The sequence below is a fragment of the Salmo trutta genome, chromosome 26 (assembly GCF_901001165.1).
Source record: "Salmo trutta chromosome 26, fSalTru1.1, whole genome shotgun sequence".
Lineage (NCBI taxonomy): Eukaryota > Metazoa > Chordata > Actinopteri > Salmoniformes > Salmonidae > Salmo > Salmo trutta.
The window spans coordinates 29,290,997-29,435,175 of record NC_042982.1 but is presented as its reverse complement, the minus strand read 5'-3'; the positions used below and the strand labels follow the sequence as shown (position 1 = coordinate 29,435,175).

General features: G+C 44.9%; 2 protein-coding genes across 3 annotated transcripts; both read left to right on the top strand.

Moving 5' to 3' along the window:
* Positions 1–25,559: 25,559 nt before the first annotated feature.
* Positions 25,560–32,279, top strand: LOC115163980 (cis-aconitate decarboxylase-like). Its single transcript, XM_029716149.1, has 6 exons — positions 25,560–25,728; positions 27,338–27,395; positions 28,022–28,209; positions 29,126–29,218; positions 30,215–30,420; positions 31,291–32,279. The coding sequence occupies exons 1-6, from the start codon at positions 25,711–25,713 to the stop codon at positions 32,234–32,236; spliced, it is 1,509 nt and encodes a 502-aa protein (XP_029572009.1). The 5' UTR covers positions 25,560–25,710; the 3' UTR covers positions 32,237–32,279.
* Positions 32,280–47,830: 15,551 nt separating this feature from the next.
* LOC115163613 (solute carrier family 12 member 9) lies at positions 47,831–109,270 on the top strand. Of its 2 annotated transcripts, XM_029715640.1 has the most exons (14): positions 47,831–48,513; positions 59,394–59,528; positions 59,904–60,041; positions 60,646–60,963; positions 64,754–64,861; positions 64,956–65,067; positions 73,443–73,600; positions 76,828–76,897; positions 77,626–77,638; positions 78,785–78,909; positions 90,120–90,312; positions 102,103–102,277; positions 107,887–108,033; positions 108,171–109,270. In XM_029715640.1, exons 1-14 carry the CDS (start codon positions 48,288–48,290, stop codon positions 109,097–109,099), a joined length of 2,847 nt encoding a protein of 948 aa, XP_029571500.1. In that variant the 5' UTR covers positions 47,831–48,287; the 3' UTR covers positions 109,100–109,270. The 2 variants fall into 2 exon arrangements, with proteins under 2 accessions (XP_029571500.1, XP_029571499.1); XM_029715639.1 differs by lacking the exon at positions 77,626–77,638 and having other exon boundaries at positions 47,833–48,513; positions 76,828–76,910.
* Positions 109,271–144,179: the final 34,909 nt, after the last annotated feature.

Sequence of the window (144,179 nt, the reverse complement as noted above, 5' to 3'; positions counted from 1 at the left end):
ATGAGTGGGAAAGGGACCACATTTTTAGGGTGAGGCACATGGGCTACTAACAACTTATAACACGACACACAATTAGTATTACTTTCTTAGCTACAGTATACATATCTCCCTGGCATATTACATCATTTATGCAGCAGCATACAATACATTTTTGGATTCACCTTGTTGTGCTGTGCTCACTTGAACAGAAAGGTGGAATGGCGGTCCTTCTTGTGGGTTCTAGAAAGAGCCCGAAATCCCGACTTGGAATTCCGAGTTGGATGACCGTTCAAAATTAATTTCCATATTTTCCCAGTCGGAGGTGGTTTTATCCGAGTTCCCAGTTGTCTTGAACTCACTGAAGTCTGACATTTCCCAGTTCCGAGTTTACAGTTCTTTTGACTGCGGCAGAAGTCATGCTGGATTGACCGCATGGCCAATGTACTCAAACTTTTCTGGCCCATGACGTTATCCCCTTTTTCGTGATATCCAGTTGGTAGTTACGATCTTGTCTCATCGCTGCAACTCCTCTACGGACTCGGGGAAGGTTGAGAGCCAAACCCGCACTGCATCTTGACACTGCTCTCTTAACCCTGAAGCCAGCTGCACCAAGGAGGAAACACTGTCGACCAAAGTCAGCTTGCAGTTGCCTGGCCCGCCACAAGGAGTCGCTACAGGACGATGAGACAAGGACCTCCCGGCCTGCCAAACCCTCCGCTAATCCGGAAGACGCTGGGCCAATTGTACTCTGCCTCATGGGTCTCCCGCTCACAGCAGGCTGTGACAGTCTAGGATCGAACTCAGGGCTGCAGTGGTGCCTTAGCACTCATTGATGAATTGCGATTGCCGACTTGTTGTTTAATGTTTATGTCCAATGGTCGATGAGCACCGATACATTTTATCTATAATCAACCCTTACGCTCCATATTTTCCGCTGGCTGCCCCATCACCACAGAAAGTACTGAGCTAGGCTGATATACCTGCATTGCAGAGCTGCCTTAGTCAAGAAAGCAAAAAAGAGGCCATGTTTGTATGCAGCTTTATTAACAATTTTATTTTACATTGTTTGCAAACTGATATGTGAGACGTATTAATGCCAAAATATATCATGCAAAACACACAATAAAAAAATGGGTTAACGGTTGAAAAAGGGGTGAGAGATGTTCTGAGGGGTGAAAGAGGTTCTTGGCAATGATATCATCATGAAGAACCTGTGCAAGAACCTGTGCAAGCTATATGAGAACGGGCTCATTGTAATGGCTGGAATGCAATAAATGGAATGGAGTCAAACGGGGTTTTCATATGTTTGATGTGTTTGAAAATGATCCATTTATTCTATTCCAGCCATTACAATGAGCCCATCCTCTTATAGCTCCTCCCACCAGCCTCCTCTGGTGTTGAGAGAGGGGTGGGAGATGTTCTGAGGGGTCAGAAAGGGGTGGGAGATGTTCTGAGGGGTCAGAAAGGGGTGAGAGATGTTCTGAGGGGTCAGAAAGGGGTGAGAGATGTTCTGAGGGGTCAGAAAGGGGTGAGAGATGTTCTGAGGGGTCAGAAAGGGGTGAGAGATGTTCTGAGGGGTCAGAAAGGGTTGAGAGATGTTCTGAGGGGTCAGAAAGGGGTGAGAGATGTTCTGAGGGGTGAAAGAGGTTCTTGGTAATGGTATCATCATGAAGAACCTGTGCAATAGTTGTGTAGACTTTCACTAGGCAATGTACACAGCATACACATGTAGCAGGCTCAACTTGCCGACTGCAATAAATGCCATAAATTGTCTCTCTTTCACTTAAACAATGGGGAAGAACCAGATATATCAGTTTTAGGCAACTGGAATACTTTGCAACAAAAACCCACCTGACCAAAGGGGTGACCTCCATACTACATTAGTAATATCATATCTAGGGGCTCCCACAGGGTCGAGTTACTCTGCTTAGTTCAACACACCTCTCCATTCAGAGGGTGAACAGTAGGCTTTGTTGGAGAGTTGAACAGTGTGTGTGTCCGCGTTCATGCTCCAATGTCCCACCCTGACCCTGACTGTGGCGTCACACTGCTATAAAAAACCCTGTAAATCAAAACCCTGCAACCCAATACGCTTCTTATGAAAACAGAGAGGGAAAGAGAGACTGTTAGTATATATAGAATTCCCAGTTTTCCCCAGAACCCTCAAGTATTCTAGGAGTAAGTATCCTGTTTTGTTTTGTGTTGACTGGGTGACTCATGTAGACAGGACAGTACAGCCACACCTCAGAATCCCACCTCAGAGCTTTTGGCATGTCAGAGTTCTTTTGAAGTGCTTCTGTAGCAGGAGGGTATGTGTGAAACTCACTCCTCAGCCTGAAGTAACTCTACTTGAGCTGCCGAATAGCTAGCTTTTGGGTGGCGTGAATTGGTAGGAAGCTTAAGGAGAGTGGTTAGGTCCTGGCTAGAGGCTACTAGAACCCCAACTCAGAGATCCATTGGAATGTCCCAACTTCGTTGGAGACCATTCTGAGTGGTGATGGATGTAAATTAATTATTATTTATTGATTATTATGGAATACAATTATCGTGACGTTCTACAGCCTACATATACCTCGAAATTAATGCATGGATTGATATGGGAGCTATACACATTCCAAACAAATTACACGATTTACATTATTTTCCCTTACAATTTATTTGAATTTATACATGTATATACTGATGTTTTTGTAAACCAATTTCAAAATTCACCTCAGATCTCTACTGGAATGACCCATTTCTATTGGAGACCATTTTGAATGTGAAGGTTTCAATTATCTTAGCTGTGCTTCCTCTTGTCCAGAAGTAATTGCAAAAGAGAATTGGTTTCCAGTTGCCCAACTAGGCAGGTTGTATGAAGCAGCATGTACAGCATCCTTTAAAACTAGACCCTACTCCATTGTTCTGACATCGTTTATACATGGAGATCCTTTAATAATGTTCTATTTATTAATGTGGTTTTTATCTCTTCAGATGCTGGGTCTTGTGGTGGATACAACTTATTTTAGGCTGATTATTGAGACTTGTTCATTCGTTATTAAGACATGCTAAATATTGGTTACGGTATTGAAAACAGATCAAAACTGGAGATTTAAGTATAGTTGAGTTTTAATGTGAAATTGATTTAAACAGTACCTTCGGAAAGTATTCAGACCCCTTGACTTTTTCCACATTTTGTTAAGTTACAGCCTTATTCTAAGATGTATTAAATATGTATTTTTTTCAGCAATCTACACACAATGCCCCATAATGACAAAGCAAAAACAGGTTTTTAGAAATTTTTCAAAATGTATTACCCTTGTGTAGTCTTAACATTCTGTATACTGCCCTTGTCCTAAGGGTTAAAAATGACGCGCCTTCACTAAACTCCTAAAATAAAGCAGCTTAATTGAATTTTAAACCCCAAATCCATTTTGCATGAAGAAACAACCTGTCATTCATCACAAACTTTGTGAATATCTGGGTTCTCTCTCTTGACAATGCATATAGACTGCATTTAATCAGTGGACACTACTCATTTTATTACAACACACCTGTCATAATTGTTTTCTTTACTAAAGTATAGGTTTATTATTATTATTAGTATTGCTAAAGTTACTGCGTAGGTGTAAACATACATTCTTTAGCAAGAGATAGCACTTGTATAGCCTAACAAAGTAGCAGAAATGTGCAGAAAGTAGTTTTGAATGCATTGTATTGAAGGGAAACAATGTCTTGAACTTTTTTGGCAACATAGTGATACATTCTTATATACTGTACAATGAGGAATTCAACTACAAAATACTAGTCTTCTCCCATTTTTTTAACCATTGCCCCCTCCCACAAGGTGTATAAACAACAACAATAAATAAGAATAAAATAAGATAATAGATACAACACAACAATGTGAAGAACATTAATCAATCAACTCTAATTAGCACATGTAGGACAGTATGCAAGTGTGTGTGCATGGACTTTGCAGATGTATTTCTCACATGTGCAGCACATAGTATTTGTTTTACAGTCCTTCTTTGGGGGGCAGAATTGGCATCTCCTCTTGCCTGCCCCAGCTGCAGCCTCAGGTGGATCAGGACAAGATTCAGCACCCTGAACAGCTTTCACAAGCGCGGCAGAGGCTGCTGTGTGGGGGAGGTGCTCCCTTCTTTGAATGTGTGGGGTTTCAAGTGCCTTTCCCAGCTGCTCCAGGAACACCCTCCTCTTGTTCCGCTTATCAGGCATCCAGGTAGGATTGATCTTGTTCCATATCACGAAGGCGTTGTATGAGGACACAAATTATGTTATGTAAGATGACAAGGGACCAGCGGGCAGTCATCCTCCTGCAGCTGTGAGTTCCAATCACCTTGTCTGTCAGGAACTCAAAGCAGCAGGAGCGGTGAAGTCAGGCGCAGGAGACCAAGGTCCGTGAACACACGTTTAATAGGCAATAGTCCAAAACTGCCAACAACATGTAAGGCAGGGCGAAAATACAATAACAGTAAGAGCCCGAAAACAGAGTAGGGGCGCAGCCCAGAAAAACTCGTATGCCTTAACACACAAAAATGCAGAGGGAATGCCTAAACCCCAACCTAACCAAACAACAACAATCCCGCACAATCTCCAAACCTAAACAGAGAGACTAAATATCCCCCCACTAACGATCTAACCCAATACAGGTGCACACATAAACTAGACCCCACCAAAAGAAAATGAAAAGAGGATCGGTGGCAGCTAGTAGGCCGGCGACGCCGAGCAACGCCCGAACGAGGAGAGGCGCCACCTTCAGTCGACGTTGTGACATTGTCCAGGTTGTCCACGCCTCCTTTGTTGTGGTTGTTGTCCAGGATGATGGCTGGCTTCCTGTCTTCACAATCACTGATCTCAGCCGTTTTGTGCAGTGTGCTCAGGCTTGTTCTTTCTAACTGTGCCAACCATGGTGATCTTCCTCTTCAGGTGCTGCTGGTTGAGTTCATGAGAGGTGAAGAAATTGTCACACGTGACATTGTGCCCCCTCAGTCCAACTGTCACATCAAGCACAACCCGCATCCCCTGGTTCTTCTCTGGGCCTCCACTGGTCAGCTTCCCTGTGTAGACTTGCATCTTCCAAGCGTAGCTGGATTGTGCGTCACAGGCCACCCATATCTTGATGCCATGCTTTGCTGGCTTGCGGGGAATATACTGCTGGAACGGACAGTGACTTTTTGGCAAAAGAGATATCTGTCAGTAATTAGTATCAGTGTCACAGAAAACAATCACATAAATCAATGATATTACAGCAATACATAATAAAATTACCAGTGAAAATCACTTACATTACAGATATTAAAATAAAAATGTACCTCTGAATGGAACCAGTTGCTCCTCCACTGTTACTTCAGGCCCAGGGTTGTAGAGGTATGGCAGACGCTCCACCCACTTCTCCCAGACCTCTCTTATGGCCACCAGTTTCTCTCACACGTCTTGCAGGTCTTGACTCACGGTTATCAAATCGTATCATTCTTGAGAAAGTGTGAAAGACTTTCAATGGCATCGTGGCACGGAAAATCGCCCTTCCACTCTCTGCATCCCAGAGACTACATGCAGCCTTGTGTCTCGGGACCTATACACACCAGTTAATATTAGCAGCCCCATGTAGGCACGCAGGTCAATCTCATCCACCCTTTTCCAGTTGTCTCCATATTTACGGAAACCCTCCAAATTTGTCATTTCCAGGATGATTTTTCCGATGGCTGGCGTGATGAACATGTAGAATGGTGAGGCGATGTCATGGGCATCTGCATGCCTTGTGGGCCCTGGGGTCATCCTTATGACATTTTGTGCTGCCATCCTGCCCTGGTTGTCATATGGTGACAAGGACCATGTTATTTTGCTGTTCTTTGACAAAAATGTCTCTCTTTCAGCTTGGGGGATTTCTTCTTCATCTGGAGATGATGCATCATGCTCTGGGTTGTATTATTCCCCATCTTCTTCTTCAGATACCACCACCTCTTCTAAATCATTGTTATCTTGTTCCTCCTGGACATCTGTAGAAATAAGATCTATGACCTGTTGGGCACTGAAACGTGAACTCATGGCTTCAGCAAAGAGAGAACTGGGGAGACTGTCATCTGCAGCACCTTTATAGCTTCTGACTGCATTCCCCATTAGTAAACAATGCTTTCAAGAAATGTGAATTTTGTCTGAAATTGTTTTTATTTTGTCTGTGAACTTGAGTCATGTGTGGGGTCGTGGAGAGGAGATGCTGCACATGCACAAGAACGTGTATATACATTTTCCTGTATTATGTTCCCCTAACCCTACTACCCCTCCCCTAATTGGAGTAAATGTAACACTTAGGCTTATACATACTATATACATTTTACGGACACAGTATATTTTACATTAGTTATCTTTTGTTTGTTTTTAGTCCCATCCTTCAGCTACCCTCAACCCCTCCCATCCATCTCTAAAGACCATCCAGTTTTGATTTCTATTTGCCATATATTTTTCAACTTGCTGTGAGGTTTCACAAAAGTTCTGAACCTTTCTATTCTCATAGTTTCTACAGATTTGAAATTAAAGAAACTTTTTTGCTAAAAGTATTATTATACTATTGATCGATTGACTATGACTTTACAAATCATCCAGCAGTGCTATTTGCATAGTTAGCTGCAGGTAAATGTTGAAATTATTTAGCCATTCCTGAACCTGCAACCAAAAACAAGCTACATATGGACAGTATCAAAACAAATTATTTAATGATTCTGTCTCTTAGCAGCTAAATATGCAGAGCTGGGATGGTTGTATCCCCTATATATATATATATATATATATATATATATATACTGCTCAAAAAAATAAAGGGAACACTTAAACAACACATCCTAGATCTGAATGAAAGAAATAATCTTATTAAATACTTTTTTCTTTACATAGTTGAATGTGCTGACAACAAAATCACACAAAAATAATCAATGGAAATCCAATTTATCAACCCATGGAGGTCTGGATTTGGAGTCACACTCAAAATTAAAGTGGAAAACCACACTACAGGCTGATCCAACTTTGATGTTATGTCCTTAAAACAAGTCAAAATGAGTCTCAGTAGTGTGTGTGGTCTCCACGTGCCTGTATGACCTTCCTACAATGCCTGGGCATGCTCCTGATAAGGTGGCGGATGGTCTCCTGACTGATCTCCTCCCAGACCTGGACTAAAGCATCCGCCAACTCCTGGACAGTCTGTGGTGCAACGTGGCGTTGGTGGATGGAGCGAGACATGATGTCCCAGATGTGCTCAATTGGATTCAGGTCTGGGGAACGGGCGGGCCAGTCCATAGCATCAATGCCTTCCTCTTGCAGGAACTGCTGACACACTCCAGCCACATGAGGTCTAGCATTGTCTTGCATTAGGAGGAACCCAGGGCCAACCGCACCAGCATATGGTCTCACAAGGGGTCTGAGTATCTCATCTCGGTACCTAATGGCAGTCAGGCGACCTCTGGCGAGCACATGGAGGTTTGTGCGGCCCCCCCAAAGAAATGCCACCCCACACCATGACTGACCCACCGCCAAACCGGTCATGCTGGAGGATGTTGCAGGCAGCAGAACGTTCTCCACGGCGTCTCCAGACTCTGTCACGGCTGTCACATGTGCTCAGTGTGAACCTGCTTTCATCTGTGAAGAGCACAGGGTGCCAGTGGTGAATTTGCCAATCTTGGTGTTCTCTGGCAAATGCCAAAAGTCCTGCACGGTGTTGGGCTGTAAGCACAACCCCCACCTGTGGACGTCGGGCCCTCATACCACCCTCATGGAGTCTGTTTCTGACCGTTTGAGCAGACACATGCACATTTGTGGCCTGCTGGAGGTCATTTTGCAGGGCTCTGGCAGTGCTCCTCCTGCTCCTCCTTGCACAAAGGCGGAGGTAGCGGTCCTGCTGCTGGGTTGTTGCCCTCCTACGGCCTCCTCCACGTCTCCTGATGTACTGGCCTGTCTCCTGGTAGCGCCTCCATGCTCTGGACACTACGCTGACAGACACAGCAAACCTTCTTGCCACAGCTCGCATTGATGTGCCATCCTGGATGAGCTGCACCTTTATTTTTTTGAGCAGTGTACATATAGCATTCTATTGGTTGCAAGAATTTTATATAATAATTTAAATTGGAAAATTCTTGAATCCGGCTTCATTTTGTGTATCAGCTCATAAACCATGTGCCATGGAACTGATCCATCGAAAATCTCTTCCCAACTATTTTGCAAACTAGATGGCACAGCTGTGATTTTTTTTTGTTGTCCTTAATTGAAACTGCTATACTTTTTTATTCATCACAATTTTCTTTAACCAATTTTGGTCTTTAATGCAGGGTCGACAGACAAGTTTCTTACTTTTTCCCTTTTCCACTTGCCTTTTCCATTTTTGCGATAATGCTGCAATTAGTTGGTGGTAATTTTGGTAGAGCAGATATTTCCATATTAATGTTAGCTGCATGTGTGACACAACTCCTCCACCAGTCCTATTTATGATATAATTTACAAAGATTATACTTATTTTTTTATTTTTTATCAATTAGTATTTTTTTATTTAACTATAATATTTGTTGGATTATTTCTTGTCTTTCTTGGTGGATTAAACTGAAATTGCAACCAACATTCTAAGGCTTGTTTTAAAAAATGGTGATATTTTGTACATTATTTAACCAAAGTGAGAGGTGGTAATCTGAATAAAGGGAAAAAGGCCATTCTTGAACAAGGGGTGAGACATTCTTAATAATCTGTTAGAGAACCAGTTTGGATTTAAGTATAACTTTTGTATGACTGAAATCTTTCGTGAGAGGTCTAATGCTTAACATTTAATAATTTCTGCCCTCTGAATTCAAATCAAATCAAATTGTATTAGTCACATGCGCCGAATACAACAGGTGTAGACCTTACAGTGAAATGCTTACTTACGAGCCCCTAACCAACAATGCAGTTTAAAAAAATATGGATAAGAATAAGAAATAAAAGTAACAAGCAATTAAAGAGCAGAAATGATTTATTATATGAATAGGCCAGTTTAATTTTGTCTGGCTTGCCGTTCCAAAAAAAAATCAATATTTTTTTGCTCATTTAATTTAAAAAACAAATACTTTGGCGTAGGCAAGGCCATAAGCAAATAGGTAAACTGGGATATGACTAAAGAGTTAATCAGGGTGATTTTTCCACAAATATATGGGTATTTTCCTCTCCATGGTAGCAAGATTGTATCTATTTTTGCTAACTTTCTATTAAAATGTATTGTAGTGAGAGAATTTCTTTCTTTCGGGGTATGAATACCAAATATGTCCACATTACCGTCAGACTGTTTGATTGGTAAACTACACATCAATGTAAAAGTTATATTTTTTTGTGATCCAATACGTAATATAGTACATTTACCATAATTTGGTTGTAATCCAGAGACGTTAGAAAAAGTATCTAGATCCTCTATGAGGCTATGGAGGGGTCCAAATTGTGGATTTGAAAGAAAACATGAATCATCAGCGTACAATGACACCTTGTTTTTAAGCGCTGGGTTTCTGGGACCTGTTGGATAGGAGGGTGAGCCCCTGTCTCTGCCTTGTCGGTTCCCCTCTTCCCACTGGGATTCTCTGCCTCTAACCCTTTTACAGGGGCTGAGTCACTGACTTACTGGTGTTCTTCCATGCCGTCCATGGGAGGGGTGCGTCACTTGAGTAGGTTGAGCCACTGACGTGGTCTTCCTGTCTGGGTTGGCGCCCCCCCCTTGGGTTGTGCCGTGGCGGAGATCTTTGTGGGCTATACTCGGCCTTGTCTTCGGACGGTAAGTTGGTGGTTGTAGATATCCCTCTAGTGGTGTGGGGGCTGTGCTTTGGCAAAGTGGGTGGGGTTATATCCTGCCTGTTTGGCCCTGTCCGGGGGTATCATCGGATGGGGCCACAGTGTCTTCTGATCCCTCCTGTCTCAGCCTCCAGTATTTATGCTGCAGTAGTTTATGTGTCAGGGGGCTAGGGTCAGTCTGTTACATCTGGAGTATTCTCTTGTCTTATCCGGTGTCCTGTGTGAATGTAAATATGCTCTCTCTAATTCTCTCTTTCTCTCTTTCTTTCTTTCTCTCGGAGGACCTGAGCCCTAGGACCATGCCTCAGGACTACCTGGCATGATGACTCCTTGCTGTCCCCAGTCCACCTGGCCATGCTGCTGCTCCAGTTTCAACTGTTCTGCCTGCGGCTACGGAACCCTGACCTGTTCACCGGACGTGCTTGTTGCACCCTCGACAATTACTATGATTATTATTATTTGACCATGCTGGTCATTTACGAACATTTTAACATCTTGACCATGTTCTGTTATAATATCCACCCGGCACAGCCAGAAGAGGACTGGCCACCCCTCATAGCCTGGTTCCTCTCTAGGTTTCTTCCTAGGTTTTTGGCCTTTCTCAGGAGTTTTTCCTAGGGAGTTTTTCCCAGCCACCGTGCTTCTTTCACATGCATTGCTTGCTGTTTGGGGTTTTAGGCTGGGTTTCTGTACAGCACTTTGAGATTTCAGCTGATGTACGAAGGGCTATATAAATAAATTTGATTTGATTTGATTTGATTTGGCTAGTGCCATTCCCCCCATAAATGTCAGAGAACTTGCAGGTGCCTTGGTAGAAGAGTGGGGTAACATCTCACAGCAAGAACTGGCAAATCTGGTACAGTCCATGAGGAGGAGATGCACAGCAGTACTTAATGCAGCTGGTGGCCACACCAGATACTGACTGTTACTTTAGATTTTGACCCTCCCTTTGTTCAGGGACACATTATTCAATATCTGTTAGTCACATGTCTGTGGAACTTGTTCAGTTTATGTCTGTTGTTGGATCTTGTTATGTTCATACAAATATTTACACATGATAAGTTTGATGAAAATAAACGCAGTTGACAGTAAGATGACGTTTCTTTTTTTGCTGAGTTTATTTACCACTTGGGTCCTGTTTCAGTAGTAATGAAATCAGACCTTCTTGTTGAGTATCTGATAATCTACCATTTTTATAGGATTGGTTAAAATATGCTAATAACGGTTCTCTGAGTACATCAAAAACTGGTATGCCATTCATCCCAGCCTTAAAGGCTTTAATTGCATTAAGAAGTTCCTCCTCTGTAATTTTGCTTCCACATGAGTCATTCTGTACAGCTGTTAATTCTACATTATTAAAATACAAAAAATCCATAGAATTAACTTTGGTTAGTGGAGATGGAGGAGACTGAAACAAAAGCATATGCTTAAAGTACTTTGCGTCCTCTTTCAAAATATTGTTTGGTGAATCATGGGTGACTCTGTCATTTGTAAAAAGTTTCAGTAAAACCTTTTTGGTAGCATTTCTATCCTGAAGATGAAACAATTTGGTGCATTTTTTTCCCCATAGTCCATCCAGTTCACTTTATTGTTAAAATATATTAACCTTTGTCTTCCTTGAATAAGATCCTTCGTTTATTTTTGTTTTACCTCTAACTTATTCTGTGCCTCTATGGTACTGTTTTTATTGCTATCTATTTGCACTGTTTGTCCTAGTTCTTTTGTTAATATTAACTATTTTGACCTAAATTGCTTTTGTTTTAAAGATGAATATTTGTATTTATTAGGGACCACCAAGGCAGCAGCTACTCTTCCTGGGGTCAAACACATTAAGGCACTTACATTACATACACAAAATATAAAACAGTACGTCATATAACATTTTTACACCACTACAAGTCTGCAATACAAAATGTATAATACCACCATACAACAATATTACCATCATTCTTCAGTCATTCTTCAGAGAACACTTATTCGGGGAAGATGAAGACATGCTTTCTACAGCAGGATGGCTTAAGATAACTACAGCTAACGGGTTGGACATCCCTTACCTAGGTTACCTTGAGTTAGATGTAGAGACCATGGGGACAACTTTATCCAGGTGGTGCTTCCTGGTAGTCAAAGATCCTAATCAATCACAGACTACAGTACCAGGTCTCCTTGGAATGAACATCATCAGCAGATGCAGACAACTAGTCCATGCTGAGTTTGAGACAACTCTAGGCTGTGAGTTGGATTCTAATTGGCGAGAAGCCTTTCAGCGAGTACAGAAATGTGATGTAATTGAAAAGTCTTCAGCTGCCGTGTGGCTGGTAGGGATACTATACATGTACCTGTGTCTTCCATAGCCACAGTCTATGCAAGGAGACATCAAATTCTCTTGGGAGACAGCACTAGGATGCTGTTGGAGCCAGCTAACACACCGTTGTCAGGTGGTCTCCTGGTCTTTCCCACACTTGTGGAGTCAAAGAGTCATTGGTTTCCAGTTCAAGTTGTACATTTCTTTCAGGAGGATGTGTGGAGGAACCCTAGGACCCAACTTGGCATTCTGACTCAAGTTGGGTGTGTTGACAGTGATCAATGTGAGGTGCGGTTCGAGCGTGTCTCTGCCCACAGAAGAAGTGACTGTTGACAGAAAAGGTCAAACATCTGACAGTGACGTTCAGTTGATATTGGACAGCGTACATATCGGTGGGAAACAGGAAGAACAAGCCGCGCTAGCTGGTCTTTTGGCAAGTTACTCAGACGTGTTTGCATTCCAGGATGAGGACCTGGGTTATACTGATAAAGTCAAGCACGAGATTCATTTGTTCGATGACACACCAGTAACACAGCCCTAATGCCGCATTCCTCCTACACAGTACAAAGAGGTTAGGGAGAACATCATCAAGCTTCTGGAGAAGGGTGTCATCCAGGCTAGCTCTAGCTCATACACTTCCCCTGTGGTCCTAGTCCACAAGAGTGATGGGAGTCTTCGTCTATGTGTTGAATATAGGCGACTGAACGCAAAAAAACAGATGTGATGCTTTTCCTTTGCCTCGCATCGACAAAAGTTTTGATGCCCTTCGCGGTGCAAAGTTATTTTCAACTATTAATCTTGCCAGTGGTTACCATCAGGTTGCAATACAAGAAACTGACAGACACAAGACTGCCTTTACAACTCCTTTTGGCCTATGGGAGTATCTTAGAATGCCGTTTGGGGTTTGTAATAGCCCTACGACGTTTCAATGACTCATGCAAGGTTATGAGGGACCTTATCTTTGAGATACTGTTTGTATACTTGGATGACATACTTGTGTTCTCTCAGACATTCCAGGACCACAAGGAGAGATTTGAGAGAGTGTTGAAAGTGAAGCTTGAGAAGTGCCATTTCCTTTAGCAAGAAGTATGTTTCCTTGGGGATCAGATTTCAGCAGAGGGTATTGGGATAGACCCAGAGAAGATCACCTCCGTAAAACAGTGGCAAGTCCCTAGTACAGTCAAAGATCTGAGGTCGTTTCTTGGCTTCTCTAGCTACTACAGGAGGTTCATTGAGGGTTTTTCCAAACTGGCTGGCCCTCTCCATGACATAGTAAATGCGTGCCTCAGAGTAGATAGCCCTGCAAAAGCTAAACGGTTGTTTGAAGGTTCATGGACATCCGAGTGCCAGGCTGCTTTTGAGCTGTTGAAAGAGAAACTTACCCCTGCTCATGTGTTAGGTTATGCAGATTTTACTCGTACTTTCATTGTAGAGACAGATGCAAGTGGCCTAGGATTAGGTGCTGTTCTCTACCAGCAGCAAGGAGATAGGAAGAGAGTAATAGCGCACGCCAGCAGGATGCTCCGTAATGCTGAAAAGAATGACAGGAACTACAGCAGTATGAAACTTGAGCTCCTCGCCCTCAAGTGGGCTGTTTCAGATGTAGTGTCCCCATGAGTGACAGAACACTGAGCCAATCACGGAGCAACTCAAGAACATTACCACCCCCTACGCTCCGTATTCTCCGCTGGCTGTCCCACCACCAAGAAAGCACTGAGCTTGGCTGAAATATCTGCATTTTGAAGCTGCCCATCTCAAGAAAGCAAAAAAGAGACCATGTTTGTATGCGGCTTAATTAACTCAATTAACTCAGGGCAGGTGGGGCTTTGTATATGTTTGTAAACTTACCATTAGAAAGTACCATAATGATTGAGTGTCCATATACTGTAGCTGTACCATGATGTTTGCACTGCTACTGAGTAAACCTCACACTGTTCTCCACTATTCCACCTCCCCCCATCCCAAGTTGTGTTGTCATCCCAGTGACTGGCAGACCACCCCTGACCACCTGGATCCTCACACAAGGGACCATTGGGTGGGACTAGGGTTGCAAAGTCCTGGTAACTTTAACTAAATTCCTGGTTGGACGATTCCGGAAATTTCTACTTAAACCCTTCTGAAATCCAGGAATTTGGGGAAAGGTATTGGAATGTTGCAACCCCAGGTGAGACAACCCACAGCCTAAGAGGTTAGTTATGACTTATTATAGTGGACTTCTGTACTGCACTGTGACATCATACTTTCATCTATCTTGAGGCAGTTGACCACTGTAGAGGCTACGACCTCGTTGGAATCCACGTCCACAAAACACCCTGGATCTTATGGCCCAGACGACTGAAACACACACAGGTAGAGGAGACAGCGTCACTATCAGTATTAGGAAGACAGTATCAGAGTAAATTCAGATTCTGGTTCAGAACTGCATAAAGAGTAAATAACATTTACATTATGGCCTAGTAACTAGTAGAGAACTAACACAGATACATTACTATAACTGTATGTTTACACAGCAGGCTGACTGATCTGAAACCAGTCTGACAGGAAAGATTAAACTGCTCTATAACCAGCCTCCTGGATGCAGAAATACTTCAATACTGACGTTCCTCTCAGCATCACATCAAATAGTGCTCTGCAGGTTAAATAGTCATCATTTGATGAAACCCATATGAAGGTAGCATAGCTGTCAAAATGTTGGTATCTAATAATTACATTGGTGCTGCAGTGTGCACCATTTATTTAATTGTATAAATGTGATCATTTACCACTATAAGGTTTAATGACTAAGCACCAACAGGCTTAAGTACAGGTGAGTATTTTGATACTGTTACCTGATGGCCATGTTGTGGTGCAGATGTGATGACGAGCGGACCGGTGACATCACACAGGTGTCCGGCGACTCGGTCAGGGACTCGGAATGGAACAGAACCCGAATGCAACGGAATAGAATCGGAAAAGGAGTGTATTGTTCTCACAAGTGGCGGGGCAGCAGTCTCAGAAGGAACAGTTGACCAGCGATACCAGGGCTCCATACACACAGATGATAGAGAAGACAGCTAGCATGGCAACTGCAGGAAGGATGCCAGAGCAATGTTAGAACAGTAACATTTAACTGACGTCTAGGTATCAAAACATTGTGTATATGATGCAATGTTTTGAACAGAAAGCGTACATGGTCACTGTGGCAGAGAAACTGTGAGGTCTGAGACAAGTGCTGTAAGAGCATTGTAAATGGAATGAGGTGAGAAACTGGTTCCTTACTCTCAAACGGGTAGGGGAGCTGTTGGAGGGTGGACAGGAGGAAACAGACCAAGACCACCTCCATGACTGTGGTCAGAGAGAAGAGGACCAGGTTCCCATTCACAGCTGGGGGGTGGAGAGATGGAGAGGTGGAGCGGATTCATGCAGAAAGTTAGGAATGCAGGATGAATATACTGCATGTGTCCCTAATGGCCACCTATGCCCTATATCAGGCTTCACCAATGGCGGCCCACAGGCGATTTAATTTGGCCCCTAAAATGTTCTGATCCAAATAATTTGTTGGACATAAAAGACTGGAAAAACACTAGCAAATCAGCTCCAAGTGATTTCAATTTTGGAAATCGGTTCCAAAGTATTCCCTCACATAATAGAGAGATATATGTGATCGTATAGAAATGACTATGTTTTCATCAAATGTTATATCTGTTTGGGCTTCCTGCAGTCAATTTGCAGTCTACAAATTATTTGTAATCAACCCTCGGCTGAATATAGTTGATGGTCCCTGCACTATATGGTGAAGCATTAGTTTTTACCAAGGCCTATAAGGGTATAAGCAGTAGGGTGCCAAACACAACCTCAGTTTTCACTCTTTTTATCTGTTGAAGCAGGTGAAGAGGTAGATTTTGGTCATTTCATGAGCATGAGGAAAGCGTTCATGACCAGAAAAGCGATGACTCCAGCTGTGAACCCTAAGGACCCTGCTGGAGAGATCTGTAGCATGAGGCCTGAAAACAGACAAGAGAGTACTGGTTACTAAACAGGTCACAGAGCATGGAGACGACAACAACAACAGCAACACTGACTCATTTTGCTGCAAATCTCCTTTTGACATTTATTGCATGATTTAGGCTAAACTTAAAAGGCACATTCATCCTGTTAGGATCTGTCAATGTGTGTGCATGTCAGTGCCAAAGATAAATGTTAGTTTTGTGTAAACCTAATGTAAAATAAAGTATTCTAATCTTTCAGGGTACATCCCAAATGGTACCCTATTCCCTATATAGTTCACTACATTTGACGAGAGCCCTATATAGGGAATTGGGTGTCATTTAGGAGGCAGCACAAGTCAACCGTGTACCTGCGAAGTGATACCATGTCCATGTAGCCCAGACAAGAAGGGCTGAAGGATGGGATGACGGACCCAAACCTCTGTCCTCCCCTGACCTGCAGTCTGCTGACCAACCCCTGTACCACTGTTCCCAACACCAGCACCCACGGACACTCAGCCGCAGTATCACCAACCACTGACTGGACAAGGCCGATTGGTGCGCCGAGAGAGCTACCGACCCATTGGTCAGGTAGAATAGAGTGTCAGTGATCTGAATGGTCGGTGGTGATGACAGCGCCCCCTGGAGTTTCCCCGGGGAACATCAGCATCACAGGACAGAGCGGAGGCGGTAAGAGGAGACAAGCTGAGGACCCACGGAGATCAGAATCTTCTCAGAAATGGAGTTGATGAGGCGGCAGAACTTCCCGTAAAGCGAGGAGCGGGCAAACAGGGAGGGGGATCTGGGGGACAGTGGAGACAGACAGCAGCAGAAACAAAGCATTGTGGGCAACTTCCAGGGTGTCGTTATTCAGACTCACCACTAGGAGGAGCAGCACCGCAGTCACGAAGAACCATTCACCAACCATCGACTGTCTCCCAGCAGCTACCTCTCCCTCCGGCACCGGCACTATTACGGGCATCAACACAAACTCCTCACATGCCTTGGTCAGCCAGTAGGTGGCGTGCAGTCCAGCCTAGGTGGCCAGGTAGCCGTCATGGCGCAGGTGAGCTTAGTAGCTGGAGAGGAGCTGAGGAGCAGAGAGGATGGACACCCACACGGCCCCCAGGGAGAAGGATGTGACATAGCCGAAGACAGTCCCGTGTGGCTCAGTTGGTAGAGCATGGTGTTTGCAACGCCAGGGTTGTGGGTTCGATTCCCACGGGGGACCAGTACGAAGAAAAAAAAAATTTATGCACTCACTACTGTAAGTTGCTCTGGATAAGAGCGTCTGCTAAATGACTGAAATGTAAATGTAAAATGTAATGTAGAACAGCAGGATGAAAGGAGACACGGTGTAGCAAGAAAAAACAAGTGCCTGGGGTTCAGTGTACTTCGTGTTCTTCTTCTTCTCCTGTCAAAGGCTCTGAGCACTGGCCAAAGGGATTTGATTGGTCCCCAGTAAGAGCACGTTAAATAGGGGGGTGCTGAACTCTTTCAGGATGTGGCACTGTGCCAGGCCTTTCACCAGCATGGCGGGGCTGCCATACACGGCGAAAAGGAGGATGAGGATTTCTAGAATACCGGAGACAATTTAGTGGCCAGGCGGAGGACACTCCCAATACCACAGCCTTGAACAGCAGAGTCAGCGTGATGATGATTACCATGGCTGAGCAGAAGGCCAACAGGAAGGAGAGGAGGATGTAGGGGAGTTCCGCTGACAGGGATAGATTGGTTATGAAAGAAGTGGGCGTTGTCATGCTGCTCATTAGGTCATGTGACAGGATCAAGTTGGTTGTGATTGGTTGGGAGACACCCTGGAAGATGCATGTGGTGCCGTAGCTCCCCCAGAGTGGTGCCGTAGCTCCCCCAGAGTGGTGTCGTAGCTCCCCCAGAGTGGTGCGTAGCTCCCCCAGAGTGGTGCCGTAGCTCCCCCAGAGTGGTGCCGTAGCTCCCCCAGAGTGGTGCCGTAGCTCCCCCAGAGTGGTGCGTAGTTGATGAAGGCAGTGCTGCTTAGGAGGCCGGAAATCAGCTGACACATTCCACCTATCAGGATCAGGTGAACACCTGCAAACACACAACACTGTTAGTGATGTTGAACAACCACCTGCAAACACACAACACTGTTAGTGATGTTGAACAACCACCTAAAACACACAACACTGTTAGTGATGTTGAACAACCACCTAAAACACACAACACTGTTAGTGATGTTGAACAACCACCTAAAACACACAACACTGTTAGTGATGTTGAACAACCACCTAAAACACACAACACTGTTAGTGATAATGAACAATCGCCTAAAACACACAACAGCAAGAACAAAGAGTAGAGTTAGTCATTGTGACAGTGATCATGATGGATGGATGGATTAGCGTTCCTGCCAGAATGTTTTCCACCCCGTGCGCCTGTACTCCGGTTCTAGTGGTGTTGAAGTTCTGCAGTAGAACCAGGAACGCACTGATCCCATTGGATAACATGCCCAACACCCCCAGCTCACCATAGAAACTGGCATGAAAAGCATCAGAGGTTGCCATGGCGTCTGTCATTTTAGCTACAGCTGTAAAACAACAGAGACAGTAATAATATCATGTGAACATGACAGAGAGGACAGCGAAGAAAAAATAAGAGAGACGGATGAATGATGAACATACAAGCTATTCAGTACCCTATTATTCCAGCATCAGTCTGGGTTGAAGTGTTTAACTATAAGGCTCTAGGCTGGGGTCCCAAATGGCACCCTGTTCCCTATGGGCCCTGGTCAAAAGTAGTTCACTATATAGGGAATAGGGTGCCATTTGGGATGCAGCCCTAGACTGGTGTGGTTGGCTGGTCTGTCTGTCAACACTCTCCTCCAACCCAGGGCTAAGTCTACCTCTTGCTCTAAATTTAAACCCAATATTGTCTCATTCCTGTCCTGACAGTTTCTTTATTCTGCAGAATGGAAATAAAGTATAAATGTGTTTCTAGTATAAATGTGTTTCTAGTATAAATGTGTTTTGGACAATAAACAACCAGAGGATATATTTGCAGAGTTGATGATGTCACTGGCCCAGTCATGGAGGATAAATGTTATGTTGACTGGGTCAGATGAGTTGACACAGGTCCTTCCCAGACTGAGAAAAACAGGCATCATTGGATCTTACTGTGTAGAAAGGGCTCAGGTTAAGATTCAGCTCGACACTTCATGTTATTTATCACTGAACATAATGATCACGTTGCCGTCTATATGAAAAACAGTAACCTACATTTTTCTTTTAATCAAAACACATTTGTGAATTAGCACATCCCTCCCTGCCGTTCTCTCTCTTACTCACTTTTCCCCTCCCTCCTCCCCTTACATATTCAGCACAGTAATCCCTCTCAGAGGGCCCAGCAGTACCTCTCCACTCCCTGTCCTACCTAGTGTCAGATAGGTGCTGAGTCTCATATCCACACACTCCCAATAACAAACACAGGAGCCACAGTACAGTAAGAGTTACTGGAGGGAGCCAGCGTACAGCATATGTCTGTGCCTAGAGAGATGGGAGGCTGCTGCCTAGAGAGATGGGAGGCTGCTGCCTAGAGAGATGGGAGGCTGCTGCCTAGAGAGATGGGAGGCTGCTGCCTAGAGAGATGGGAGGCTGCTGCCTAGAGAGATGGGAGGCTGCTGCCTAGAGAGATGGGAGGCAGCTGCCTAGAGAGATGGGAGGCTGCTGCCTAGAGAGATGGGAGGCTGCTGCCTAGAGAGATGGGAGGCTGCTGCCTAGAGAGATGGGAGGCTGCTGCCTAGAGAGATGGGAGGCTGCTGCCTAGAGAGATGGGAGGCTGCTGCCTAGGGAGACGGGAGGCTGCTGCCTAGAGAGATGGGAGGCTGCTGCCTAGAGAGATGGGAGGTAGCTGCCTAGAGAGAATGGAGCCTGCTGCCTAGAGAGAAGGGAAGCTGCTGCCTAGAGAAATAGGAAGCTGCTGCCTAGAGAAATGGGAGGCTGCTGCCTAGAGAGATGGGAGGCTGCTGCCTAGAGAGATGGGAGGCTGCTGCCTAGAGAGATGGGAGGCTGCTGCCTAGAGAGCTGGGAGGCTGCTGCCTAGAGAGATGGGAGGCTGCTGCCTAGAGAGATGGGAGGCTGCTGCCTAGAGAGATGGGAGGCTGCTGCCTAGAGAGATGGGAGGCTGCTGCCTAGAGATCTGGGAGGCTGCTGCCTAGAGAGCTGGGAGGCTGCTGCCGAGAGAGCTGGGAGGCTGCTGCCTAGAGAGAAGGGAGGCTGCTGCCTAGAGTGAAAGGAGGCTGCTGCCTAGAGTGAAGGGAGGCTGCTGCCTAGAGTGAAGGGAGGCTGCTGCCTAGAGAGAATGGAGGCTGCTGCCTAGAGAGAATGGAGGCTGCTGCCTAGAGAGAAGGGAGGCTGCTGCCTAGAGAGAAGGGAGGCTGCTGCCTAGAGAGAAGGGAGAATGCTGCCTAGAGAGAAGGGAGGCTGCTGCCTAGAGAGAAGGGAGGCTGCTGCCTAGAGAGATGGGAGGCTGCTGCCTAGAGAGAATGGAGCCTGCTGCCTAGAGAGAAGGGAGGCTGCTGCCTAGAGAGAAGGGAGGCTGCTGCCTAGAGAGAAGGGAGGCTGCTGCCTAGAGAGAAGGGAGGCTGCTGCCTAGAGAGAAGGGAGGCTGCTGCCTAGAGAGAAGGGAGGCTGCTGCCTAGAGAGAAGGGAGGCTGCTGCCTAGGGAGATGGGAGGCTGCTGCCTAGGGAGACGGGAGGCTGCTGCCTAGAGAGACGGGAGGCTGCTGCCTAGAGAGACGGGAGGCTGCTGCCTAGAGAGACGGGAGGCTGCTGCCTAGAGAGATGGGAGGCTGCTGCCTAGAGAGATGGGAGGCTGCTGCCTAGAGAGATGGGAGGCAGCTGCCTAGAGAGAATGGAGTCTGCTGCCTAGAGAGAATGGAGGCTGCTGCCTAGAGAGAATGGAGGCTGCTGCCTAGAGAGAAGGGAGGCTGCTGCCTAGAGAGAAGGGAGGCTGCTGCCTAGAGAGAAGGGAGGCTGCTGCCTAGAGAGAATGGAGGCTGCTGCCTAGAGAGATGGGAGGCTGCTGCCTAGAGAGATGGGAGGCAGCTGCCTAGAGAGATGGGAGGCAGCTGCCTAGAGAGAATGGAGGCAGCTGCCTAGAGAGATGGGAGGCAGCTGCCTAGAGAGATGGGAGGCTGCTGCCTAGAGAGAATGGAGCCTGCTGCCTAGAGAGAAGGGAGGCTGCTGCCTAGAGAGAAGGGAGGCTGCTGCCTAGAGAGATGGGAGGCTGCTGCCTAGAGAGATGGGAGGCAGCTGCCTAGAGAGATGGGAGGCTGCTGCCTAGAGAGATGGGAGGCTGCTGCCTAGAGAGATGGGAGGCTGCTGCCTAGAGAGATGGGAGGCAGCTGCCTAGAGAGAATGGAGCCTGCTGCCTAGAGTGAAGGGAGACTGCTGCCTAGAGAGAAGGGAGGCTGCTGCCTAGAGAGAAGGGAGGCTGCTGCCTAGAGAGATGGGAGGCTGCTGCCTAGAGAGATGGGAGGCAGCTGCCTAGAGAGAAGGGAGGCTGCTGCCTAGAGAGAAGGGAGGCTGCTGCCTAGAGAGATGGGAGGCTGCTGCCTAGGGAGATGGGAGGCTGCTGCCTAGGGAGACGGGAGGCTGTTGCCTAGAGAGATGGGAGGCTGCTGACTTGAGAGAAGGGAGGCTGCTGACTTGAGAGATGGGAGGCTGCTGTCTTGAGAGATGGGAGGCTGCTGACTAGAGAGATGGGAGGCTGCTGCCTAGAGAAATAGGAGGCTGCTGCCCAGAGAGATACGAGGCCGCTGCCCAGAGAGATACGAGGCCGTTGACTAGAGAGACGGGAGGCCGTTGACTAGAGAGACGGGAGGCCGTTGCCTAGAGAGACGGGAGGCCGTTGCCTAGAGAGACGGGAGGCCGTTGCCTAGAGAGACGGGAGGCCGTTGCCTAGAGAGACGGGAGGCCGTTGCCTAGAGAGACGGGAGGCCGTTGCCTAGAGAGACGGGAGGCCGTTGCCTAGAGAGACGGGAGGCCGTTGCCTAGAGAGACGGGAGGCCGTTGCCTAGAGAGACGGGAGGCCGCTGCCTAGAGAGACGGGAGGCTTCTGCCCAGAGAGACGGGAGGCTGCTGCCTAGACAGATGGGAGGCTGCTGCCTAGACAGATAGGAGGCTGCTGCCTAGTGAAATAGTTGGCTGCTGCCTAGAGAGATAGGAGGCTGCTGCATAGAGAGATGGGAGGCTGCTGCATAGAGAGATGGGAGGCTGCTGCATAGAGAGATGGGAGGCTGCTGCCTAGAGAGATAGGAGGCTGCTGCATAGAGAGATGGGAGGCTGCTGCCTAGAGAAATAGTTGGCTGCTGCCTAGAGAGATAGGAGGCTGCTGCCACTACTAGCTGATGGTGATGATGATGCTCAGATGAGTTTGATCAGACAGAGAGAGGACGTTGCTTGCCAGATGTTCTGGAGGAAAGTTTGTCAACATAAATATCCCATCCTGAGATTGGGAAGAGCTCGAGGATTTCTTCCGGCCTCACCCCTCGAGAGGTGACATCACACCTTACCTGGGTTGTTCCATGAAATTAGTGCCTTTTTTTCCCCCTTTGATATTTTAAAGGTCCAATGCAGACGTTTTTATATGATTGTTTTCAATTAAAATTGTGAAAAATTAACAAAATTCGCTTCTTAGCAAAGAGCAATTTCTTTTGCAAAATGTTGCTAGGACTGTATGGAAGTGGGGAGGGGAAAACTGAAAATGTGTTATTGGCAGGGATGTTTGCAACTCTATTTCCTATTGGTCTATTAACTAATTTACCATCTGGTGATGTCAACAGGCAGGCCAAAATCTCCATCCCACCAAAACAGGTTTCAAACATTTCTTACCCAAAAAGGGCATTATCATAATTTTCACAACTTCACAGTATTATTCCGACCTCAGTGTATATTTTCACACTGAGTGTACAAAACATTAGGTACACCTTAATATCGAGTTATTTTTTATTTTATTTAACCTTTATTTAACTAGGCAAGTCAGTTAAGAACAAATTCTTATTTACAAACAGTTGCACCCCCTTTTTCGCCCTCAAAACACCCTCAATTAGTCGGGTATGACCTCTAAACAGTGTCCAATGCTTCCCACAGTCATGTCAAATTGGTTGGTTGTCCTTTGGGTGGTGGACCATTCTTGATAGACACGGGAAGCTGTTGAGTGTAAAATACACAGCAGTGCTGCAGTTCTTGACACACTCAAACTGGTTATTCTACGTCATGGAAAGAGCTTTGTACTCTCAGTGTATATAAAACACAGGAAAATCCCGTTTTTGACTGCACTGATCTTTTAAGTAGAAAATGTGCACCAATATAGCATTTTCAAAGCCATTTATATTTAATGACGTGCACTTTAATATAGACCACATGGAGAATTCAATCAATCAGACTTGTTTATATGAATAGATTTGCTAAAGTGCCCAAATTCCAAATTTGACATGTCCCTCTCTTCACACTCTGTTACTTTTTAACCCACTTGACACCAACATTTCTCCAAGTTTTTACTATCATTGTCAAAATCAAATTGTATTGGTCACATACACATGTTTAGCAGATGTTATTGCGGGTGTAGTGCAATTCTTGTAAAAAAAAGAAGTTGCTTAGGGGCTTGAAGCCCTATCTTTCGGCACCATCTTTCATCTGTAAAGCCCTAGTTATTTTGTTGCTTTGACAATGTATGTTCTGAAGATTAGTGAAATAAAGGTAAAAAAAATGCTAATAAACCTAGCCCTCATTTTAAGATCAACCTGGTCATCTGAACTGAACTCTTGGTTTAATATGGTGAAACTATTCCTTTTAAACCATTTTTTCAAAAGAGACATTGAACATCTTTTTATTTATTTTTAAAAAATTTATTTCACCTTTATTTAACCAGGTAGGCTAGTTGAGAACAAGTTCTCATTTGCAACTGTGACCTGGCCAAGATAAAGCATAGCAATTTGACACATACAACAAGAGTTACACATGGAATAAACAAACATACAGTCAATAATACAGTAGAACAAAAGAAAACAAAAAGTCTATATACAGTGAGTACAAATGAGGTAAGTTAAGACAATAAATAGGCCATGGTGACAAAGTAATTACAATATAGCAATTAAACACTGGAATGGTAGATGTGCAGAAGATGAATGTGCAAGTAGAGATACTGGGGTGCAAAGGAGCAAGATAAATAAATAATTAAATACAGTATGGGGATGAGGTAGATAGATGGGCTGTTTACAGATGGACTATGTACAGGTGCAGTGATCTGTGAACTGCTCTGACAGCTGGTGCTTAAAGCTAGTGAGGAAGATACGAGTCTCCAGCTTCAGTGATTTTTGTAGTTCGTTCCAGTCATTGGCAGCAGAGAACTGGAAGGAAAGACGACCAAAGGAGGAATTGGCTTTGGGGGTGACCAGTGAGATATACCTGCTGGAGCGCGTGCTATGAGTGGGTGATGCTATGGTGACCAGTGAGCTGAGATAACGTGGGGCTTTACCTAGCAGAGACTTGTAGATAACCTGTAGCCAGTGGGTTTGGCGACGAGTATGAAGTTAGAATAAATACTACCATAGAGTATTTAGAAGTTGAGGTTTAGGAAAATATTTTTAAAAGATATGCGAAGAAAAGATGTAAAAAGATATATACAAGGGACACGACAGGACAAAGACATCTGACTGCTACGCCATCTTGGATAACAGTCAAATCACAGTGTAAAAGCAGGTGGACTGGTTCTACTCTTTTTGACCATTTTGTGGTGAAAAACTGGCTGGGTGGAGCATAACACGTCAACCCTGTTATCCATAGATAAACAGGCTAGACATGTTAAAACAATTCACTTTTTTTTTACTTGCATTCAATTGCCCCTCCCTGTTGTACACAACTTTCCATCCCACTGTCACAAGGGAATTTATGGCTGATTTAAGGGGAAATCGTCAACCCTGTTACTTTTTTTGACACTTAATAGGCTCTTACTATAGTATTTTTTTATTTCACCTCTTGAAATGGGAAAACTTGTTTTTATTAGGTTCAACATGTGCTCTTTATGACATAATTATTTTGCCCCACCAAGTTACACATCTCATAAGGCACTGAAATGGTGGAATGACCCCCCTGCCCCTCTCTGTCCTGTGTCAGGGATCTTTGTCTCTCTGGAGTATAACATCACACCTTACCTAAGAAGGAAATGCCTTCCTCCTGATGCTGATGATGATGGTGAGGGAAAATCCCAGCATGTTATTGTAGTAGAGGTTCTTGTTTGTGGAATTTCCTGCCTCTCTCTGTTCCCCTGTATGCCCCTCCCACCCTTATCTGTCCCCCCCTGCCCCCCTCCCTGCCCTTCCCTGACCTTCTCTGTCGCCCCCCCCGCCCCTCCGTCCCACTCTCTCCCTCTCCCTGCCCAGTATCGGGGATCTTTGTCCCTCTGGAGTATAAAAGACTGACAGACTTCACCTGAGAGACAACCTGCCTCCTCTCCTCCATATACTCTTCCTCCATCCATTCATCTACCCCTCAATCTCACCAACAGATCTACGAGGAACAGAAAGAAGAATTGAGAGAAGGAGGACAAACAGAGAGAAGAGCCTAAAACGACAAAACAGAGGACAGACAGTCAAACAACGAGAGAAGAATTTAACCACAGAGAGAGTGACGACAGACAGACATGCTCTTCAAAGTACAGGTAAGCACCAGTCACTGTGGTCACTCACCATGCATTTAACCTATAAGAGAATTATATGAAATGATTGATATTTATAGTATGGGTCTCTCTCTCTCTATCCCATTCCCTGTCAGTGTGTCTGGTTAGAGACCTAGAAGGGATGTTGTTGACTGTTGGTGATGTAATATGAGCTGTAATATGAGCTATATGGACACCATGCATTAACTCATTCATCATACATTGATATATGTGGGATTCTCTCTATTCCACTGACCGTCAGTGTGTGGGGTTAGAAGCCGAGAGAGAATAAAGTTGTATGTCTGTCTGTGATTTGTATGGTGAATACTTCAAGACTCAAGCTTTATCATCTTATGCGATCAGGTGTTTTTTAAAATAATTTGATGTAGTCATGGGGTATTCTGTTTTAATGACTCACGCCACACCTGGCTACACACAGCTCACCAATCGAACGCTGTTTGGGTCAGTACTCGTCTCTTTATCTGAAGTGTCAAATAACACACAGGTCATTTTTTTAAAACTTCTTTGGGATAGATGGGACATTAGCGTCCCACCTGGACAACAGCCGGTGAAATTGCAGTGAAATACAGCTTAACTTGTTGTTAATCCAGCCAAGGTGTCAGATTTCAAAAAGGCTTTACGGAGAAAGCAAACCATGCAATTATCTGAGGACAGCGTCCAGCACACAAATGCATAACAATCATTTTCAAACAGGGAGTTGAGACACGAAAGTCAGAAATAGCGATGTAATATATGCCTTATCTTTGAAGATCTTCTTCTGTTGGCACTCCAAAATGTCCCAGTTACATTACAAATGGTCCTTTTGTTTGATAAAGTCCTTTTTTATATCCATAAAAACTCAATTTAGCTGGCGAGCTTCAGTCAATAATCCACTCGGTTTCCCTCTTTCAAAATGCGTACAAAATTAATCCCAAACGTTACCAATAAACTTAACCAAGCAAGTCAATCAACGTTTATAATCAATCCTTAGGTACCCTAATATGCAAATAAGCAATAAAATTTAAGATGGAGAATCGTTATTGTCTTTACCGGAGACAAACAAAAAGAACGCGCTGTCTCGGCCATGCGCTTGGAAACTACAGCCAGAATGGGAGCCACTTAGAAAAACTTCAACTTCTCCCTCATTTTTCTAAAAACCAGCCTGAAACTCTTTCTGAAGACTGTTGGCATCCAGTGGAAGCCCTAGGAACTGCAATCGGGGACGATTTCGCCCTATTATAAAAGTGCCAGCCATTGAAATTAGTGGTAGGATGAAATTCATTTATTTTGGGATGGTTTGTCCTCAGGGTTTTGCCTGCCATTTCAGTTCTGCTAAGTTCACAGACATTATTTTAACAGTTTTAGAAACTTTAGAGTGTTTTCTATCGAAATCTACCAATTATATGCATATCCGAGCTTCTTGGCCTGAGTAGCAGGCAGTTTACTTTGGGCACGCTTTTCATCCGCCCCCTATCCCAAAGAAGTGTTAAACTGAAAACAACAAACTGAAAGTTTTGTGTTTTTGCTGTTTTATGTTCATTCTTTCTCTCTATCCGTCTGTCAGGACTGTATTACTGACATACTGCTGTCTGTCTGTTTGTGTGTTTGTCAGAGATCCTTCAGACCCATGTCTGCTACACTGAGAGGACTCCACCAATCTGCCCTGGACAGTAAGCTCTGCTCAGCACTCACAATATCAAAACACACACACACACACACACACACACACACACACACACACACACACACACACACACACACACACACACACACACACACACACACACACACACACACACACAGAAACGCGTTAGCTAAGGGTTTCTTTCTGGCTTGGATATGAGAAAGCTTATGTTTGACAGTAGTAAATATTGGTCTGTTCTGTTCTATTCATACAGGATGTGTTGGTCAGGTCTATACTGTACATAGACCTAGGCTACATAGACCTACATTGACATAGGCTGTCTGTGTTGGTTCTCTAACTCTCCTCTGTTTCTCCGTCTCAGTTCAGACGTGAATAAACTGAGCTTAGAACATACTGGGGAGGTTTTAATCATTCCTGTCTCCTCCTGTCCTCGTCTCCCTTTTTCTCCCCTCTCCTCGTCCTCTTCAACACCTCTCCCCCTTTCCCTCCCTCCTCCTCCTCTCCCCCTTTCTTCCTGCCCCTTTCCACCTCTCCTCCCTCACCCCTCACCCCCCTCCGCCTCCTCCTCTCCTCCACCCTCCTTCTCTCCTCATCATCCTCCTCATCACTCTTCATTTCCTCCCATCCCCCTGCTCTCCTCCTTCCTTCCAGTAATACAGGGTCCAGACTCAGAGGACAGTGTGACGGACAGTTTTGGACAGTTCATCCAGGGTGTCCAGCCCCACCACCTGACCCACACCCTGCTCCACCGTAGCAAGAGGATGGTTCTGGACTCCATCGGAGTGGGACTACTGGGCAGCACAACACACGTCTTCCAGCTGGCCCTACAACACTGTCAGGTGAGATAATAGAATGGATACTTTACATTTTAATTTTTTTTTTACATTTTAGTCATTTTAGCAGACGCTCTTATCCAGAGCGACTTACAGTAGTGAATGCATACATTTCATACATTCTTTTATTTTTTTTATTTTTTTTGCACTTTATTGTCCATTGGTTACACCAGAAACTTGTCTTCTGCCTTTCCCAACACCCCTAGATATAGACACGTTGAGAGGCACAGGGTCAGCCGCACAGAGCGCCCCTGGATGCAGAGCAATTGTGGGGGGCTAAGTGCTTTGCTCAAGGGCCCAACGGCAGGCGATGGTGTATGGGCTCAGAGACGAGCAGCTTCTCAGCTGCTAGTTCAGTTCCATTCCCATTTTTGTGTCGCCCGGGACTTGAACAAGCATCTTTCAGCTTCCTTTTCTCCTCGTCTCCTTCCCTTCACCCTTCACCCTACCCCTAACTGATGTGAAAGCAGATAGCTTGTAGTAATGTCAATCTACCAAGTTGGCACATCAGTGCAGATGAAGGAGAGGACACCACGTGATGAGGCAAGGGCTTTTCCCTTACTGACAGCTCTATGAGTCCAGCCCAGTGTTGTAACAGTGCGTAAGAGGCAGCCTGCAGCCAACACACAGTCACTGGAGCTAGGGTTAAGGTTAGATAGAGACAGTTGACAGACTACATAACTGTTAGAGGCAGACACTCTGTCATCACTTAGTCAGGACAGGAATGAAGGAATGTACTCTGTAAAGATTGGTCACTCACAGTCCCCATGGTGATTAAGTTCATGTGTAGCTGTGTGGAAACACAGCGTGATATGGACACAGTGTTGTTAGGAAGAGGAGAAAAACAGGTTGTTTTAACAGTTATGTTGTCCACCTGTTCTTTCTCTCTACCTCTCCCTACTGTCTATCCTGTGTCCTGCAGCACATGTATGCTCCCAATGAGGTCAGTTCTGTTTACGGACGCGGAGGAACCAGACTCTCCCCAACCCTTGCTGCCTTCGTCAACGGAGTGGCCGTGAGTAGATACATCTACAGTAGTTCTGCATAGACATGAGTGTAGATATATGTAAGGTACAAGAGCATAGACACTGTAGCGGAGAGACAGTAGATACGGTGGTAGGAACCAAAAATCTCACATTTTGACTCATCAGACCAAAGTACAGATTTCCACCAGTCTAATGTCCATTGCTCATGTACCACAGACACCTTCATGTCTTAAAGTAGTGATGGAATGTTGTTCCTGTTGCTTATTTGAGCTGTTCTTGCCATAATATGGACTTGGTCTTATACCACATCACCACCACCACCACAGTCATTCAGCCACACAACCTGGAAAAAGGAAACCCTCAACCTTCACCTTCTGTTTGTGGGCTAGAGTTAAACAGACAGATAGACAGGTCTCAATATGAATGTGAAGCGATGATGGGCAGATCCAGGTATGTGCACAGATAGAGGCCTAGGCATGCTGGACAATGTCTGCTACAGTTTTTACACTAGATCATTGCAGGCTAGGGTTAGTACATTATTGTTAACAGAGAGGGAGAGTCAGAACAGGGAGATATATGTGGACACTATAGGGCTCCTACTACGACAGACAGACAGACAGACAGACAGACAGACAGACAGACAGACAGACAGACAGACAGACAGACAGACAGACAGACAGACAGACAGACAGACAGACAGACAGACAGACAGACAGACAGACAAGTCATAAAGTCAGAGTATCCAGCATGACATAAAAACATCCAGCAACTCACATATAATTGTCAGTATTTGTCACTATTTATTGTCTCATGTGGTAAACCAACTGTGTACACCCACCTTCCTTGGTTTTGTAATTAAAATAAAATTTGAATCATTAAAGCAATGAGTCTGATAATAACTGTGGTCTTTCCATTGTCTGTCTCCATTGTCTGTCTGTTGTCCAAGATAACTGTATCTGTTGTCTGTTGTGTCTGGGCTAACTGTGTCTATTGTGTGCCTGTTGCGTGTCGGTTGTCCTGTACAGACCCACTCCATGGACTTTGACGACACCTGGCACCCTGCTACTCACCCGTCGGGGGCGGTCCTTCCTGCCTTACTGGCGATCAGCGATATGCTGCCCAACAACAGAAAGCCTAGTGGGCGGGACTTCCTGTTGGCCTTCAACGTTGGGATAGAGGTCCAGGGACGCCTGATGAGGTTCTCCAACGAGGCTCAGAACATCCCCAAGAGGTGAGGACTGGACCATTACTCTGGTGCTCTCTATGGGGCTGTAAAATAAAGTATTCTCAATGTCTACAGGTCTGTGTGTGTGGTATTCTACCAGCCTGTCTCTGGGATAGGAGAGGCTCAGTGGCTAGTCTAATTCGTTTAGTTTAACAGGTGGATTCCGTTAGACATAGGTGTTTAAACACCATTACAGCCGTTCTACTGTGTTTACACTGTGAGAATGTGGTGAAATGACTTATCATTTGTTAAATCCCTCAATACCGCTAAAACAGACTCTCAGCCTCTCCTCCCTACGCAGACCTAAACTGTATAGACCAGATGGCTGTCCTGTCCAGTAGTATTCCATTCTGCACTAGACAGACACCTGTCCTCACTTTAGACAAATGCAGGTTAGCGTTTTTGATCAGGAATCTTGTTCTGGAGGCAGCTCTGCAGAGTGGTCACTACTTGGCACAGGCACAAAGTCATACAATCAGATTTGAAACCTAACTGTAACCTTAACCACACTGCTATCCCTATTGCCTAACTCTAACCTTAAATTAAGACCAAAAAGCTAATATTTGTTTTCATGAATATAGCCGATTTTGATTTTGCAGCTGGCCTATCTAAGGGGAAAGCGCTCAGTTATGCCTCCAGGACAAGATCCACGACAATAAACGTCAACCTGCTAGACAGACACTTGTACTCACTGGCCCAGCAATCATTTAATAATGACTGAGACAAACACTTTACTCAAGATTACTCAATTAGGCTGCTACTAAAATAGACATGTGCCTCCAAAACATCTGATCTCTCTCTGTCTCCCCCTCCCTCCCTCCCTCCACCCCCCTTCCCTCCCTCCACACCCCCTCCTCACCCCTCCCCTCCCTCCAGATTCCACCCCCCCACCGTCGTGGGTACTCTGGGTAGTGCTGCAGCCTGCGCCCGCCTCCTCTCTCTGGAACGCTCTCAGTGTAGCCACGCCCTGGCCATCGCTGCCAGCCTATCAGGAGCCCCCATGGCGAACGCGGCCACCCAGTCTAAACCCCTCCACATCGGAAACGCTTCGCGGCTGGGGCTGGAGGCGGCTCTGCTGTCCTCAATAGGACTGGAGGCCTCGCACAGGGTCCTGGATGACACCGCCGGGGTCGCGGGGTTCAGCGCCTTCTACGAGGACTACGCCCCACAACCTTTGACCTCACCAGAGCAGGCGGGGTTGCGGTTCCTACTGGAGGACCAGGACATGGGGTTCAAGAGGTTCCCGGCCCACCTGGGGATGCACTGGGTGGCCGACGCTGCTGCCTCAGTGCACAAGCTACTGCTGGGGGAGCTGGGGTCACAGGGGATGGGGCAAGGGTCACAGGTTGTAGGTCAGGTCCAGGACATCTTGCTGAGGGTTCCCCACTCCAAGTACATTAACCGTCCATTCCCGGAGTCGGAGCACCAGGCCAGACACTCCTTCCAGTTCAATGCCTGCTCTGCCCTGCTGGACGGGGAGGTCACCGTGTTCTCATTCTCCCAGGAGGCACTACAGCGACCCGACCTGCTGGCCTTGCTGGGGCGTGTCCGCGTTGAGCATCCCCATGACAACCCGGCTAACTTCGACCGCATGTATGGTGAGGTGCAGGTGACGCTGGTGGGTGGGGATGTGCTGAAGGGACGCTGTGATACTTTTTATGGTCACTGGCGCAACCCGCTGACCAATGAAAGTCTAAGGAAGAAGTTCCGTAGCAACGCGGGTGCGGTCCTACCCAGGGAAAAGGTGGAGGGGCTGATTGAAGCTGTAGAGGGACTGGACAGACTGGAGGACTGCTCTCCTCTACTGGCACTGCTGCAGTGAAACACACACACACACATCACAGACGTGCACACATACCTACACACTCTCTCTCTCATGCACACACACACACACACACACACACACACACACAAATATATATACCTCATCACAGCACTCTTTTCTGACTAGCTGATCTTTCTGCATTTAACATCAGGTGTCTATAGACATATACAGACCAAGAGCTTGCATCTTCAGGTGTGCATAACTTACGTTGGTCTTGGATGTTCTGTTTGCCAGTGGTGTAAATTACTTGTGGTGAATGTAGTGAAATAAAAATACTTTAAAGTACTACTTAAGTAGTTTTTGGGGGTATCTGTACTTTACTATTTATATTTTTGACAACTTTTCATTTTATTTCACTACATTCACCACAAGTACTCATTACATTCTGAATGCTTAACAGGACAGGAACATGGTCCAATTCACACACTTATCAAGGGAGCATCCCTGCTTATCCCTACTGCCTCTGATCTGGAGGACTCACGAAACACAAATGCTTCATTTGTAAATGATGTCTGAGTGTTGGAGTGTGCCCCTGACTATCCATAAATAAAAAAAATACTACTTTTAGAAGTAAAGTAATATTACTTTTTATACTTAAGGTATATATTTTAATTACATTTACTTTTGATACTTAAGTATATTTCAAATCAAATACTTTTAGACTTTTACTCAAGTATCTATTTTACTGGGTGACTTTCACTTTCACTTGAGTCATTTTCTGTTAAGGTATCTTTACTTTTACTCAAGTATGGCAATTGGGTACTTTTTCCACCACTGCTGTTTACTATGGTGTCATGAAGGGACTTTGCTTGTAGCATTTTAACACTTTCTACTGTGAGACAAGTTATGATGAAGAATCTACTTCCAATGTGAGGGAAGTGACATTTAAGTGCATTGAATGATTTAAAGAATTAAAGCTAAATTAAGTTTAAATTAAGAATCTACCTTCAATGTGAGGGAGGTGGGAGAGATTATAGGTGATTAACTTTAACTGTACATTAAATTATCTAAACAATCAAAGCTAAATTATTATAAAGTACTGTACCTTTTACTGCATCCATTTATGTATTTACTGTGTTTACTTGACAATGTATCTCTACCGTTCTGTGTGGATTGGGAGAATGGAAACAATTAATTTGAAGGATGGCTGTGCTATAGATGTCTATGTACATTAAATGAATATACTTCATTTTCTTATTCTGTATTTTGAGAGGAGTTAAACTGTCTTATATTATATCAATTGTGTATTATTCTTATTCTATACTTTCATCTTTAAATAAAAAGTTTGAAAACTCTGCATCTCACCTGTTTTCTCCTCTTTGTTAAACTCACTGTATCAAAACATGAACCATCAACTCAGTGTCACATATTTTCCTGGTTGTAGTTTCTAAGGAAAAACATACATGTTATTTGCTCATCCTTGATTTCAGATCCTAATGGTCAGTATATTATTGTGGTTGGGACACTATTCTAGTGAGAGCATAAACTGGCGCTCACTTCACTCACTTTAATGGGTGTGCATATCGGAATGTTTCCACATAGATATCGATTCATTCTATTATGGTTTTCTTGGTAGCCTATTGGTTTTCATGGTTGTAAATGGAACTGTACGTATTGGGAACATGTTCAGGCTGGCATAGCTTAATTGATTACGTGGGTCGAATTTGATCAGAAGTGTATTGTGCCATATGACAACTTGTTGCTGTACTCATGAGCGGCATGGGTACACTCCAACCTGTCACTTCAAAAGCACTCAATTAATGGTCTCGGAGACTCAGCACTTGAACTTTACGTTTGTGGTACAGCTTGATATAAGCAGAATTCAATATAATTCCAATGCAAGAACCCCACAAAATTGTGCCCCCTCACTGATTTTAACTGCCCCCTTAGTCACTTATCCTCGAGCCGGGGCTGCAAGCCTATACAATTTGATAGACAACAACCCTAACACGAGCTGGGACAATAAACCAAAAATTACCTACATGGAATTGCCTCCTCTTACTGAAGCAATTTTGCTTACATTGGTAATTTCACATTTCACATTTTAGTCATTTAGCAGACGCTCTTATCCAGAGCAACTTACAGTAGTGAATGCATACATTTCATACAATTTCATACATTTTTTTTTTTTTCTTGTGCTGGCCCCCCGTGGGAATTGAACCCACAACCCTGGTGTTGCAAACACCATGCTCTACCAACTGAGCTACAATTTCAGTACTGTGATGGACATTTTTGTTTTTGTGCTTTTCTAATAACCAATTTCTGTGTTCAATTCATGTGCTTTTCTAATAACCGTTTTCTGTGTTCATGCAAGTGACTGATTGAACGAACCCTCACTATCAGTATCTCCAATTTGGCAGTACGCCCAGACCCATGTTTTGAGAACGAAAGAAATCTCAGTTTCAAGGTGTCAGCTTAGAGCAGGGGTGGGCAATTCCAGTCCTCGAGGGCCTGATTGGTTTCACAGTTTTGCCCCAGCCCCAGCTACCACACCTGACTCCAATAATCACCTAATCATAATCTTCAGTTTAGAATGCAATTTGATTAATCAGCTGTGTTTGCTAGGGAAGGATAAAAAGTGTGACACCAATCATTACCCCGAGGACTGGAGTTGCCCACCCCTGGCTTAGAGAAAAGAATCCTCCTGAGGTATTGGGCAGTCACATGAATGAAGTAAATGTTAATCAAATCAAATCAAATTTATTTATATAGCCCTTCGTACATCAGCTGATATCTCAAAGTGCTGTACAGAAACCCAGCCTAAAACCCCAAACAGCAAGCAATGCATGTGAAAGAAGCACGGTGGCTAGGAAAAACTCCCTAGGAAAACCTCCCTAGAAAGGCCAAAAACCTAGGAAGAAACCTAGAGAGGAACCAGGCTATGAGGGGTGGCCAGTCCTCTTCTGGCTGTGCCGGGTGGATATTATAACAGAACATGGTCAAGATGTTAAAATGTTCATAAATGACCAGCATGGTCAAATAATAATAATCATAGTAGTTGTCAAGGGTGCAACAAGCACGTCCGGTGAACAGGTCAGGGTTCCATAGCCACAGGCAGAACAGTTGAAACTGGAGCAGCAGCACGGCCAGGTGGACTGGGGACAGCAAGGAGTCATCATGCCAGGTAGTCCTGAGGCATGGTCCTAGGGCTCAGGTCCTCCGAGAGAAAGAAAGAAAGAGAGAAAGAGAGAATTAGAGAGAGCATATTTAAATTCACACAGGACACCGGATAAGACAAGAGAAATACTCCAGATGTAACAGACTGACCCTAGCCCCCCGACACATAAACTACTGCAGCATAAATACTGGAGGCTGAGACAGGAGGGATCAGAAGACACTGTGGCCCCATCCGATGATACCCCCGGACAGGGCCAAACAGGCAGGATATAACCCCACCCACTTTGCCAAAGCAGAGCCCCCACACCACTAGAGGGATGTCTCCAACCACCAACTTACCATCCTAAAACAAGGCCGAGTATAGCCCACAAAGATCTCCGCCACGGCACAACCCAAGGGGGGGGGGGGGGACAGGAAGGAAGACCACGACCACGAACCCAGACAGGAAGACCACGTCAGTGACTCAACCCACTCAAGTGACGCACCCCTCCCATGGACGGCATGGAAGAACACCAGTAAGCCAGTGACTCAGCCCCTGTAATAGGGTTAGAGGCAGAGAATCCCAGTGGAGAATGATGAATTAATTTTGAATGAATAAGCTAAATCAGGCAAATATAACTTGTCTGTGTATAAGGAAAGTAATGGGACTGCCACAGGAGAGCTCCTGACAGACATTCAGTATGGTGCATCAAGTTTGTTGGAATCTCTCCAGTGAACTAATAAAAAACAATGATTCATTTAAGATTGACTTTGAGTGTCCCTGTGTAAGAATTTCCACAACACTGCACAATGTTCCTGTAGATGTTTTGGTTCTAAAACCATTATTTGGTCAACAGTAATGTGCATTACCCTGCTTCCTGTAATGAAAGTATCTGTCCTGTCTAGCTTCGATGCAATCAAGAGATTTAAGAGTCCAGCACAATGTAAAAACTGTAAAAACTCTTGGTTGCATCCCTGTTTTGCTGCTAGCTCTCACTCCCCCTTTAGCACACACAGTGAAGGGATAGAGGCATTCTGATGAGCGCAAGTATACTGACAGTTGAGCATCATTTCAAAATGTAATTGCGGGAAAGACAGTTTTTAAAACTACTGCTAAAAAAAAGGAGTCTTAGGTTTAAGTATAACAATTATTTATAGAGGAAATAACACCACTTTACAAACGGAGTATGTAATTGAGATTATGCACCAGTGGAACAGAGCGGAGCGTGCCATTTGCGGTGAAGACATCAAGTAGCCTATACAACTACCAATGGGACATTTTTGTAGGACATTACATTTACTGTTAGATCAATTGCATGGCTATCTCGCAACAATTTAATATTTAGAGTTAGCAATCTAGCTAATGTGTTTTGTGTTCCCACTTCCTCAAGTGGTAAATAATGTAGCATATAGTCTAGGTCAATATGCACAAAAAACATGCAGGCTAACTAATCTCTAAAGAGCATAAAAAATACCTGATTGTTCTGGATCCTATTTTGACATGTTAGAAATCTAATATGTTAGATGAAATAGCTAAGATCTGTCTTACTTGGCTCTGGAAAAAGTCAGTCTAGAGCCCTCCTGCTTAACTACCTTTCTTTGAAGTATAGCCATTTGATACTTCACTGAATAAGGGCATTCTTTAGACTTTTTGGTTTTAGGCTAATGTTCTAATGTTATAGCATAATACCTCCAAAGGAGCTACTGATTGTGTAGAGTTGTTGCAGCCCTACTCTAACACACCAGATTCTACAAATCAACAGAACCTTGTGGATGCTGACTCCTGTGTTTGAGCAGTGCTGGATCAAAAGCCTGCACACCCAGTGTCCTAGCTGTCCAGATAGAGTTGACCACATGTGTTTTACACATTAACATTGCTGTTTATTTTACCTTATTTCCAAGATGGCGTAGCAGTGCAGACGTGGTTTGTCGTCCTCTTGTTTACTTTTTCTATTTTTCGTCTTTTTTGTATATATTTCAATTTATTTTCAATCTCTTTTCCATTTTTTCTTCCGGTAACACTCCTCATCCAATGTGACACGGATCCGCAATTTTTTAGACCTTATAGCCAGAACCTCCATCAAAAGCTAGCCATCAGAAGCTAACCAGCTAATTAGCTATTAGCTATTTAGTCATTGTTAGCCGCTGCTAGCGGCCTTTACCTTCAGCACAGACACCAGCTGTTTTTTTTGGCCTGGATAATACTTGCCAGCCTGCCTGTATCGGACTGTTTTCTCCACTACAACGGCAGATTCCTGCTGTAAACCCTGGACCATTACTCCTGATCATCACAGCTAGCTAGCTCCCACCGAGTGACCCAGCCCCGAAGCTAGCCCTGAGCCAGGCCCACCTCCCGGCCTACTCTGTGATCACTCGGCTACTCAGCCGATGCCTCCCGGACTCTAACCCTGCCATGGCTAGAATCCACTACTCCACCAGATCCTTGCCGTAAGCTCTGGACCTTTGCATCGGATAATCGCTGCTAGCTAGCTGCTACCGAGTGGCTATAGTGGCTAAACCCCTGCCCCGAAGCTAGCACTAGTTAGCTGCGAGTCAGGCGCATGTCCCAGGCTAGCAAACAAGATCACTTCAACTACAATACCTCTTTCGCCATCTGGCCCGGACCCTATGTTGACACGGTGCCCCGCCGTACCACCACGACTGGTCCGCCAACATAACTCCATCCGCTGTGTCCTCAACCGGCCTTTGCTGGACGTCGGAGCAGACACTTCTACTTACTCTGGCCTGCTAACTTTAAACGCTGTGTCTCCCGCGTGCTAGTGTAGTAGCGACTACCCCGCGGCTTCCCTGTTCCATCTATTGCTGTTCACTGGACCCTATGATCACTTGGCTACATAGCTGATGCCTGCTGGACTGTTCATTAATCACAGTACTCCATTTTGTTTATTTTTTGATTATCTGTCGGCCCCTGCCTCGAACTCAGACCCTCTGTGTGTAGTTAACCGACCCTCTCTCCCCATTCATCGCCAATTTATTTGTTGTTGTTGTCCTAGCTGATTAACTGTTGTTGTCTTACCCATTGTTGTCTTAGCTAGCTCTCCCAATCAACACCTGTGATTACTTTATGCCTCACTTTATGTCTCTCTCAAATGTCAATATGCCTTGTACACTGTTGTTTATGATAGTTATCATTGTTTTAGTTTACTGTGGAGTTTACTGTGGAGCCCCACACATGCGGTGACCTCACCCAGCATAACTAGCCCGTCCAGAGATGCAACCTCTCTTATCATCACTCGGTGCCTGGGCTTACCTCCACTGTACCCGCACCCCACCATATCCCTGTCTGTACATTATGCCATGAATCTATTCTACCACACCCAGAAATCTGCTCCTTTAATTCTCTGTCCCCAACACACTAGACGACCAGTTTTGATAGCCTTTAGCCGTATCCTCATCCTACTTCTCCTCTGTTCCTCGGGTGATGTGGAGGTTAACCCAGACCCTGCGTTCCCCCAGGCACTCTCATTTGTTGACTTCTGTAACCGAAAAAGCCTTGGTTTCATGCATGTTAACATCAGAAGCCTCCTCCCTAAGTTTGTTTCACTCACTGCTTTAGCACACTCCACCAACCCTGATGCCCTTGCCATGTCTGAATCCTGGCTTAGGAAGGCCACCAAAAACGGCAACATTTTCCATCAAGATAGAACTGCTAAAGGGGAGGAGTTGCAATCTACTCCAGAGATAGCCTGCAAACTTCTGTCATACTTTCCAGGTCTATGCCCAAACAGTTAAAGCTTCTAATTTTAAAAATGAATCTCCAGAAATAAGTCTCTCACTGTTGCCGCCTGTTATAGACCTCCCTCAGCTTCCAGCTGTGCCCTGGACATCATATGTGAATTGATTTCCCCTCATCTATCTTCAGAGTTTGTTCTGTTAGGTGCCCTAAACATGGATATGCTTAACACCCCGGCAGTCCTACAATCTAAGCTAGATGCCCTCAATCTCACACAAATTATCAAGGAACCCACCAGGTACAACCGTAAATCCGTTAACATGGGCACCCTCATAGATATTATCCTGACCAACTTGCCCTCCAAATACACCTCTGCTGTTTTCAATCAGGATCTCAGCGATCACTGCCTCATTGCCTACATCCGCTATTGGTCCGCGGTCAAACGACGACCCCCCATCACTGTCAAACGTTCCCTAAAACACTTCTGCGAGTAGGCCTTTCTAAATCGACCTGGCCCGGGTATCCTGGCAAGATATTGACCTCATCCCGTCAGTCGAGGATGCCTGGTCGTTCTTTGAATAAGCATGCCCCTTTAAAAAAATGTAGAACTAAGAACAGATATAGCCCTTGGTTCACTCCAGACCTGACTGCCCTTGACCAGCACAAAAACATCCTGTGGCGGACTGCACTAGCATCAAATAGTCCCCGCGATATGCAACTTTTCAGGGAAGTCAGGAACCAATACACGCAGTCAGTCAGGAAAGCAAAGGCTAGCTTTTTCAAACAGAAATTTTCATCCTGTAGCTCTAACTCCAAAAAGTTTTGGGACACTAAAGTCCATGGAGAATAAGAGCACCTCCTCCCAGCTGCCCACTGCACTGAGGCTAGGTAACACTGTCACCACCGATAAATCCACGATAATCGAGAATTTCAATAAGCAATTCTCTACGGCCGGCCATGCTTTCCTCCTGGCTACCCCAACCCCGGCCAACAGCTCCGTACCCCCGCAGCTACTTGCCCAAGCCTCTCCAGCTTCTCCTTCACCCAAATCCAGATAGCAGATGTTCTGAAAGAGCTGCAAAACCTGGACCTGTACAAATCAGCTGGGCTAGACAATCTGGACCCTCTCTTTCTAAAATTATCCGCCGCCATTGTTGCAACCCCTGTTACCAGTCTGTTCAACCTCTCTTTCGTATCGTCCGAGATCCCTAAAGATTGGAAAGCTGCCGCGGTCATCCCCCTCTTCAAAGGGGGTGACACTCTAGACCCAAACTGTTATAGACCTATATCCATCCTGCCCTGCCTTTCTAAAGTCTTCAAAAGCCAAGCTAATAAACAGATCACTGACCATTTCGAATCCCACCGTACATTCTCCGCTGTGCAATCCGGTTCTTGGGCTTGTCATGAGTGCACCTCAGCCACGCTCAAGGTACTAAATGATATCATGACCGCCATCGATAAAAGACAGTACTGTGCAGCCGTCTTCATCGACCTGGCCAAGGCTTTCGACTCTGTCAATCACCGTATTCTTATCGTCAGACTCAACAGCCTTGATTTCTCAAATGACTGCTTTGCCTGGTTCACCAACTACTTCTCAGACAGAGTTCAGTGTGTCAAATCGGAGGGCCTGTTGTCCGGACCTCTGGCAGTCTCTATGGGGGTGCCACAGGGTTCAATTCTCGGGCCTACTCTTTTCTCTGTATATATCAACGATATCGCTCTTGCTGCGGGTGATTCCCTGATCCACCTCTACGCAGACGACACCATTCTGTATACATCTGGCCCTTCTTTGGACACTGTGTTAACTAACCTCCAAACAAGCTTCAATGCCATACAACACTCCTTCCATGGTCTCCAACTGCTCTTAAACGCTAGTAAAACCAAATGCATGCTTTTCAACCATTCGCTGCCCACACCTGCCCACCCAACTAGCATCACTTCTCTGGACGGTTCTGACTTAGAATATGTGGACAACTACAAATACCTAGGTGTCTGGCTAGACTGTAATCTCTCCTTCCAGAATCATGTTAAACATCTCCAATCGAAAATTAAATCTAGAATCGGCTTCCTATTTCGCAACAAAGCCTCCTTCACTCACGTCGCCAAACATACCCTCGTAAAAGTGACTATCCTACCAATCCTCGACTTCGGCGATGTAATTTACAAAATAGCTTCCAATACTCTACTCAGCAAACTGGATGCAGTCTATCACAGTGCCATCCGTTTTGTCACCAAAGCCCCTTATACCACCCACCACTGCGACCTGTATGCTTTAGTCGGCTGGCCCTCGCTACATATTCGTTGCCAGACCCACTGTCTCCAGGTCATCTATAAGTCAATGCTAGGTAAAGCTCTGCCTTATCTCAGCTCACTGGTCACGATAACAACACCCACCCGTAGCACGCCCTCCAGCAGGTATATCTCACTGGTCATCCCCAAAGACAACATCTCTTTTGGCCGCCTTTCCTTCCAGTTCTCTGTTGCCAATGACTGGAATGAATTGCAAAAATCGCTGAAGCTGGAGTCTTATATTTCCCTCCAGACACTCGAATGCTATGTCCTTGGGGAAGGGTCGGGAGGCCGCCAGACTACCACTTTAACGTCTGCCGATGACTTGGTACTTTTTAGCGGCTCTGTGAAAGGTATGGGAAAAAAACATTGCAATTCTGGAAAAAAATGGCCAACTAATGGGTTTGAGAGTTCAACCTACAAAATGCCACAGTGTCTTCATTGAAAAATACGGTAATAGCACAGGCAAGTGCTCGTTCAAGGTTAATGGTTGTTCAGCCTGGAAACTGAACGGAGAGGACTTGCACTTGATTGTGCCTGAAGAATCCTAAAAATATCTTGGAATGCAAGTGAACCCGTGGGCAGGCATTGTTAAGCTGGAACTGATCGGGCTACTTTGTGATTGCATATGGAAGATGAAGATCTTGAACTTCTTCGCTGACCCGAGGCTCATCTACAAGGCTGACCATGGCAAACTAAAGGGGGTCGACCTGACCAAAATAGATGTGTAGAGGAGCGTTGAATTAACACATCCACGCCAGACATCAAATACAATGAGAATACACAAGGAGCTCTCTTCATTGGCCTGAGAACAAAGGAAGAGTGGGCCACACATAGCAAGCTCCCAGCAGGAGTCATCCATCCCTCTTCTGCTCATCTCACACTTCTAGTTGATGATATTACTCCAGTGCTAGCCTCTCTACACTGGCTTCCTGTTAAGGCTAGGGCTGATTTCAAGGTTTTACTGCTAACCTACAAAGCCTTACATGGACTTGCTCCTGCCTATCGCTCCGATTTGGTGCTGCCGTACATACCTACACATATGCTACAGTCACAAGACGCATGCCTCACAGTAGTCCCTAGAATTTCTAAGCAAACAGCTGGAGGCAGGGCTTTCTCCTATAGAGCTTAGTTATTATGGAATTGTCTGCCTATCCATGTGAGAAATGCAGCCTCGGTCTCGACCTTATGTTTTTACTGAAGGCTCAGCTCCTCAGTAGGTTCTATGATTGAGTGTAGTCTGGCCCAGGTGTGCGAAGGTGAACAGCAAGTCACTGGAATGACGAACTGCCCTTGCTGCCTCTGCCTAGCCGGCTCCCCTCTCTCCACTGGGATTCTCTGCCTCTGACCCTACTACGGGGCTGAGTAACTGACTTATTATTTCTCTTCCATGCCGTCCCTAGGAGGGGTGCATCACGTTGTGCCAGGCCTTTTTGAGCTATACTTGAGTGGGTTGAGTCACTGATGTGATCTTCCTGTCTGGTCTTGTGTCCCCTCGGGCTCATGCATGGAGGAGATCTTCGTGGGCTGTACTCAGCCATGTCTCAGGATAGAAAGCTGGTGGTCTGTTGATATCCCTCTAGTGATGTGGGGGCTGTGCTTTGGCAAAGTGGGTGGGGTTATATCCTGCCTGGTTGGCCCGGGGGTATCATCGGACGGGGCCACAGTGTCCTAGATGGTATAGTAGATGGTATAGAATACAATACAGTTGAAGTCAGAAGTTTACATACACCTTAGCCAAATACATTTAAACTCAGTTTTTCACAATTCCTGACATTTAATCCTAGTAAGAATTAACTGTCTTAGGTCAGTTAAGATCACCACTTTATTTTAAGAATGTGAAATGTCAGAATAATAGTAGAGAGACTGATATATTTCGGCTTTTATTTCTTTCATCACATTCCCAGTGGGTCAAAAGTTTAGATACACTCAATTAGTATTTGGTAGCATCGCCTTTAAATTATTTAACTTGGGTCAAACATTTCGGGTAGCATTCCACAAGCTTCCCACAATAAGTTGGGTGAATTTTGGCCCATTCCTCCTGACAAGAGCTGGTGTAACTGAGTCAGGTTTGTAGGCCTCTTTGCTTGCACACGCTTTTTCAGTTCTGCCCACAAATTTTCTGTAGGATTGAGGTCAGGGCTTTGTGATGGCCACTCCAATACCTTGACTTTGTTGTCCTTAAGCCATTTTGCCACAACTTTGGAAGTATGCTTGGGGTCATTGTCCATTTGGAAGACACATTTGCGACCCATTTGCGACCAAGTCCTGAGATGTTGCTTCAATATATCCACATACTTTTCCATCCTAATGATGCCATCTATTTTGTGAAGTGCACCAGTCCCTCCTGCAGCAAAGCACCCCCACAACATGATGCTGCCACCCCCGTGATTGACGGTTGGGATGGTGTTCTTCGGCTTGCAAGCGACCCCCTTTTTCCTCCAAACATAACGACGGTCATGATGGCCAAAGAGTTATATTTTGGTTTCATCAGACCAGAGGACATTTCTCCAAAACGTATGATCTTTCTCCCCATGTGCAGTTGCAAACCGTAGTCTGGCTTGTTTATGGCAGTTTTGGAGCAGTGGCTTCTTCCTTGCTGGGCGGCCTTTCAGGTTATGTTGATATAGGACTCGTTTTACTGTGGATATAGATACTTTTGTACCTGTTTTCTCCAGCATCTTCACAAGGTCCTTTGCTGTTGTTCTGGGATTGATTTGCACTTTTCGCACCAAAATACGTTCATCTCTAGGAGACAGAACGCGTCTCCTTCCTGAGCAGTATGATGGCTGCGTGGTCCCATGGTGTTTAGACTTGCGTGCTATTGTTTATAAAGATGAACGTTGTACCTTTAGGTGTTTGGAAATTGCTCCCAAGGATGAACCAGACTTGTGGAGGTTTACAATTTTATTTCTGAGGTCTTGATTGATTTCTTTTGATTTTCTCATGATGTCAAGCAAAGAGGGACTGAGTTTGAAGGTAGGCCTTGAAATACATCCACAGGTACACCTCCCATTGACTCAAATGATGTCAATTAGCCTATCAGAATCTTCTAAAGCATGACATCTTTTTCTGGAATTTTCCAAGCTGTTTAAAGGCACAGTCAACTTAGTGTATGTAAACTTCTGACCCACTGGAATTGTGATACAGTGAATTATAAGTGAAATAATCTGTCTGTAAACAATTGTTGGAAAAATGACTTGTGTCATGTACAAAGTAGATGTCCTAACCGACTTGCCAAAACTATAGTTTGTTTACAAGAAATTTGTGGAGTGGTTGAAATACGAGTTTTAATGACTCCAACCTAAGTATATATAAACTTCCGACTTCAACTGTATCTTTACTGTTTATTTGATCCATCCAGGTTAGCCATAGTGGTTCAGACCATTCTAATGGCATCCTGGCATCAGAAATATGTCAACTTAAATCTATATTTTAATATAACACAAAGTCATAAAGTTACAAATTGATTGTGCGTGTGTGTGCCTCCCTAGCTGCAGGAGAAGCATGTTGAGGTGAGAGGGGTTTGGGGGTGTTGTTGGAGAGTGAGGACACAGACCAAACTCACCTGGAGAGACTGGAGCATGAAATAACAAACTACCTGCACATAGTCACCAACCTGGACATCACAGTAAGACGCACACACACCTACGCACATACCGGCAGAGACACACACACATGCACACTCACTCTCTCACTTTCATTCATGCCATCTCTCTCTCTCTCTTCTCTCTCCCTTCTTATCAATGCTGAACTGGATGAGGAATCTAGGGTGACCAGAAGACTGCACTAGCACTCCCTGGTGGAGATCTCTTTACTACACGGCAGTGTTTTGCTGCCACCTGGATTTATTGATGGAGTTACAGAGCCCTCTTCTGGTGATATACAGCATGACATGGTGTGGCACCTGTTGAGGAGAAGGTGGGATCTGAGTAGGCTACAACTGGCTTCTATAGAGCTCGCCAGCTTGTAGTCCTAAAAACTTGAAATTAGTTTCCTCTGGTTGGTTCAGCCATTCCTATAGGGGAAATGAATGTTGAAAGAATGGGGTTAACACAGGTTTAGGAGATCTTATATTTTTTGTTCTGTAAGATAATATCAATTAACACTGCCTTTATGAATTATGATGTTTGTATATGCTTGCTTTGCTTACATGAATGCTTCATAATTCACAAAAAGTGACATTAGCTTATGAAGATATTCTCATAGAAGAAAATGCATACAATCTCCTCAACCTGTGTTTACCTAAATCCTTATTTTCAGCATTAATCCAAAAACCCCATTAATTTCCCCATAGGCTTTGGCCAGCGAGCCATGGCGGAGTTTGATCCACCAAAAGACGCCATTAATTGCTCTCTATTAGAAGCAGGCACTATCAGTGAGACAAGTCCAAAGAGACTGGACCTATGCTCCTAATTAGATGAGACAATTCTAAAGACTGTTGGCCCCACTTTAAAGTGCCTCTGTGCCAAATTGGAAGAAGACTTGCTACATAATTTTCTCAAATGGGAATATCAACAGAGGAAAGGTAGCCTAATATGCATGGTTTTTCACAGCCATAATAGGAGGGAAAGAAACATCCATGGTGGAAATATGGTTGGTTAAAATCGATTACTGCACCGGTTGGAAGAATGGAAGGGAATATTTATCAAATGCATACTTTTGAAGAATGGCTGGTTTGGAAAAGGTTGAGCCAAAAGACTGAATAAAAAGGTCAAGCGAGGGAGAACGAGTGTGTGTGTTGTATTCTATATGATTGATGTTCAAGTGTCGAAAAAACATGTTTGGCTGTGTCATATTTTATATTGAAATATGATTTGCTTGTTATTTCAGTATTTTCAATATGCACGATATAGCCTGTTACATGGAATGTTATAACAAATTGAAATCATTAAATGTATTCCATTAAACGGTCTAGGCTATGTAAATAATTCAATATATAGACGTTATGTAGCCTACCCATGGTTTCTATTTATAGACTACATCCGTATAAGATTAAATCTAATGAAAGAGTGTGGACTTTTGGTATTAGTGCTGGACCGCGATTCCACGGTAGATGGAAGGATTAGCCAACAGCAACATAATTACTGTAGGCTAATTTATTCCAACGATACAATGTCACTTGTTGAGTGTAAACAGGTGTCAATTTTCGTTTCGATGCAAAGTTTCCAGTATAAGGAAGTAAGACACGGAGATTGTTACAATGTAATATTTTAAACCAAAATGCCTTGACAAGTTGGAGAGAGTTGATTGGACAAACGGGCTGGCTCATATGAGCAGATGACAAACTACAAAATACTGGCATCACATGATAAATCTAGTCAACGGATTGAGCTCCGTGAAATCAGCGCCAATATGCGACACTAACGTGTCCCAAATAGCTTCAAAATAAAGGTCCTCCATTTACTTGAACACAATGGCTTGTTCGACATTGCCAACTGACTGATCTACAAATCACCTTGCATCATAAATAACTACTTTGTAGATCAGTCAGTCAGCATTTACCCAGGATGCATGGTGATTTGACTCTCTCGAACAAGGCCAGCATCACACAAGCTAGCACCATAAGGCTAATTTTCTAATAAAAAGCCCTTGAAAAAAGGTTACTTGACTGTTAAAGAATGTTTTCTGATTTAACAATAAAAAAAACATCTAGTTTAAAGTTAGTTAACCACACATTTACTGAAAACACAAAGAACATAGAGCCTGGTGACTAGGTTTCTTCCTAGGTTCCTGCTCCTATGGTTTTCCTAGCCGCTGTGCTTCTGCATCTTCATTGCTTGCTCTTTGGGGGTTTAGGCTCGGTATCTGTAAAGCACTTTGTGACAACTGCTGACGTAAAAAGGGCTTTATGAAATACATTTGATCGATTGATCAACAGATGTTTGATTCTATACCATTTATTTTAAACTATAGACGTCGTCAGCGTAAAAAGGGGGCATTTCAGAATCATCAGACCCTCTACTAATAAGATCCAGTTTCATACCATGAAGATTTACCATAAGTGTCTATTTTTCAGCAGAAAGCTACTGTGACCGCTGACCAAAAAAATATACCCCAATAACACAAGGCCTTATTTACAGCTCTCTAAAAAATACCCCAATAACACAAGGCCTTATTTATAGCTCTCTAAAAAATACCCCAATAACACAAGGCCTTATTTACAGCTCTCTAAAAAATACCCCAATAACACAAGGCCTTATTTACAGCTCTCTAAAAAATACCCCAATTTACACAAGGCCTTATTTACAGCTCTCTTAAAAAATACCCCAATGACATAAATGTTCATGGTGTGACACAGGATCCCATTAGTAGAGGGTCTGAGCATTCCAAAACACCAACTTTTATCATTTTAAAAGTACAATACCAAGCAGATGTACAGGGTTGACAACTTCTGTAGTTTAAATGGTACAGTAGAAATGTGATGTGTAGAGCTATAATGAAAAAACTATTTAGAGGATGTAACAGTTCAACACATCAGGAGTCAATGTCAGTTGTCTTTTCATAGCTATGTATTCAGAGGTCAAGACAGCAACTTTTATTTTGAAAATGTGCTGTATGACCTAGATGTCGCTGGGTTCACAATGCTCACGGATTGTTGGAAAGTGGCTACGGACGATTTTTACGAAAATGTGTGGCTTTTAATGTAGGCCCACGACAATATAGTGCTTTCTCTGAGTTCGAGTGGAGTTAGGCCACACGAGGAGAACATGTATTTATAATGTCGGGGTAGGCATTCTATATCACTACATTGATTAGCATTCAGACTTCAACGATTGGCCCGTGACAATGTTGTCCAGCGTCTGGTTACATTATTGAGAAAATCATGTGTTAGTAAAGTCACGCGAACTGATTTTGGCTTCTACGTTTTGGGAGTGAACTCTAGAAACTAGTTTAGTGTATGAAGCCGACACGTGCCAGGGTGTTCTGAAGTTCTGGCTAGTCCTAGTAGCCAACAGCAGCTTCACCATGTCGGAGAGGACACCGCTCCTGCACTATCGTCTCTCCACAAACGTCAATGAGCAGTCGGGGGAGCATCAGCCGTGTCTGTCTGGGGAGACTGTGGAGCAGTCCCTGGCTTTTTCCAGACTGAAGTCGGTGCACCACAGCCGTCCCAAAAAACTCTCCACATTCTTTGGCGTGGTGATACCCACCTTACTGTCTATGTTCAGCGTGGTGCTCTTCCTACGAATTGGTGAGTATAGCCTACGGTTATTTATTACAATGTCCGGTGAGTATAGCCTACGGTTATTTATTACAATGTCCGGTGAGTATAGCCTACGGTTATTTATTACAATGTCCGGTGAGTATAGCCTACGGTTATTTATTACAATGTCCGGTGAGTATAGCCTACGGTTATTTATTACAATGTCCGGTGAGTATAGCCTACGGTTATTTATTACAATGTCTGGTGAGTATAGCCCACGGTTATTTATTACAATGTCCGGTGAGTATAGCCTACGGTTATTTATTACAATGTCCGGTGAGTATAGCCTACGGTTATTTATTACAATGTCTGGTGAGTATAGCCCACGGTTATTTATTACAATGTCCGGTGAGTATAGCCTACGGTTATTTATTACAATGTCCGGTGAGTATAGCCTACGGTTATTTATTACAATGTCCGGTGAGTATAGCCCACGGTTATTTATTACAATGTCCGGTGAGTATAGCCTACGGTTATTTATTACAATGTCCGGTGAGTATAGCCTACGGTTATTTATTACAATGTCCGGTGAGTATAGCCTACGGTTATTTATTACAATGTCCGGTGAGTATAGCCTACGGTTATTTATTACAATGTCCGGTGAGTATAGCCCACGGTTATTTATTACAATGTCCGGTGAGTATAGCCTACGGTTATTTATGACAGTGTCCACAACATGGCTTTACTTTAGGCCCATGTTGGTACATTTGAGCCAGTTGTTGCCTGGAAACCCGACTTTGAATTCCATTGAATTCTACGTCGAGCATAAATTAGAGTTTGAATCAGGAAAATTAACTCTCACGACCTCTACAAGCCAGAATGTGAAATAAAATGTTGACGTTAAAATATCATTTTATTCAACATTCTTGAATAAAAATACAGGCCTGATGGGAACAATTTTTTTTCGGTAAACTGTCGACAAAACAAAATACGCTAGACAAGGTGGTATCTTCTTGTGTCGGTAAAATGAATGAAATGATTAGATTACAGATGAAGAAAGTTATGATCAAATTCACAGGGTGGTGAAAGTGCAAGGTGATGAGTTTAATGCGCCTTTCCTATAGATATCGAGGGTCTTATTCTGGTGACCAGATCATCGATGTTTGGCTGTTTTTTAACAAAATAATCTCGCTCTTTTGCCAATAATAATCTCATTATGTAGGCTATATGTGCGCTCTAGCCAAAAGCGGGCAGATACCCTCGGGCCATTGTGTAGAATTAGGGGCGCAACTTTGGTTTTAGAAGTGGGGGGACATCATTTGGCGGGGAATTTGGGGGTCCTCTCAATTTTGGGGGGCATCTGAAGCTATTTTCCTGCATTTCTACACAATGTAATATGGCCCTCCTAGCCGTCTCTATTTAGAACAACAAAAAGTAAGCAAAAATGCCCACAGACATCTAGGTAAGAGATCATTATTAAATATGCTGAAGTGATTGCAGTGGCGACCCGTCGTTCAGGGCAGGTGGGGCAGAGCCCCATTTTCTTTTGAGCCTCACCTTTTTAGCATAAAAAAATAACAATAAAACAAACAAAAAAAAACATTTTAGGGGTGGCTTGCCTGTTTTGCATGTTATCTTGGCATTAATACGTGTCACATATCAGTTTGCAAACAATGTAAAATAATATATAATTGAGTTAATAAAGCTGCATACAAACATGGTCTCTTTTTTTGTTTTCTTAAGGCAGCTCCAAAATGCATGTATTTCCGCCTAGCTCAGTGCTTGCTGTGGTGGTGGGGAAAGCCAACAGAAAATACAGAGCTTTGCGCCGTGATTGGCTTAGTGTTCTGTCACTCATGGGGTCGCCAAGTCGCCTCCAAGTCTAAAGAGCTCTCAAATTCAAGCCCATAGTTACATTAGAAGTGCCTATCCAAGAAGGCTCAAGGTCATTAGTCACAGATAAAATGACGTCAAATCACATTATATCTACAGTAGCTTTGATTGGACTGATCTAAATCTTAGCTAGCAGTCATCATGAATCAAGTTGACAAACTACTGGCAAATCCTTTTTAATCCTTCTCATATGAAGATAAATAATGAAGAGCAATTTATAGGTAAAATGTATCGGGTGCTCATTGGCCATTGGACGTAAACATTACACAACAAGTTGGAAATCGCAACAATGAGTGGTTTGGAAGGAGTCAGTGTCGCTAACTGCAAGCAATCGTTAGCCTGCTATTCAGTGGAGTGGCTTCGTGGTCCCAAGTCTAAGATGAAGGTTCTCTTTTCCTAGTTTTAAAATGATAAACATTCAACATTGGCCATGCTGTCAATGAAGCGTGATTTGTGCCGTTCTCAAAACAACTTAACTTGGAACTGCAAAATCTGATTTTAGTGAGTTCAAGACAACTGGGAACTCGGAGAAAAACGAGCTACGACTGAGAAAATACATTTTGGACTTTCATCCAACTTGGAATTGTAAATTCAGAACGCTGCCTCTTTCTAGAGCTACGACCTGAAGATCACTGACGTCATCATGATTCAACCTTTTTATATCTTCGAGTTCCCAGTTGTCTTGAAAGCACCATAAATCCAGAGAATCCCAGACTTTGATGACAGTTTGCCCAAGAAGAACCGCCGTGCCACCTTCCTGTTCAAGTGAGCACAGCACAACAAGGTGAGTCCAGAAATGTCTGGTATGCTGCTGCATAAATTATGTAATATGCCAGGAAGATATATATACTGTAGCTAAGAAAGTAATACTAAGTGTATGTTGTGTAGTAAGCTGTTAGTAGCCCATGTGCCTCACCCTAATAATTTGTCTATTTTTCACCTCTTAATTTCGCCTACTGTTCTGACTTGGTGGTGAACATGTAGCCTATGATCTGTTTTTGATAAATGTAATCATTGAATGTTGTAAGAGCTTTCATTGTCTGCTTATATGCCCCCTTTATTTATCATACGGTTCTGACTTGGTGTACAGGGAGAACACTGTAAGAATGGCCCATGTTCTGAATTCTGTCACTGTTAATTTCAAAAGTGCTGAACAAATAGTTATATTGACTACGTCCGTCCTAGCTCGCTCGTTAATGTCTTAAATCAAAATTACGAATAGCCTCTTATCCGCTTGTCGTCCCCTTATGCCATAGTTTGTACATCTCAATTGTCAGTAGAAAGCACATTTGTTAAAGCAAGTCAGTCATATCAACTATATATTTTTTAAAGTCGTAAATGAGACTGTTTCGCTGCCAGACAAGGCTCCGCTGATAGCCAGGTGTAGCAGTGGTAAGATGTTTTCGGACAGCTTTATGTAGGCCCTAATAGTTTGTGGGCACTGTTTGTCACCGTTATATTGCAATTAATGTATTGTTTAGGGTTGTGTAGTGGCTTTGCCGGCATTCATCTCACTTTTAAAACATTTTTTTACCCACCAAGATGTACATGCTTAAATCGCCACTGCGTGATTGATAAGACTGAACTAGATCAATGATAATTAAATCATCAATATTGTTGCACCTTTAACCAATAGCCTAACAAATGAACAATTCTTACAGACTTAATTTTTTATTCTTCATCAAAACATAATCTATATCAAATTTCAGCAACACCGCCCAACCCTTATCAGTCTAGTCAATAACTCAAATCTCTCCCCAACACAACTTCCTTCCCATCTTTTTATGTCTCGGGAAAGGTTTGGAAAACATACATTTTATAAAATCACACATACGCTACCATTCAAAAGTTTGGGGTCACTTCGAAATGTCCTTGTTTTTGAAAGAAAAGCACATTTCTTTGTCCATTAAAATAACATGAAGTTGATTAGAAATGCAGTGAAGACATTGTTAATGTTGTAAATGACTATTGTAGCTGGAAACAGCAGATAAAATAGTTGGACTATCTACATACAGTGAGCACCATAATTCATTGCACAGTGACAATTTTTTTGTTATTTTGGTTCTGTACTCTAGCACTTTGAGTTTGAAAGGATACAATGACAACGAGGGTGAAGTGCAGACTGTCAGCTTTAATTTGAGGGTATTTTCATACATATCAGATGAACCGTTTAGAAATGACAGCACCTTTTTGTACATGTTCCCCCCATTTTAAGGTACTACAAGTATTTGTTGAATTGGCTTCACAGATGTGTGTCGTTAGGCAGGTGTATTCATTTGTGTCGTTAGTGAATGCAGATGAGTTGTTGATGAAAAGTTTTGATTCTAGACTTCGCTATTGCCTTTGGAGGTTGTTGTTGGGGTGTGACAACATGAGGAAGACAGCAGTGTCGATGTAAATGAAGCTGGCCGTCATAAGACTCAGAAATGAAAATCAATCAATCAGGAACATTGCAAAAACCCTGGGCATGCCCAAGTCAACAGTTTCGTTCATCATTAACAAGAAAAAAACAACCGGTGAACTCAATTATGTCAAAAGACCCGGTAGACTGAGGAAGACCACTGTTGTGGATGACCGGAGAACACTCTCTATGGTGAAGAAAACCCCCTGACAACAGCCCAACAGATCAAAAACACTCTCCTGGATGCAGGTGTAGATGTGTCAGTCTACCATACGTAGAAGACTACACCAGCAGGACTACAGACGGTACACTACAAGATGCAAACCACTGATAAGCCTGAAGAACAGAAAAGCGAGATTATGGTTTGCTAAAAAGCACCTAAAAGGGCCCCAAGAGTTCTGGAGAAAAGTATTGTGGACAGATAAGACAAAGATTAACATTTACCAGAGTGATGGAAAGAGGAAAGTGTGGAGAAAAAAGACATGCCCATGATCCAAAGCATATCACCTCATCCGTGAAACATGGTGGAGGGGGTGTTATGGCTTGGTGGAGGGGGTGTTATGGCTTGGTGGAGGGGGTGTTATGGCTTGGTGGAGGGGGTGTTATGTCTTGGGCCTGTATGGCTGACAGCGGAACAGGCTCACTTGTCTTCATCGATGATGTGACTGCAGACAGAAGTAGAACAATGAATTCTGAAGTCTACAGAAATATTTATCTGCTCAGATAAACCCAAATGCCTCAACTCATTGGACGGCACTTCATCATGCAACAAGACAATGACCCTAATACTGCTAGAGCAACAAAGGGGTTTTTGATGGCCAAAATCCTTGACTGGCTGAGTCAATCACCGGATCTGAATCCAATTGAACATGCATTTTACATGCTGAAGAGGAGAGTGAAGGCAATAAGTCCCGAAACAAGCAGGAACTGAAGATGGCTGCAGTACAGGCCTGGCAGAGCATCACCAGGGAAGATACCCAGCGTCTGGTGATGTCGATGCATCGCAGACTTCAAGCAGTCATTGCATGCAAAGGATATGCAACCAAATATTAACAATGATTACTTTATTCTACATTATGTTAAACTGGCCAATGTTTTTGATGCCCAAAAATGTGGGGGACTATTACAAAAGCTTCTATAATTTCTAAATGGTTCATTTGATATGTATGAAAATACCCTCAAATTAAAGCTGACAGTCTGCACTTCACCCTCATTGTCATCAAACTCAAAGTGCTAGACTACAGAACCAAAATAACAAAAAAATGGTCACTGTCCAATGAATTATGGTGCTCACTGTAGGTGTACAGAGGCCCATTATCAGCAACCATCACTCCTGTGTTCCAATGGCACGTTGAGTTAGCTATTCCAAGTTTATAATTTTAAAAGGCTAATTGATCATTGCAAAACCCTTTTGCAATTATGTTAGCACATCTGAAAACTGTTGTGCTAATTAAAGAAGCAATAAAACTGTCCGCCTTTAGACTAGTTGAGTGTCTGGAGCATCAGCATTTGTGGGTTTGAGTACAGGCTCAAAATGGCCAGAAACAAAGACTTTCTTCTGAAACTCGTCATTCTATTCTTGTTCTGAGAAATGAAGGCTATTCCATGCGAGAAATTGCCAAGAAACTAAAGATCTCGTACAACGCTGTGTACTACTCCCTTCACAGAACAGCGCAAACTGGCTCTAGCCAGAATAGAAACAGTGGGAGGCCCCTGAGCAAGAGGACAAGTACATTAGCGCCTAGTGTGAGAAACGGATGCCTCACAAGTCGTCAACTGCGTTTATTTTCAGCAAACTTAACGTGTAAATATTTGTATGAACATAACAAGATTCAACAACTGAGACAAACTGAACAAGTTCCACAGACATGTAACTAACATAAATTGAATAATGTGTCCCTGAACAAGGGGGGTGAAAATCAGAAGTAAGTCAGTATCTGGTGTGGCCACCAGCTGCATTAAGTACTGCAGTGCATCTCCTCATGGACTGCACCAGATTTGCCAGTTCTTGCTGTGAGATGTTACCCCAATCTTCCACCAAGGCACCTGCAAGTTCCCGGACATTTCTGTGGGGAATGGCTCTAGCCCTCTCCCTCCGATCCAACAGGTCCCAGACGTCGTCAAAGGGATTGAGATCCGGGCTCTTCGCTGGCCATGGCAGAACACTGACATTCCTGTCTTGCAGGAAATCACGCACAGAATGAGCAGTATGGCTGGTGGCATTGTCATGCTGGAGGGTCATGTCAGGATGAGCCTGCAGGAAGGATACCACATGAGGGAGGAGGATGTCTTCGCTGTAACGCACAGCGTTGAGATGGCCTGCAATGACAACAAGCTCAGTCCGATGATGCTGTGACACATCGCCCCAGACCATGACGGACCCTCCACCTCCAAATCAATCCCGCTCCAGAGTACAGGCCTCGGTGTAACGCTCATTCCTTCGACAATAAACACGAATCCGAACATCCCCCTGGTGAGACAAAACCGCGACTCGTCAGTGAAGACCACTTTTTGCCAGTCCTGTCTGGTCCAGCGACGGTGGGTTTGTGCCCATAGACAACGTTGTTACCGGTGATGTCTGGTGAGGACCTGCCTTACAACAGGCCTACAAGCCCTTAGTCCAGCCTCTCTCAGCCTATTGCGGTCTGAGCACTGATGGAGGGATTGTGCGTTCCTGGTGTAACTCGGGCAGTTGTTGTTGCCATCCTGTACCTGTCCCGCAGGTGTGATGTTTGGATGTACTGATCCTGTGCAGGTGTTGTTACACGTGATCTGCCACTGCGAGGACGATCAGCTGTCCGTCCTGTCTCCCTGTAGCGCTGTCTTAGGCGTCTCACAGTACGGACATTGCAATTTATTGCTCTGGCCACATCTGCAGTCCTCATGGCTCCTTGCAACATGCCTAAGGCACATTCACGCAGATGAGCAGGGACCCTGGGCATCTTTCTTTTGGTGTTTTTCAGAGTCAGTAGAAAGGCCTCTTTAGTGACCTTAATTACATTTACATTTTAGTCATTTAGCAGACGCTCTTATCCAGAGCGACTTACAGTAGTGAATGCATACATTTCATTTCATGCATTTTATTTATTATATATTTTTTTGTACTGTAATTGCCTACTGTCTGTAAGCTTTTAGTGTCTTATTGACTGTTCCACAGGTGCATGTTCATTAATTGTTTATGGTTCATTGAACAAATATGGGAAACAGTGTTTAAACCCTTTACATTGAAGATCTGTGAAGTTTTTTGGGATTTTTACGAATTATCTTTGAAAGACAGGGTCCTGAAAAAGGGCCGTTTCTTTTTTTGTTGTTGAGTTTAGAACTGTAGAGCTATTTTTACTTGCACACAATATAGCTGGATCATCCCATCCTGCCCCTAGGGGACCACCGCCCTGCAGCGCCACAACCCAACTCAGCTATAGGATCTTAGTGAAACATTCATTATTGGTTCCAGATGTGTTAGGCTAATGCCAGAGTGACAACCAACAGTATGGCATACCCCCAGGGCCAGGACTGAGCAGTCCAGCAGCTACGCATTGCCTAAATAGGTATCTCCCTTGAAGTGGGCAAGGGACTCCTTTTGTCATACTGTATTCCATATAAGGCATCCAGACCTCATGAAAGTTGCGCAGTATACCCTTAATCTTGTAATAAATCAAATCTAGTGATACATAACTTGATATTTCTGCCATCCATTGTTACATTGTGAGTGGATAACCAACCTTCCAATTAATGGCAATACGTTTCTTAGCTGCTATAAATGCTTGGTGACACAGTTTCTTTTGATAAGTCTCCAGTATCAACATTTCCAAGCAAACAAAAACCTGGAGAATCTGTAGATATGCTGAGATAAAATAACTTTTTGCCAGAATTCAGCCAGCCTTCACAAGACCACAACATATGCAAATATGTCCCCTTTTGTGTTTTACACAGTGATGAGTGATGATATTCAGTTTCACTGGCATATAGTACGTTCTATGGATGGTCTTAAACTGCAGTAATTTATGTCTGAGATTATATGAGGATGACTGGGCATTGAAACATCTGTATCCATTTATCATCAATAATGTCTCCCAGGTCTTCCTCACATTTTTGTTTAACATGTTTTGTCATCTGGAAAAGCCTCTATCAACCCTTGATACCATTTGTAAATCAATTTTAGAGGTTAATCAGACTGCCTTAAAATAGATTCAATCTTTGAAGCTTCTGGCTTGTCCAGTGTTTACTGCACAGAAAGAATAAAGTGTTGCATCTGCAAAAAGGTTCCCCTCAGTACAGTCAGACTGGTCTTCCCTGACTGCCTGACACTGATGAGACCTCTGTCACCATCTGATCCTGCTCAGATGAGGCATGAGAATAATTACCTTGGTGTACATTTATACAATGATTCTATTCTTGGATAATATAATGGTTCAATAATTGAAATTACCATTATTTCCAGATCCCAGACTGTTGCCTATCCATCAACTCAAGATGGAATGTTGTATCCATTCACTGATTGTTATAATGTACTGCAAAATTCACCTGAGCTCCGAAGACTGGTCTTCCCTGGCTGTCTGACCCTGCTGGGACACCTGTCACCATCTGATCCTGCTAAGACGAGCATAGTGTTGCGTACTGACTGTGCATCATGACAGTGAAGCCTGTAGAGCTGTTTATACCGTGTCAGTGTAACAATTAGGAAATGAACTAGGGAAACTGACAGATCAATAACGTTACATTGCTATACTGACTAATAAAAACATTACGGTGAAAAAAATTCAGAGTATCTACAGTTTCATCGTTTGATTCAGAATGTGTGTGTATGGGGGGGGGGGGGGGGGGGGGGCGTCATGTCCCTCCTGTCCCCAGTGATGCCCCTGGCTAGAACACACATGCTAATTCGGGAGGTGGCATACTCACTATATAATGTTAAAAAATGTAAAAATATGAGATCTATCAGTAAAGTTAAATGCGATGGAAACCCATTTAACTTGTAAATTAATCACTACCGAATAAAACATACATCCATCCATCATTTTAAGGTCAACCCTGTTACATGAACTGAACTCTTGTTTTATTATGGTGAACCTATTCCTTTTTAAACAGTGTAAAAACAGGTGAGCTGGTTCTACTCTCATTCGCCATTTTCTGGTGGAAAACCAGGCAGGTCGGGTAGAACACGTCAACCCTGTTAGACATAAATAGACAGGCTTGAAATGTTTGAACAATTTTGCGTTCAGTTGCTACTCCCTGATGCACACATGCTTTGATTGCCCCTGTCACAATGAGATTTCTGGATGATTTAAGGTCAAATCTTCAACCTTGTAACTTTATTTGGCACTTACTATAGGCATTTTTTGTTTTTAACCTCTTGAGATGGGAATAACGTGTTGTCATAAAGAGCACTTTCAATCTTGAAATTAGAAATCAAATGTATTTTTTTACCACGTTACACTTGGTGGAATGACCCTTGTACCACTTAGAAAGTCCCTTGATGTGATACAGCACAAGGGTATGAACTCCTGAGAGGTATGGAGAAAAAGTATGTTAACGGATAGGGCATACTGGAGTGAGTGCATCCCAGGACACATTGGGAATGGATCGTTATGGTGGTCATAGTAATGATAATAAATGTAAAATATGTAAGACAATTTTCTTATTGGAGGAATAGAGTAGTTTGAAGTGGACTAACTTGGAGTAAAATATAGTTCTAGCTCTACGAAGAAATGGCTTTATTGCCTCGCACCATAACTTTACTCTCGAGCCGTTAATCGCGTTCACATGATGCAGAGCTCGAAGTCCAATATCTGATGGCAATAATGACAACAGTATCTCTAATGTAATCACAAATATTCTGAAGATATGTTTACAAATACAATCCCCATTCATCAATATCTCTCATCTGTTTTCTTTGTTCAGAGGTGTTTCATTCTAATCACAGTTCTCACGGTAAGTAAAGTGGTCTGTCCGTTCTCTCTCCTGCCTTGATGTGCTCCCCCTCTGTTTTGCCCCTTGTCTCATGATACCTCAGCTGCTGTGGTGTAGACACGCACAGGCTGAACAGCCACCCGTTTGAGAGACAATAATACCATTCCAGATAAGGCACAATGCACTGCAGTGCTTCTGTTTCAACAATGCATAGGAGAAATATGAGTGCTGCCCAGTGAAATGGAAGAGTTCTGTTTTTGTTAAAAGCATGAAATAACTTGTTATGCATTTTGACCTATTGTTGAATGTTGCAAGGACATAGTAGCATTGTAGAAGTTTGGTATTTTGCCATAGGCTATTATCAATAAAAGATATTGTCAGTCTAAACTGATTTTGTGTGTGACATTCAACAACATTTCTTAAACAAATGTATCTGAATGCCTTGGCATGGTGTTTTGGTTAATAATGACATGACTCTGTATGAGGGAGGTGGGTCAAACTGCTCTCTCAACTGTGTAGTTAAGGTGAAAGCCAATGAGAATTCCCCACTGCATGTTGTTATAGACAATTACTGTAAATTCACAGTTTCAACTTCCTCTAGGAAAGTTGTTCCACCACTTGTTAAATCACCAAACCCAGTTCCCGTTAGGGACTTTGAGATTATTTGAATTCGTAGTGTTGTTTAACCATAGTGTGGTCCTTGTGTTCTCTCCTCTCCTGTCAGGTTTCGTGGTGGGCCAGTGTGGACTGTATCAGACTATAGCCATGTTCCTAGTGGCCTACTTCATCATCAGTATGACAGTGCTATCTGTGTGTGCCATCTCAACCAATGGAGCTCTGGATGCAGGAGGGGCCTACTGTATCCTCCTCAGCAATACACACACACACACAGCTGTATATGATAGTCAGATGTATAGACATGTTATTTCAGGCGACACCACCCCATATACTTTACACACACTCCACCTCAGTGTTCTTTCTTTTTCATTAATGTAGCATTGCATTCGTCCAGGTATTTGTGTGTGTGCCAGTGAATGGCTGGTATTTCTTTCATTTTATCTGTAAGACACATTGTGACTGTGTGAGAGGGGGATGTGTGTGTGTGCCTGCGCCTATTCTTTCAGTGCCTTCACTACACTATAGTGTGCACATACAAACACACTCTTTCTCACACACATATTGACACTCACTCTTAACTCCTGTGGGTCCCAGCCTTAACCCCCTCCTCCCCCAGACATGATAAGTCGTGCGTTGGGGCCAGAGTTTGGGGGCAGTCTAGGTGTTATGTTCTTCCTGGCTAACGTGTGTAGCAGTGCCCTCTATATCCTGGGTCTGGTTGAGGCCATAGTAGCAACTTTCGGGCTTCCAGAAGGTATACAGACATACTCTCTCCGTTTTCCTGCTTTGTTTGAAGGTCGATGTTTTTTGGGATGAATCTTGTCCTGGAGGCAGAGCTGTGCGATTTCCACAAGATGGGCCAGCGGCAAAGTCAACATTGGCTATATATTGTAAAAATTGATGAAAACAAAAATGTACTTTTTGGTCATAATTTAAGGTTAGGCATAATGTTGGAAGTGTGGTGCGGTTTAAAATCTGATTTTATTACTTTTTGGCTGTGACAGCTAGTGACTACCCTGCAGAGCTGCCTCCAGTACATGAGCCATCCCAATAAATGCCAACCTGCGCTCTGTTTACATTGACAGACTACTTTTCTAGTATGTTTGTATTTGATCTAAAACTAATCTGATTTCACAATGTCTACTAATGCATTGCATGCACATGTTAAAGCTTATTGAATCAAACTGAATACATTTAAATCAAACTGAATTGGATTCCCACCCTTTGACCTTTCATGGTCTGTTTCAGCTTTCACCCTTTCACCCTCATTCCTTCTCTCTCTCTCTCTCATCTTCTCATCTCATTAACCCCCTACACCTTTTAACCTACTTACCACCATCCCTCCCTCCCCACTCCAGATGGGGTGAGCCCAGCAGGTTCCCTCCAGGTGTTGCCAGCGGGGTATTGGTGGTCGTTGCTCTATGCCACCGGCATCCTCCTCCTCTGCCTGCTTGTGTGTCTGGTGGGGGCAGAGATCTATGCCAAGGCCTCCTTCCTCATCTTCCTGGTGGTCATGCTGGTGCTGGCCACCATCTTTATCAGCTTCTTCGCCGTGCGCCCGCGCACCATCCTCCTGCCTGCCGCCCTGCCCGTCCACAACAACACAGGGCCACAGCCACCCAACATGGCCAACTTTACCGGCTTTAAACTGGACACACTGCTGGGCAACCTGGATGGTGAGTAAGGGATGTGTGTGTGTTACTCACCAACATAAATGTGTGTTCCTAATGTACTGTATGTGTCATGCTAAATAGAATTTCGCTTGATTTTAAGGCTGCATTATAACTTTTTGGGCGCCACTACCAAATTGACATAGAAATGTGTGTTATAGAGCTTTCATTCTCATTGAAAGCAAATCTAAAAAGCAGTAGATCTGTTCTGAGTGCACTATGCTTCCTGTTCTTAAGTTTCGTTTTTGCATCTTTTAATTTCGGTTTTGTACACCAGCTTCAAACGGCTGAAAATACATATTTTTGGTTATGGAAAATATATTTCACAGCAGTTTAGATTTGTACAAAATTCTCTACGCTATACTTGCTTGTTTTCTCACATAAACTGAAATTAGGCGGTTTAGAATTTTAGCAACCAGGAAATGGTGGAGCAATTTGTGCATAATGCATATTTTAAGGAATGAATATAGCAAATAATTATTAATGTGAGCATAGGCAATGTGAGTGACGTCTCATGTCAGTTATGCATACTTTATGGTGGCAGAATTTACTGGTTTATCACACACACACACACTAATTATAGGCTTAGCCTCTTGATTTACTGAATGTTTACCAGGGTTGCTGGCAGTGAAAAAGGTAATTGATTATTTAGTTGTAATTAGTGGGTCTCGTAAATATCTTTTGGCTCCCCATTTCCACCGTAACGTACCAACCTGACTACTGAGCTGAAGGATTTATATTCTGGGTGGAAATCAACCTTCACCTTCAAAGACCTTGTTATCAACAAAATCATACATTGACACACTTACACACTTTGTTTGCCACTCTAAAGCTTTCCCTCCAATAAGAAAGAAGTGGGTTAAAAGTCAATGGCTTCATACAGTTGAAGTCGGAAGTTTACATACACCCTAGCCAAATACATTTAAACTCAGGTTTTCACAATTCCTGACATTTAAGCCTAGTAAAAATTCCCTGTCTTAGGTCAGTTAGTATCACCACTTTATTTTAAGAATGTGACATGTCAGAATAATAGTAGAGTGATTTATTTCAGCTTTTATTTCTTTCATCACATTCCCAGTGGGTCAGAAGTTTACATACACTCAATTAGTATTTGGTAGCATTGCCTTTAAATTGTTTAACATGGGTCAAATGTTTCGGCTAGCCTTCCACAAGCTTCCCACAATAAGTTGGGTGAATTTTGGCCCATTCCTCCTGACAGAGCTGGTGTAACTGAGTCAGGTTTGTAGGCCTCCTTGCACGTGCACACTTTCTCAGTTCTGCCCACACATTTTCTATAAGATTGAGGTCGGGGCTTTGTGATGACCACTCCAATACCTTGACTTTGTTGTCCTTAAGCCATTTTGCCACAACTTTGGAAGTATGCTTGGGGTCATTGTCCATTTGGAAGACCCATTTGCGACCAAGCTTTAACTTCCTGACTGATGTCTTGAGATGTTGCTTCAATATATCCACATAATTTTCCTACTTGATGATGCCGTCTATTTTGTAAAGTGCACCCGTCCCTCCTGCAGCAAAGCACCCCCACAACATGATGCTGCCACTCCCGTGCTTCATGGTTGGGATGGTGTTCTTCGGCTTGCAAGCCTCTCCCTTTTTCCTTCAAACATAACGATGGTCATTATGGCCAAACAGTTCTATTTTTGTTTCATCAGACCAGAGGACATTTCTCCAAAAAGTACGATCTTTGTCCCCATGTGCAGTTGCAAATCGTAGTCTGGCTTTTTTTAATGGACGTTTTGGAGCAGTGGCTTCTTACTTGCTGAGCGGCCTTTCAGGTAATGTTGATATAAGACTCGTTTTACTGTGGATATAGACACTTTTGTACCTGTTTCCTCCAGCATCTTCACAAGGTCCTTTGCTGTTGTTCTGGGATTGATTTGCACTTTTTGCAACCAAAGTACGTTCATCTCTAGGAGACAGAATACGTCTCCTTCCTGAGCGGTATGACGGCTGCGTGGTCCCATGGTGTTTATACTTGCGTACTATTGTTTGTACAAATGAGCGTGGTACCTTCAGGTGTTTGGAAATTGATCCCAAGGATGAACCAGACTTTTGAAGGTCTATAAAAAAGAAATCTGAGGTCTTGGCTGATTTCTTTAGATTTTTCCCATGATGTCAAGCAAAGAGGCACTGAGTTTGAAGGTAGGCCTTGAAATACATCCACAGGTACACCTCCAATTGACTCAGGCTAATTTACATCATTTACATCATTTATCAGAAGCTTCTAAAGCCATGACATCATTTTCTGGAATTTTCCAAGCTGTTTAAAGGCACAGTCAACTTAGTGTATGTAAACTTCTGACCCACTGGAATTGTGATACAATGAATTATAAGTGAAATAATCTGTCTGTAAACAATTGTTGGAAAAATTACTTGTCATTCACAAACTATAGTTTGTTAACAAGAAATTTGTGGAGTGGTTGAAAAACGAGTTTTATTGACTCCAACCTAAATGTATGTAAACTTCTGACTTCAACTGTATGCACCACAAGCTATATCTGAAGTTGACATGGCAAGATGAAGCATTTCTGTCCTTTTTGAATTCTAAGTCCTCCTTGACCTCTCTAGGGGGTGTGGGACGCTACCGTCCCACCTGGCCAACATCCTGTGAAATTGCAGAGCGCCAAATTCAAAAACAGAAATACTCATTATAAAAATTCATGAAACATACAAGTGTTATACATCGGTTTAAAAATTAACTTCTTGTTAATCCAACCACGGTGTCAGATTTCAACAAGGCTTTACGGCGAAAGCAAACCATGCGATTATCTGAGAACAGCGCCCAGCAGACAAATCATTACAAACAGTTAGCAGCCAAGAAGAGGAATAACAAAAGTCAGAAATGGCGATAAAATGAATCACTTACCTATGATGATCTACATATGGTTGCACTCCGAAGACTCCATGTTACACAATAAATGTTCGTTTTGTTCGATAATGTCCCTCTTTATGTCCAAAAACCTCTGTTTTGTTCAGTAATCCATTGGAACAAAGCGTGGTCACAGACAGACGAAAAATCAAAAAAGCACCATAAAAGTTCGTAGAAACATGTCAAACGATGTTTATAATCAATCCTCAGGTTGTTTTTGTCATAAATAATCAATCATATTTCAACCGGACAATAGCTTCGTCAATAGAAAAGGAGAAACAAGAAAGGCACGCTCCCGGTGACGCGCTGGACTCATGTCTGGAAATTTCCACTGTCCTTTCATTGAAAGTGGTGTCTCTCATTTTTCAGAGTAAAAGCCTGAAACAATACCTAAAGACTGGCCACATGTAGTGGAAGCCATAGGGATTGTGAACTAGGTCATAAGTCTTTGTATGGTGGATAGGCTTTCAATGGAAAAACAGGCATTTCAAAATAATAGCACTTCCTGGATGGATTTCCCTCAGGTTTTTGCCTGCCATATCAGTTCTGTTACACTGACAGACATTATTTTAACAGTTTTGGAATCGTTAGTGTTTTCTATCCAAATCTACCAATTATATGCATATCCTAGCTTCTGGACCTGAGTAGCAGGCAGTTTACTTTGGGCACGCTTTTCATCCAAAATTCCGAATGCTGCCCCCTACCCTAGTGAGGTTAAAGGCAAGAGTCCAGCGTGTCATCGGGAGCGTGCCTTTCTTGTTTCTCCTTTTCTATTGACGAAGCTATTGTCTGGTTGAAATATGATTGATTATGTTAATCAATACAATTTTTGTTGTTGTTAAATATCTGAATTTGGGGAGGATTTGGACATGAAGCTGATTGAATTTATATCTAACCCTCCCCTAGCTGACTATGCTGTGGACTACACAACAGGAACCATGATGTCCTTTGCCACGGTGTTTGCGGTCATGTTTAACGGTTGCACAGGCATCATGGCCGGATCCAACATGTCAGGTAATAAATCGTTTTTTGATCAAAGGAGTCGGTCAGGAGTGTGATTGTGTGCGTGTGTAGTCTGTGTCTAACCTGGTGTTGGGCTGTGTCCCAGGTGACCTAAAGAACCCTAGCAACTCTATCCCTCGAGGAACCATCACAGCTGTCATCTTCACTTTCATCATCTACAACCTCCTCAGTCTGATGGTGGCCTGCTCCTGTGACCGGTCAGTCACACACACACACTAGTTTGGGCATAATCTATGTATATAAACACACCTGTAAACACGTATGTTCACATACAAATATTGGCACACACAGGCCCAGTCCATCTCAAACTTTACAAAAATTTGCACTCGCATTTACAATTCTATCTCTGACACTCTCACACACTTTCTCTCACTCCCTCTCCCATCTCTAGCTCAGTGCCAGTGTGCAGTATTGATGTGGCACTAACACAAGTGTTGCCAAAGTGCTAAAATGACATAAAAGGCCCTTTTAAAGATGCATTGGAAATCAATACAGCCATCAATTATACTCCTCCCTCCGCCTGTTTCGCCCTCTCCCCCTCAGGAGATCAGACATGGGCAGATAGAAAGGGAAGAGAAATATGCTGACTCATTGACCGTGTTTACATGCCCACCAATATCCCGTTATTATTCGGGATACTCAAGTATTTGAGTTGACGCATATAAACATCATATCCCATTTATAATAACCTGAAAAAGCTTGTATCCCAGTTATGAGAAACCCGGAGAAGATGCCTGGGAAATGCTGATCTTAGATGGGATACTGTGGCATGTAAACATCTTATCCCGTTTACTGTTGTTTTTGCAGTCTGCGCAGGCTCAGTATTGCATATCATGTGTGTTGATGTTTTCATCTGATTGTCAAACAAATCACTTAAAAAAATACATTTGAAAAAAGTAGGCTATACCTGCGCATTTCCATCCACCATAATAATAGATTTTGCTGATACAGCGTAGCCTACTGGACCGTGTAGCCTGGTGGCTACTTCCACCCCTAATTTAGATACATTTCCATCCACCATAATAATAGATTTTGCTGATACACCATAGCCTACTGGACCGTGTAGCCTGGTGGCTTTGGCTACTTCCACCCCTAATTTAGATACATTTCCATCCACCATAATAATTGATTTTGCTGATACAGCGTAGCCTACTGGACCGTGTAGCCTGGTGGCTACTTCCACCCCTAATTTAGATACATTTCTGCTTATCATTTCCAGCATTTGATAGGCCATTTGTCAACTATAATTATACATGCAGCTTCTGACTAAAAAAGTAGTGCTAACCAGAATGTCTTGCATCAATAGAATGAATGAATTAGTAATGTAGTTAAGACCGGTAAAGTTGTCTGTTTGGTTAGGGACTATGGAGGAAGCTCCACAACAGTAAAAAGATTGTTCCTGTGTGCAAAATGTCCAAATGTCATCCGTTTGGCTGGGTTTTAAGGAAATGAACAGTTGAGAAAACGATTAAACACCTTTCTGATAAGACTTCAGTTTGCCTTGGGTGCATATTTTATGTGGTAGAAATACTGTCTGCTTACGTTAGTGTAAAATATATAAGTTACACGTGCATTTGCATTTTCTGGAGATGCTGAAAAAACAAAGTTATATTTCTCTACTCCTGTTCCCATTTGTTATATAATTCTAGGCCTACTACTAGAAATGGTTAATTCTGCAGGAGTTAATATGATATTTCTCTACATGTGAGAGGTTATAGGTCTACGGTCGGTGTCCAGATTTCTGTTACTGTTCCATTTAACCCATTTGAACTTAAATTAGGAATATTCACTTTATTTATGGATACAGGATACTCGTGAGCGGGATATCAAAGGTGCATGTAAACAGCTTATCCCGAATAAGACCTTAAGCAGGATATGAGCTACTATCTGGAATACTTTGCGCATGTAAACGTGGTCATTGATGGATAATGTAGTAGTTGATCAGACGCTGGATCATGAAATCCTAGGTGGTTGATTTCTACACAATCTAGATCATGAGGGAAGTGGCATTCAGGACCGGTCAGTACCTTTCTCGCATGCACGCATACATCCTTTTTTACACTGAGGAAATTGAGTCCATTTCAATCCATACTTCAGGATATGAACAAAGGATAACAAGAATGCATTTCCTTTTCCAGTGTGTTCAGTCCGGTTGTTATCTAGCTGTGTCCTTATCTGCTGTTGGTTTAGTGTTGCTTTATTGATGTTGGACAGGGCCCGGCATGCAGTGGAGTGTGACTTTATTGGTCTTCGATAGTCGGACTGAATGGAGGAAATGTACAGGGTTTATGAATGATACTACCTCCAATGTCCTTTTATGGTACTTGATGGTGCCTCAACCATATCTAAACCTTTTACTGAACTGTCTCAGTAGTTACTGCACATGTGAAAACACACTGACTGCTCCTCCAGTTGTACATGGAGTACAGTAACCCTGTGGAAGAGTACAGTAACCCTGTGGAAGAGTACAGTAACCCTGTGGAAGAGTACAGTAACCCTGTGGAAGAGTACAGTAACCCTGTGGAAGAGTACAGTAACCCTGTGGAAGAGTACAGTAACCCTGTGGAAGAGTACAGTGACCCTGTGGAAGAGTACAGTGACCTTGTGGAAGAGTACAGTAACCCTGTGGAAGAGTACAGTGACCTTGTGGAAGAGTACAGTAACCCTGTGGAAGAGTACAGTAACCCTGTGGAAGAGTACAGTGACCCCGTGGAAGAGTACAGTGACCCCGTGGAAGAGTACAGTGACCCCGTGGAAGAGTACAGTGACCCCGTGGAAGAGTACAGTGACCCCGTGGAAGAGTACAGTGACCCCGTGGAAGTGATAATGGTAACTTGGCCAGAGGTAAAGTCACCATTTCATCATGCATGTTACTGGAATCATAAACGTTTTATTTCTGGCCAGGGAATTCCACATTGATTATAACCTAATTTACTTAAAAGGGCTGTATAACATTCTTGACTAGAGGTAAACGCTCATAAATGCCAATTTACATTATGAAACAGTTACACCCTTGTCACAAGGCAGGTCACAGGTTTTCTTTCAACAATAGGCCACATTTTCTTTAGTTGAAAGTTACAGTTGGTTGTCAGTTATAAGGCCGCAGAAAAAGGGGCAAGAGTTTTTCCAAGTCAAGTCACTATTCAGGAAAAACTCATTGCGCTAGTCAATGATTGTTACATCTGTCACCAAACTAGAGAACTTTCTGCACTTATCATAAATATGATATTAACTTTTAAAGTGAATGTGTCAGCAGTGTGTCATTAAGAGACAGACTAAATGGATTACTCAGATTAAATAGGAAGAAGGTGCATTAAGAGACAGACTAAATGGATTACTCAGATTAAATAGGAAGAAGGTGCATTAAAGCCATCAGTCAACGTCACGTCAACGTGACATTACTAAATGCCAAACACTGGACCCCCCCCCTTCACCACGGACACTCTTTTATTTTATTCCACCTTTATTTAACCAGGTAGACCACTGCAACTGCGACCTGGCCAAGATAAAGCATAGCAATTCGACACATACAACAACACAGAGTTACACATGGAATAAACAAACATACAGTAGAACAAAAGAAAACAAAAAGTCTATAAACAGTGAGTGCAAATGAGGTAGGTTAAGACAATAAATAGGCCATGGTGGCGAAGTAATTACAATATAGCAATTAAACACTGGAATGGTAGATGTGCAGAAGATGAATGTGCAAGTAGAGATACTGGGGTGCAAAGGAGCAAGATAAATAAATAAATACAGTATGGGGATGAGGTAGGTAGATAGATGGGCTGTTTACAGATGGGCTATGTACAGGTGCAGTGATCTGTGAACTGCTCTGACAGCTGGTGCTTAAAGCTAGTGAGGGAGATATGAGTCTACAGCTTCAGAGATTTTTGCAGCTCTTTGCATTGCTATAGCAACAACGCCTCGATGAAGGGAAAGCAGTTGAATGTCTATCATGGTCTGGGTAAGTGATTTTTCACTGAGGAGGAACAAATCATATCTTTTTGAGTTGGATGTTATTCCCCTTTTTTTTTGTCAAATAGTAGCAGTACCCAGAAGTATCCAACAGGTGGCGGTCACACCATCTCACATGAGGAAGCTCCCTTTGTATTTCACACTGACATTCTGAGGGGTTTCTTAGGTAGCGTTTACACGGGCAGCGCAATTCTGATCTTTTGACCAATCACATTTAGTTGTTTTCGCATCAAATTAGATTTTTTTCAGAGCTGATTGGTCGAAAAATATCAGAATTGGGCTACCTGTTTCAATGCAACCTTACTGATACAGAAATGGTGTAACCTTTGAATAAAGACAAAGTAAATTGCTCCCCTCTTACATTTACGTCATACTCTGCATTCTTGGTAAAAGGCACTGTGTTCACGTAACATAAATGTCAGGGAGATTAAGAATGGCTGTTCAGATCTACAATAGTGCTGCCTTTTGGTAGAATGACATCTGATGCATACCTGAATAGGTTACAGGTGTGTTTGTTACAGGTGCACAGTTATAGAATGTGTATGTGTTCTAGATGGGTCTGGGAAGGTGCATAGGAGCCCAATGTAAAAGATGATGAGGGTTTACTGTCCAGCTATGAGAAGTATATTAACCCAGTGTGACAGGGTAGCCAGTGGTGACAGATAGCCTATTGCCAACTCTCCACCCACTCACAACCAAATCCAGCCCAATCCCCCAATATACAGTAAGCTTAGAGTGAGTGTGTCTGTGTATCTTGTTTAGGGACTGAGACCTGAATGATCTGTGGGTATTTTACGGTCTGTCTCTTTCTTTGGATAAGTGAAGAGAGAGTGTGTGTTCCTGAATGAGTGACTGGTGTGTGCATTCGTTCTCTGGATGACTAACTACAGAGTGTGGTTGTGTGTGTATCTTTATTTTCCCTCTATGGATGAGTGACATTGGAGTTTGTCTATATATGCAGGTGTGGTGTATGTGTGTGTCTCTGGTTGAGTGACTTTGTTGTGTGTGTGTGTGTAAACCTCTGTGTATTGTGCATCAGTGACCTGTTGGCTAATCCCATCCTGCTATAGAAGCTTATGTATTTATTACTGGCTGAATAATTATATTAATTTAAATCTGCCTCCCTCTTTTGTTCTGCTATCTTCAACATGCAGCCTGGTGTGTGTGTGGAAGCTGTGCAGTCCCACAAGGCTCTTTCCATCTCTTTGCTTTTTCTTCTGTTTTTCAGCCCCCCCATATGGCTTTTATTTGTGTGTGAGAGAATGTGGTACTGTTTTTCACTCCATCCCGTTCTCCCTTGAGCATCTCGTCTCCTCCCTAGCTTCCCCTGGGGCTGTTTAATTCTCTCTCATGTCCCCTCCCCCACACTCGCTGGCTCGTAGTGCTAGTCTCTTGTCCAGACATTGAGGCAACAAGTCTAACATTCTCAGTCTCTGCCCTCCTCTGTTTTCGTCTCATACCTCTGTTCCCTTGCAATCACCCCACTTCAGAGTGCCTGTCCTTGGCTCTCTCTGTCCATCCATCCTTTATTTGCTTGCTATCTCTCCACCACAGATCTCTCTCATTGTCGGTCTCTGTCCGTCTCTGATCTCTCTGTATCTTTCTCGTTCCCCCCCTCTGTCCCTCTCTGTCCCTGCCAACACACAGGGATAGAGATGGAGAAGATGACGAGGAGGTTCATGTTATGTTGCCCATGACCTCTAATCCTGTGACCCCCAGGAAGAGTAGCTTAACCTGTCTGGGAACCTGGGACGCTTGCGTCCCACCCTAGTCAACAGCCAGTGGAATCGCGTCGCGCGAAATACAAATACCTCATAAATGCTATAACTTCAATTTCTCAAACATATGACTATTTTACACCATTTTATAGATACACCTCTCCTGAATCGAACCATGTTGTCCGATTTTCAAAAAGGCTTTACAGCAAAAGCAAAACATTAGATTATGTTAGGAGAGTACTCAGCCAAAAATAATCACACTGCCATTTTCAAAGCAACTAGATGCATCACAAATACCCAAAACACAGCTAAATGCAGCACTAACCTTTGACAATCTTCATCAGATGACACTCCTAGGACATCATGTTACACAATACATGTATTTTGTTGTTCGATAAAGTTCATATTTATATATAAAAACAGCATTTTACATCGGCGTGTGACGTTCAGAAAATATTTTCCCTCAAATGCTTCCGGTGAATCAGCGCTACAATTGACAAAATTACTATTCGAAAACATTGTCATTCAAAGAATTATAGATTAACATCTCGTGAATGCAATGGCATTGCCAGATTTAAAAATAACTTTACTGGGAAATCACACTTTGCAATAAACAAGGTGCTATGCTCAGAAAAATAGGCTAGGCGATACAGGTTAGCGCCATCTTGGAACCATCTAAAATCAAATATACTATTGTAAATATTCCCTTGCCTTTGATTATCTTCATCAGAAGGCACTTCCAGGATTCCTAGGTCCACAACAAATGTAGTTTTGTTCGAAAAAGTTAATAATTTATGTCCCAATAGCTCCTTCTTGTTAGCGCGTTCCGAAGGCTACTCACTTGTCGTCACGAATGTGCAAAAAATATATATTTACATTCGTTCAAACATTGTATAACATAAATCTTTAGGGCCTTTTTCAATCAGAGCTTCAATAATATTCAAGGGGGACGATTGCATTGTCTTACTAAACGTTTCGGAACAAAAGGGTACCCACGGGCGTCCGCGTCATAGTAGTAATGGCCCTCCCCCTATGACCAACTTTCCAGGCCTCTCGTTCGGTCAGTTTCTACCGGAGAAGACTCAAACCACTTTTTAAAGACTGTTGACATCTAGTGGAAGCCTTAGGAAGTGCTAAATGAATCCTAATCCTGTTTCATAGGCAAATTGTTGAAGGTGATTCCACAAATCAGATTTCCACTTCCTGTTAGGATCTGTCTCTGGGTTTTGACTGCCATATGAGTTATGTTATGCTCACAGACACCATTCAAACAGTTTTAGAAACTTTCGAGTGTTTTCTATCCAAATCTACTAATTATATGCATATTCTAGTTACTGGGCAGGAGTAGTAACCAGATTAAATCGGGTACGTTTTTTATCCGGCCGTGCAAGTACTGCCCCCTAGCCCCAACAGGCAACAGCTAATGGGAATCCTAATAAAGAAATAAAAAAACAACCATAAAAATAGTAGAAGGAATGAGAATGTAGCAAAACAATAGATAATATGAGAAAAGGGGTGTAGTAGAGACAGTCTGAGATTGAGAGAGGTAGAGTGAATGTGAGAGAGTAGCAGAGGGAGGGGTGGAGAGGATCTACAGGCCTTGTTAGCTATTGATCCCATTTAATACTGCTCAGCCTGTCTCTCTCTCTGTCTGTGTTGCTCTCTCTCTGCCTCCCTCCCCCCGTAGTTGGTTTTGAAGCTTATTTAAAAGAAATGGCAAAAGAATATTAGCAAATGAATAAACAAATGAGATGATCAATAAATGAGGTGTGGAATGAGTGTGAGCGTCCAATCTCCCCAGGCTCTCATTTAGCTGCACTCCCCTCTTCATTGTTTTGTTTATTCTGTCAGGGGCTTTACTTCGTTCTGTTCTTTATTTCCATGGCACAGCTCATTCCAGCTTCATGATCTGATCAGTAATCTGCATTATGGGATGGAGGGGACACGCCTGCTTATACAAATGCATAGCCTTCACAGACATGTTAATAAAAAAAAGCACATAAAGTACCAAAATGTGCATGAACACACACACACATGCACACATTCTGTCCTCTGCTCTCCCTCTCTGCATGGCACACATTCTGTCCTCTGCTCTCCCTCTCTGCATGGCTCACATTCTGTCCTCTGCTCTCCCTCTCTGCATGGCTCACATTCTGTCCTCTGCTCTCCCTCTCTGCATGGCTCACATTCTGTCCTCTGCTCTCCCTCTCTGCATGGCACACATTCTGTCCTCTGCTCTCCCTCTCTGCATGGCTCACATTCTGTCCTCTGCTCTCCCTCTCTGCATGGCTGCCACCTCTTTATGATGGCCTTGTTTTGGAGTGCAGGTTTTAAAATGTCAAGCTTGTTCAGATTTATACTGCACTTGCCACACATCACAGGAATTAATAACCAGGCTATAGCATTGACCAGCTCCATTATGCACGCACACATGCGCACACACACACCAGAGTAACTTTCAATGGTCCAACCAACACACGTTCGTACTCAAATGGCTTATGTTTTCACTGCTCTGTGTGTTTGTGCTGCTGGTGGATGGGAACATTTTTAAAGTGAATCATTATTAAGAATGTCAGAGAGCCTGATGAAAGCAATGGTTCATAAACGTTTAACTGCGGCACACAAATAATAACGCAGACTAACACTCACACACCAAATAACACACACACACAAATCATATCATTGGCATTTCCTAATTTTCAGACAGAGGGGACAGACAGGGAGTGGAGGGAGTAGACAGACAGATGGACTGGAAGGAGCGGACAGATAGAAAAACAGAGTGGACTAGAGAGATGGGTGGAGGGAAGGAGTGAGTAGAGTGGGGGAGGGTTTCATATGAATGTATATAATCTGATTTCTCTCTTATCCTCTCTCAGTATTCTCCTCCAGAGGGACTACAGTTTCCTGCGGGACATTAATGTGTGGAACCCGTTGGTGACTGTTGGTGTGTACTCCTCCACCATGTCTGCTGCCATGAGTAACCTGATAGGGGCGTCACGCATCCTCTACGCCCTGGCACGGGACGACCTGTTTGGTGGGTACACTTATGTCCTCCTCTTTCTCACTATCCACCTCACCCTTATTATTTTTCTTTATGGCTTCTTCTCTCTCCCTTCTCACTGGCGTTGTGTGTGGATATGGGAGAAGAATAGCGGTATTAAGCAGGTTTCCTCTGTAGAGTGGGCAGCTGGAGCAGAACAGATGAACTAGACTGAGCCATGCTGAACTAGACTGAGCCATGCTGAACTAGACTGAGCCATGCTGAACTAGACTGAGCCATGCTGACAGTGACTCAGCTCAGGATCACTAGCAATGCCTTTCGGGGGTTAAACATATATTTTAGCTTATGGGTTTTGTTTTTGCCTTGTTGTGACTGTATGATTAAAGGTGTTTGTAACTTCAAGTTCTTATCGTGTGTGTGTGTGTGTGTGTGTGTGTGTGTGTGTGTGTGTGTGTGTCATTCATACCTGGTGCAACCTGCTTGCCACTGTCCTACACCCACTGGGTAATGGATCCCCTAATATAGTTTAACACACATCTCTTCATCTCACCCAGTTTTAAAATATCTGCTCTCTTCGCTCTTCACCTTCCCTTTTTCTTCTCTTTTATTTTCCTCCCTCTCTCCATCCCCTGTTGGCTGCATTGATTTGAGTTGAAAGTCTGTCATTTAATTAATTTTATGTATCAACGGAAATGTGGTCCTAAACGTTAATTCCCTCCATCTTACTCCTTCTCCTCCTCCCTCTTGCTCTCACATACATACAGTTGAAGTCGGGAGTTTACATACACCTTAAACAAATACATTTAAACTCAATTTTTCACAATTCCTGACATTTAATCCTAGAAAACATTCCCTGTCTTAGGTCAGTTAGGATCACCACTTTATTTTAAGAATATGAAATATCAGAATAATGGTAGAGAGAATGATTTATTTCAGCTTTTATTTCTTTCATCACATTCCCAGTGGGTCAGAAGTTTACATTCACTCAATTAGTATTTGGTAGCATTGCCTTTAAATTGTTTAACTTGGGTCAAACGTTTCAGGTAGCCTTCCACAAGCTTCCCACAATAAGCTGGGTGAATTTTGGCCCATTCCTCCTGACAGAGCTGGTGTAACTGAGTCAGGTTTGTAGGCCTCCTTGCTCGCACACATTTTCTACAGGATTGAGGTCAGGGCTTTGTGATGGCCACTCCAATATCTTCACTTTGTTGTCCTTAAGTCATTTTGCCACAACTTTGGAACTATGCTTGGGGTCATTGTCCATTTGGAAGACCCATTTGCGACCAAGCTTTAACTTTCTGACGATGTCTTGAGATGTTGCTTCCATATGTCCACATAATTTTCCTGCCTCATGATGCCATCTATTTTGTGAAGTGCACCAGTCCCTCCTGCAGCAAAGCACCCCCACAACATGATGCTGCCATCCCCGTGCTTCACAGTAAGGATGGTGTTCTTCGGCTTGCAAGTCTCCCCCTTTTTCCTCCAAACATAACAATAGTCATTATGGCCAAACAGTTCTATTTTTGTTTCATCAGACCAGAGGACATTTCTCCAAAAAGTACAATCTTTCTCCCCATGTGCAGTTGCAAACCGTAGTCTGGCTTTTTTATGGCGGTTTTGGAGCAGTTACTTCTTCCTTGCTGAGCGGCCTTTCAGGCTATGTCGATATATGACTCGTTTTTACTGTGGATATAGATACTTTTGTACCGGTTTCCTCCAGCATCTTCACAAGGTCCTTTGCTGTTGTTCTGGGATTGATTTGCACTTTTCGCACAAGTACGTTTATCTCTAGGAGACAGAATGCGTCTCCTTCTTGAGCGGTATGACGGCTGCGTGGTCCCATGGTGTTTATACTTGGGTACTATTATTTGTACAGCTGAACGTGGTACCTTCAGGTGTTTGGAAAATGCTCCCAAGGATGAACCAGACTTGTGGAGGTCTACAATTCATTTTCTGAGGTCTTGGCTGATTTCTTTTGATTTTCCCATGATGTCAAGCAAAGAGGCACTGAGTTTGAAGGTAGGCCTTGAAATACATCCACAGGTACTCCTCCAATTGACTCAAATTATGTCAATTATCCTACCAGAAGCTTCTAAAGCCATGACATCATTTTCTGGAATTTTCCAAGCTGTTTAACCTCCCTAGGGGGTGTGGGACGCTACTGTCCCAACTGGCCAACATCCAGTGAAATTGCAGAGCGCCTTTTTCAAAAACATAAATACTCACTACAAAAATTCATAACACATACAAGTGTTATACATCGGTTTAAAAATTAATTTCTTGTTAATCCAACCACGGTGTCAGATTTCAAAAAGGCTTTACGGCGAAAGCAAACCATGCGATTATCTGAGAACAGCGCCCAGCAGACAAATCATTACAGTTACCAGCCAAGTAGAGGAGTTACACAAGTCAGAAATTGTGATAAAATTAATCACTTACCTTTGATGATCTTCATATGGTTGCACTCACAAGACTCCCATTTACTCAATAAATGTTTTTTTTGTTCGATAAAGTCCCTCTTTATATCCAAAAACCTCCGTTATGTTCAGTCATCCACAGGCTCAAAGGCAGTCACAACAGACAGAAATCAGAAAGGTATCGGTGAAGTTCGTAGAAACATGTCAAACGATGTTTATAATCAATCCTCAGGTTGTCTGAAACAAATTCTAAAGACTCTTGACATCTAGTGGAAGCCATGGGAAGTGCAATTTGAGTCCTAAGTCAATGGATACTGTAATGGCATTCAACAGAACTACAAAAATAAAAAATATCCTACTTCCTGGATGGATTGTTCTCAGGTTTTCGCCTGCCATATCAGTTCTGTTATACTCACAGATATTATTTTAACACTTTTGGAAACTTTAGAGTTTTCTATCCAAATCTACCAATTATATGCATATCCTAGCTTCTGGGCCTGAGTAGCAGGCAGATTACTTTGGGCACGCTTTTCATCTGGAGGTGAAAATAGTGCCCCCTACCCTAATGAAGTTAAAGGCACAGTCAACTTAGTGCATGTAAACTTCTGACCAAATGGAATTGTGATACAGTGAATTATAAGTTAAATAATCTGTCTGTAAACAAATGTTGGATAAATTACTTGTCATGCACAAAGTAGATGTCCTAGCCGACTTGCCAAAACTGTAGTTTGTTAACAAGAAATGTGTGGAGTGGTTGAAAAATGAGTTTTAATGACTCCAACCTAAGTTTATGTAAACTTCTGACTTCAACTGTATTCTCTCACTCCTCTCCCCCATCTGCAGGCACAGTGTTGTCTCTAGCTAAGAAGACATCTCACAATAGGAACCCCTGGGTGTCTGTCCTCCTCTCCTGGTTCCTAGTACAGGTAAGACAATAGGAACCCCTGAGGGGCTGTTCTCTCCTGGTTCCTAGTACAGGTAAGACAATGGGAACCCCTGAGGGGCTGTTCTCTCCTGGTTCCTAGTACAGGTAAGACAATGGGAACCCCTGAGGGGCTGTTCTCTCCTGGTTCCTAGTACAGGTAAGACAATGGGAACCCCTGAGGGGCTGTTCTCTCCTGGTTCCTAGTACAGGTAAGACAATAGGAACCCCTGAGGGGCTGTTCTCTCCTGGTTCCTAGTACAGGTAAGACAATAGGAACCCCTGAGGGGCTGTTCTCTCCTGGTTCCTAGTACAGGTAAGACAATAGGAACCCCTGAGGGGCTGTTCTCTCCTGGTTCCTAGTACAGGTAAGACAATGGGAACCCCTGAGGGGCTGTTCTCTCCTGGTTCCTAGTACAGGTAAGACAATAGGAACCCCTGAGGGGCTGTTCTCTCCTGGTTCCTAGTACTGGTAAGACAATAGGAACCCCTGAGGGGCTGTTCTCTCCTGGTTCCTAGTACTGGTAAGACAATAGGAACCCCTGAGGGGCTGTTCTCTCCTGGTTCCTAGTACTGGTAAGACAATAGGAACCCCTGAGGGGCTGTTCTCTCCTGGTTCCTAGTACAGGTAAGACAATAGGAACCCCTGAGGGGCTGTTCTCTCCTGGTTCCTAGTACTGGTAAGACAATAGGAACCCCTGAGGGGCTGTTCTCTCCTGGTTCCTAGTACAGGTAAGACAATAGGAACCCCTGAGGGGCTGTTCTCTCCTGGTTCCTAGTACTGGTAAGACAATAGGAACCCCTGAGGGGCTGTTCTCTCCTGGTTCCTAGTACTGGTAAGACAATAGGAACCCCTGAGGGGCTGTTCTCTCCTGGTTCCTAGTACTGGTAAGACACAGAGGAGAGAATAGGTCTGACTTCACCTGCTCAATAATCTCTGATCAGGTCAGATGAAGGAAAAGGTAGAGGGTAAATGGAAAAAGATAAATGGAGAGAGAGAAGGGTAGATGGAGAGAGGAGAAGGGAAGTACTTTGAGAGTACTGAGAATTGGCCAAGACATAACGAGAAAAGGAGATGGGAGGGTAAAGATACAAAGAGACAGAAAAAATAGATGGAGAGCTCTCTGATAATGACTGGCTAGTCAGATACTCTTCAAGAAGCGAGTGTTAAAGGCTAAATGGCTGATCTTTGTCTTCCTCTCATCCCTCGCTCCGCTTCTACACTGGAGTGGGGGAGTAATTAGAGTGAAATCATTAGCCTGTATCAGAGCTCATTAACTAGTCCTCCCCCTCTTTTCTGTCGCTCGCTCTTTCTCTCTCTGCCATTTGAATGATTCACTGATGACACAAGTGTGATTCTAATCTCACTCCATGTTAAACAATCTCACAGATGAGAGAAGGGGAGTGAGGGAGGTCAGGAAGGAAGGTGAAAGAAGGTGTTAGGCCAAAATGGAGATGGATATAGAGACAAGTCATGCATCAATTCAAAGTGATCCAGATGATATTTGAGGAAGAGGGAGACCTTGAGACTGATTTAGAAGCCCCTCTGTCTTGGTCTGGCCTTTAGTAAAGGGCTGTGTGATGTTAACTCAGCCTCTCAGAATAGCTTGGTGATTACCATAGGTTTACATGGACTGGACATACAACACGAAGACAACTGACCTGATCTCACTCACAGAGACACAGACAATGATGCAGTGGCAGGCCCAGAAGTTGCCCATACTGGCCTATGGCTGAGGGCTCAGTTAATAGCTAATTAATACTCTTGTTAAAGGGGAGAACTGAGGAGACTGACTCTCACTGACTTTGTTGTGGAGGTCAGAGGAGAAACTATTTCTCCCCTCAATCTATTTCTTCTCTCCTTTTCTCCATCTGTAGTTGGTGTTGTTCACAGGGAAGTTGAACACCATCGCCAGCATTGTAACCATCTTCTTCCTGCTGGTGTACGCAGCTGTGGACCTGGCCTGTCTGGCTCTGGAGTGGGCCTCAGCTCCTAACTTCAGGTACCAAATCAAATTGGGTTTATCACACATGCCGAATAAAACTGGTGTATACTTTTAATTAAATGCTTGCTTACGAAACTTTCCCAACAATGCAGAGTTTAAAAAAGAATAATGCAAAATTAAATGGTAACTAACGAGGAATAAAATACACAAGAATGGAGCTATATACAGGGAGTACCAGTACCAGATCAATGTGGAGCTATATACAGGGAGTACCAGTACCAGATCAATGTGGAGCTATATACAGGCAGTACCAGTACCAGATCTATGTGGAGCTACATACAGGGAGTACCAGTACCAGATCTATGTGGAGCTGTATACAGGGAGTACCAGTACCAGATCTATGTGGAGCTGTATACAGGGAGTACCAGTACCAGATCTATGTGGAGCTATATACAAGGAGTACCAGTACCAGATCTATGTGGAGCTGTATACAGGGAGTACCAGTACCAGATCAATGTGGAGCTATATACAGGGAGTACCTGTATATATGTGCACGTTCAGAAGTAGGCCACACCCTCTGGTGATGTCAGCGTTGACTTTCTGAATGGTACGGGGATGAAAGTCTTTGCGGGGCAGCAGAGTGGAGATGGTGATGTGGGAGTTGGGGAACCACTCAGAGGCTCTCTCTGCTACTCTGTTGACCAGGCTGCCTACTCTCTCCTGCTCCTCTCGCAGGTTGTTGGTGCCGGTGTGAATAATAATGTGGCCTGGTGTGCCAAAGTCAGGCTGGGACAGGATGTGGAGTGCATCCTTTCTTTTTGGGCATCATATTTTGCACACCTTGTGGTGGGGGAAGAGTTTATCCTCTTGGATGAATTTCCATTTGAGTCAATGAGGATGGCCACCTCAGTGGGTTTTACCAGATTAGTGCGTTTACGGTCTGGGGCTGGGGTACACAGGGCCTGTGTACATGTGGGGGTGTGTCGGGGGGAGCTTCTCTCTGTAGTAGGTGTCCCCATGTGAGCCACCTTGTTTACTGGGGTTGTGGGTAAAGGGTTGTCGGTATGGGGGGGATTGTGGGGTGGTGAGGGGCTGCAGCTTCTCTCTAGGAGTCTCTACAGTCTACTCTCTATGCTGCAACACCCTCTTGATGACAGACAATTCCTTTGCCATCTCCTCCTTTATCTGCACCAGCTCTCTCCTCATGGTGGCATTTACCTCAAGCGCTGTGGTAAGGCTCTCTCTCAGCTCCTGGACAGAGTTCTTCAGCTGGGTCCTGCACTGGTTGATCTGGTCCTGTAGAAGCTCTGTGTCTGGGCTGGTGGTGGTGTAGCTGCGGTCTGCTCCTTCAGCTCAGTAACCCATAGCTCTAACAGAACCAGCCTGTCTCTCAGCAGGCTGATGGTAGTGTGGTCTTGGCTCTGGTGGTTGTAGGCAGACAGGGGGGAGGATAGCCCTGCTGTTGGGGTGCCTGAGGTGAGCGGAGAGGTCGGGTGCTGTCCTTGTCTTTTTTGCTTTCTGCCATCTTCCTTAGAGTGGGGAAGTCTCTCTCTTTCCTCCATCTCTCTCTTTCCTCCATCTCTCTCTTTCCTCCATCTCTCTCTTTCCTCCATCTCTCTCTTTCCTCCATCTCTCTCTTTCCTCCATCTCTCTCTTTCCTCCATCTCTCTCTTTCCTCCATCTCTCTCTCTCTCTTTCCTCCATCTCTCTCTCTCTTTCCTCCATCTCTCTCTCTCTTTCCTCCATCTCTCTCTCCTCCATCTCTCTTTCCTCCATCTCTCTCTCTCTCCCATCTCTCTCTCTCTCCCATCTCTCTCTCTCTCTCCTCCATCTCTCTCTTTCCTCCATCTCTCTCTCTTTCCTCCATCTCTCTCTCTCTCTTTCCTCCATCTCTCTCTCTCTCTTTCCTCCATCTCTCTCTCTCTTTCCTCCATCTCTCTCTCTCTTTCCTCCATCTCTCTCTCTCTTTCCTCCATCTCTCTCTCTCTTTCCTCCATCTCTCTCTCTCTTTCCTCCATCTCTCTCTCTCTTTCCTCCATCTCTCTCTCTCTTTCCTCCATCTCTCTCTCTCTCTCCTCCATCTCTCTCTCTCTCTCTCCTCCATCTCTCTCTCTCTCTCTCTCTCCTCCATCTCTCTCTCTCTCTCTCCTCCATCTCTCTCTCTCTCTCTCCTCCATATCTCTCTCTCTCTTTCCTCCATCTCTCTCTCTCTCTTTCCTCCATCTCTCTCTCTCGCGCTCTCTCTCTCGCGCTCTCTCTCTCGCGCTCTCTCTCTCGCGCTCTCTCTCGCGCGTTCTCTCTCTCTCTCTGTCTGTAAAGATATAAGAGGGGGTCACTCTATTTTAGATGTTTCCAAAACTTAATTGCTCTTTTTTGAGTTTTTATTATTAGTGGATATTGGCCTAATTCTACCCTGCATGCATTGTTTGTAGTTTTCCTCTGGACACGTAGGAGAATCTTACAGAACTCTGCATGTAGGGTTTCAATGGGGTGTTTGTCCCATTTGATGAAATCTTGTTTTGCAAGTGGACCCCACACCTCGCTGCCATAAAGTGCAATTGGTTCAATGACATATTCAATTGGTTTTAGCCAAATTTGAATAGGTATTTGAATTTGCTTTTTAATGGCGTAGAATGCCCTGCGTGCTTTCTCTCTGTTCATTCACTGCCTCATTAAGGTGTCCAGTTGAGCTCCATCTCTCTCTCTCTCTCTCTCTCCTCCATCTCTCTCTCTTTCCTCCATCTCTCTCTCTCTCTCCTCCATCTTTCTCTCCCCCCTGCCGTCTCACTCTGGTTCTCTCTCGTCTTCCTTTCACACACATGCTGCCCCCCCTCCTCCCTGCCTGATAGTGTTGAGTGTGTTAGTGTTCCACTGTATGCCAGCTGGGTGTTGTGCCCACGTGCTAATTAAGACATAAACTGTCCACTGCTCCCAGCTGCACATCTCAGAAGGGATGCAGATAAGTGTGTGTTGAATATGGTGAATCCTTAAACGTTGATGTGTGCTAGGGCTGCACAATTAATCAAATTTTAATCTAAATTGCGATATTGATGTTCAATATTCACAGCACACACACACAGACCCCACCCCCTTTCACTCCAGCAGGCAACATAGTTCAGTTAGTCTTCCAGCAGTACCTGTGTGCTGTTAATGATGTGTGCCTGGGTAGGTATGTGGACACATCTGTGTATCACAACTCATTTTTCATACAGGGGAAACTATCTCTACAAGTTCCTGCATCCCTGTACTTCTTTGTCCATATCAGTGCTTGTCCATGTGTCAAGGGTATATAAAGTGAACAAAGTTTTCTATATAGTTAACCAAACTTTTCCCACCCTCCGTATCTCCCTCCCTATTGGCCGACGGGATTCGGGCGGGGTGCTGATAAGGCGCGTGGTTAGCTGGCTGCTGTGGGGCACTTCCTTAATTCTATTAGCCTGTTGTTGCTGCTGTTGTCGCAGGGCGGGTATTGGGTGTTTGTTGTGTTCCCTGCGTCTCTTTCCAGCCGGAAATAATTGAAAGCCATTTAGTGCATCTCTCCCCTGAGAACTGCTCTCTAATTAGCATAACTCATTTAGCAGAAATATTTCCTCTTTCCCCTAAATTTGGCACACGGGTGTTTTAGCTGACAGGGAGCGGGCTACTGAATTATGATGTAGCGGAAGAGCTGCCCGCTTGTTAAGTGTGTGCGTGTGTCCTCTGTGTGCGAGAAAAGAGTGTAAAGGGATCTGTGAAATGGCGTGTGAAAATCTGTGTGTGCGTTTTCTCTGTGTCCAACACACCTCTTAATCTTTCTGAATGTGTGTTTAAAGGGCCGTGGAAGGCCTGTTGGCTGCAGCTTTATCAGGAAATGGCTCCTCTGGGTCAGTATGTTCTACTACTGATGGGACTGACTACTGATGGGACTGACTACTGGGTTTAGACCAGAGGACAGAGCTGAGTGGCTTAGACACACACACACACACACACACACACACACACACACAGGCTATATTTTTGAGTAAGACTTGAAAACCAGGCTCTGTTATTAAGTGAGTCTGAGTGTACGTTTTGTGCAGGTTACTACTAATTACTTCTAGAATGATATGTAATGTGTGAATGAGCCCTCACTGACATTGTATTTCTAGATCTGCCAGCTTTGTGTGCACTTGAGTCAAGTGTGTGTTTGCAGAGCGAGGGTGTTTAAGGTGATGGTCAGCCATAACAGTTATGTCATCTAATCATGATGTGTCTTTTGGCTGGCTGGCTGCCGTGTCCCCTCTCTCTCCCTCTAAATACTTGATGGTGGACATTTTGAATTTTTTTGCTAATATCAGCAAAGTGACATCAGCCATTGGGAAATGATTGGTAGCAAAGTAACATCAGTCATTGGGAAATGATTGGTAGCAAAGTGACATCAGTCATTGGGAAATGATTGGTATGCGAGAGGCATGGGGAATGCCAGCGACGCACTGCCACTAATGAGAGAGGGATTAAAGAGAGCGAAAGAAAGAAAGGGAGAGCAGGCAGGTTGAGCTTTTAACATAATGACTCCAGCAGGGAGGGAGGGAGAGAGAAAGGAGTGGATAGCGAGTAAGGGGGACTGTGAGAGAAGGGGGGGTGTAAGATTGAAAAGTAAGACATTGGGGGATGACAAATTGTGAAATTAGAGCTAAAACAAATGGAAAGTGTAGAGAGAAAGTTGAGCAAACAGTAGGGGAAAGAAGAGCTACACCTATATATAGAAAAGTATGTGGACGCCCCTTCAAATAGAGGATTCGGCCATGCAAGAGCACGGCCATGCAATCTCCATAGACAAACATTGGCAGTAGAATGGCCCGTACTGAAGAGATCAGTGACTTTCAACGTGGCACTGTCATATGATGCTGCCTTTCCAACAAGTAAGTTTGTCAAATTTCTGCGCTGCTATAGCTGCCCCGGTCAACTGTAAGTGATGTTATTGTGAAGTGGAAACTTCTAGGAGCAACAACAGCTCAGCCGCGAAGTGGTAGGCCACACAAGATCACAGAACGGAAACGCTGAGTGCTGAAGCGCATAAAGTCGTCTGTCCTCAGTTGCAACACTCACTACTGAGTTCCAAACTGCCTCTGGAAGCAACGTCAGCACAAGAACTGTTCATCGGGAGCTTCATGAAATGGGTTTCCATGGCCGAGCAGCCAAACACAAGCCTAAGATCACTATGCACAATGCCAAGCATCGGCTGGAGTGGTGTAAAGCTCACCTTGTCCCATGTGGCTCAGTTGGTAGAGCATGGTGTTTGCAATGCCAGGGTTGTGGGTTCGATTCCCATGGGGAGCCAGTACGGAAAGAAAATGTATGAAATGTATGCATTCACTACTGTAAGTCGCTCTGGATAAGAGCGTCTGCTAAATGACTAAAATGTAAAAATGCGTTATCTGGAGGGATGAATCACGCTTCACCATCTGGCAGTCCAACGGAAAAATCAGGGTTTGGCAGATGTCAGGAGAACCTGCCCCAATGCATACTGCCAACTGTAAAGTTTGGTGGAGAAGTCGTAATGGTCTGGGGCTGTTTTCCATGGTTCGAGTCAGGCCCCTTAGTTCCAGTGAAAGGAAATCTTATCAATGCCCCTGTGCACAAAGCGAAGTCCATACAGAAATGGTTTGTCGAGATAATTGTGGAAGAACTTGACTGGCTTGCACAGAGCCCAGACCTCAGCCCCATAGAGCACCTTTGGTAATAATTGAAACGCCGACTGCAAGCCAGGCCTAATCGCCCAGCATCAGTGCCCAACCTCACTAATGCTCTTGTGGCTGAATGGAAGCAAGTCCCTGCAGCAATGTTCCAACATCTAGTGGAAAGCCCTACATTTAGCAGATGCTCTTATCCAGAGCGACTTCCCAGAAGAGTGGAAGCTGTTATAGCAGCAAAGGGGGACCAACTCCATATTAATGCCCATGATTTTGGAATGAGATGTTCGACGAGCAGGTGTCCTCATACTTTTGGTCATGTAGTGCATTTCACTCTCCTCTGGTGATGGAGAGAATGGGGAAGTCATTACCGTCCTCTCCTTTTCTAATCTTCTCTATCTCTCCCATCACATTTTAGCGGGAACAACTTATCAATTAGCGCTCGGGTGCGTTCCACTCTGTTAATGAAGCTAAGTCTTTTAGCGTAGCCTAGCTCTCCCAGCTGGGCCCGGGCCTGTTCATTTGCATGGTAATTACAGTAGCTAGCCTTAATAGCGGTTTATCTGCTGAAGATGTTATTGCAGGAGATTGGGGTCGCTACGTGATCAATGACCCTACCTTTGTTTGCACCTGCCCTCATGGGGAACTCAGGTGTGATACACACATACATCACATTAACACACACATGCATCAAACACACATACATCACATTAACACACACATGCATCAAACACACATACATCACATTAACACACACATGCATCAAACACACGCAAATGCATACATCAGACACACTCACACTCATTGACACACGCATACAGTGCATTCGGGAAGGGATCAGACACCTTGACTTTTCCCACAATTTGTTACATTACAGCCTTATTCTAAAATGGATAGACATTTTTTTTCATCAATCTACACACAATACCCCATAATGACAAAGCAAAACCACTTTTTTTTCTGCAAATGTTTTAAAAATAAAAATGGGAGGGGTGAAAATATGAGATGTCCTTAACATGATCTAAAGTGCTAATTTCAGACAGCGCAGGTAGGGATATTTAAGATGAACCAAAAGCTGGTTTTGGCGGTTGGTTATGTTATGAATTTGACCGTGGAAACGCAGCCTATCCAGCCGTGATGCACACTGCCCATATGAGCATGGAGTAAGACCAGCCTAAGGTGCTTTTAGTGCCTGTATTTTTTGCATTTAGAAACATATAAACAATTTTTTTCCCATTTCGTTTTTTATTTGGCATAGCCTCCCCTCTCAATGAAGGCTTTTTTTTGTCCTGCCGAATGCAATCGCAAAGTAGTCTAAAGGATTTGGTTCCCGAGATCGCTTGGAAATAAATCTTAATCACCAACACTTTATTCAATTATAAAGTTTGCGAGGAGTAAAATGGTGAACTGAAATTCCCTTTTTACCAATGCCTTGCAGGCAGGCCCACATGATTTTGTCCATGCAGGTCCTGTTTTGGACGTGTGTAAAACCCTGTCTATGATGTACGTGCACATGCCCATCATGAAACGAGAGATGTGAATCCCGGTGAACCTTGTATTTAGAGGTTATCTGTAACCTGTAACAATTGCTTGTGTTCAGTTTCATTCACTGCATTACCAAAAGTATGTGGACAACTGCTCCTCAAACGTCTCATTCCAAAATCGAGGGCATTAATATGGAGTTGGTCCCCCCCTTTGCTGCTATAACAGCCTCCATTCTTCTGGAAAGGCTTTCCACTAGATGTTGGAACATTGCTGCGGGGACTTGCTGCCATTCAGCCACAAGAGCATTAGTGAGGTCGGGCACTGATGTTGGGTGATTAGGCCTGTCTCGTAGTCAGTGTTCCAATTCATCCCAAAGGTGTTCGCTGGGTTGAGGTCTGGGCTCTGCAGGCCAGTCAAGTTCTTCCACACCAATCTCAACAAACCATTTCTGTATGGACTTGTTCACGGGAGCATTGTCATGCTGCAACAGGAAAGGGCCATCACCAAACTATTGCCACAAAGTTGGAAGCACAGAGTCATCTAGAATGTAATTTGTATGCTATATCATTAAAATTTCCCTTCACTGGAACTAAGGGGCCTAGCCCGAACCATGAAAAACAGCCCCAGACCATTATTCCTCCTCCACCAAACTTTACAGTTGGCACTATACATTGGGGCAGGTAGCGTTCCCCTGGCATCCGCCAAGCCCAGATTTGTCAGTTGGACTGCCATATGGTGAAGGGTGGTTCATCTTTACAGAGAATGCGTTTCCACTGCTCCAGAGTCCAATGGTGGAGAGCTTTACACCGCTCCAGCCGACGCTTGACATTGTGCATGGTGATCTTAGGCTTGTGTATGGCTGCTCGGCCATGGAAACCCATTTCATGACGCTCCCAATGAACAGTTCTTGTGCTGACCTTGCTTCCAGAGGCAGTTTGGAACTCGAATGAGTGTTGCAACCGACGACAGATTTTTACGCGCTTCAGCTCTCGGTGGTCCCGTTCTGTGAGCTTGTGTGGCCTACCACTTCAGCTGAGCTGTTGTTGCTCCTAGATGTTTCCACTTAACAATTACAGAACTTACAGTTTACCGGGGCAGCTTTAGCAGGGCAGAAATTTAACGAACTGACTTGTTGGAAAGGTGGCATCCTATGACAGTGCCACATTGAAAGTCACTGATCTCTTCAGTAAGGCCATTCTACTGCCAATGTTTGTCTATGGAGATTGCATGGCTGTGTGCTTGATTTTATACACCTGTCAGCAACGGGTGTGGCAGAAATAACCAAATCCACGTATTTATTTACCTAACTTTTTTGTAACTATGCAAGTCAGGTAAGAACAAATTCTTATTTACAATGACGGCCTACCCTGGCCAAACCCTAACGACACTGGGCCAATTGTGCGCCGCCCTATGGGACTCCCAACCACGACCGGTTGTGATACAGCCTGGAATCGAACCAGGGTCTGTAGTGACGCCTCTAGCACTGCGCTGCGCCACTCGGGAGGGGTGTCCACATACTTTTGTATATATAAATATAGTGTTTTTTCAAAACCCAAGCCCTCCCTCAGGCCTACTACTGTATAACGAAGGCTGGTTTAACAGCAATGTGTGTTTTGTTTTTTTATCCTGCCGATTTTATGATATCATTACATTTTTACATTTATTGTTGTTAAAAAAAAAAGGATTTCTTGTAATAAAATTAAAAGAAAAACAAGCAATCTTATTAGAATAGTTCTCCTTCCTGGTTTTATGGTGACAACGTCCGTGGCGTACATGCAACTTCTGGAGATGTGTGAATGTGATCTCATCTGTAAGATGGTTCTGATTATGCTCATAAAACAGGCCTATTGGGGAGCAGTATAACAGTGAGTGGACATTCTGCCTTTTTCTTTATATTGGATCTTTGTCCATCTACTGTGAAACGTTTGGATGTGCGTAAAAGCCTCCATAGTCTGCGTTGTTTTAATATTCTATGCCCACGGGGAGAAATTATGGTGCCTGTAAGTGTGATGGCCTATTTAAAACAAGTTGTTTTGATTCAAATTATTTATGTTTTTAGACCTTATCAATAATTAAATGAATCTTCCTCATTGATGTTTGGCATGTCCATGCTCAGCCGTAATGCAATTTACTGTCGGTCTAGCGCCTATGTCCGTGTGAATGCTATTGAATCCATGCAATTAATTAGAACAATGTGGAATGCAAATGGTTTCAAGTTAATGCATTTAGCATAGATAGGTCTACATTTTTATTTCATTTCTATAAGCTAATTAACTATCTTTGGAATTGGAGTTGATTCCAAGGCAATACATAAGACTGTAAATACAGAACTTGAAGCAACCAAACGTTTCACAATGGAGCATGTTCTGATTGGCCAGTGAGGGGCCACGCCTCAACACACCCACAACTTGTTTATTCATCAAAACGCAGCCTTTTCACTACAATGCCAGCAAGTGCACTGATAATTGTGATAGTGAAAATGGAAAAAAATATTCCTGACACACCCTTGAACCTATAGCACTACGGCCTGCGCTTAGATTTACCATTGCATACGGTTTGTTAAATTAGAGCCATCCAATGTTTGTTTTCTTGGAAAGCTGTGAGTGTTATTATATGATACAATATCAGTACTTGTTACATTACAACTTGTCTAAGTCCTAACATCAACTGATTTCAGCCAGTGTGTGTGTGTCTGTGGATTGACTGCATTGTTTGAGTGGAATATTGGCAGTCCTCTAAAACTGTCTGGCTAACAAACATAAAGTGCAGATAAATTCTTCAAATTCATTATTTGAAATCTTATCACACCACTAGAAATCCATGGTTGACCAACTCCCTGACTAAAATGGCTGACCTTAATCAAATCAAATTGAAGTTTATTGGTCACGTACACAGTTCAGCAAGTGTTATAGCAGTGCAGCAAAATGCTTATGTTACTAGCTCCTAACAATGCAGTCAAATGTCAAACAGCTAGAATATTTTTTTTTTAAATGCAATCGATACATATTTACACAAACTAAACTAAGAATGATGTGAACAGCATTGGATACACTGAGTGTATAAAACATTATGAGCACCTTCCTAATATTGAGTTGCACCCCCCTTTGCCCTCAGAACAGCCTCAATTCATTGGGACATGGACTCTATGGTCGAAAGCGTTCCACAGGGATGCTGGGCCATGTTGACTCCAATGCTTCCAGTTGTCAAGTTGGCTGGTGGACCATTCTTGATACACGGGAAACTGTTGTGTGAAAAACCCAGCAACGTTGCAGTTCTTGACGCACTCAAACCGGTGCACCTGGCATCTACTATCAAAGGCACTTCAATATTTTGACTTGCCCATTCACCTTCTGAATGGCACACATACACAATCCATGTCTCAATTGTCTCAGGGCTTAAAAATCCTTCTTTAACCTGTCTCCTCCCCTTCACCTAAACTGATTTGACGTGGATTTAACAAGTGGCATCAATAAGGGATCATTGCTTTCACTTGGATTCACCTTGTCATTCTGCCAAGGTAAGGGCTGGTGGGGCTAAGGTTTTATACACTCAGTGTTTATTAGTGAGCTATGTTAAGAATCAAGTATATCCATAAATATGTGGTGTGTATGTTCCTGCCCATTCTCGTATTCTAATTATATGCTCACAAACACATTAACTAACACACACTCATTTACTCTCTCTCAAACTCACACAATGCATGTACACTACACACTGAAAAACAGGAAAGTATGAATGAAGAAATAGGACGGAATTAATAAAGACAGTGAAAGACACAGACAGACCGTAAACAATATGGCAGTAGGACTAATTTACCTCTTAAGATGGGTCCAGTATAAACTCTGGTACAACGCAGTGCATCTATAGATGCCGTTAGTCTAAGACTGAATGAGTTTGTGCACAAAAACACAACGGATAATTAACCCAATCACTTTCTATACACTGACTCACCTCCAGTTGTTATTATGCTTAGATAGAGCTTTACGTTCACTTAGATTGTGTGAGCGAGAGAGTGGGGAAAGCGAGAGAAAAGAAATAAGATTATTTGCTTCTCTAAAAGCACATGCATTTGCAAAGGTGTGTGTGTGTGTGTGTGTGTGTGTGTGTAAACCCTCTCCCCTCTCCCTCCAGGCCAACCTTCCGTTACTTCACCTGGCACACCTGTGTGTTGGGCATCGTGGGCTGTGCGATCATGATGTGCCTGATCAACGCTATCTACGCCTCAGCCTCCATCGCTTTCATGCTGCTACTACTGCTGCTCATCCACTACCTGAGCCCTACCAGCAGCTGGGGCTATATCAGCCAGGCTCTCATCTTCCACCAGGTACACAGTACAGTGTGTACACACACATCCACTACCTCAGCCCTACCAGCAGCTGGGGCTATATCAGCCAGGCTCTCATCTTCCACCAGGTACACAGTACAGTGTGTACACACACATCCACTACCTCAGCCCTACCAGCAGCTGGGGCTATATCAGCCAGGCTCTCATCTTCCACCAGGTACACAGTACAGTGTGTACACACACATCCACTACCTCAGCCCTACCAGCAGCTGGGGCTATATCAGCCAGGCTCTCATCTTCCACCAGGTACACAGTACAGTGTGTACACACACATCCACTACCTCAGCCCTACCAGCAGCTGGGGGTATATCAGCCAGGCTCTCATCTTCCACCAGGTACACAGTACAGTGTGTACACACACATCCACTACCTCAGCCCTACCAGCAGCTGGGGGTATATCAGCCAGGCTCTCATCTTCCACCAGGTACACAGTACAGTGTGTACACACACATCCACTACCTGAGCCCTACCAGCAGCTGGGGCTATATCAGCCAGGCTCTCATCTTCCACCAGGTACACAGTACAGTGTGTACACACACATCCACTACCTGAGCCCTACCAGCAGCTGGGGCTATATCAGCCAGGCTCTCATCTTCCACCAGGTACACACACACTTCTGCGCTACATCCACTTTCTCAGCTACATCAGTCTGCAGAACATTATGACATGACATCATCCAGTAGGGTTGGGCGGTATCCAGGATTTCACATGGTTATACTGTCATTCTCTCATCTCGGAATGTACGCTATTACCAGTTTCGTACACAAGGGGGCAAAAAGAAATCTCATTGGGCGACTACCAGAATGCTAACACAATTAGCACAAGTAATAACTCATTTCCATGGAAGCTGCTAGCTAAGTATGTTAACGAGCACAAATTAATATAAATGAATTGCAAAGACAGGCACTCTAGCTCATAAAATTATACATACAGTGCATTCGGAAAGTATTCAGACCCTTGACTTTTTCCACATTCTGTTACGTTACAGCCTTGTTCTAAAATGGATTACATTGATTTTTTTCTCCAAGTCAAAAACAGGTTTTTAGAAATGTATGTATTACATTTACATAAGTATTCAGACCCATTACTCAGTGTTTTGTTGAAGCACCTTTTGGCAGTGATTTATCTATTTTCAGGTCTCTACAGAGATATTTGATCGGGTTCAAGTCCGGGCTCTGGCTAGGCCACTCAAGGACATTCAGAGACTTATACAGAAGCCACTCCTGCGTTGTCTTGGCTGTGTGATTAGGGTCGTTGTTCTGTGGAAGGTGAACCTTCACCCCAGTCTGAGGTCCTGAGCTTTCTGGAGCAGGTTTTCATCAAGGATCTCTCTGTACTTTGCTCAGTTCATCTTTCCCTCAATCCTGACTAGTCTCCCAGTCCCTGCCACTGAAAACATCCCCACAGCATGATGCAGCCACCACCATGCTTCACCGTAAGGATGGTGTCAGGTTTCTTCCAGACGTGACACTTGGCATTCAGGGCAAATAGTTCAATCTCGCTTTCATCAGACCAGAGAATCTTGTTTCTCATGGTCTAAGTCCATTACGTGCTTTTTAGCAAACTCTAAGCGAGCTGTCGTGTACATTTTTACTGAGGAGTTGCTTCCGTCTGGCCACTCTACCATAAAGGCCTGATTGGTCGAGTGCTGCAGAGATGGCCGTCCTTCTGGAAGGTTCTCCCATCTCCACAGAGGAACTCTGTCAGAGTGACCATCGGGTTCTTGGTCAACTCCCTGATCAAGGCCCTTCTCCCCCAATTGCTCAGTTTGGCCAGGCGGCCAGCTCTAGGAAGAGTCTTGGTAGTTCAAAACTTCTTTCATTTAAGAATGATGGAGGCCACTGTGTTCTTGGGGACCTTCAATACTGCAGAAATGTTTTGGTACCTTTCCCCAGATCTGTGCCTCGACACAATCCTGTCTCAGAGCTCTACAGACAATTCCTTCGACCTCATGGCTTGGCTTTTGCTCTGACATGCACTGTCAACTGTGGGACTTTATAAAGACAGGTGTCTCTTTCCAAATCATGTCCAATCAATTGAATTTACCACAAGTGGACATCAAGTTGTAGAAACATATCAAGGATGATCAATGGAAACAGAGTGCACCTGAGGTCAATGTTGAGTCTCATAGCAAAGAGTCTGAATACTTTTATGTAAATAAGGTATTTCTGTTTTTTATTTTTAATACATTTGCAAACATTTCTAAAAACCTGTTTTTGCGTTGTCATTATGTGGTACTCTGTGCAGATTGAGGATTATTTTTTATTTAATCCATTTTAGAATAAGGCTGTAACAAAATGTGGAAAGTGGGAATGTCTGAATACTTACCGAATGCACTGTATATACTGTAGGTAGGAGCTATCGAATGTCATTTTTGGTGAGTTTGGACATTTCCAAGCGAATGTGAACGAGAGACATTGTGCAAAGGAACAACTATTTTTTTGTATTGGCAGCTGTACAGAACTCATCCAAAGGGCTTTGACTTCTCAAACACGGCAGAAAGCTAACACAATATGATGCCCCGTCACCTTATTAATTCAGCCTTTTACTAAAATAAGTAGCTAGTTAAACATAAGGGTTGCGTTAACGCAGAATTCTGTTTTTCACGCTGGAAAAATAAATAAAAACTCAAATATATTGCTGCGTTTTGTTAACGCAGATATAAAATGCTTCTTGTAATTTCTGTTCTGCATCAGACAAATTTTGTGCTTCAGTTGTACGTCTCCACTCGGATGAGAATTCTCTAACAGGCATTTTATCAGCAGACTTTTCTCATGTACTTTTCTCAGTGTAGCCAGCCTACTTTTCTCATGTACTTTTCTCAGTGTAGCCAGCCTACTTTTCTCCGGTAAAATGCAATATTGACTTTAAAACATTAGGGAATGTAGCTGTTGCTGGATCCAGTATGGCGCCGACAGAGATGGTCCCTTTGAGTTCTTAGGAAAGTATTTCTTACGTTGTTACCCCAGGAAATCTTAAGTCTTATTACATACAGCCGGTAAGAACTATTGGATATAAGAGCAACGTCAATTTACCAACATTACAACCAGGAATACAGCTTTCCCGAAGCGGATCCTCTGTTCAGACCACCACCCAGGACATTGGATCTAATTTCAGTAGGCGATCCAAAACAATGACGCCGCAGAAGGGGCAGACGAAGCGGCACCTGGCCAAGCTCCGTAGACGTGCACAGCGCTGCCAAGTATACTACTAGCCAATGTCCAGTCTCTTGACAGCAAGTTAGACAAAATTCGAGCAAGGGTTGCCTTCCAGAGAAACATCAGAGATTGTAACATGTCTCTTTCACCGGAAACATGGCTTTCTCAGGATATGTTGTCGGAATCGGTTCAGCCACCGGGCTTCTCCATGCATCGTGCCGACGGAGATAAACACCTCTCTGGGAAGAGGAAGGGCGGGGGTGTATGCTTCATGATTAACGACTCATGGCGTACGCATAACAACATACAGGAACTCAAGTCCTTCTGATCAAGAATTCCTTACAATCAATTGCCGGCATTTTACCTACCAAGAGAATTCTCGTAAGTTATAGTAACAGCTGTGTACATTCCCCCTCAAGCAGACACCAAGATGGCCACCAAGGAACTTCACTGGACTAAATGCAAACTGGAAACCATACATCCTGAGGCTGCATTTGTTGTAACTGGGAATTTTAACAAACCTAAATTCTTCCAGCATATTGATTGCGCTATGCGCAAGCGCAACACCCTTCGCCACTGCTCCTCTAACTTCCGCAATGCATTCAAAGCCTTCCCCCGCCCTCCCTTCGGCAAATACGATCACAACGCCATCTTGCTCCTTCCGTCTTATAGGCAAAAACTCAAACAGGATGTACCAGTGACGAGAAACATTAAATGCTGGTCCGACCAATCAGAAGCCACGCTTCAAGATTGTTTTCATCACGCGGACTGGAATATGTTCCCGGTCAGCCTCAGAGAATAGCACGCTGACTGTGAGTGAGTTTATAAGGAAGTGCATTGGAAATGTTGTACCCACTGTGACTATTAAAACCTACCTTAGCCAGAAACTGTGGATGGATGGCAGCATTTGCGCAAAACTGAAAGCACGAACCACCGCATTAAACCATGGAAAGAGGTCTGGGAATATGTCTGAATATAAACAAGGTAGCTATTCCCTCCGCAAGGCAATCAAACAAGCGAAATGCAGGTACAGGGACAAGGTGGAGTCGCAATTCAAAGGCTGAGACACGAGATGTATGTGGCAGGGTCTACAGGAAATCACGGACTACAAACATAAATCCAGCCGCGTCACGGACACCGACATTGCTTCCAGACAAACTAAACACCTTTGCTGACAAGGACTGTGCCCCTCCTTCTCCGTGGCTGACGTGTGTAAAACATTTAAACGTGTTAACCCTCGCAAGGCTGCTGACCCAGACAGCATCCCTAGCCGCATCCTCAAAGCATGCGCAAACCAGCTGGCTGGTGTGTTTACGGACATATTCAATCGCTCCCTATCCCAGTCTGTTGTCCCCACATGCTTCAAGATGGCTACCATTGTTCCTGTACCCAAGAAGGTAAATATAACTGAACTAAATGACTACCGCCCCGTAGCACACACTTTTGTCATCATGAAGTGCTTTGAGAGACTAGTCAAGATCATGTCACCTCCACCTTACTGACCACCCTAGACCCACTTCAGATTGCATACCGCCCCAACACGTCCACAGACGATGCAATCACCATCTCACTGCACACTGCCCTACCCCATCTGGACAAAAGGAATACCTATGTAATTGACTACATTCATTGACTGATCATTGACTACAGCTCAGCATTCAACACCATAGTACCCTCCAAGCTCATCATCAAGCTGGAGACCCTGGGTCTCATCCCCGCCCTGTGCAATTGGGTCCTGGACTTCTGACGGTCTGCCCCCAGGTGGTGAAGGTAGGAAACATCTCCACTTCTCTGACCCTCAACACAGGGGCCCCACAAGGGTAGCCCCCTCCTGCTCAGCCCCCTCCTGTACTCCCTGTTCACCCATGACTGTGGCCATGCACGCCTCCAACTCAATCATCAAGTTTGCAGACAACACAACAGTAGTGGGCTTGATTATCAACAACAACGAGACGGCCTACAGGGAAGAGGTGAGGGCACTCTGAGTGTGGTGTCAGGAAAACAACCTCACTCAACGTCAATAAAACAAAGATGATCATGGACTTCAGGAACAGCAGAGGGAGCACCCTCCTATCCACATCGAAGGGACAGCAGTGGAGACTGTGGAACGTTTTTTTTAAGTTCCTCGGCATACACATCAACGACAAACTGAAATGATCCACCCACACAGACGGTGTGGTGAAGAAGGCGCAATAGCGCTTCTTCAACCTCAGGAGGCTGAAGAAATTTGGCTTGTCAACCCACTACTGTTGTCACCCAAAACCCTGACAAATTTTTACAGATGCACAATCGAGAGCATCCTGTCGGGCTGTATCACAGCCTGGTACGGCAACTGCACGGCTCTCCAGAGGGTGGTGCGGTCTGCACAATGCATCACTGGTGGCAAACTACCTGCCCTCCATGACACCTACAGCACCCGATGTCACAGAAAGGCCAAAAAGATAATCAAGGACATCAACCACCCGAGCCACTGCCTGTTCACCCCGCTATCATCCAGAAGGCGAGGTCAGTACAGGTGCATCAAAGCTGGGACGGAGAGACTGAAAAACAGCTTCTATCTCAAGGCCATCAGACTGCTAAACATCAATCACCAACTCTGAGACGCTGCTGCCTACATTGAGACCCAATCACTGGACACTTTAATAAATGGATCACTAGTCACTTTAAACAATGCACTCTAAATAATACCACTTTAATAATTTTTGCATATCTTGCATTACTCATATCACATGTATATACTGTATTTTATACTATCTATTGCACCTTGCCTATGCCGCTCGGCCATCGCTCATCCATATACTTACATGTACATATTCTCATTCACCCCTTTAGATTTGTGTGTATTAGATAGTTGTTGGGGAATTGTTGGATTACTTGTTAGATATGACTGCTCTGTCGGAACTAGAAGCACAAGCATTTCGCTACACTCGCATTAACATCTGCTAACCATGTGTACAGTTGAAGTCAGATGTTTACAAACACTTAGGTTGGAGTCATTAAAACTCATTTTTCAACCACTCCACAAATTTTTTGTAAACAAACTCTAGTTTTGGCAAGTCGCTTGTGTCATGTACAAAGTAGATGTCCTAAGTAATTTTTCCAACAATTGTTTACAGACATATAATTTAACTTATAATTCACTGTATCACTATTCCAGTGGGTCAGAAGTTTACAAGTTTGCAAGCCGAAGAATACCATCCCAACCGTGAAGCACGGGGGTGGCAGCATCATGTTGTGGGGGTGCTTTGCTGCAGGAGGGACTGGTGCACTTCACAAAATAGATGGCATCATGAGGTAGGAAAATGATGTGGATATATTGAAGCAACATCTCAAGACACCAGTCAGGAAGTTAAAACTTGCTCGCAAATGGGTCTTCCAAATGGACAAAAACCCCAAGCATACTTCCAAAGTTGTGGCAAAATGGCTTAAGGACAACAAAGTCAAGGTATTGGAGTGGCCATCACAAAGCACTGACCTCAATCCTATAGAACATTTGTGGGCAGAACTGAAAAAGTGTGTGCGAGCAAGGAGGCCTAAAAACCTGACTCAGTTGCACCAGCTCTGTCAGGAGGAATGGGACAAAATTCACCCAATTTATTGTGGGAAGCTTGTGGAAAGCTACCTGAAACGTTTGAGTTAAACAATTTAAAGGCAATGGTACCAAATACTAATTGAGTGAATGTAAACTTTTGACCCACTGGGAATGTGATGAAAGAAATAAAAACTGAAATAAATAATTCTCTCTACTATTATTCAGACATTTCACATTCTTAAAATAAAGTGGTAATCCTAACTGACCTAAGACAGGGAATTTTTACTAGGATTAAATGTCAGGAATTGTGAAAAACTGAGTTTAAATGTGTTTGGCTAAGGTGTATGTAAACTTCCGACTTCAACTGTATGTGACAAATCAAATTTGATTTGGCTACATTTTTCTATGATAAACATTAGGAATATGGCCATGCATTGTTCTTGCAAAAAATAGCTTGCTTTTTCGTTGTAAGCTCATTTACTTGTGTGTTTGCCAGCCAAATAGCGTTGCACTTTGGTTGTCATCTGATGAAAATGAAGCTATATTCTGGCTCAACTGTTCTGGGGAATTATGCTAAGCTTCACAACTTCAAATAATGTGACGGGTAAAATGAAGAACACAATCAGCTTCATCTCTTAAAGTATTGCACACGTTGAAAGTAGCTGCAAATATAAAAATGTATGGAAAAACTTCAAACAAATAGTTTCAATGGTATTGGCAGTATTGAAAAATCACCCTGTGGCTATTTCCAAATACCCCGGGAATATGGTATATACAATATACTGCCCAAGCCTATCATCCCGAAGTATTTGTATATTTGTCCTCAATTCTACAAGCCTTTTGCTCTAGGGGGGTCGTGTTGCCAGGTGGGACCGTTGCCAAGGGGACGGTTGCCAGGGCAGTGAAGTGCCAGGAGCCACTTAACTTATTGAGCCTTTCTCCACTGCTTCCCCTCTCCTCCCTATCCCTCCCCCATCCCCAGGGAGAGAGGGAAACACGAGGAACGCGGAGACACTTAGTTTAAACTAACTTGTGTGTGTGTGTGTGGAGGGATTATGAGGGTGCATGTTTTGGCAGTGCTCAGTATGGATCGGTGCCAACTGGGTGGCATTGAGGAAAGACATAGAAGAGGAAGGGATTCATGTGATACAGGCAATGAGATATAAGCTGATAGTCTTGAGGGATGGGGATAGTATTGAAGGAGTGATTGACATGAAAGAAAAAGACATGGAGATGAGTTTCTAGATGGGCGGATAGAAAATAATGTTGAAGTTAAGAAAAGATGCAAATGCAATGACACGGGGATAGGGTGGGGAGAAAGAGAGGAGGGATTGAGAAAATATGTGATCTATCAGAAGACCGTGATGGAGATGGATCACAAGAGGGTGATGGAGAGAGACGGAGTGAGGGACAGATGGAGCGGTAGATGAGTGGAGGAGGCAGAAGCACGTTGACTCCAGGAACTCTCTCTGTTTGGCAGATACTTTGATAATGATTATAATGATGATAATGTTTGTTATTATGAGTGTTTAGTATTCTCATCATTAGCAGTATGTACACACACGCACGTACTCTCACAGAAACATACATACACACACTAATTATTCACATGAGGTTGTCTGGTCAGAAGCGGTTTCAGTAAACCGTGTATCATAGCGTTTTAATTTTTTTAATACTTTTGTTAGATCAGTAATTAGGGAGATGGGATACTAAGTGAAACCTAGATTCGACTACATGTCTTACACATCCAGTCATGCCCCTTCAGTGATCACGCCAAGGAAGTCATGCCCCTTCAGTGATCACGCCAAGGAAGTCATGCCCCTTCAGTGATCACGCCAAGGAAGTCATGCCCCTTCAGTGATCACGCCAAGGAAGTCATGCCCCTTCAGTGATCACGCCAAGGATGTCATGCCCCTTCAGTGATCACGCCAAGGATGTCATGCCCCTTCAGTGATCACGCCAAGGATGTCATGCCCCTTCAGTGATCACGCCAAGGATGTCATGCCCCTTCAGTGATCACGCCAAGGATGTCATGCCCCTTCAGTGATCACGCCAAGGATGTCATGCCCCTTCAGTGATCACGCCAAGGATGTCATGCCCCTTCAGTGATCACGCCAAGGATGTCATGCCCCTTCAGTGATCACGCCAAGGATGTCATGCCCCTTCAGTGATCACGCCAAGGATGTCATGCCCCTTCAGTGATCACGCCAAGGATGTCATGCCCCTTCAGTGATCACGCCAAGGAAGTCATGTCCCTTCAGTGATCACACCAAGGAAGGGTGGAAGGAACATAATGTTTTCAGAGGTTTTTAATAGGCCCATTGTCTTCAATATCTGTAGGTTGGTGGCCATTTGGACCTAGTATTTGCTAATTATTTATATGGTTGGTTAGGTAACAGGAATTAATATAGGATAGGCAGGTTTATGTTCCAGACTTGGAATGTTTCAACATTAGTCTTGTAGATATAATTACAGCTCTATGTGATTTTATGTAATGAGAATATGGCGGGAGGTCATTCCATAATGACAACTGTCTCTTCATGACCACCACACACCCCTCCTACACACTCCCTGGTCTGCAGTCTCTGCCACAGTCTCATGTCTTAATGGGATTCTGATTCTGGATCCAATTTGTTTCTGCAGTGGTGGAATCCTTCTGATTAGACCACAGACAGACACACGCTCACTCTGCAGACAAGGGGCGTTGTGTGGGATGTGCACAGGAACACATGTCAGAAGAAAGTAAAGGAAGGGTTTTATGCAGCGAGAGTGGCCAACTTAAGCCATGTACACCATGGTTTCTAGTTGCCAGTAGTAACCGGATCTGTTTGTGATTTAGCCAACTCCTCTGTGGTTTGTTGTTATACCATACATATACATAATGTACAGTCGTGGCCAAAAGTTTTGAGTGACACAAATATACATTTTCACAAAGTCTGCTGCCTCAGTGTCTTTAGATATTTTTGTCAGATGTTACTATGGAATACTGATGTATAATTACAAGCATTTCATAAGTGTCAAAGGCTTTTATTGACAATTACATGAAGTTGATGCAAAGAGTCAATATTTGCAGTGTTTACCCTTCTTTTTCAAGACCTCTGCAATCCGCCCTGGCAATGCTGTCAATTAACTTCTGGGCCACATCCTGACTGATGGCAGCCCATTCTTGCATAATCAATGCTTGGAGTTTGTCAGAATTTGTGGGTTTTTGTTTGTCCAACCACCTCTTGAGGATTGACCACAAGTTCTCAATGGGATTAAGGTCTGGGGAGTTTCCTGGCCATGGACCCAAAAATATCGATATTTTGTTCCCCGAGCCACTTAGTTATCACTTTTGCCTTATGGCAAGGTGCTCCATCAAGGCATTGTTCGTCACCAAATTGTTCCTGGATGGTTGGGAGTTTTTATTCATGGCTGTGTTCTAAGGCAAAATTGTGAGTGAGCCCACTCCCTTGGCTGAGAAGCAACCCCACACATGAATGGTCTCAGGATGCTTTACTGTTGGCATGACACAGGACTGATGGTAGCGCTCACCTTGTCTTCTCCAGACAAGCTTTTTTGCGGATGCCCCAAACAATCGGAAAGGGGATTCATCAGAGAAAATGACTTTACCCCAGTCCTCAGGGATTGGACTGCTGTACCTTTTGCAGAATATCAGTCTGTCACTGATGTTTTTCGTAGAGAGAAGTGGCTTCTTTGCTGCCCTTCTTGACACCAGGCCATCCTCCAAAAGTCTTCGCCTCACTGTGCGTGCAGATGCACTCACACCTGCCTGCTGCCATTCCTGAGCAAGCTCTGTACTGGTGGTGCCCCGATCCCGCAGCTGAATCAACTTTAAGAGACTGTCCTGGCGCTTGCTGGACTTTCTTGGGCGCCCTGAAGCCTTCTTCACAACAATTGAACTGCTCTCCTTTGAAGATCTTGATGATCCAATAAATGGTTGATTTAGGTGCAATCTTACTGGCAGCAATATCCTTGCCTGTGAAGCCCTTTTTGTGCAAAGCAATGATGACGTCACGTGTTTCCTTGCAGGTAACCATGGTTAACAGAGGAAGAAAAATGATTCCTAGCACCACCCTCCTTTTGAAGCTTCCAGTCTGTTATTCGAACTCAATCAGCATGACAGAGTGATCTCCAGCCTTGTCCTCATCAACACTCACACCTGTGTTAACGAGAGAATCACTGACATGATGTCCGCTGGTCCTTTTGTGTCAGGGCTGAAATGCAGTGGAAATGTTTTTTGGGGATTCAGTTCATTTGCATGGCAAAGAGGGACTTTGAAATTAATTGCAATTCATCTGATCACTCTTCATAACATTCTGGAGTATATGCAAATTTCCATCATACAAACTGAGGCAGCAGACTTTGTGAAAAATGTATATTTGTGTCATTCTCCAAACTTTTGGCCACGACTATATGACATGAACATGTATGGTATAACAATGAACTGGGGAGTTTGCCAAAGAATCTGGCCACTAAGCTACAGTAGTAGCAAACATGCCTTGGTAACCAAGCTACAGATGTAGGATCTTAATTCGATTTATGCTTTTGTTGCAGAATTTTACTGCAGTGCAGGAAATGCAGATGAGCTTAGTGATTTACATAAGTCAACTTAAAGCCCACATTAACACATTGTTATATTAACAGTATTGCAATTTTCATGTAGTCTACTTTTGGCCAGCTAATAGCCTAACCATCGATCAAGCAAAATTATGGCCAAAAATGTCATTCCAAAAATGTCATTCCATTATTTTGCTGTGACAATATAGGTCAAATTATGATCCTACAACCATGTTGCTACCAATTAGCATTCCAGTCCTGATAACTATTGTGTGTGCAGTATAGATCAGTGGTTCCTAACCATGGGTAATAGGACCCCTGGGAGTACTTGGCCTATCTACAGGTGGTACTTGAAGGCTCATGAGACCATAGGCCTACTGGTAAAATGTTTGAGAGGGTACTCCGGGCAGAGCAAAATTCAGCTAGTGGTACAGTAACCGAAAAAAGGTTTGGATCCACTGCTATAGAGAATACAGTATACAGCTCTGTTGTAATGTAAGTCTCGCTCTCTCCCTCCAGGTGCGTAAGTACCTGTTGATGTTGGACGTGCGTAAGGACCATGTGAAGTTCTGGAGACCCCAGGTGTTGCTGATGGTATCTAACCCCCGTAGCAATGTAGGTCTCATCACCTTCATCAACGACATCAAGAAGAGTGGTCTCTATGTCCTGGGACATGTACAGCTAGGAGACCTGGGTAAGAGAACACACGGAGACGTTGGCTTTTTAAGAATAAAGAAGCATTTTACGTTTCCCTTCCATTATTCTCCCAGAGTGGCTGAATACCTCCGTCATCCATCACAGTTCAGGCTTGTTGGTGAATGTCTAGTGGAATTGTGTTAGATTGGGTTGATGTCAAACCAATGTTTGAAGAAGTAGGTCTCTGACTTGGCTAGTACAGTAACTAAAGTTGTGTGTGGTAAGCCAGGCTGCTTACCAGTGTGTGAAGTTTATTCGTTCATGGAAATGGTTTGCTCTGACAGTGATTGCTCTCTCGCGTGCGTCTCGCTCTCTCTCCCTCCTTCGTCTCGCTCTCTCTCCCTCCTTCGTCTCGCTCTCTCTCCCTCCTTCGTCTCGCTCTCTCTCCCTCCTTCGTCTCGCTCTCTCTCCCTCCTTCGTCTCGCTCTCTCTCCCTCCTTCGTCTCGCTCTCTCTCCCTCCTTCGTCTCGCTCTCTCTCCCTCCTTCGTCTCGCTCTCTCTCCCTCCTTCGTCTCGCTCTCTCTCCCTCCTTCGTCTCGCTCTCTCTCCCTCCATCGTCTCTCTCTCCCTTCATCGTCTCTCTCTCCCTCCATCGTCTCTCTCTCCCTCCATCGTCTCTCTCTCCCTCCTTCGTCTCTCTCTCCCTCCTTCGTCTCTCTCTCTCTCCCTCCTTCGTCTCGCTCTCTCTCCCTCCTTCGTCTCGCTCTCTCTCCCTCCTTCGTCTCGCTCTCTCTCCCTCCTTCGTCTCGCTCTCTCTCCCTCCTTCGTCTCGCTCTCTCTCCCTCCTTCGTCTCGCTCTCTCTCCCTCCTTCGTCTCGCTCTCTCTCCCTCCTTCGTCTCGCTCTCTCTCCCTCCTTCGTCTCGCTCTCTCTCCCTCCTTCGCGTCTCGCTCTCTCTCCCTCCTTCGCGTCTCGCTCTCTCTCCCTCCTTCGCGTCTCGCTCTCTCTCCCTCCTTCGCGTCTCGCTCTCTCTCCCTCCTTCGCGTCTCGCTCTCTCTCCCTCCTTCGCGTCTCGCTCTCTCTCCCTCCTTCGCGTCTCGCTCTCTCTCCCTCCTTCGCGTCTCGCTCTCTCTCCCTCCTTCGCGTCTCGCTCTCTCTCCCTCCTTCGCGTCTCGCTCTCTCCCTCCTTCGCGTCTCGCTCTCTCTCCCTCCTTCGCGTCTCGCTCTCTCTCCCTCCTTCGCGTCTCGCTCTCTCTCCCTCCTTCGCGTCTCGCTCTCTCTCCCTCCTTCGCGTCTCGCTCTCTCTCCCTCCTTCGCGTCTCGCTCTCTCTCCCTCCTTCGCGTCTCGCTCTCTCTCCCTCCTTCGCGTCTCGCTCTCTCTCCCTCCTTCGCGTCTCGCTCTCTCTCCCTCCTTCGCGTCTCGCTCTCTCTCCCTCCTTCGCGTCTCGCTCTCTCTCCCTCCTTCGCGTCTCGCTCTCTCTCCCTCCTTCGCGTCTCGCTCTCTCTCCCTCCTTCGCGTCTCGCTCTCTCTCCCTCCTTCGCGTCTCGCTCTCTCTCCCTCCTTCGCGTCTCGCTCTCTCTCCCTCCTTCGCGTCTCGCTCTCTCTCCCTCCTTCGCGTCTCGCTCTCTCTCCCTCCTTCGCGTCTCGCTCTCTCTCCCTCCTTCGCGTCTCGCGCTCTCTCCCTCCTTCGCGTCTCGCGCTCTCTCCCTCCTTCGCGTCTCGCGCTCTCTCCCTCCTTCGCGTCTCGCGCTCTCTCCCTCCTTCGCGTCTCGCGCTCTCTCCCTCCTTCGCGTCTCGCGCTCTCTCCCTCCTTCGCGTCTCGCGCTCTCTCCCTCCTTCGCGTCTCGCGCTCTCTCCCTCCTTCGCGTCTCGCGCTCTCTCCCTCCTTCGCGTCTCGCGCTCTCTCCCTCCTTCGCGTCTCGCGCTCTCTCCCTCCTTCGCGTCTCGCGCTCTCTCCCTCCTTCGCGTCTCGCGCTCTCTCCCTCCTTCGCGTCTCGCGCTCTCCCTCCTTCGCGTCTCTCGCTCGCGTCTCTCGCTCTCTCCCTCCTTCGCGTCTCGCGCTCTCTCCCTCTCCCTCCTTCGCGTCTCGCGCTCTCTCCCTCCTTCGCGTCTCTCTCTCTCTCTCTCTCTCCTTCGCGTCTCTCTCTCTCTCTCTCTCTCTCTCTCTCCCTCCTTCACGTCTCTCTCTCAAATTCAAATTCAAGCTGCTTTATTGGCATGAAAAACATTGTGTTAATATTGCCAAAGCAACATTGTATACAATATACATTGTAATACAATTTTAAACAATAACAAATAATAATATAACATGGCAGTAAATAATAATACAAAATTAAAAATAATAACAATAAAATAGTAGTAAAATAGTAGAATGCAATAAATATAAAAATCTAAATATGGAAAATGATTCTATAACTAACTTATAACTAAATAACGGTCATCTTCACCATTACATCAGTACTACCACTACTACTACCACCACCACCATCACTAAACTGTTATCATTACCATTACTACCCATACCACTACTATTTGGAATGATAAACAACAATAATAATAGAAATAACAATAACAGTAATAACAATAATAGTAATAATAAGTAAGTTACTGTTTACTATGCAGATGTTATTATTCAGTGTCCCTCAGGCTATGGCAGGCAAATACATGTTTGGCTGCAAGAGGAGCCATTGCTCCTTCGCCCATGAGTATTCTTAGTTTTTCCTCTGGGTTTAATAAGTTCAAATTTGGAATAAATGTAGTCATTTCTGTGAATAAGGAATCTCTTTGTGAGGAATATTTCTCACAGTAAAGGAGAAAGTGCATCTCTGTCTCTACCTCCCCTGTCGTGCAGTGACCACATACACGCTCCTCTTTGGGGAGCCATGTCTTTTATGTCTGCCGGTTTCTATTGCCAATCGGTGGTCACTCAGCCTGTACTTGGTAAGGATCTGTCTCTGCCAGGTGGTCACTCAGCCTGTACTTGGTAAGGATCTGTCTCTGCCAGGTGGTCACTCAGCCTGTACTTGGTAAGGATCTGTCTCTGCCAGGTGGTCACTCAGCCTGTACTTGGTAAGGATCTGTCTCTGCCAGGTGGTCACTCAGCCTGTACTTGGTAAGGATCTGTCTCTGCCAGGTGGTCACTCAGCCTGTACTTGGTAAGGATCTGTCTCTGCCAGGTGGTCACTCAGCCTGTACTTGGTCAGGATCTGTCTCTGCCAGGTGGTCACTCAGCCTGTACTTGGTAAGGATCTGTCTCTGCCAGGTGGTCACTCAGCCTGTACTTGGTAAGGATCTGTCTCTGCCAGGTGGTCACTCAGCCTGTACTTGGTAAGGATCTGTCTCTGCCAGGTGGTCACTCAGCCTGTACTTGGTAAGGATCTGTCTCTGCCAGGTGGTCACTCAGCCTGTACTTGGTAAGGATCTGTCTCTGCCAGGTGGTCACTCAGCCTGTACTTGGTAAGGATCTGTCTCTGCCAGGTGGTCACTCAGCCTGTACTTGGTAAGGATCTGTCTCTGCCAGGTGGTCACTCAGCCTGTACTTGGTAAGGATCTGTCTCTGCCAGGTGGTCACTCAGCCTGTACTTGGTCAGGATCTGTCTCTGCCAGGTGGTCACTCAGCCTGTACTTGGTCAGGATCTGTCTCTGCCAGGTGGTCACTCAGCCTGTACTTGGTAAGGATCTGTCTCTGCCAGGTGGTCACTCAGCCTGTACTTGGTAAGGATCTGTCTCTGCTCCGTATCTCTGACAGAGTAGAGATAATCAGCCAATTCATATTCTCTGTTTAGGGTCAGATAGCAATTTAGTCGGCTTTGGGATTTAGTTTCGTTTTTCCAATGTTGTAAATATGAGTCCTTTGATTGGTTCATGATTTTGTTTATTTGAATTCTTTCTTTTGAAGCAGTGCTGGTGTCAGCTTGGTTGGTGAGGTCCAACACCAGCTGACTGAGAGGGCTCGTTTCTGGGCTCAGCTCTTGGGTTTGGAGTGCTTTAAATTGTAGACTTGAATTTGGACGCGTGTCTCTCTCTCTCTCTCTCTCTCCCTCCTTCGCGTCTCTCTCTCTCTCTCTCCCTCCTTCGCGTCTCTCTCTCTCTCTCTCCCTCCTTCGCGTCTCTCTCTCTCTCTCTCTCTCTCTCCCTCCTTCGCGTCTCTCTCTCTCTCTCTCCCTCCTTCGCGTCTCTCTCTCTCTCTCTCTCTCCCTCCTTCGCGTCTCTCTCTCTCTCTCCCTCCTTCGCGTCTCTCTCTCTCTCTCCCTCCTTTGCGTCTCTCTCTCTCTCTCTCCCTCCTTCGCGTCTCTCTCTCTCTCTCTCCCTCCTTCGCGTCTCTCTCTCTCTCTCTCCCTCCTTCGCGTCTCTCTCTCTCTCTCTCCCTCCTTCGCGTCTCTCTCTCTCTCTCTCCCTCCTTCGCGTCTCTCTCTCTCTCTCTCCCTCCTTCGCGTCTCTCTCTCTCTCTCCCTCCTTCGCGTCTCTCTCTCTCTCTCTCCCTCCTTCGCGTCTCTCTCTCTCTCTCTCCTTCGCGTCTCTCTCTCTCTCTCTCCTTCGCGTCTCTCTCTCTCTCTCTCTCTCCCTCCTTCGCGTCTCTCTCCCTCCTTCGCGTCTCTCTCTCTCTCCCTCCTTCGCGTCTCTCTCTCTCTCTCTCCCTCCTTCGCGTCTCTCTCTCTCTCTCTCTCCCTCCTTCACGTCTCTCTCTCTCTCTCTCTCCCTCCTTCGCGTCTCGCGCTCTCTCTCTCTCCCTCCTTCGCGTCTCGCGCTCTCTCTCTCTCTCTCTCTCTCCTTCGCGTCTCTCTCTCTCTCTCCTTCGCGTCTCTCTCTCTCTCTCCTTCGCGTCTCTCTCTCTCTCTCCCTCCTTCGCGTCTCTCTCTCTCTCTCTCCCTCCTTCGCGTCTCTCTCCCTCCTTCGCGTCTCTCTCTCTCTCTCTCCCTCCTTCGCGTCTCTCTCTCTCTCTCTCTCCCTCCTTCGCGTCTCTCTCTCTCTCTCTCTCCCTCCTTCGCGTCTCGCGCTCTCTCTCTCTCTCTCCCTCCTTCGCGTCTCGCGCTCTCTCTCTCTCTCTCTCCTTCGCGTCTCTCTCTCTCTCTCTCTCCTTCGCGTCTCTCTCTCTCTCTCCTTCGCGTCTCTCTCTCTCTCTCCCTCCTTCGCGTCTCTCTCTCTCTCCCTCCTTCGCGTCTCTCTCCCTCCTTCGCGTCTCTCTCTCTCTCTCCCTCCTTCGCGTCTCTCTCTCTCTCTCTCTCTCCTTCGCGTCTCTCTCTCTCTCTCTCTCTCTCTCCTTCGCGTCTCTCTCTCTCTCTCTCTCTCCTTCGCGTCTCTCTCTCTCTCTCTCCTTCGCGTCTCTCTCTCTCTCTCTCCCTCCTTCGCGTCTCTCTCTCTCTCTCTCTCTCCCTCCTTCGCGTCTCTCTCTCTCTCTCTCTCTCTCTCTCCTTCGCGTCTCGCTCTCTCTCTGTTTTTCTGTGGCACTGCCCAATCAGGTCACTACACAGAGAAATAACTTAATCTCTTATTCTCTGAGAACTTGGCAGATAATGGCCCCTGGCCAAAATGTTTGCACAGATATTGATGTTTTGTTTCTCTCGCTCGCTCTCTCCATCCTACCCTCACCCCCCCCTCGCTCTCTTTCTCCATCCTCCTCCCACCCCCTCTCTCTCTCCATCCCCCCCTTCTCACTCTTTCTCTCAGACACGTTACCGTCTGACCCTCTCCAGTGTCGTTATGACTCATGGTTGTCTCTGGTGGACCACCTCAACATCAAGGCATTTGTTAACCTCACCCTGGCTGACTCGGTACGGCACGGAGTCCAACATCTACTCTTCATCTCTGGCCTAGGTCAATGATTCTATTCACTACTCTCTGATACCATGTTCTCTATTAGCTGTAACTGGCCCAACTGTCACTTATACACCTCTTTTACGATCGCACCCATTCACTCATCTCTCCCTCTTTCCATCCCTCTGTCTCTCTAGGTGGGATGAGGCCCAACACCTTGGTCCTGGGTTTCTATGATGACTGCACTCCCAAAGACAAACTCACTGACCCCACCCTCGCAGATGCCACTGTCCCCACTCAGGACCCCGAGGACAAACGCCCGCCCTACCACTTCCCCGCCCTGCGGCCGTCCAATGATGGTATGGGGGGAAACGGAAAAGTCATGGGACCCCAAGAATACGTGGCGGTGATCGCAGACGCCATGAAGATGTTGAAGAACGTAGCGCTAGCCCGCTACTTCCACCAGTTCGACCGGACCTCGACCATCTCCTCGTCCCCAGGGAAGTGTGCTCTGTACGTGGATGTGTGGCCCGTCAACCTGCTGAGACCAGACAGCTCCAGCTACGTAGACACCTGCTCCCTCTTCCTGCTCCAGCTCGCCTGCATCCTCAACATGGTCCGCGCCTGGCGCCATGCTAGACTCCGCCTCTTTCTGTGTGTGGAGGAAGGGCGGAGCCTGCGAGGCTCTGAGGAAAAGCTGGGTCAGCTGCTGAAGGAACTGAGGATCAAAGCCAACGTGTACACTGTAACCTGGGACCAGCAGGTGGCGCTACACTGGCAGAGGCAGGGTGAGGCGGGCAAGAGGAGGCCCACCCGCCAGTCACAGAGAGAGGAGGGGGGGCTGGGGAAGAGGGGGTTGTTTGAGGAGAAGGAAGGAGGCGACTATGTGAATAGCTTCCCTAGCAACGCCACAAGGCTGTCGGATGAGTATCTGTCGGCGGTTAATAGGTTGATCCTAGAGCAGGCCTGTCCCCCTCCGGCCGTGCGTTTCCTGTATTTGCCCCACCCCCCGGCTGACACGCAGCACTACACGGCCTACCTGCGCCAGCTTGACCTGCTCACCAAGGACCTGGGTCCTACCCTGCTCATACACGGAGTTACACCTGTCCTCACCACTGACCTCTAACACCTGAACTCTCACCAACTGACCCCTGATTAGACCCTCATCCCCTTACCAAATTGCTGCAGGTAGAAGTGGTACTTAGACAAAGCTCAAGGATCCACTTACCTTCCCCAAAGCTGTACTAATATACAATATATATATATATATATACAAAAGTATGTGGACACCACTTCAAATAAGTGGATTTGGCTATTTCAGCCATGCCCGTTGCTGACGTGTATAAAATTTAGCACACAGCCATGCAATGTCCATACACAAACATGGGCCATTCTACTGCCTGTACTGAAGAGATCAGTGACTTTCAACGTGGCACTGTCATAGGATGCCACCTTTCCAACAAGTCAGTTCGTCAAATTTCTGCATTGCCCCAGTCAACTGTAAGTGCTGTTATTGTGAAGTGGAAACGTCTAGGAGCAACAACGGCTCAGCCGTGAAGGGGTAGGCCACACAAGCTCACAGAACGGGACCGCCGAGTGCTGAAGCGCTTAGCACCTAAAAATCGTCTGTTCTCGGTTGCAACACTCACTACCAAGTTCCAAACTGCCTCTGGAAGAAATGTCAGCACAATAACTGTTCATTGGGAGCTTCATGAAATGGAGCTTCATGAAATGGGTTTCCATGGCTGAGCAGCCGCACACAAGCCTAAGATCACAATGTCAAGCATCGGCTGGAGTAGTGTAAAGCTCGCCGCCATTAGACTCTGGTGCAGTGGAAACGCGTTCTCTGGAGCGATGAATTACCCTTCACCATCTGGCAGTCCGACGGACGAATCTGGTTTTTGCGGATGCCAGGAGAACGCTACCTGCCCGAATGCAGGGTGCTAACTGTAAAGTTTGGTGGAGGAGAAATAATGGTCTGGGGCTGTTTTTCATGGTTCGGGCTAGGAAATCTTAACACTACAGCATACTTACTTACATACATTCTTAACAATTCTGTACTTCCAACTTTGTGGCAACAGTTTGGGAAAGGCACTTTCCTGTTTCAGCATGATAATGCCCCAGTGCACAAAGTAAGGTCCATACAGAAATGGTTTGTTGAGATCGGTGTGGAAGAACTTGACTGGCCTGCACAGAGCCCTGACCTCAACCCCATCTTTGGGATGAATTGGAACGCCGACTGCGAGCCAGGCCTAATCGCCCAACATCAGTGCCCCACATCACTAATGCTCTTGTGGCTGAATGGAAGCAAGTTCCCGCGGCAATGTTCCAACATCTAGTGGAAAGCCTTCCCAGAAGAGTGGAGGCTATTATTGCAGGCTCCACTCTAATGTTAAGCAGATGTCCACATACTTTTGGTAATCTAGTGTATTTCCTCCGTTCTCCTATCCTCCTTATGAATATGGAAGGGTTGCACTGGCCAAAAAGTAAATAATAATGCTTCAAGGGGACTGAAGTCTGACACTGCCAAGTCATTGGAGCTCAGTAAAAGTTTTTTTTTTCTGAAATCACTTTTTTTGTCTTTAATACAAAATCAGAAACATGTGACCTTAAGTTTACAGTTCAAATATGAAAATCCAGCAATCTGTTTAATGGGACTATTATGGATCTATTTATAACAAAAAAAATACTTAAATTATGTTTAAAGAAAATATTTGTTTTTCCTGTTAGAAATATTTGCCTTTGTACTGTTATGGGTGTGTGTGTTACTGACTGAACTAATCAGAATGCCAAAGTGCCCTTGTGTCCCTGGGTGTAGCAGACTATACATTCAGGCCAGTAGTTTCCTTCACCAGGACAAACTCCTGGACCAACTCTAGTCCGCTCCTCTACATGGAATCTCATGGATGTTTACTGAAGGGATATCTATTCTATATAGATCTATCATCTCAACGGAGTCCTTCTATTGGACACTACACTCCTATGCAAAGAATGCTGGGGTATGACGGTACTATACAGCTCAATTACTTTTTGCTGGAACACACACATGTTAAAAGCACCATCCAAATCATCATGTTTTAAAGTGTGTGTATATTGTAATTAAATAAAGAAGCTGTTTTGTAACAGTTCTGTGTTGTCTTTATTTTCATTTCACTGTCTCATTGTGCATTAGTTTTGAGTAAGCCAGTAATTTATCTAAACATAGTGTTGATTGATGTGTATGTTCACGGCCGTAACTATACTGAAGAAAAATATACACGCAACGTAAAATGTCGGTCCCATGTTTCATGAGCTGAAATAAAAGATCCCAGAAATGTTCCATATGCACAAAAATATTCTCTAAATTTTTGTGCACAAATTTGTTTACATCCCTGTTAGTGAGCATTTCTCCTTTCCCAAGATAATCCATCCACCTGACTCGTGTGGCATGTCAAGAAGCTGATTAAACGGCATTATCATTACACAAGTGCACCTTGTGATGGGGACAATAGTTTTGTCACTACACAATGCCACAGATGTCTCAAGTTTTCAGGGAGTGTAAAATTGGCATGATGACTGCAGGATTGTCCACCAGAGCTTTTGCCAGAGAATTGTATGTTAATTTCTTCACCATAAACCGCCTCATGTGGTTTTAAAGAATTTGTATGCCCAATCGCTGCACACCACATATAACCACGCCAGCCCAAAGCCTCCACATCCCAGGACCTCCACATCTGGTTTCTTCGCCTGCTGGATCATTTGCTGATGTCACCTTTATGAACACTTCCCCATGTAGGTGGTGGGGTTATGGTATGGGCAGGCATAAGCTACAGACAACAAACACAATTGCGTTTTATCGATGGCAATTTGAATACACAGCGATATCTTGAGATCCTGAAGACCATTGTCGTGCCGTACATCCGCCGCCATCACCTCATGTTTCAGCATGATAATGCATGGCCCCATGTTGCAAAAATCTGTACACGATTCCTGGAAGCTGAAAATGTCCCATTTCTTCCATGGCCTGCATACTCACCAGACATGTCACCCATTGAGCATATTTGGGATGCTCTGGATCGAAGTGTGTGACTGAGTGTTCCAGTTCCCGCCAATATCCAGCAACTTTGCACAGCCGTTGAATTGGAGTGGGACAATACTCCAGAAGCCACAATCAATGGCCTGATCAACTCTATGCAGAGATCTGTCACGTTGCATGAGGCAAATGATGGTCGCACCAGATTCTGACTGGTTTTCTAAACCACGCCCATATGTTTTTTTTTAAAAGTTATCTTTGACCAACAGATTCATATCTGTATTCCCAGTCATTCATAGATTAGGGCCTAATTCATTTATTTAATAGGGCCTAATTCATTTAAATTGACTTTTTCCTTGTATGAACTGTTGCATGTTGCGTTTATATTTTGTTCAGTGTACGTATAAAGACACCGAGGTCCGGACCTCAGCAATTTTTTCTAATTTGAAAAATATGTCTTGTACACTAAAGAAAATCGATGACGGGTCAACGTCAACACCTAAATATTGCTCCTAGCGTTGATCAAAGCTCAGAACGCTTATATTCTTGATCTGAGTTCTACACGCTCCTGCCTCTGCGAATGAGTGGAATCATGAACAGTTTGTTTGATATGTTCGCATGCGTCGGATTTGGCTTTTTAGCAGCACATTCGCCACTCTCTCAAACGGCTGACTTCGCTCTCTGGTGGCACAGGCCGAAGACTTGAGACGTGAAACGAACTAACCCAGCATGAGTGAGCGAGTCGGCTCAAGTAGAGACGCTGCTCAATGCTGGACAAAAGGCAATTTTAAAATCATGTTTGTTTCAATATTGTTTCAGTATGAACATCTCCACATCTTCCCTATAGGCCTAAGCATACATCAAAAATCAACGATACAGTTCTTGTTTATATCAGTGTTTATCTCTCTATCGCCCACTGGAGTTTATAGTATACCCATTACCCACCCGTTTTTACGACTACATCACTGATCAACAGAATCGTAAGAAATATTTGAATAATTAATGTGAATGTGATAAAACCATATTCTGCGGGCTCCATTGGTCTGTTCATGTTTTTTGTAGTGCTTGATTAGTAATGCCTATAATACAAATATGCACGCCTGTGAAGGCTGGGGGGGAGGAGCTATAGGAGGATGGGTTCATTAATGGCTGGAATGAAATAAATGTAACGGAGTCAAACCTGTTTGACTCCGTTCCATTAGATTAACGCCATTACAATGAGCCCGTCCTCCTGTAGCACCTCCCACCAGCCTCCACTGATGAACACTATGAGAAAAGAGATATCTATGTAAAGAGTGGATGATTTTATGCAATTAATTATTACAACTGACTGAACAGTCACTGATGCTACGTGTCAGTGTGAATCATTTAATCTCAAACCCTTGTTGTTGCCCTGTCTTTGATAACTTTTGAGTGTGTCATGACTGTCCTGATCAGGTCAGGTTACAGGAGACCACAACCCTACAGATTATCTCTCAACCCCCAACAGAGGAGGAGAGATCTAGGGGTCTGAAGATGTGAGGGTTTTATGACCCCTCACGCCCATGATAAATCTTAGGCCACAGACGAAATTCCTTTGTCCTCACTGTGGAGACCCAGCCTCAGAACATTAAACATGCAATAAAGGGACTTTGGAACAATGGTTTCCGCCAGCTACAATGGTGGTCATGACGATAGATGGAATATGAAAATGTACGTCATTTTTGTTTTGTTATTAAAGGTTAACAGATGACGTTATTATGAAAACATTGTACCTTTAAGAGTTTTCCCAGTATATGCCTGATGTTTATACATTGTACGTTGTGTGGAAAATGTCCAAATCAAGGAGAATGTTTTGGTAAAGATGAAATGTGAAGTTAGTTGTCTAAAATTGGATTTGAGTAAAATCTAGGCTTTGCCTCTTAACTTGGTACTCCCAGGGAATTGCCCTAAAGGAGGTTACGCCCACTTCTGGCCCGAAGGTATAAGACAGGGGAGTGAAGAATGAACAGAGAAGACTAAGTGACCCCAGGCTGCAGCCAAGGTCTAAAAGATCAATGAAATCCAAAACACAACACAAGGTTGAAGACAAAGAAATCCTTTTTCTACCCAAGCTACGGATGAGTAGCTGTGTCTAAGCGCTTGAATTCAAGCCGAACCACCTAGCCTCCATTCTCCATTGAATCCTAGTATCTACACTGTTTCATTCCTACACTGTGAGCCCTGAGCTACAGAGCTGCCTGTCCTCAGAAGCCCCCTTCCAAAGCAAGTGTGAGGAATCAGACCACTAAGCCAAAAGGGACACTGACATTGTGAGGACAACCAGAGAGTTGCGTCGGAGAAGTGCGTCCTTGAGAAGCCTAAACGACCCACACAGAGCTTCCCATCTGAGACCTCCAACACGTAATTACATCATTATATTCTGACCCATAAGAGCGGCAGTTCGGGGCAAGGCTAGGGTTAAAATAAGCATAGCTGACAAATGCACCCAAATGTATTTTTCTCTTGTGTACTTTATTTGTTTCTCTCTCTCTTAAATCCCCATTTTGGGTAACACGCGCCATAGTGTGTTGGCCCGTTATACTAAGTCCTAATCAATATCCTAGACTGTGTTTTGTGTATGTGTATCTTTTATCATCATTTTAGCTTTCTAGTAAATAAATAATCAACTAAGATTGGTGTGGTACGAACTCATTGGTGGGACCCGGGTCCGTGCAGATTCCCGGATTATGCGACGTTCAGAATGAGACTATAGAGGAAATTGATTAATTAGCGACTGTTGTAAAATCGATATTCTGATATTCTTTGAGTTAATTTGGGAAATAGAAACTCAATAAAACAAATTTTCCCATGGTGCCCCAGGTTAATGAGTTAATAATTGCTTGATTCATAGCTTGATTCATTTAATCACGCAATTATAAACCGTTAATCATTCGATGAGCAACAGTCGTCACATTAACTAATACAACGTCACGACAAGTGTGTCAAGGTTAATTAGTTAATGTGTCTTGCAGCTGTAGGCCTCGTGCCAACTGTGCTGTGTTTCTCAAATAAACTAGACTTGGATGGAGAGATGGGAAGGCTCCAGTCCAGACAGAGAGACACACACCAGACAAATTGCTCTGTCCCCTAGTTGGCAACTATAAAATAAATGGAGGAAAGGTAAGGGAGAGATATGAAAAATTTCCCAACGTAACCATGAATATCTGGTCAGAAAATGGAGCTGAACAGTGATTGAGATAGAGCCACACTTTGAAAGTGCTGTAGAAGACATGGTATTTGGTGTAAGATTCCTCTATTTGCCCTGAAAAAATCAAAGAAAGTATGTGACGTGTGTAATGTGTTTGTATGATCAGAGAGCCTCAGTTTCCTCTGACAGTTTTCTGACATGAGAAATATTATTGCTCTGCGATAGTAGGAAATAGGGAGTGCAGTCAGAGCGGATTGGGGGGAGGGTCTCACTGTTAGGGTCCTGGCTATGTGTTGGGGTGTTGCGGTGCCCCTGGTGTACAACAGACTTGAAACCCTGTTCAGAGGGGCAACATGTCACACTCACCAAGACTCACACTGCCAACAACTGACCACTGGGCACACCACAGGGACACATACTTTATACATACATACCCACTGATCACTTTGAATTAGCACTCTCCTCTGATCTGATCTCTCTTCTCTCTCTCCCTTGTCTTTCTCTCGTCTCTCCCTTGTCTCTCTCGTCTCTCTCGTCTCTCTCTCTCTCTCTCTCTCTTATCTATCTTCTCGCTCTCTCTCTCCTCTTTCTCCTCCATCTCTTCCATCTCTTCTACCTCTCTCTCTCCTCTCTCTTTCCTCCTCTCTCTCTTTCTATCTCAGAATATGAGTTATATCAGAATGCCAATTGTTTCATCTGGTTAATTTTACATGAGATGCAGTGTCAGAGTCATCAGGAGGAGGGAAGGGACTTGGTCACACTGACGCTAGGCAGGATTAGTAATGAAGGAGAGGTGTGTTTGAGAGGGATACAAATGTAGTATGATACACAAATAAAGCAGTGAATGGAAAAGCCCTGGTATGGTACAGTAATCGAAAGAGCCAACATCCCATGATGCCCCTTGAGTCAGTTTTCTTGTGATAGTAATGGAGGCTGTACCTTCAATGGCTTGAACTGTCTGAAACAATTCTACTGTCATCTCCAATCTATATCAGGAAGGATGATTAAGGTACGGTGGAAAATTAAATGACAGTTTCTGAGAAAGTTTACCGTTCAACTATGTGTACTACGAATATGCACAGTAGGGACTTTGTACAGTGCATTTGGAAAGTATTCAGACCGCTTGACTTTTCCACATTTGGTTACGTTACAGCCTTATTCTTAAATGGATTTTTTTAAATTACCACATCAATCTACACACACACAACCTCGTAATGACAAAGCATTTTTTGCAAATCTATTAAGTTAAACAGAACCTTATTTACATAAGTATTCAGACCCTTTGCTATGAGACTCGAAATTGAGCTCAGTTGCATCCTGTTTCCATTGATCATCCTTGTGATATTACAACTTGATTGGTGTCCACGTGGTAAATTCAATTGATTGGACATGATTTGGAAAGGCACACACCTGTCTATATAAGCAAAAATAAAGCCATGAGGTTAAAGGAATTGTCCGTGGAGCTCCGAGACAGGATTGTGTCGAGGCACAGATCTGGGGAAGGGTACCCAAACATTTCTGCAGCATTGAAGGTCCCCAAAAACACAGTGGCCTCCATCATTCTTAAATGGAAGAAGTTTGGAACCACCAAGACTCTACCTAGAGCTGGCCGCCTGGCCAAACTGATCAATCGGGGGAGAAGGGCCTTGTTCGGAGGTGACCAAGAACCCGATGGTCACTCTGGCAGAGCTCCAGAGTTCCTCTGTGGAGATGGGAGAACCTTCCAGAAGGACAACCAACTCTGCAGTATTCCACCAACCAGGACTTTATGGTAGAGTGGCCAGGCAGAAGCCACTCCTCAGTAAAAGGCACATGACAGCCCGCTTGGAGCTTGCCAAAAGGCACCTAAAGGATTCTCAGACCATGAAAAACAAGATTCTCTGGTCTGAGGAAACCAAGATTGAACTCTTTGGCCTGAATGCCAAGCGTCATGTCTGGAGGAAACCTGGCACCATCCCTATGGTGAAGCATGGTGGTGGCAGCATCATGCTGTGGGAATGTTTTTCAGAGGTAGTGACTGGGAGACTAGTCAGGATCAAGGGAAAGATGAACTGAGGAAAGTACAGAGAGATCCTTGATGAAAAACTGCTCCAGAGCACTCAGGACCTCAGACTGAGGTTGAAGGTTCACCTTCCAACAGGACAATGACCCTAATCACACAGCCAAGACAACGCAGGAGTGGCTTCTGGACAAGTCTCTGAATGTCCCAGCCAGAGCACGGACTTGAACCTGATCGAACATCTCTGGAGATACCTGAAAATAGCTGTGCAGCAAAGCTCCCCATCCAACCTGACAGCGCTTGAGAGGATCTGCAGAGAAGAATGGGAGAAACTCCCCAAATACAGGTGTGCCAAGCTTGTAGCGTCATATCCAAGAAGACTCGAGGATGTAATCGCTGCCAAAGGTGTTTCAACAAAGTACTGAGTAAAGGGTCTGAATACTTATGTAAATGTTATATTTAAGTTGCTGTTTTTATATAGATTTGCAAACATTTCTAATTACTTTTTTTGTCATTATGGGGTATTGTAGATTGATGAGGGGAAAAAACGATGTAATACATTTTAGAATAAGACTGTAACATAACAAAATGTTGAAAAAGTAAAGGTGTCTGAATACTTTCCGAATGCACTGTATTTGTTTCTGGGAGATCGTTGTATGTGTGTGAGTTTGTTTCAGATAGAGAGATGCTGGATATTAGATTAGGGTTGGGGCATACTGTGTGTGCCCTCATCTATCCTGCTACATCTGTATCTCACATTCCAGTGCCCCTTACACAGTCAATCTGTCCTGGAAATGTCATTCTGCCATAATCTCACCCTTCAATGCAACTACATTTTCCAATTTAATCAGAATTCGGAACCTCCATGTCATTTAGAAATGACGGCTCAAAGATACATTCTTGGGTTGATGAGAAAGACCAGAAGTAAAATTGAATCAAGGCTTCAAGTTGAGCAGGTTACTAGTTTTAACATCTCTGTAGGGTTCTTTAATGACATGGCAGTCTCTCCAGTGATGAAACCGCAAGCAGCACTATGGGGCTTATTCCCGACCTGAGTTAAGCGCGCATAAATTGAACGTAATTCCCTTTCTATGTACTTTTTTCTCTATGCGTAATTTGACATTGAATGTAAGCATGAGAATAGCATGGTATTCATTCGGGTGGAGATCTAGGAAATGAAGATATTGTGGAGGTGTGTCTTCAGACCTTGACTAAATTCCCTCTCAATTCCTCCATCTTTATGCTGAGGAAACCACGAATAAGGTCGAGCGAAGATGCCGGTTCCAAGTTGAAAAAGACTCGACTTTATTTGTTTCCGATAGCGATAGCAGCATTGTCCACGCACTGTAAATTATAAATCGATATGCGCTATTGATAAGGACTTGTTAAATGAGTAATCCGTTTGTAGAACGGGATTGTAAATACACAGCAATTGTTTTAGATTATTTTTCCTTATGATCCCTGGAGACAAATGTGAAAGCAGTCATTGCGGCACCTTTACTACAGTAAAGTAGGCTATAAATAGTTGTGCCGTTATTCAGAATTTTTATTGTGTTCCTTCATAATTTGTATGGATGAAATTTGGATACACAAGCTATTGGCTTCTGTAGGGCTGGACCTGCAGAGATGATGTATGCGCTTTAGAATGTTTTCATTATATGCCCAGGCTCTTCTCCTTTTTATTTTACAATTTGTATCATGTTAACTATTAGCCACTATGTCACTATAGTGTTCGTTTTCCTCAATTTGTAGTTTACATTTTACATCATTTAATTCCATTCCGTGTATCTTTCTTTCCTCTGTCATGTCCTTGAAATTATTCCAGAAGGTCACTAGCATAACTGGATCATATTAGGCTAACATTGCGCAATAATTTGGGACATGTAGCCTTTTGAATCATTATCGAAATCCGACCACAAGTAGCAGGATTAGTAATGAAGGAGAGGTGTGTTTGAGAGGGATACAAATGTAGTATGATACACAAATAAAGCAGTGAATGGAAAAGCCCTGGTATGGTACAGTAATCGAAAGAGCCAACATCCCATGATGCCCCTTGAGTCAGTTTTCTTGTGATAGTAATGGAGGCTGTACCTTCAATGGCTTGAACTGTCTGAAACAATTCTACTGTCATCTCCAATCTATATCAGGAAGGATGATTAAGGTACGGTGGAAAATTAAATGACAGTTTCTGAGAAAGTTTACCGTTCAACTATGTGTACTACGAATATGCACAGTACGGACTTTGTACAGTGCATTTGGAAAGTATTCAGACCGCTTGACTTTTCCACATTTGGTTACGTTACAGCCTTATTCTTAAATGGATTTTTTAAAATTACCACATTAATCTACACACACACAACCTCGTAATGACAAAGCATTTTTTGCAAATGTATTAAGTTAAACAGAACCTTATTTACATAAGTATTCAGACCCTTTGCTATGAGACTCGAAATTGAGCTCAGTTGCATCCTGTTTCCATTGATCATCCTTGTGATTTTACAACTTGATTGGTGTCCACCTGTGGTAAATTCAATTGATTGGACATGATTTGGAAAGGCACACACCTGTCTATATAAGCAAAAATACAGCCATGAGGTCGAAGGAATTGTACGTAGAGCTCCGAGACAGGATTGTGTCGAGGCACAGATCTGGGGAAGGGTACCCAAACATTTCTGCAGCATTGAAGGTCCCCAAAAACACAGTGGCCTCCATCCTTCTTTCTTAAATGGAAGAAGTTTGGAGGGTCACTAGCATAACTGGATCATATTAGGCTAACATTGTGCAATAATTTGGGACATGTGGCCTTTTGAATGATCAAAATCTGACCACAAGTAGCAGGTTAAACCTGCTCTTCTCTGTGTACATCAATGATGTCACTCTTGCTGCTGGTGAGTCTCTGACCCACCTCTACGCAGACGACACCATTCTGCATACCTCTGGCCCTTCTTTGGACACTGTGTTAACTAACCTCCAGACGAGCTTCAATGCCATACAACTCTCCTTCCATGGCCTCCAACTGCTCTTAAATACAAGTAAAACTAAATGCATGCTTTTCAACCGATCGCTGCCTGCACCTGCCCGCCTGTCCAGCATCACTACTCTGGACGGTTCTGACTTAGAATATGTGGACAACTACAAATACCTAGGTGTCTGGTTAGACTGTAAACTCTCCTTCCAGACTCACATCAAACATCTCCAATCCAAAGTTAAATCTAGAATTGGCTTCCTATATTGCAACAAAGCATCCTTCACTCATGCTGCCAAACATACCTTTGTAAAACTGACCATCCTACCAATCCTCGACTTTGGCGATGTCATTTACAAAATAGCCTCCAATACCCTACTCAATAAATTGGATGCAGTCTATCACAGTGCCATCCGTTTTGTCACCAAACCCCATATACTACCCACCACTGCGACCTGTACGCTCTCGTTGGCTGGCCCTCGCTTCATACTCGTCGCCAAACCCACTGGCTCCAGGTCATCTACAAGACCCTGCTAGGTAAAGTCCCCCCTTATCTCAGCTCGCTGGTCACCATAACGGCACCCACCTGTAGCACGCGCTCCAGCAGGTATATCTCTCTGATCACCCCCAAAGCCAATTCCTCCTTCGGCCGCCTCTCCTTCCAGTTCTCTGCTGCCAATGACTGGAACGAACTACAAAAATCTCTGAAACTGGAAACACTTATCTCCCTCACTAGCTTTAAGCACCAGCTGTCAGAGCAGCTCACAGATTATTGCACCTGTACATAGCCCATCTATAATTTAGCCCAAACAACTACCTCTTCCCCTACTATATTTATTTATTTATTTTGTTCCTTTGCACCCCATTATTTCTATTTCTACTTTGCACTTTCTTCCACTACAAATCTACCATTCCAGTGTTTTACTTGCTATATTGTATGTACTTCGCCACCATGGCCTTTTTTTGCCTTTACCTCCCTTATCTCACCTCATTTGCTCACATTGTATATAGACTTATTTTTCTACTGTATTATTGACTGTATGTTGGTTTTACTCCATGTGTAACTCTGTGTTGTTGTATGTTGTCGAACTGCTTTGCTTTATCTTGGCCAGGTCGCAATTGTAAATGAGAACTTGTTCTCAACTTGCCTACCTGGTTAAATAAAGGTGAAATAAATAAATAAAAACCTGGAGCCTAGCGCAGGGTTCATGGCGACTGGACCGTTGTTATACAGTTCCATGACTGGGGTAGATTTATAGGACTATTGTTATACAGTTCCATGACTGGGGTAGATTTATAGGACCGTTGTTATACAGTTCCATGACTGGGGTAGATTTATAGGACTATTGTTATACAGTTCCATGACTGGGGTAGATTTATAGGACCATTGTTATACAGTTCCATGACTGGGGTAGATTTATAGGACTATTGTTATACAGTTCCATGACTGGGGTAGATTTATAGGACCGTTGTTATACAGTTCCATGACTGGGGTAGATTTATAGGACCGTTGTTATACAGTTCCATGACTGGGGTAGATTTATAGGACCGTTGTTATACAGTTCCATGACTGGGGTAGATTTATAGGACCGTTGTTATACAGTTCCATGACTGGGGTAGATTTATAGGACTATTGTTGAACCCTTGTTGTACTTTTTTCCCCACCTTCCAATATTTAATGGATTGAACTTGAATATGACACCTTTCAGGATGAATCAAACAACTGTGTTTTTTTTTCATCAATATATTTTGTGCCTAAAAGCTCTCCAAATCAGTTTAAAAATATATATTTATACATACTTTCTTAACCCAAAATGTCCCTAAATAATCTACAAGATTAGAGTATTTTTAAATCTACCAGTTCGTACTGAAACAGAGACGAGTATGCATAGATTTTGATGGCTTTTTTTGATTGATCCCTATATTCTGAATCTGTTCTCTCTAAGTATTTTAGTTCGTTGACAAAATTTGAATTAACGGTACACCATATTTAAATGGATGGCGTACGATAAATGTACTGAAACCCCTATTGAATGAAAATAAAAAAAATTGTATGTTGGCCAGCAAGTTTTCAGCGGTTGAATCACATGTATTCAGCTCACACTAATGGGAACTGCGCCTGCATAGCCCGTTATGCACTTGCATACATCTGAATAGGAAAGTAGTACATTTCCGATGTCTGAATCGGCTCCTATGAGCACATCTGCACTGTGACATAGCTCCTCTATGACAACATGGCAATCATGCCTGTGACGACATCACAACTAACTCCTCTATAAAGTATTAGCTATCTTCCCTGTGACATCACTTCTAGGTCCTCTATGACATCACTATTATCACTCCTAGCTCCTCCATGACATCACCATTATCTTCTCTATGACATCAGTTACCTCCCTGTGACATCATGGCTTCACTCTTCTCTATTCCATCACAAGGGCCCCCAGTAGGCTGACTTAAAAGCCCTGTATGAGTGTGTAGTCTGGGGTTAGTGGGAGCTTTGTGAGTTGTGTGTGTTAATGTGCTCAGGTCAGATAGTGTGTCACACCTGTGTTCTCTGGCACATTTTTGTGTCTGGGTCACTTTATAGTCTGGGGAAAGGATGACCTGCTGTCAATACACACACCTACACAAATAGTTGAATGTCTGGTCAATGTCAAATTGTCATCAGCAGTTATTATGAGACAGGAAATTGTTGATTTTTCTGTCTGGTTCAAGGACTCATCCCCACAACACCCATCTATCAATCTATATATTGAAACCATGTGTTTGATGTATTTGATACCATTCCACTCATTCCACTCCAGCCATTGCCACGAGCCCGTCCTCCCCAATTAAGGTGCCACCAACCTCCTGTGCTATCGATCGATCTATCCATCCCATCCAATCTCATCTCTATTGCGTTCTCTCTCTCTCTCTCTCTCTCTCTCTCTCTCTCTCTCTCTCTCTCTCTCTTTGTCTCTCTTTGTCTGTCTCTCAAGCGCACAGACACAGACATGCTGCATATTGATTGGGCTGTTTGCTCGTTGCGGTGGCTGCTTTAGGTGTCCTAATCTGGGGAGATCACGAGCTTGCAGGGTGTTATTACCACAAAGAGGAGCCACGCTCTCATCTTCCTGCCTGCCTGCCCGCCTCCTCACCACCTGACCACCACTAAACAACAACTCACACTGAGTTTTAGAGGTGCTGTAGAGTTAATATCTGCTGTGTGTAGCTGCTGTGGTGTGAGTTGTCTAGCTGTGCCATGCCATCATGACCCCAGGCATCAGAGTGTTCATGTGTTTTAAGGGATCCCTGGTGGCCGAATGTCCTGCTGTCGATGCTATTCATTCCATGTGACGGAACAAATGCTACATCTGATGTATTTCCATCATACAAGTGGATGAAATTGAGGGGCATTTCAATGAGATGTTATACACAGATGCCTCAGATTCAATGGGGCGTGATTCCTCTAGTCCTATCCTGTGTGATGTTTCATGCTGTGTTCCTACATAAGATCTTCCATACCTAGCAGTTAAGTGCAATGTTGGGTGACTCAGCTCTCTGCTAGGTTTTGCTAAAATTGCTCCCAAACTGTGTAAATAGTTTGAGCTGAGAGAGTGTGTGAGAGAGAGTGCGTGTGAGAGGATGTGTGTAATTGCAGGCTCTCCTTGTTGATTGGGTTCAGGCTCTCTGTCTGAAAGCCCTGTCTGTCCTGGCGAAGAGAAACGAGGAAGGAAGCAGGGAAATGAATGTAGTTATGAGGTTGGCAGATTTCATAGATTCATTCACTGTAATTGGACCCATTTGTGTAAACGTATGGTTACACCCATGGGGGGTTATGTTACCAACCTGTGTGTGTGTGTGTGTGCACATGCTTGTCTGCACTTGCATGAGTATAGGGTCCCTAAAAGTCCCTTCCAAATTCCTCCTTTCCCTAACTATCCCCCTTTCCCTAACTATCCCCCTTTCCCTAACTATCCCCCTTTCCCTAACTATCCCCCTTTCCCTAACTATCCCCCTTTCCCTAACTATCCCCCTTTCCCTAACTATCCCCCTTTCCCTAACTATCCCCCTTTCCCTAACTATCCCCCTTTCCCTAACTATCCCCTTTCCCTAACTATCCCCCTTCCCTAACTATCCCCCTTTCCCTAACTATCCCCCTTTCCCTAACTATCCCCCTTTCCCTAACTATCCCCCTTTCCCTAACTATCCCCCTTTCCCTAACTCCCTTCCTAACTATCCCCTCTTCTCAACCTCTGTTTCACCCTCCCTTTCTCTGACTATGTACTACATCTCTATTTCCCTCATTTCTTTTCTCTCTCCCTCTTTCCTGCCTTCTGTCTTATTCTATTAATTTCCCTCTCTTTACCTCCTCCTCTTCATCACTTAATTTCCATCTCATCTCCATCTCTGATTTTTTCCAAATATTTTCTTATGTTTCTTCCCTCTGTTCTGTTCTTTCTCCTCCCTCTTCCTCTCTTTTTCTTCCCCTCTCCTCCCTCCACATTTAAGCTGCCCAGTTGTCATGACCACTCACTCCTGTGTCATGGGATTCTCTTTTCTCTTTTCTTCTCCCAGGTGAGTCTGTTCATCTTTTATCGCCGTGAGAACAAACACACAGGCACCAAATGAATACCTCTCAACCTCTACGGGAACAAGAGATCACAGGTTTAGAGAAAGAAAAATGGGGAAGAACACAGTTGTTGTTAGAGCGTTGGTAATTAGAGCATCGTGGGAGTGTATGAGTAAGTGTTCAAGTCAACTGGTGCAGAAGGAATGGCTGGCTGGACGGTAATGGACTGTTCCCTACCACCCGCCAACCGCACTCATTTACTGACGCACAAACGCCCATGTCTGTGAGTCAGGGAGACATCACCCATGTCTGTGAGTCAGGGAGACATCACTCCCCTGCTACACTCTCAAGCTCTGTTTGACCACTTCTGGTCCAGAGTGGTTCAATGACAATCAGTGTGTTCTTCAACATGGTTCTGAGTCATTGAGTGCAGTTGAGAGGGACTGATATGGTTATGTCTAGGTTAGAGGGACTGGTAGTAGAGAGAGAGAGCTGCTGACACAAACAGTTCTGTGTGTTGTTATTTAGCCCCAGCAGAAAATGGGACTGTCATATAAAAGTCAGCAGAGCGCAGCAAACGTTATGTGAGAGAGACGGAGGGAGGGAGAGACAGAGGCGAGAAAGACAGTCAGAGAGAAAAAGCGGCAAGTAGAGAGACGGAGGGAGGGAGAGACAGAGGAGAGAAAGACAAGTCAGAGAGAAAAAGCGGCAAGTAGAGAGACAGAGGAAGGGAGAGAATGGAAGAGAGGGTGAGAGAAAAGAGTCAGAGAATGAAAGAGAGAGTGCAAGAGAGAGGGAGACAGAAGTGGACTTTAGGGATTTTAGGAAATAAGCTGTTGGTCAGTCTGTAAACATCACATTGGAAACAGAAAAAGACAGGTTCATACTCCATGAACACAGACCTATTTATTGTAAGGCACATCCCAACAATGAAAATGTATCACTGTTAAGAGACTCTAGCTCTGTCATTCATAACCATTCTGGGGAAAAATGTATGTCAGGTTGAATTACATTTGAATGGCATACCAATGTTGAGAGTGCCAACTTTTCTCTCTCCTTGTATCGGTTAGTACAACTTTCGGGGTATGGGCTACCTCATAAATTGTAATAAACAAATTCTTCCTGACATTTGTTATAAGTGTTTCTGACATTGAGTTGGGGCATCATTAAGGTATCCAGACTTCAGCAGTGTGTGTGTGTGTGTCTACTGAAGACAGAGAGAAAGGAGGTTGTGTATAAATCTCAGGGCCAGTCCAATCTGAGCACTGAGACACAGCTGGAAAGTCACTCACTCTGTCATCTGGACCAACATACTGTAACTCACACACTCATTTCCTCCTGAACACACACACACACTTGTTTCACACACATATAACCATAATCTAGTAGTTTTAATCAATCCCCCCCGTGTGTGTGTGTGTGTGTGTGTGTTTTAGTGATTTTAGGTATTCGTTTTTGCAGTGTGTGTGGTGTTGCCGTGAGTCTCTGCGTGTTGTTCCACAGTCAGACTTCTGAACATTCAGACTGAAGTGATTTGGCTCCGGCGGGGGAACGAGAAAGGAAAGGTAAATAAAATGGCAGGAAGGAGGACAAACAAAGTCTCCCCTTTGATTGAATTTGTTGAGGCGTGACGTTGAGATAGATCACAAACAGAGGTGTGTGTGTGTGTGTGTGTGTGTATGTATGCGTGCACCCAATCTGATCAAAATGAAAAGAGGTTTCCATCCCTTCAATGTTGTGTGGGTGGGGGGGGGGGGGTCTCACTACCACTACGCTCAGTACTCTTTTACATGGCCAGGTTGGGCCCTGGAGTATGTGTTCAGTTATGTCTCTCCCTGGCCAGTGTGTCCCCTGGCTGTGCTCCACAGGTCACCCGTCCCCACTGGGGCCCCTGAGGTCCTGTCAGAGTGACAGCCAAGGCCCCCTGCTGGTGAAAGGTGATACTCCATCCACAGCCCCTAACTGACCACAGGATCACTGTTCTGGGACTGATCTCGAGGGAGCTGTGTGTGAGGGGGTGGTTAAGAAAACATACTATTTTAGCTGTACTTCTCAACACATACCACCTCTCTCTTTCCACCCCACTCCCCCTCTTTTCATCCCTCTTTCGCTCTGTCTGTATCCTTCAGGGCGTATGTGGTTACCTGTGAGGGTGTTTTTGCCTGGGCTTTAATGGACTAGTGGAGAGGCTAGTGATGCTAGATTTATAGCCCACTCACATATGGTGGAGCCATCAAGGATCAACCCACCTCATATCCCCTGGACTCATAAAACCAGACACACTGGGGAGGGAGAAGGGGGAGGGAGAGAGTGGGGCAGGGGGGAGGGAGAGAGTGGGGGAGGGAGAGAGTGGGGCAGGAGGGAGGGAGAGAGCGGGCCAGGAGGGAGAGAGAGAGTGGGGCAGGAGGGAGAGGTAGAGAGGGAGTGAGAGGGAGCAGGAGGAGAGAGATGGGGCAAAAATAAGAGAGGAAGATGGTGGGAGAGAGTAAATATGCTTTCTACATAGCAGGAAGTTAGAGAGAGAAAAGAGGAGGATGAGTGAGTGACTAAGATTAAAGTTGGTCTAGCCTTATGAGGCTGTAACTCATATTTTGATGAAAGAAACCCTTATGTTTACAGCAGCCATCTCAGGACCCTTCTCTTCCCCCTCTCCACTCTGTTTTTCCTCTCTGCCGTCCTTTTCCCTTCATCCCCTTCCTTCCTCCATGTCTCCCACTCTCTAGGTAAAATGCATATCCCTGTAGCGATAAATAAAAGGCCAGGGAAATGTTTTTCTGTACTAAAAGACAATACTGAAGTCTGCAAGGGATCCCAGCCCATTGCTTCAACCCCAACCAAACACCCATACAACATCTAAAAAACATTACCACAACATTCCCTGTGCCTTGACAATTTTGGGTCACTATCCCATTGGGCAAAAACTGGTCGTATCAACATTGTTTATAAGTCATTTCAACCCCAAAAATGAATGTGATGAAGATGAATCAACATGGAAAACTGATGGTTTTGCAAAAAGACATCTTCGTAAGGGCATTTCATCATTTTTTCACCCAACTTTTAACCTAAATCCAATGACACGAGGACTGGGATATGTTCCAGGTAGCCTCCAGGAATAATATCGGAGAATACACTGATACGGTGACTGAGTTTATCAGGAAGTGTATAGGAGATGTTGAACCCACTGTGACTATTAAAACCTACCCTAACAAGAAACCGTGGATAGATGGCAGCATTCGAGGCAAAACTGAAAGCGCGAACCACCACAGTTAACCATGGCAAGGTGAATGGGTATATGGCAGAATACAGAGTAGTCATTCCCTCCGTAAGGCAATCAAACAAAACGTCAGTATAGAGATAAAGTGGAGTTGCAATTCAACAGCTCAGACACGAGACGTATGTGACAGGGTCTACAGACAATCACGGACTACAAAAGGAAAACCAGCCACGTCTTGGACACCGACGTCTTTCTTCTGGACAAGCTAAACATCTTCTTCGCCCACTTTGAGGATAACATAGTGCCACCGACACGGCTCGCTACCAAGGTCTGTGGGCCCTCCTTCTCTGTGGCCGACGTGAGTAAGACGTTTAAGCGTGTTAACCCTCGCAAGGCTGCCGGCCCAGACAGCATCCCTAGCCATGTCCTCAGAGCATGCGCAGACCAGCTGGCTGGAGTGTTACGGACATATTCAATCTCTCCCTGTCCCAGTCTGCTGTCCCCACATGCTTCAAGATGGCCACCATTGTTCTTGTACTCAAGAAAGTAAAGGTAACTGAACTAAATGACTAGTCAAGGATCATATCACCTCTACCTTACCTGACAACCTAGACCCACTTAAATTTGCTTACCGCCCCAATAGATACACAGATGATGCAATCGCCATCGCACTGCACACTGCCCTATCCCATCTGGACAAGAGGAATACCTATGTAAGAATGCTGTTCATTGAATATATCTCAGCATTCAACACTATAGTACCCTCCAAGCTCATCATCAAGGGTCTGAACCCCGCCCTGTGCATCTGGGTGCTGGACTTCCTGACGGGTCACCCCCAGGGGGTGAAGGTAGGAAAAAACACATCCACTTTGCTGATACTCAACACTGGGGCCCCACAAGGATGCATGCTCAGGCCCTTCTGTACTCCCTGTTCACACATGACTGCGTGGTCAAGCATGCCTCCAACTCAATCATCAAATTTGCAGACGACACAACAGTTGTAGGCCTGAATACCAACAATGACGAGACAGCCTACAGGGAGGATGTGAGGGCCCTGAGAGTGTGGTGCCAGGAAAACAACCTCTCTCCCAGAGGTCAACAAAAGAAAGGAGCTGATTGTTGACTTCAGGAAACAGCAGAGGGAGCACCCCCCTATCCACGTCAACGGGACCGCAGTGGAGAAGGTGGAAAGCTTCAAGTTCCTCAGCGTACATCATCACTGACAAACTGAAATGGTCCACCCACACAGACAGTCTTGTGAAGAAGGTGCAACATTGCCTCTTCAACCTCAGGAGGCTGAAGAAATTTGTCCTGGCACCTAAAACCCTCACATATTTTTACAGATGCCCAATTAAGAGCATCCTGTCGGGCTGTATCACCACCTGGTAGGGCAACTGCACTGCCCTCAACCACAGGGCTCTCCAGAGGGTGGTGCCGTCTGCCCAACACATCACCAGGGGCAAACTACCTGCCCTCCAGGACACCTACAGCACCCGATGTCACAGTAAGGCCAATAAGATCATCAAAGACAACAACCACCTGAGCCACTGCCTGTTCACCCTGCTATCATTCAGAAGATGAGGTCAGTACATGTGCATCAAAGCTGGGACCGAGAGACTGAAAAACAGCTTCTATCTTAAGGCCTTCAGACTGTTAAATATTGTTATATAGCCATCACTAGCACATTAGAGGCTGCTGCCCCATATACATAGACTTGGAATCCCTGGCCACTTTAATAATGGAACACTAGTCACTTTAATAATATTTACATATTTTGCATTACTCATCTCATATGTATACTGTATTCTATCCTATTCTAATGTATCTTAGTCTATGCCGCTCTGACTGCCCGCCCATATATTTATATATTCTTAATTCCATTCCTTTACTTTAGATTTGTATGTATTGTTGTGAAATTGTTAGATATTACTGTTAGATATTACTGCACTACTAGAGCTAGAAACACAAGCATTTCGCTACACCTGCAATACATCTGCTAAACACGTGTAAGTGACAAATAAAATGTGATTTGATTTGACATGTTGAATGTTTTTTGTTGACAACTCAACCAAATGTAAATCAAAACTAGACTTTGATAGAATGACGATCAGAGATAAAAGTATAAAAAATAAATCCAAAATAAAACAAAAATGTAGTTTGAATGACACTGAGGGCAGTGTTTTTACAGCTAATGCCGGTTTGCCTGTGGCTGATGCTTTGCGGGTGTTAATACACATGCATATACACACACAGGTAAAAAGTGCCATACATGCACTCAAACATGCTCATTTGGCCTTGCTGTTATGATTTTTGTTGTCCATGATGTCTTTTGTTTTTTGCATTGTTGTTTTCTGTTTTCCTTTGTCTTTGTCTTTTTTCCTCTTTTGTTAATTTTCTTGGTTATTTGGGGGGTGGGGAATGGATAAAAAAAATGTAATCTTATTTTCTTGGTGGTTGGGGGGCTGTGGGAGGGGTCTCGGATAGTTGAGGGGCAGCTCTTGGGGAACTGTGGGGAGGATCTTGGAGGGCTGGTGTCCTGGCGGTTGGGAGCTTGGGCCGGTGGCTGATGGATCGCTGGTTTGGGTCCCCATTTCTGACCTTGTGGGAGATCTGTCGACGTGCCCTTGAGCAGGGCGTTGACCCTGGTTGCTTCTGTGTGTCGCTCTGGATGGGAGTTTGTTAGATGACTAATGTGATGTAGTTGTTGAGCGGCTACACTGCAAGTATATTGTATGTTTTAAATATTCAATAATAAAAACTACACGCTGAACTGACTTCTGTGCCCAGTGAGGTGTTGTTAAGTGTATCTTTACAGCTCTAGACATTCACACCAACAGCCTACCTTTCTACCTTTATCCTGCTGACAGTTGACTTTAGAAATCCAAACTCTCCTCTTCCGTTATCGCTATAGTAACAGCAGCTACCTGCATTGGGACTTGCAAATGAACAGGTATAAATATTGGATATTGGGTTTGTGGCTCCGGCTAAACTTCATCTGTTAGACTGGGACAGCTGTTCTCATCTACTCAGAATATTTACAATGGCTGAGCGCACATAAACACAGAGGTTCGACTCATTCATACACGCCACTTCAGAGGACACACGCAAGGTTGTACGCACGCGAACACGCTTCTACGAGGACACACACATACAGCCACTCCCTCCCTGGCTCCTTGACAGTTAGGATGGAGACAGAGTGATTAGTAAGGTAATATGGTGACTTTAGCACAGAGTCCAAGCTCCTCTAGAGAAGTTCATGCTGACCTCCACACTCCACTGACCTGGCTTCTCATTAGACAGAAACATGCTGACACTCCCTACGCCACACATTACCAAACCTGACCTCTCATCACTTATTCTCTTTCTTTCTCTCTCTCTCTGTCTCTCTCTCTCTGTCTCTCTCTTTCTCCCCCCCTCTCTCTCACTCACTTGTTCTTTCTCTCCTTGATGCTCTTGGTCTTTGTAGTCTTTTACAGACTGAAGGACTTTTTATTTAATTCCTCTCCTTTTGTGTTTCTCTCTTTTGCTGTTAATATTTTCTTTAACTCGACTTCTCTTTCATTTTGTTCCCCCTCTCCTCTTTCTCTCCATCTCTCTATCCATCCATACCTCCCCCTCTCCTCTTTCTCTGTCCTCTCTCCATCCATACCTCCCCCTCTCCTCTTTCTCTGTCCTCTCTCCATCCATACCTCCCCCTCTCCTCTTTCTCCATCTCTCTCTCCATCCATACCTCCCCCTCTCCTCTTTCTCTGTCCTCTCTCCATCCATACCTCCCCCTCTCCTCTTTCTCCATCTCTCTATCCATCCATACCTCCCCCTCTCCTCTTTCTCCATCTCTCTCTCCATCCATACCCCCCCTCTCCTCTTTCTCCATCTCTCTATCCATCCATACCTCCCCCTCTCCTCTTTCTCCATCTCTCTCTCCATCCATACCTCCCCCTCTCCTCTTTCTCATCTCTCTATCCATCCATACCTCCCCTCTCCTCTTTCTCTGTCCTCTATCCATCCATACCTCCCCTCTCCTCTTTCTCTGTCCTCTATCCATCCATACCTCCCCTCTCCTCTTTCTCCATCCATACCTCCCCCTCTCCTCTTTCTCCATCTCTCTATCCCTCCATACCTCCCCTCTCCTCTTTCTCCATCTCTCTATCCCTCCATACCTCCCCTCTCCTCTTTCTCCATCTCTCTATCCCTCCATACCTCCCCCTCTCCTCTTTCTCCATCTCTCTATCCCTCCATACCTCCCCTCTCCTCTTTCTCCATCTCTCTATCCCTCCATACCTCCCCCTCTCCTCTTTCTCCATCTCTCTATCCCTCCATACCTCCCCTCTCCTCTTTCTCCATCTCTCTATCCCTCCATACCTCCCCTCTCCTCTTTCTCCATCTCTCTATCCCTCCATACCTCCCCTCTCCTCTTTCTCCATCTCTCTCTCCATCCATACCTCCCCCTCTCCTCTTTCTCTGTCCTCTATCCATCCATACCTCCCCCTCTCCTCTTTCTCTGTCCTCTATCCATCCATACCTCCCCCTCTCCTCTTTCTCTGTCCTCTATCCATCCATACCTCCCCCTCTCCTCTTTCTCTGTCCTCTATCCATCCATACCTCCCCCTCTCCTCTTTCTCTGTCCTCTATCCATCCATACCTCCCCCTCTCCTCTTTCTCTGTCCTCTATCCATCCATACCTCCCCCTCTCCTCTTTCTCTGTCCTCTATCCCTCTTCCTTCTCCCTCTTTCTCTGGATATCCCTCCACCCTCTCCTTCGTACTCTCCCCCTCTATCTCTCCCCTCCTCTCTCCGACCCCATATCCCTTCATCCTCCCCCCTCCACCGTACTTTCTCCCCCCTCTCTTTCAGAGGATAGTGTATGGGCATGGTAGTGAGTGAGGGGAGTAGAGCTGGGGCCATGTGCTTGTTCTGATAAGCCCAGTGTTCTCCTCTTAGGGACCCTGGCCCTCTGCCAGACCTTCCCTTATTCTACCCCCCAAAGTCCCTGTACACACACACATACACCAAACACAAACACTGCGCGCGTACAAGCACACGCACGCACCTCACGTACAAGTGCACGTGTGCACACACACTCACTCACTCACTCACTCACTCACCCCCACACACAAACACATCGGAGCACAGTCAGGGACACAACGACCGGAGCATTACTGCAGGTACAGATGATGTCTTTGTTGATGTTGCTGTGTTTGTCAGTGCTCATGTTTCCCAGTGAAGAGTTGGTCTCACGCTGTGTGAGTGTTACCTGATGCCTGACATCCATGTTAGAGAAATTAATCACAGCTAGTTAGATAAGAGGCATTCATAGAGTACTGAATCATTGTCCCTGATCTTGTTAGTCCATTCATAGAGTACTGAATCATTGTCCCTGATCTTGTTAGTCCATTCATAGATGATTAATAACATCAGTTTAGTAGCATCGTCCTTATTTCTCTTAGAAGAGGAGGGCAGACATGGCCATGAGGAAACTAAAATCTCAATTTCCATGTGCGCACACACACACACACACACACACACACACACACACAATGAATCTAATGAATAGGGCATTTTGTTAGTGTGTGTGTGACTCGGCTCATGTGTTTGGTAGTTTTCTGTGATTAAGTGACTGAGTGTGTTCTCTCCCTTTTATGGACACGATTTATCGGCCTCAGACTCCACAGTGAACATTAATAGGTGGCTGCAGAGACTTTGTGATCCATCTGAACTATGAAAGAGGGAGAGAGAGTGGGAGGAGAGAGAAGGAGATAGTGAAAGGTAATCTTTCTGAACTTTGAAAGATGGAGAAAGAGGGAGAGAAAGAGATCTGATCCATTTAAACTATTAGGCTACAGAAAGACGAGAGTTGGTTTCAAGATGATGCAACATAGAGGGGAGCATGAGGGTTTGGAAAGAGGGGGAATGGGTAGAACGGATGGAAAAGAAGAAATGGATAGCAAATGGGTGGGGGGGGGAGTAGGCAAGCAATGGAGAGAGGGTGGCAGGGAGGCAGATAGCCTAGAGGTTACGAGCGTTGGGCCGGTAACTGAAAGGTCGCTGGTTCGAATCCCCAAGTCGACTAGGTGAAATCTGTCTGTGCCCTTGAGCAAGGCACTTAACCCTGAGGATAAAAGAGTCTGATAAATGACGTAGTTGTAAAAAAAGAGAATTTAGTGGAGTGATGACGTAGGTGGTTGCTCATTCCTGAACACCTTTACTATCAACAAACTATTATTCCCAATTCACGTGTTCAACCTACAGAATACTTAACATTTCATCAACTGTAAAAAGCTCTCCAGCGGGCTTATCACTTTGCTTTTCAAGTGATTTTGCGATTGCTGGACTTATGCCGCTTTAGAGCCAGTTGTGCTGTGTGGTTGATTTTCAGCTCTTTCATGATTGGTTGAGAGTGCAGGACAAGCCAATGAGGTCAGTTGTAATGTGTGTGTGTTGATGTGTGGACAACCCCACTGACATCAAAGGCAGGACACAGCCTGGTCCCATTGTGTTAACTGCATCACGCTGCCTCTGATCCAAGCCTTGCATCGTGTCATATCCTTTGTGCATGTATGAGTGTGTGTGTGTTTGAAAGTGTGGTGGTGGAACACTTGAGAGAGAGTGTGTGTGAGGGAATAGGAGACAGGCCAGAGCGAGAAAGGCAGGAGGGAGAAGGGAGAGAGTATGGGAGTGGTAGAGAGACAGGGTGAGGATGGGAGTGGTAGAGAGACAGTGGGAGGATGGGAGTGGTAGAGAGACAGTGTGAGGATGGGAGAGGTAGAGAGACAGTGTGAGGATGGGAGTGGTAGAGAGACAGTGGGAGGATGGGAGTGGTAGAGAGACAGTGGGAGGATGGGAGTGGTAGAGAGACAGTGTGAGGATGGGAGTGGTAGAGAGACAGGGTGAGGATGGGAGTGGTAGAGAGACAGGGTGAGGATGGGAGTGGTAGAGAGACAGTGTGAGGATGGGAGTGGTAGAGAGAGTGTGTGAGGATGGGAGTGGTAGAGAGACAGGGTGAGGATGGGAGTGGTAGAGAGACAGGGTGAGGATGGGAGTGGTAGAGAGACAGTGTGAGGATGGGAGTGGTAGAGAGAGTGTGTGAGGATGGGAGTGGTAGAGAGACAGGGTGAGGATGGGAGTGGTAGAGAGACAGTGGGAGGATGGGAGTGGTAGAGAGACAGTGTGAGGATGGGAGAGGTAGAGAGACAGTGTGAGGATGGGAGTGGTAGAGAGACAGTGGGAGGATGGGAGTGGTAGAGAGACAGTGGGAGGATGGGAGTGGTAGAGAGACAGTGTGAGGATGGGAGTGGTAGAGAGACAGGGTGAGGATGGGAGTGGTAGAGAGACAGGGTGAGGATGGGAGTGGTAGAGAGACAGTGTGAGGATGGGAGTGGTAGAGAGAGTGTGTGAGGATGGGAGTGGTAGAGAGACAGGGTGAGTATGGGAGTGGTAGAGAGACAGGGTGAGGATGGGAGTGGTAGAGAGACAGTGTGAGGATGGGAGTGGTAGAGAGACAGGGTGAGGATGGGAGTGGTAGAGAGACAGTGTGAGAATGGGAGTGGTAGAGAGACAGTGTGAGGATGGGAGTGGTAGAGAGACAGTGTGAGGATGGGAGTGGTAGAGAGACAGTGTGAGGATGGGAGTGGTAGAGAGACAGTGTGAGGATGGGAGTGGTAGAGAGACAGTGTGAGGATGGGAGTGGTAGAGAGACAGGGTGAGTGGGAGGATGGGAGAGGTAGAGAGACAGTGTGAGGATGGGAGTGGTAGAGAGACAGTGTGAGGATGGGAGTGGTAGAGAGACAGTGTGAGGATGGGAGTGGTAGAGAGACAGTATGAGGATGAGAGTGGTAGAGAGACAGTGTGTGTGGGAGGATGGGAGTGTACAGAGACAGTGTGTGTGGGAGGATGGGAGTGTACAGAGACAGTGTGTGTGGGAGGATGGGAGAGGTAGAGAGACAGTGTGAGTATGAGGATGGGAGTGGTAGAGAGACAGTGTGAGGATGGGAGTGGTAGAGAGACAGGGTGAGTGTGAGGATGGGAGTGGTAGAGAGACAGTGTGAGGATGGGAGAGGTAGAGAGACAGTGTGAGGATGGGAGAGGTAGAGAGACAGTGTGAGGATGGGAGTGGTAGAGAGAGTGTGAGGATGGGAGTGGTAGAGAGACAGTGTGAGGATGGGAGTGGTAGAGAGACAGTGTGAGGATGGGAGTGGTAGAGAGACAGTGTGAGGATGGGAGTGGTAGAGAGACAGTGTGAGGATGGGAGTGGTAGAGAGAGTGTGTGAGGATGGGAGTGGTAGAGAGACAGGGTGAGTGGGAGGATGGGAGAGGTAGAGAGACAGTGTGAGGATGGGAGTGGTAGAGAGAGTGTGTGAAGATGGGAGTGGTAGAGAGACAGTGTGAGGATGGGAGTGGTAGAGAGACATTGTGAGGATGGGAGTGGTAGAGAGACAGTGTGAGGATGGGAGAGGTAGAGAGACAGTGTGAGGATGGGAGTGGTAGAGAGACAGTGTGAGGATGGGAGTGGTAGAGAGACAGTGTGAGGATGGGAGTGGTAGAGAGACAGTGTGAGGATGGGAGAGGTAGAGAGACAGTGTGTGTGTGAGGATGGGAGTGGTAGAGAGACAGTGTGAGGATGGGAGTGGTAGAGAGACAGGGTGAGTGGGAGGATGGGAGAGGTAGAGAGACAGTGTGTGTGGGAGGATGGGAGTGGTAGAGAGACAGTGTGAGGATGGGAGTGGTAGAGAGACAGTGTGAGGATGGGAGTGGTAGAGAGACAGTGTGAGGATGGGAGTGGTAGAGAGACAGTGTGAGGATGGGAGTGGTAGAGAGACAGTGTGAGGATGGGAGTGGTAGAGAGAGTGTGTGTGTGTGAGGATGGGAGTGGTAGAGAGACAGGGTGAGGATGGGAGAGGTAGAGAGACAGGGTGAGTGGGAGGATGGGAGAGGTAGAGAGACAGTGTGAGGATGGGAGTGGTAGAGAGACAGTGTGAGGATGGGAGTGGTAGAGAGACAGTGTGAGGATGGGAGTGGTAGAGAGACAGTGTGAGGATGGGAGTGGTAGAGAGACAGTGTGAGGATGGGAGTGGTAGAGAGAGTGTGTGTGTGTGAGGATGGGAGTGGTAGAGAGACAGGGTGAGGATGGGAGTGGTAGAGAGACAGTGTGAGGATGGGAGTGGTGGTAGAGAGAGTGTGAGGATGGGAGTGGTAGAGAGACAGTGTGTGTGGGAGGATGGGAGTGGTAGAGAGACAGTGTGAGGATGGGAGTGGTAGAGAGACGGTGTGTGTGTGAGGATGGGAGTGGTAGAGAGAGTGTGTGAGGATGGGAGTGGTAGAGAGACAGTGTGAGGATGGGAGTGGTAGAGAGACAGTGTGAGGATGGGAGAGGTAGAGAGACAGTATATGAGGATGGGAGTGGTAGAAAGACAGTGTGAGGATGGGAGTGGTAGAGAGACAGTGTGTGTGGGAGGATGGGAGTGGTAGAGAGACAGTGTGAGGATGGGAGAGGTAGAGAGACAGTGTGAGGATGAGAGTGGTAGAGAGAGTGTGAGGATGGGAGTGGTAGAGAGACAGTGTGAGGATGGGAGTGGTAGAGAGACAGTGTGAGGATGGGAGAGGTAGAGAGACAGTGTGAGGATGGGAGAGGTAGAGAGACAGTGTGAGGATGGGAGTGGTAGAGAGACAGTGTGTATGTGAGGATGGGAGTGGTAGAGAGACAGTGTGAGGATGGGTTTGGTAGAGAGACAGTGTGTGTGGGAGGATGGGAGTGGTAGAGAGACAGTGTGAGGATGGGAGTGGTAGAGAGACAGTGTGAGGATGGGAGTGGTAGAGAGAGTGTGTGAGGATGGGAGTGGTAGAGAGACAGTGTGAGGATGGGAGTGGTAGAGAGACAGTGTGAGGATGGGAGTGGTAGAGAGACAGTGTGAGGATTGGAGTGGTAGAGAGACAGTGTGAGGATGGGAGTGGTAGAGAGACAGTGTGAGTGTGAGGATGGGAGTGGTAGAGAGACAGTGTGAGGATGGGAGTGGTAGAGAGAGAGTGTGAGGATGGGAGTGGTAGAGAGACAGCGTGAGGATGGGAGTGGTAGAGAGACAGTGTGAGGATGGGAGTGGTAGAGAGACAGTGTGAGGATGGGTTTGGTAGAGAGACAGTGTGTGTGGGAGGATGGGAGTGGTAGAGAGACAGTGTGAGGATGGGAGTGGTAGAGAGACAGTGTGTGTGTGAGGATGGGAGTGGTAGAGAGACAGTGTGAGTGTGAGGATGGGAGTGGTAGAGAGACAGTGTTAGGATGGGAGTGGTCGAGAGACAGGGTGAGTGGGAGGATGGGAGAGGTAGAGAGACAGTGTGTGTGGGAGGATGGGAGTGGTAGGGAGAGAGTGTGAGGATGGGAGAGGTAGAGAGACAGCATGAGGATGGGAGTGGTAGAGAGACAGTGTGAGGATGGGAGTGGTAGAGAGACAGTGTGAGGATGGGAGTGGTAGAGAGACAGTGTGAGGATGGGAGTGGTAGAGAGACAGTGTGAGGATGGGAGTGGTAGAGAGACAGTGTGAGGATGGGAGTGGTAGAGAGACAGTGTGAGGATGGGAGAGGTAGAGAGACAGTGTGAGTGTGAGGATGGGAGTGGTAGAGAGACAGTGTGAGGATGGGAGTGGTAGAGAGACAGTGTGTGTGTGAGGATGGGAGTGGTAGAGAGACAGTGTGAGGATGGGAGTAGTAGAGAGACAGTGTGAGGATGGGAGTGGTAGAGAGACAGTGTGTGTGGGAGGATGGGAGAGGTAGAGAGACAGTGTGAGGATGGGAGTGGTACAGAGACAGTGTGAGGATGGGAGTGGTAGAGAGACAGTGTGTGTGGGAGGATGGGAGTGGTAGAGAGAGTGTGAGGATGGGAGTGGTAGAGAGAGTGTGAGGATGGGAGAGGTAGAGAGACAGTGTGAGGATGGGAGTGGTAGAGAGACAGGGTGAGGATGGGAGTGGTAGAGAGACAGTGTGAGGATGGGAGTAGTAGAGAGACAGTGTGAGTGGGAGGATGGGAGTGGTAGAGAGACAGTGTGAGGATGGGAGTGGTAGAGAGACAGTGTGAGTGTGAGGATGGGAGTGGTAGAGAGACAGTGTGAGGATGGGAGTGGTAGAGAGACAGTGGGAGGATGGGAGTGGTAGAGAGACAGGGTGAGTGTGAGGATGGGAGTAGTAGAGAGACAGTGGGAGGATGGGAGTGGTAGAGAGACAGGGTGAGGATGGGAGTGGTAGAGAGACAGTGTGAGGATGGGAGTGGTAGAGAGACAGTGTGTGTGGGAGGATGGGAGTGGTAGAGAGAGTGTGTGAGGATGGGAGTGGTAGAGAGACAGTGTGTGTGTGAGGATGGGAGTGGTAGAGAGACAGTGTGAGGATGGGAGTGGTAGAGAGACAGTGTGTGTGGGAGGATGGGAGTGGTAGAGAGAGTGTGTGAGGATGGGAGTGGTAGAGAGACAGTGTGTGTGTGAGGATGGGAGTGGTAGAGAGACAGTGTGAGGATGGGAGTGGTAGAGAGACAGTGTGAGGATGGGAGTGGTAGAGAGACAGTGTGAGGATGGGAGTGGTAGAGAGACAGTGTGTGTGGGAGGATGGGAGTGGTAGAGAGAGTGTGTGAGGATGGGAGTGGTAGAGAGACAGTGTGTGTGTGAGGATGGGAGTGGTAGAGAGACAGTGTGAGGATGGGAGTGGTAGAGAGACAGTGTGTGTGGGAGGATGGGAGTGGTAGAGAGACAGTGTGAGGATGGGAGTGGTAGAGAGAGTGTGTGAGGATGGGAGAGGTAGAGAGACAGCGTGAGGATGGGAGAGGTAGAGAGACATTGTGAGGACGGGAGTGGTAGAGAGAGTGTGAGGATGGGAGTGGTAGAGAGACAGGGTGAGGATGGGAGTGGTAGAGAGACAGTGTGTATGTGAGGATGGGAGTGGTAGAGAGACAGTGTGAGGATGGGAGTGGTAGAGAGACAGTGTGTGTGGGAGGATGGGAGTGGTAGAGAGAGTGTGTGAGGATGGGAGTGGTAGAGAGACAGTGTGTGTGTGAGGATTGGAGTGGTAGAGAGACAGTGTGAGGATGGGAGTGGTAGAGAGACAGTGTGTGTAGGAGGATGGGAGTGGTAGAGAGAGTGTGTGAGGATGGGAGTGGTAGAGAGACAGTGTGTGTGTGAGGATGGGAGTGGTAGAGAGACAGTGTGAGGATGGGAGTGGTAGAGAGACAGTGTGAGGATGGGAGTGGTAGAGAGACAGTGTGAGGATGGGAGTGGTAGAGAGACAGTGTGTGTGGGAGGATGGGAGTGGTAGAGAGAGTGTGAGGATGGGAGTGGTAGAGAGACAGTGTGTGTGTGAGGATGGGAGTGGTAGAGAGACAGTGTGAGGATGGGAGTGGTAGAGAGACAGTGTGTGTGGGAGGATGGGAGTGGTAGAGAGACAGTGTGAGGATGGGAGCTGTAGAGAGAGTGTGTGAGGATGGGAGAGGTAGAGAGACAGTGTGAGGATGGGAGAGGTAGAGAGACATTTTGAGGATGGGAGTGGTAGAGAGAGTGTGAGGATGGGAGTGGTAGAGAGACAGGGTGAGGATGGGAGTGGTAGAGAGACAGTGTGTATGTGAGGATGGGAGTGGTAGAGAGACAGTGTGAGGATGGGAGTGGTAGAGAGACAGTGTGTGTGGGAGGATGGGAGTGGTAGAGAGACAGGGTGAGTGTGAGGATGGGAGTGGTAGAGAGACAGTGTGAGGATGGGAGTGGTAGAGAGACAGTGTGTGTGGGAGTATGGGAGTGGTAGAGAGACAGTGTGAGGATGGGAGTGGTAGAGAGACAGTGTGAGGATGGGAGTGGTAGAGAGACAGTGTGTGTGGGAGTATGGGAGTGGTAGAGAGACAGTGTGAGGATGGGAGTGGTAGAGAGACAGTGTGAGGATGGGAGAGGTAGAGAGACAGTGTGAGGATGGGAGTGGTAGAGAGACAGTGTGAGGATGGGAGTGGTAGAGAGACAGTGTGAGGATGGGAGAGGTAGAGAGACAGTGTGAGGATGGGAGTGGTAGAGAGACAGTGGGAGGATGGGAGTGGTAGAGAGACAGTGGGAGGATGGGAGTGGTAGAGAGACAGTGTGAGGATGGGAGTGGTAGAGAGACAGTGGGAGGATGGGAGTGGTAGAGAGACAGTGTGAGGATGGGAGTGGTAGAGAGACAGTGTGAGGATGGGAGTGGTAGAGAGACAGTGTGAGGATGGGAGAGGTAGAGAGACAGTGTGAGGATGGGAGTGGTAGAGAGACAGTGTGAGGATGGGAGTGGTAGAGAGACAGTGTGAGGATGGGAGTGGTAGAGAGACAGTGGGAGGATGGGAGTGGTAGAGAGACAGTGTGAGGATGGGAGTGGTAGAGAGACAGTGTGAGGATGGGAGTGGTAGAGAGACAGTGTGAGGATGGGAGAGGTAGAGAGACAGTGTGAGGATGGGAGTGGTAGAGAGACAGTGTGAGGATGGGAGTGGTAGAGAGACAGTGTGAGGATGGGAGTGGTAGAGAGACAGTGTGAGGATGGGAGTGGTAGAGAGACAGTGTGAGGATGGGAGTGGTAGAGAGACAGTGTGAGGATGGGAGTGGTAGAGAGACAGTGTGAGGATGGGAGTGGTAGAGAGACAGTGGGAGGATGGGAGTGGTAAAGAGACAGCGTGAGGATGGGAGAGGTAGAGAGACAGTGTGAGGATGGGAGTGGTAGAGAGACAGTGTGAGGATGGGAGAGGTAGAGAGACAGTGTGAGGATGGGAGTGGTAGAGAGACAGTGGGAGGATGGGAGTGGTAGAGAGACAGTGGGAGGATGGGAGTGGTAGAGAGACAGTGGGAGGATGGGAGTGGTAGAGAGACAGTGGGAGGATGGGAGTGGTAGAGAGACAGTGTGAGGATGGGAGTGGTAGAGAGACAGTGTGAGGATGGGAGTGGTAGAGAGACAGTGTGAGGATGGGAGTGGTAGAGAGACAGTGTGAGGATGGGAGTGGTAGAGAGACAGTGTGTGTAGCTCTATAAGGCACCATTAGCAAGGTTTTTTTTATAGGGAATCTAATTTAGTGAAGGTTGTTGGAAGGGTAACGCTGTTTTTAAACTCTCGTTCCTGCTCTGACTTAAAGGAATCCAATACTTATTATTATTTTTATATGTGCTTAAAACATAAATAAAAAACAATTTGTTTGCTTGAGCTTTGTGCCAGAGTCTTGAGAGAAGAGAAAAGAGAGAGAAAAGGGGAAACAAGAAAGAGACAGAACAGAGTAAAAGAGGATGAAAGCTGAAACCTGTAGGGAGGGCTTTGGTTTCATTAGAGAACTAGGATCATGGCTACATGCACTCGATTGGTTGATTGATATTCTGCTTAGCCATCAGCTGTGACACTGTGCGTGATTGAGTGAAGTATGAGTCATATAATATGTCGTCATAATAGTGGCCATGGTTGTCAACAGTTTCATAATAGTGGCCATGGTTGTCAACAGGTTCATAATAGTGTCCATGGTTGTCAACAGTTTCATAATAGTGTCCATGGTTGTCAACAGGTTCATAATAGTGGCTATGGTTGTCAACAGTTTCATAATAGTGGCTATGGTTGTCAACAGGTTCATAATAGTGGCCATGGTTGTCAACAGTTTCATAATAGTGGCCATGGTTGTCAACAGGTTCATAATAGTGGCTATGGTTGTCAACAGTTTCATAATAGTGTCCATGGTTGTCAACAGTTTCATAATAGTGTCCATGGTTGTCAACAGTTTCATAATAGTGTCCATGGTTGTCAACAGTTTCATAATAGTGTCCATGGTTGTCAACAGTTTCATAATAGTGGCCATGGTTGTCAACAGGTTCATAATAGTGTCCATGGTTGTCAACAGTTTCATAATAGTGGCCATGGTTGTCAACAGTTTCATAATAGTGGCCATGGTTGTCAACAGTTTCATAATAGTGGCCATGGTTGTCAACAGTTTCATAATAGTGGCCATGGTTGTCAACAGTTTCATAATAGTGGCTATGCTGGTTGTGCTCACATCTGTGTTGTCATTTTGATATCCATGGCTGTTTACTAATTTGCGACGTCACAATGGTATCCATGATGGATTCTTACTCGTTTGTGATGTCATAATGGTATCCATGATGGATTCTTACTCGTTTGTGATGTCATAATGGTATCCATGATGGATTCTTACTCGTTTGTGACGTCACAATGGTATCCGTGATGGATTCTTACTCGTTTGTGATGTCATAATGGTATCCATGATGGATTCTTACTCGTTTGTGATGTCATAATGGTATCCATGATGGATTCTTACTCGTTTGTGGTTTCCATCATTTGTGATGTTATAACAATTACTCTCTCTCTCTCTTGCACTCTCTCTCCTTCACGCCATCTCTCATTAACAAGCATTAAAGAGGGGTTCAGAGCCTGAGAACATCTGAATGTTACTGTTTCTTAATAGTCCATGGTAGAAGCGAAACAAGTACGGTAACTTGTTTTCTTGTACAGTACTGTAACTGATTTGGCTGCTGGCCTTGGTTTGGTCCGGTCTGTAACTGATTTGGTAGCTGGCCTTGGTTTGGTCCGGTCTGTAACTGATTTGGTAGCTGGCCTTGGTTTGGTCCGGTCTGTAATTGATTTGGCTGTTGGCCTTGGTTTGGTCCGGTCTGTAACTGATTTGGTAGCTGGCCTTGGTTTGGTCCGGTCTGTAACTGATTTGGCTGTTGGCCTTGGTTTGGTCCGGTCTGTAATTGATTTGGCTGTTGGCCTTGGTTTGGTCCGGTCTGTAATTGATTTGGCTGTTGGCCTTGGTTTGGTCCGGTCTGTAATTGATTTGGCTGTTGGCCTTGGTTTGGCCCGGTCTGTAATTGATTTGGCCTGCTGGCCTTGGTTTGGTTTCTGTAATTGATTTGGTAGATGGTCTGTAATTGATTTAGCCTGCTGGCCTTGGTTTGGTTCTTTCTGTAATTGATTTGGCTGCTGGCCTTGGTTTGGTCCAGTCTGTAATGGATTTGGTAGATGGGTTTGGTCTGGTCTGTAATTGATTTGGCCTGCTGGCCTTGGTTTGGTCCTTTCTGTAATTGATTTGGCTGCTGGCCTTGGTTTGGTCCGGTCTGTAATTGATTTGGCTGCTGGCCTTGGTTTGGTCCAGTCTGTAATGGATTTGGTAGCTGGCCTTGGTTTGGTCCGGTCTGTAATGGATTTGGTAGCTGGCCTTGGTTTGGTCCAGTCTGTAATGGATTTGGTAGCTGGCCTCTGTTTGTTCCGGTCTGTAATGGATTTGGTAGCTGGCCTTGGTTTGGTCCGGTCTGTAATGGATTTGGCTG

Coding starts and splice junctions, on each gene's coding strand:
- LOC115163980 (XM_029716149.1), top strand. Junction 28,210..29,125: donor TGGCCCTACAACACTGTCAG/GTGAGATAATAG, acceptor TGTGTCCTGCAG/CACATGTATGCTCCCAATGA. Junction 30,421..31,290: donor GCTCAGAACATCCCCAAGAG/GTGAGGACTGGA, acceptor CCCTCCCTCCAG/ATTCCACCCCCCCACCGTCG.
- LOC115163613 (XM_029715640.1), top strand. CDS start 48,288: ATGTCGGAGAGGACACCGCTCCTGCACTATCGTCTCTCCACAAACGTC. Junction 78,910..90,119: donor GCCTCAGCTCCTAACTTCAG/GTACCAAATCAA, acceptor CTCTCCCTCCAG/GCCAACCTTCCGTTACTTCA. Junction 102,278..107,886: donor TGTACAGCTAGGAGACCTGG/GTAAGAGAACAC, acceptor TCTTTCTCTCAG/ACACGTTACCGTCTGACCCT.